The 137,596-nt window shown below is 40.1% G+C and overlaps 6 protein-coding genes across 9 annotated transcripts; all 6 read right to left on the bottom strand.

Moving 5' to 3' along the window:
• Positions 1-5,367: 5,367 nt before the first annotated feature.
• On the bottom strand, positions 5,368-44,869 carry dhx15 (DEAH (Asp-Glu-Ala-His) box helicase 15). 2 transcript variants are annotated; one of them, XM_084711870.1, is made up of 14 exons: positions 44,616-44,869; positions 41,391-41,715; positions 39,573-39,766; positions 37,814-37,973; positions 35,421-35,639; positions 27,450-27,617; positions 18,413-18,499; positions 17,871-18,020; positions 17,276-17,384; positions 12,006-12,197; positions 10,141-10,263; positions 9,864-10,054; positions 8,707-8,876; positions 5,368-5,859 (listed from the first exon to the last, which is right to left on the bottom strand). In XM_084711870.1, the coding sequence occupies exons 1-14, from the start codon at positions 44,618-44,620 to the stop codon at positions 5,742-5,744; spliced, it is 2,211 nt and encodes a 736-aa protein (XP_084567996.1). In that variant the 5' UTR covers positions 44,621-44,869; the 3' UTR covers positions 5,368-5,741. The 2 variants fall into 2 exon arrangements, with proteins under 2 accessions (XP_084567996.1, XP_084567995.1); XM_084711869.1 differs by lacking the exon at positions 44,616-44,869 and adding an exon at positions 44,459-44,590.
• Positions 44,870-53,442: 8,573 nt separating this feature from the next.
• ccdc149a (coiled-coil domain containing 149a) lies at positions 53,443-71,311 on the bottom strand. Of its 2 annotated transcripts, XM_084712373.1 has the most exons (13): positions 69,921-71,311; positions 67,544-67,705; positions 67,348-67,386; positions 66,850-66,957; positions 66,628-66,744; positions 65,325-65,497; positions 65,103-65,175; positions 64,818-64,902; positions 63,190-63,334; positions 62,946-63,022; positions 61,344-61,376; positions 55,853-55,939; positions 53,443-54,232 (listed from the first exon to the last, which is right to left on the bottom strand). In XM_084712373.1, the coding sequence occupies exons 1-13, from the start codon at positions 69,969-69,971 to the stop codon at positions 53,688-53,690; spliced, it is 1,695 nt and encodes a 564-aa protein (XP_084568499.1). In that variant the 5' UTR covers positions 69,972-71,311; the 3' UTR covers positions 53,443-53,687. The 2 variants fall into 2 exon arrangements, with proteins under 2 accessions (XP_084568499.1, XP_084568501.1); XM_084712375.1 differs by lacking the exon at positions 61,344-61,376.
• A 149-nt stretch (positions 71,312-71,460) lies between these two features.
• On the bottom strand, positions 71,461-75,848 carry LOC146305578 (uncharacterized). Its single transcript, XM_084712372.1, has 6 exons — positions 74,363-75,848; positions 74,111-74,274; positions 73,814-74,037; positions 72,842-72,968; positions 72,636-72,733; positions 71,461-72,323 (listed from the first exon to the last, which is right to left on the bottom strand). The coding sequence occupies exons 1-6, from the start codon at positions 75,771-75,773 to the stop codon at positions 72,071-72,073; spliced, it is 2,277 nt and encodes a 758-aa protein (XP_084568498.1). The 5' UTR covers positions 75,774-75,848; the 3' UTR covers positions 71,461-72,070.
• A 5,876-nt stretch (positions 75,849-81,724) lies between these two features.
• LOC146305577 (uncharacterized) lies at positions 81,725-89,973 on the bottom strand. The gene is made up of 7 exons (XM_084712693.1): positions 89,804-89,973; positions 85,868-87,758; positions 85,611-85,774; positions 85,308-85,531; positions 83,776-83,902; positions 82,624-82,721; positions 81,725-81,986 (listed from the first exon to the last, which is right to left on the bottom strand). Exons 2-7 carry the CDS (start codon positions 87,738-87,740, stop codon positions 81,755-81,757), a joined length of 2,718 nt encoding a protein of 905 aa, XP_084568819.1. The 5' UTR covers positions 87,741-87,758; positions 89,804-89,973; the 3' UTR covers positions 81,725-81,754.
• Positions 89,974-91,634: 1,661 nt separating this feature from the next.
• lgi2a (leucine-rich repeat LGI family, member 2a) lies at positions 91,635-99,039 on the bottom strand. Its single transcript, XM_084712587.1, has 8 exons — positions 98,734-99,039; positions 98,425-98,496; positions 96,228-96,299; positions 95,536-95,607; positions 94,797-94,868; positions 94,476-94,645; positions 94,149-94,313; positions 91,635-94,055 (listed from the first exon to the last, which is right to left on the bottom strand). Exons 1-8 carry the CDS (start codon positions 98,910-98,912, stop codon positions 93,238-93,240), a joined length of 1,620 nt encoding a protein of 539 aa, XP_084568713.1. The 5' UTR covers positions 98,913-99,039; the 3' UTR covers positions 91,635-93,237.
• Positions 99,040-103,864: 4,825 nt separating this feature from the next.
• On the bottom strand, positions 103,865-118,382 carry sepsecs (Sep (O-phosphoserine) tRNA:Sec (selenocysteine) tRNA synthase). 2 transcript variants are annotated; one of them, XM_084712603.1, is made up of 12 exons: positions 118,259-118,382; positions 117,347-117,462; positions 117,113-117,267; positions 116,404-116,522; positions 114,082-114,240; positions 113,694-113,847; positions 112,684-112,786; positions 112,250-112,379; positions 110,451-110,542; positions 107,771-107,864; positions 106,971-107,061; positions 103,865-104,545 (listed from the first exon to the last, which is right to left on the bottom strand). In XM_084712603.1, the coding sequence occupies exons 2-12, from the start codon at positions 117,458-117,460 to the stop codon at positions 104,293-104,295; spliced, it is 1,464 nt and encodes a 487-aa protein (XP_084568729.1). In that variant the 5' UTR covers positions 117,461-117,462; positions 118,259-118,382; the 3' UTR covers positions 103,865-104,292. The 2 variants fall into 2 exon arrangements, with proteins under 2 accessions (XP_084568729.1, XP_084568730.1); XM_084712604.1 differs by having other exon boundaries at positions 117,347-117,478; positions 118,259-118,369.
• Positions 118,383-137,596: the final 19,214 nt, after the last annotated feature.

Raw genomic sequence — 137,596 nt, 5'->3', positions numbered from 1 at the left:
ACCAGGACAGATGGATTTGTCACATTCCAGTCGCCATCTTCCTGGAAGATTGGCTGTGCTTGTGCTGTGTGATGGAGATAAGACACCTGTCTCGGCTCCGATTGGTGGCGGCGGTGATCGGGGGGGGGGGTGGTGGGAAAGGACCGGCGTGGGATGGGAGGAAGACCGGGTGTGGGGATGGATTTCCTGAAATGCTGAGGTGTTCTGCAATAAACTTCCCTACCCACGGTCTCAAATGATGATGAGGCACCATCCAGGACTCTGTGGGTGGTAGGAGATTGAGCTGTAGCGAGGTGGTGATTCACACTGTTTGGAAACACGCTGAACAATACCTGTCTGGTATTTGTTTGTGTTTGCTACTTTTGGTGAGTTACTGTCAGAGAGCCACATAAAATGGCCCCGAACATCAGCACAGTGGGCAAGCATGAGTGTGCTGTGAACAGATGTGCGAGGAAATATATACTCGACAAAAATAGAAACGCAACACTTTTGTTTTTGCTCCAATTTTTCATGAGTTGAAGTAAAAATTCTGAGACTTGTTCGGTGCACACGAAAGATTTATTTCTCTCAAATTTTGTTAACAAAGTTGTTAAAACCTGTGTAAGTGAGTACTCCTGCTTTGCCAAGATAATCCATCCACCTGACAGGTATATGGCATTTAGAGGCGCTTTTGAGTTCACTTGACTTGACTTACTCTGCATCTGATCGGCAAGTGCTCATTAAATCTAATTGTGAGGAGTGATCATTTAAGGTTAGGGTAAGAATATCAGGGCAAGCCAATCAGAGGCAGAGTCGGGCAGGTGATGACTCGCCGGTCTCTGATTGGCTTACCCCGAGATTCTTTCCCTAACCAATCACTCCTCATGCCTAAACCTAACCAACCCAACCAACAAAGAAAATGAGTACTGGTCAATCAGAGGCAGAGTGGAGCGGGTCATGACTTCGCTCTCCTGGGAAAAAGAAGTGGCATGTAAGGGATGCTGATTAAACAGCATGATTATTGCACTGGGCACAATTAAAAGGCCACTCTAAAATGCTCAGTTTAATTTTGAAAAAAATGCTTTTTAGGCACTGAGTTATAGCTATTTTGCATAGGCAGACAGATATGAAATTCTTTTCCCAGGAGGGCAAAGTCATGACCTGCCCCACTCTTCCTCTGGCTGGCTTATCCTGATTTTCTTATCCTAACTCTGACTAATCACTCCTCATTTCTGAACCCAACCAACTAAGGCAATGAGTACTAGCCAATTATAGGCAAGAGCAGGGCAACTCATACCTTTGCCCTCCTAGGGGAAAAAAAAGTTTTCTGTACACCTATGAGAAATAGCCATAGTTCAGTGCCTTACAGGTGTGGCATATCAAAGCACTTTTTTTGGCACTTAACTATGGCTATTTGACATAGGGCTACAAATACTACATTCTTTTCCCAGGAGGGCAAAGTCATGACCCACCCTACTCTAACTTTGAATGGCAAGTGCTACTTGTATTCGTTGACTGGGTTGGTTAGGCTTAAAGGTGAGGAGGGATTGGTTAGTTATAGGGTAAGAATATCACCTGTGCAATAATCCTGGTGTTGCACATCAGCATCTCGCTAATCTGGCTAATCTTGACACGATTCAAACATTTTTTTTGAAAATCAATAAACCTGTTGTGTGCACAGATAGACAGATGGGAACAAAAAGAAAAGAGTTGCATTCATATTTTTGTTGAGTACATGTGCAGTATATCCTTGACCTCAAATTACTTTTCATCTCCAGTAGCTAAACATAAGGTCAACTACAAATCTAATTCAGACTCTGTCAGAATCCAATTTTTGTATTAATATCTAAGGATTCATATATAAGAACAGGACTGCATACAATCGTCGTGTGCCCTCACATCAGACACTAACAAAATACAACTTGGAGACATAATGATTTTCATTTGTAATTATGGCAGTGTGAATCAATGGGAAATATTGAGCATGAAAAACTGTCCTTACCTCAGGATCAATTCCATATAATTTCCAGATCAGCTCAAACTAATGGGTTTTCTATCGGCTTCACTTTGGAGAGAAACTACTCTCTCCAGCACCATTTTGTGGTTCTGTGTACGTTCCAGAGCAAAAGGCCATCCACTTAAAAACTTGTCTCCCAACAGTCCAAAAAATATTAAAGCACACATGCTAATTTCCTGACTTAGCATATTACACAATCTGCGGGCTTAATTTAAAACTCCCTTAGCAGGTCTGGTATCTCTGCCTGCCTACTTCCAGACACTACAGAGATTGTGAAAAATGCTTACTGGTTCATTTCTGCCTCTATCCTCAGGTCAATGTTATGTATATTCCCTTACAATTGATGTAAAGTCGAGATGCAGGAGAACAGAGGAAAGCAAGGTTACGCTATCATAAAGGCCACTGTGTACCTGAACAGAAAGAAAATCTGGATTAGAAGCGGTCGAATAAATTGCTTTTTAAAAGGTGACGTAAGAGACACAGACAGAAATAAAATGGGGTCTCTGATTTGCATTTGTCATTGTGCCCAGACAAGGTATAGCTCAAACTCAGTTGATAAAAGAATATTGCTTTTTTTGTGCCTCCAACTCCTCCGCACAGAAAAGTCTGTCCAACTGGAGTGAAGCTAAAATAACGTGATGATTAAAGGATTATTATTAGCTGATCAACAGAAAATTAACTATTTCGATCACATTTGATCACCTTATCGTTGTCTTTCTTCAACCACAAATCTCAGACATTTGTCGGATGCTGTTTTTTCTTTGTCTTACCCACGATGCAACTTGATTTTAATGTGTGATGCTTGAAGCGGCTAATGTAGCTTCGAGCTGCTAGCCTCAAGCACAGATGAGGAGCAGGCTACAGAGGTCTGGTAACATCATTTTATTTCTTACCCCACAACCCCTGTTTTTTTTTATTTTTATTTTTACATTTCCAAACTTGTCATCTTCCGCCTCAGCTGACATTGACTCAGAGGCAATTTATCAGTTTCATGCAGCTCCCTCTGGAGCCACAAATGACTTTATTGAGCATTTTTCACTAGTGCAGTGGGTGGAGGTCCCTCATAAACAATTAATTGTAAAATAATTAGCAGATTACAATAATACAACATGATCATTACTTGCATCCAAGAAAATTCAATTACAAGGCTTCAAACAGCATAGAAAAGCTAGTTTGAGCTGCGATTAATTCGTCACACACATTAATTTTAAAATATAACAATTTGAGGCACCACTGTCTTCAAAATGCAGGGACAGTTCACTCCAAAATCAAAAATACCTATTTTCTTTATCCATCTAGATTCTTTTGGTTTGAGTTGCCAGGTTTTGGAACTAAATGGCACTCTCCTTTATGGTGTTCAAAGGGGGAAAAAAAAAAAGCATACAAGCTTACTTCCTGTTTCGAGCATGAGCCTCTTGTCCATGAGTAAATGCACGCTTCCTTCTGCACAGTGATACATGAAAGTGGTCATGACAAGGTCCGTGGATTATCTTGAGTAACAGGGTCACGATGTCTGGAAAAGAAACACTTGTGTTGAGTTTTTTTTTTTTTAACACTTTGAGCGCCACAAGCCGAGTGCCATCTACTTCCATTACGTTTGAGAGAGGGAAGAAATCTGCAACTCACGCCAAAAAAAAATTAGATGGATAAACAGCACCTCAGATAAGAGGAACAAAGTGTATTTTCTATTTTGGGTGAGGACCTTGCATGAGGCAGGTTCCTTGCTTCATAAACACCAAGCACACAGTTTGTAATGCAGGCTCCGTTAAAAAATTGTACCTTGTCTGAGCTAAAACACCGGGGCGATGCCACTTGAGTCCTCTGATTCCAGCTTCTTGAATGTGAATATTTTCAAGTATTTTCTTTACTCATCTATGACCTGAATATCTTTGTATTTTTGACAAAACGAGACATTTGGGGATGTCATCTTGGGCTTTGGGAGACATTTCTCAACATTTTTCATAGACCAAACAGGTAATGAATTAACTGAGAAAATAGACAAACAACAGATAAATTGATAATTGATTGGACATCACCTGTGAAAAGGGTGAGTTCACCTTGAGCACGTTGTGTTTTTCAGCTCTAAAAGCCACCAACTAACTACCAGCTGATAAGCAGCAGTAAACAGTGTGTGGGGACCGGGATGCTCAGGGATCTAGCCCTCCTGCTAGATCTTCACAGGCCTCTCACGAGTCTCCCTCATCAAACTCTTTGTGGAATTCACGCTCCACCACTCGCGGGCAGCTTGCCTCGTTTAAGTTGTTGACCCACAGAATGAGAGGGGAAAGCTTCCCAAGAAAGTTTGTCAGGAGTCATCCAGCTTTCTTTGCCGCTAAGGAATTCCGTGCTTGAACCTGACGAGACGGTCGTGGTTTGACAAGAGTAAACGTACACATTCAAGTTATGTCACTGACCATTATTCTGGTTATTTATTTATTTATTTTTTTACATTTCTGCGGTGCTTAGAATTCACGCTTCTCCCCGCTGCAGGCTTTACCTTCTACATTAGCAAGGCGCTGACACAAAGCAGTACAGCCAGAACAGGCTCGAGCACAGCAGGGATTTCACACTGATCTTGTTCCGAAACATTTGTAATTAACATTCCCCCTCACTCCAACTGTTTCTGAAGCTATCAATATCCCAGTAAGAAGATTTAACTTCCCTGAAGAGCCAGGAAACGAGCTGGATTTGGCAGGTCAAAACGTGATCGCTCAGTGTGTGTGTGTGTGTGTGTGTGTGAGGGTTAAGTGAAAAGTTTTATGCACAGATTATCCTGTTATTTTAATGCTGACACCGGAAAAATGTTTTATTACAAAGTCATTTTTATTAAGTTGAACAGCGACAGGAAATGTGACCCTCTTAGTACCTCCATGACAAGAGAACAATACATTATGCCTGCATCAAAATACAGTATAAATTACAGTTGATCAAAAGCTTCACTCCGCGGACTAATGCCGCTTCAGCAGCCAAGAATCCTGGGCTGTGACTTAGTACGGATGTCTTCAAGAGGAATGTTGAAATTTACATGAAATATCATGCTTCAAACAAATGGTTAATGAGTAAATTCCTCATTTACAGCAGTGGCTCTCAACCTTTCTGAATCGCAACCCCACAGAAGAATCAGGTTGGTGTTCACGATTCCTTAAAAATAAAAAATCCTTAATACAGTCAGGGTGATATTTCCAAATCTTCGAGGGAGTTTGGGGCTCTGTTGGGAACGTTGGGACCTTGCGTTTTTCAGTCATTGTTCAGTCTCCTTGCGCTGGAATACTTTTTTTTTTTTTTTTAAGAAAACGTGATAGCTGGCAAAACTGGCAAGAGCTGCTCAGTTAAGCACAATACTGTCGCACAAAAGCACCAAAATGAAAAAGGTTTTTGTGTCTGTCTGTCCAGAACATGGTGGTTTATGTTAGTAATTCTCCACAATCATCTGGCGACCATCAGAAATGATCTCGTGACCCACGTGGGGGTCCCGACCCCAAGGTTGAGAACCACTGATTTACAATACATTTCTAGTAGTGCTTAACCCTCCCGGCTTGGGGAAAAAAAAAAGACACAAGTTGTCCCTTCAAGGTATCGGAACACAATTCATCGATCATGGAAATACGTTACACACAGTGAGACAAAAATAGAATTCAAAATGAGGTTGTTGGTGGGAAATAAAAAAAATATAGACCGCTCAAATGAGTTGAGACTCTCCTTTGTACAGATACTGAGGATGTCGTCGCAGCACATGCAAACCGTCTTAGTACTGAGTGTATTCCTTTGATGAGAGTTTTGCAATGATACGCTCCAACTGTCTCTTTGCTTCACACTGGGGGAAGTTACTCATCTCGTAGTACTGCGGGGCAATTTTCACCAGCCTAGGAAAGAAAAGCAAGTAAACATTAGTCACAAAAATTGTCTGCGGTGTTTACTTGTGGGAGAACGCCGTGCCTCCATATTCACACGGCGACTGCCAGAGCAGGCTCGACAAATTTGACGCTTAATTGTGCGAGGTCACAGAAGGGGAAGAGGAACACAGGTAGAGGGATTATCGCAGTGCGAGTGTGTGCAAACAAGCCCGCATCAGGGCTGAACAGAGAACTTCAAAGCTTCATTCATAGTGTTGACATCTGAATTCTGCAGCAACTTACACAAACTGCGTGGCTGGTATTTCTACACAGTTGTAGATAAAGATTAGGCAACACTAATATCATTATGTTCTTTGTAGAATGAGATTCCAGTGATGGCTGTGTAGGATTGTTTCTGACTGATGTGATCCAAACATTTCCAAAAGCTTCAGAGTGTTGTTCAATCCAAAAGTCAATATTTATCGAAAAGAACCCAAATGTAGTAATTTCCAAAATTCCTGACTTTTATTGCTGAAAATATTCTGTTTCATCCCAGATTTACTGGCATCATTCTTTCAAAAACAACATCATTACCATCGATTATATTTATGTTGATGGAACTGATGAGATATGTTCATTAATAAAAAAAAAGATGAAGCCATTTAATAGGATGAATCACATTATCCAAATTGTTGATTTATTTATTTTTTTTTAGGTTGATGATGTCATCAAATATGATGACACATATAAAGCTTCACTCAAAAACTTCAACAGATGCTTCAAATTAGTCACAATATCAGTTTTCCACCACACGAATCTCATGGTCAAGAGAATTCACAATATTATCACAATATCTATAGAAAATCTGGGGGAAAAAAATGCTATTAGTCAAATTCATCTTTCACTTTGTTTATTGTGCGTTGTGTCTCTTGTTTGGCAAATGAATTACACTAAAAATACAAGTGTGGGGAGGTGGACAGAGTCTGTAGTCGTGCTCAGCCAGACCTGCTTCAACACATCATCATTCTGATATTAGGGGGGAAAAAGTGCTGGATTGTTTTTTATTTCTTTAAACTAATCGCATTTGTCTTGGGGCGGCGCTAAACCCAGGATGCAGCAATGGTGTCCTTGCAAAATGGTGTCAGGGGAGAACTTGTTTTGGCATAAAAAAGGTGACTTTAAGGGGTTGTTGAGGGAAGGAAACAAAGTGAGAATGAAAAGAAACAGAACTGATTTAAGAACATACAGTATGTTTCAAAGGTGCTGAAATATCTACACAATATTATGATATCTGTTTTATTAATGTTTTTAAACATCACAGTTATTGTCAATATCCGTATATCACTACAATTAGAGTTAAATCAGTTGAAACTGATGCGTGACATTTTTTTTCTCTATGTTGGCTCTGTACTCCCTGCACGCTGCACGAGAAACAACAATTACAAGAGCAAAACACTAACTTCAGTGTGCAACACACTGGCAACGCCACGTAACACCATATAACTGATTGATGCCTGGAGTACACACACTGGTGGTGCCGTGCAGACAAAAAAGTAGGAGGTACCGGTTCCCAAATAGCCTCATGGTTAAGGCTCACTTCACATAAAATGGCAGCATCCACAGTTTGATTCTGGTGCCAAATGTGGGTTACCTACTCCCAATACTGGCTGAACAATTAATGGAAATATTATTGCAATCAGAATATCGCCATTTTTCATTAGTTTTTTCAGTGAAAATGAAATAAAAAATATAATTCCAACTAAAATCCTTGCAATTTCTGTATTTTTTTTTTACATATAATTCAGTCCTACTCAGTCCTGTGCCTGAATGCATCTTGTGCAGCCACAGATGGAGCACTGAAGCTGCTGCTCTGCTAATGTGCTGCTCACGCTACACCTCCTATGTAGACACGGTGTATGAAATACCAGAGCCGTGTATCCTGACATAACAGTGTGCATCAAGATGCCGCCGGTGCAAAACAACAGGTGTGGGTGTTGACGTGTGTCACACGCCGCCGGTGTGTGTTGCACTATTAGGGTATTTATATTCATACTGAGTGAACAGTGTGGGATTTGTACCCCATTGCAGAAGACCAAAATGTACTGGATACATGATAAGATTTCCTCTCACAACAAGCTTAACAGATGTGCAGACGCACACAGAAACACAAAGAGACACAAGCAATTCAAAAGAAAAATGGATCTCTGAAGCTACTTTGGGGGAAAAAAAATCTTGAAACCAATGCAGAGGAAGTGAGCGTGTGCAGAAATTCACACATAGACGTCAGACTGCACCATCCCAGACAGAAACAATGAAGTCGTCACATAAAAAATTATTTACTTGTAATTACTCCATCAGTAAAACTCGAAAAATAACCACACCTGATTCTTTTTTGTGCTTTAGCTCACGTTAAACAAAAAATTATGGCCAGTGCTATTTGCACTTAGACTGAGTGGCAATGTGGCTAGTTACACCCAGGGTCCAATAACCACTTTAGCTATTACACTCATGTTTATATATGGCCTAGCATGACAGAGACAAGCACTCAGGCTTCTGCAGACAACAATGCTATTTGCACCTCCAGTGGAAGAGTCAATGTAGCTATTTACACCCAGGTGTACATAAAGCCTAGCGTGGCAAAGGCAAGTACCCAAGTGTATGTAACCAACAATACTATTTGCATCCATGGTGGAATTGCTAATGTGGCTATTTATACCCAGGTGTTTCTATTATATACAATTATATTTGCATCTGGGGTGTAAATGGTGGTTGTTGCTACTATGATGGTGATCAATAAACAATGGTGGTGTGTGCCTATTCTCACCCCTTTGCAAACAGAAACTTGCTCTTAAAAATGTAGCTACAACTGAAACTTACCACTCTGGTTTGACGTCAGTGCAGGTGCGGATGTAGTTCTTGGTGGTGAGCACGAACTCGTTGTAAAGCACCCACTCCGGCTTGTGGTCCAGCACAGTGGAGGGGTGCAGCTGTACGACTTGGTTGTCCTTCACCGTCAGGTAATGGCCGGTGCGCTCCAGGTGAGCGACCTGTTTACACCACAGAGAGAGAGAGAGAGAGGAGGGTCACCAACAGTTACAAACTCTGAAATCCAACACTTGACGCCTTTTATTGGTGTTTATTTTAATAAGTCTGTAATTTAAAGTCTTAAGTCTTTAAGCAAATTACTAATATTTTGATCGAAAAGCAGCCTGACGTTGGAGACAAACTTGTTTGTAGCCGGGGGAGATTTTTCCCCCCCCCACTTTGCAGGTACCAGGTAAAGCTGCAGAGGTTGTTGTGATTAACTGGGGCAATCAGTCTCAATAAAGGCTATTCCCAACTAAGACATGATCTCAAATGCTGTGAAAGCCCCAACATGAGCTGCAAATTTGTCTCCAAGATAAAGGTTAATGTTGACAAATATTTAAATATTAACACCATAATTCAACTTGTCAGGTTGCTTGTTTCAGGTAGCCCCGAAAATGGCTTCTTGCAAAATGCCATTTGTTTCCTTAAGCGAGGAGCAAATTGACTTGATTTCTTTTTATGCGTTTAAAACAAAGCAGCTCGGAGTGTGTGTGTGTGTGCGTGTGTTTGTGTATTTCAGAGGCGGTTATCTCAGCTGCATATTTAGTCAGTACTAGGTTATGCACAAAAACACAAAAATTTCAAATGATTAAACTCAACAAGGGCAAACATCAATGAGCATCGGAGAAGCAGTAGAGCCGAAGATAAATTAAAGCAGTTGCACATAACAGAAAAAAAGAAAAGGGAAATTTAATGATGTATGACATTAAAAACAAAGTAATTGGAGACTGAGACTAAATGGCTGAGGTTAGGAAGATCAAAACTTCATTCACAGAATAATACAAATACAATATGCATCCAGGACTTCTTCAGGTTTCAACAGTTTGATTTAAGATGTTTTAAAGACCATTCGATTAAAATAAGGTAGATGCTATTTGCACCTGGAGTGGAACAACCAATGTGGCTATTTACAGCCAGGTGATTTTAGATTCTATTGTCCCCCTGACCTGCATGAAGAAGCCAGTGACCAGCGCTCGGCGTATGTTGGTGTAGTAGTCTCTGCTGCTGAACTCGGTGCTCCGCCGCGGCAGGTTGAAGCGGTCCATGATCCTGGACAGCTGCTGGCGCACGTTGTCTGCCGACATCAGCGAGCGATAGTTGACGAAATTGTCGTAGCACCACTGAGTGGACTCGTGGTCTGTGTGAGGCAAGTGTGAGTCCGGGGTTAAGGCCAAATAAAAAAACGACATGGAAGTATTAAGCGTGCATGCGAGGGCTGCTTACTTTGTTTAAAGGCGTGGTAGACGTTGAGCAGCGTCATGTGGTCCCCGTCGATGTGGGCGAAGCGCATCTTGGACTCGTCTGCCACCTTCTTAGCCTCCGTGGGTCGGACGAAGCACTGTGGGACTAAACAAGGTTGGTATAGGCCCCAACACAGCCGCCCATAGGGATAAGTTAAGCAAATCCCACAGAGAGGAACAAGGCCTCAGCTCAAAGAGAGGCACAGAGCACTTCACAGGCCACACTGCATCGCCAAGTGTTTACCAGGTGAAAGGAAAGGAGGAGGGTCAGAGAGAAGGGGACATAGACGGGTTTCTCCGTCCTGAAGCGCTACAGCAGTCCTGGGATTAAGTCAGTTTTAGCAGAAGGCTACTTTGGCCTTTGATTAATACAAATTTATTGGGGAATCACAGCCAAAATGTAGGGCGCCAAAGCCAAAACCAGTGGTGCAATAAGTCAAGTTATAATTACATTGTAACTGATAATTAACCTGATCAGCAGTAATCAATACAAACACAAATTATTAGAATGTCAACCATTTATCAAACTAATTACTCAACACAGTTGGATAATAAGTTATTATTTTGAGATACTAACTCATTATTTTTCTTAGCCATTAGTCTGAGAAAAATTCTTATTATCGTGACTTGCAGGATCTTTTTTTAATTTTTTTTTTCATTGCATTGCCAGAAATGGGGTTTCATAGTTCACCAGGGAAAATATTACACCAAACTCCTCTGAAGAAATGCGACATATCAACAGTGTTTTATGTGTCTGCAGAAACGCTGAACTCGAGAAGCGGCGTGCTCACATGGGCTCCGCGGCTGCTCTAACCTGTTAACAAGTGTGCCGAAATGAAAAGCAAGAAACTCCACGATGCACATGGGCTGCTCTGTGTCCCAGGACAGTTTTAAATGAGGATATCCGCTACTTTCTTTTAAGGGCGCAGGGGCCAGCTCAAACCAGGGCATGTCGAACTGGCTGTGGCATAATTCCTGCCCTGCTACGCTATGGTTTTATACAAGATACAGCGAACAGATGACACCCGGTCCAAACAAGCATCCTACTTTATAGAGCTGATATTGAAGCAGGAGTTTACCCAGAGGCCTCTGCCGTCTCCCCTCTGTGAACTCGCTCTGAGTTGCTTAACGTCAAACCAGCCTGATTGTGGCTTTAATGGGTGAAAGCTGCATTTTATTGAGCCTCGTGGTCGGCTGCTGTGGCAGCGCCGTTCTCAGGTGTACTTTTGCTGCTTACTCTAATGAACTCAGCAAAAACCTGCCATCCTGAAACACCTGCTTTAAGTGCACGCCACGTCCAAACAGCTAGTTAAATCCATTTCCCCGCTCTCAAAGACCCTCACGCTCCCTTCAAAGGCGCCAAGATTCATCTCAATGAGCAGCATTCTGCTTTGGCAAGCCTAAAGTGCAATTACTGCTGGAGCACGCTGGTGCTGCTCCAGCTACACCTATACATTTTGTACAGACATGTATTTTCACCCCTCCACACAAATAATAGCTGACACCTCTGACTTTATCCTCTACTTGCCTTGTAGTTAAGTTCACTAAGTGTACATTACATTTATTCTAAGTAGATTTCGACTTCTGGAGTCTCTTGTTCAAGCTGTGAGTAAAATTTACTAAAGAGGGCATTAAACAACACCTAAAACTCCTCAGATTTACCTATTAAAATCCTCATGACCACACATTTAAAATAAAAGAGGGGTCAAAGAATGCAAGCACATTAAAGAAGCTGCTTTGTGTATTTCCTTGAAGCTCGTTGGTCGTTTCTGAAGAACGCTCCACGAGCACAGGAAATGGAAAGAGCAGCAGCTCAGACCCACGCGGCGGGCCGGCCCTGAGCATTACCTGACAACATGGCAGTGATGGAGAGGACCTCGTTGGAACAGTTGAATTCACAGCTGGCGATGACCATCTTGGCCAGCTGGGGGTCCAGGGGGAACTCTGCCATCATGGAGCCCAGCTCCGTCAGGTCACCGTCGTCATTGAGCGCCGCCAGGTAGTTCAGCAGCTCCAGGGCTCGCATCAGGGTCTCTGGGGCTGCGGGAGACAGAACGGGAGAGCTGGGCCATTAACAATGTTCCAGGCCCATAGGCGAAACACACACACACACACACACACACACACACACACACACACACACACACACACACACACACACACACACACAGATGAGAGAGATGGAACAATCTGCAAAACTGTCTTTTTTTTTTTTTTTAGCACAGCAAAACTTGAGAAGAACAATTTGGAGTCCTTTCACACACCTGTGTCAGGATTGATTAATACTCTACAACTGCATGTTTACTTTTAGAGCTGAAATGAATATTTAATCAACAGAAAATTAACTACTTCAATAATTAAGTAATTGTTTTAAAGAGATAGTGCAGATGTTTTGAAGTGGGGTTATTTGAGGTACTTATTCATAGTCAGTATGTCACCCACTCTGTTCTGCAAGGTAAAATATATTTTTTTTTAGCCAAAGTTATTAACTAAATTAACTAAAATTATCAGAAGATTAATCAGCCACAAAAAAATAACCGTTTGTTGTAGCATTATTTAGGCGGTCAGGCGCAGTGGAGGGGTGCAGGTGTGAAACTCGGTTGTCCTTCACTCTCAGGTAGCGGTAAACTTCACAGTCACACTAAATAATACATTTCACTTCTCTAGCATTAGATCAAACTATTTCAAGGATGGTCTGACACACTTTGCTGGTGAAATCAAAGATTTATGTTTGATTTGGCCGGTCGAGCGTTTAAAAATTATGCTTCGTTTCCTGTTTGTGTCTTCACACAATTAACAATTTCCCCCCCAGGGATCAATAAAGCATTTCTGATTCTGGAACCAAAGTTAGTCATTAATTTCTTTTTTTTGTTGTTGTTTAGTTTCACTTAGTTTCCAGGGTGAGTTTCCCTGTTTCAGTTTAGTTTTTATTGTTTAAAGATGTTTAGTTTTAGTTTGTTTTTTTTCAGTAGACTAAAATGTATTTTCACACCTTTTTTTGTTTTTAGATAACAATAAAATCCTTGCTTCATGACTGAGGAATCTTGATGAAACTGCCAATTACGAGTGCAGGACAGTCTATGAAATGTGCACAAAATGGTCATATTTAGCTGTAACTTAAATAACATCAATAATTACAACTGAAGAAAGAAGACAAATGCAAGTTAAGAAAAGACACAGACGAGCAGAGGGAGGATGTTTGGGGGTTTTTGGTGGCAGCAGGGAGCAAGAGACCAATCAAAATGAGGAGACTCTGCACATGTGATGGCCAGAGTTACGCTAGACAGCAACTTAGCGGAGAAATAATCATGGCAGAGCTCATTTTTCATCCTCCGCTCAGGCAATCCTTAACAACGAATGCAATTACAGGGGAACTTTCTACTTAATGCTTCAACACAAAAGGCTTCCACCGTTTGGTTAAAAGATTTTTCCTCCAGATGCAATTATTGACCTTTGGCTCCCGAGAGCTGGAGCCTAATGACCAGTTGCATGTTAACTGAAAATTAGCTTGAAGGCGCCCGCTGCCGTGCTCGTTCACTTTCATTTCTCTCAAGTGTTCCCCCCCCAAAAAATTCAATTTCAAACAGCAGGGAGGCATTTTTTTATGATTAACAAATATTGATTTGGGGCATCAAAGCTACTTTTTTACACAAAGTGAGCGCCGGCAACATTACTTACCACACGGCCGGCCTGTGTGGGGCTAAACAAAAGGTGAAAATCTGATTTCCAAGTCCTGCTAGCATGATGAACCAGTGTGGAAATTCAATCTATACACAACGCAGCTCATCAGAAAGAAAGTATTGACTGCCTCAACACACAAGAATCCGATATATTAACCAAGGGCCAAATCAATGAGACGAAAGGCTAAAGGTACATTAAACCACATTGGCTTTGAAAGGTACTTCTTTGGAAATGTCATGAAGCAAATGAATCCCACCCAGCCAAGTCCCTGTGTAAATCGCTACTGATTTCTTTTGGATTTTCCATTTGGTTGGCTGGCTCACGCTGTCGCTCCTGTGTTTAGTGAGCGAGGAGCGAGGTGGGCAAAGGGAGAAATAAACCAGATATCTGAGCGTCTCACAGTAAAAGGAAAATCAAGGCTCCCATTGAGGTGCGGACAAGCTCGAATGGAGGCTGATTATTGTTGATCATCAGGGAGACGAAACCCAAACTTGGAATCGTCTGACTTGAAATTTAAACATCACGAAAGAAACGACACAAAATGTATGTTGGCCTGACATGTTGAGTGTTTTTGACTGTGACAACAGTCCAACATGTCCAACCATTTAGGATTTTAAACATGAGTGGCTGGTCACACTTTATTTTACAGTAACTGTACTTTGTAGCAAATTAGACAATATTGGAAATCATGTGCGCTTCATTAGACAGTATTAGACCATTTTTAGATCCTTATTAGAGGATAATTAGGCCCACGTTACACCAGAACTTTACTGTAAATCAAAAGGTATTATTTCACACTGTTAGACCCTTAATTAGGGACACATTACAACAGAACTGTACTGTAAACTAAACTGAAATCACATATCTGCTTCTTCTCCATTTCAAAACAATATGTGAGCCAGATCTACCAAGTAAAGGCCAAAATTATAGTCTATGGGTGACTGCACAGACTGACTGTAATACTGTAGGCCGGTAATGTGATTTGATCAAAGCGGTAGACATCGGTCTTGCCTACTCTGCCAGTTATTCGGGACAAGCTGAAGATAATGTAGTAGCAGATACGGGATTTCACTTTAGTTTACATTACAGTTCTGTTGTAATGTGTCCTTAATAACCCTCTAATAAAGTCTAATAAGGGTCTAACAGTGTAAACTATACATAAGTTTACAGTACAGTTCTGTTGTAATGTGTCCCTAATAACCCTCTAATAAAGTCTAATAAGGGTCTAACAGTGTAAACTATACATAAGTTTACAGTACAGTTCTGTTGTAATGTGTCCCTAATTACCTTCTAGTTAAGTCTAATAAGGGTCTAATACTGTCTAAACTTTTTGCATCTTTTTAGTGTACTGTAAAATGAAGAGTGACCTAGTGATAAAGCAGTTCAACTAACAAAAACACCCACAGCATCTCAAAACTCATTATTTTATCTTCTATTCTTGACTTCCCACAGACGCGTCTCTGACCTGCCCATTTGCTGTGAGGTCAGCCTTTGACACAGCGTATTAAAATTGATCCACTGTAGCTAGATGTTATAAAGCTCCTGTCCAGGAAGTCTCACAGACTCAAAGCGGACTTCATTCATCGCAGCGAACGAGCTCCGGCGCGCTCAGGAGCTAGTTAGGAGAAACCTTCTGCCACGAGTGGATCAAATAAATAAAAAGGTAATCCTCCCCTTTCCCTTCACCCCACTGTTCCCAGTTAGACTCGGCAGGCAAGGCCAATCCCATATGTTGACACTTACCCTTGCGTTTTGTGAGAAATGTGGGGGTGGTGGTGGAGGTCAGTCACGTTTCACTGGAGGAATATAAAGGGAAGGCAATAGCTAAGGTGATAGCGCTGCTATTGATGTAACCAATTTCATTCTCAAAATGGCGTTTGCCACAGTGGACGGGGAGAGATGGGTTTAATCTCAGAGGTGAGATGAAAACTATATTATGGTGAGAAAAGGGGGGAGGGAGGGTGAGGTTAAGGATAGGGGAAGGAGGGGTGGTCTCCGCAGGAACACACACTCTCCTGGAGAATGCCATAACTTGAGAGCCTCAGTGAGTTTCTTTGGCCTAGATCCAACATGATTCAGACATTCAAGAAATAAGAAATACGGGGACAGAAACGTAAATTGACTGATCAGCCAGAGTTCTAACTCACATCACTCTCTTTCCACTCTCACTTTGAACAGCAATAATCTAAACTTAAAGTAGACTGCTCATAAAAACTGCATAACTCTGCTGCATAGCCCACGTCTGTCAGAGCACTTACACTCAAATCTCCAAACATTCAGTGTGCAGCATTTGATATCTGCCTGGATCATTTTATCTTTGCTTTGTCATTTTTCCCCCCAAGCTCCAGAGTGACACGGGCAACCCAGATTTGATATTGTACACGAAACAAACACAGTTCAACTACAAGTACTTTTTATAGCAGTTTGTTACTGCGTTTGTATTGATTCAGACAGCACTGATCAAAATCAAGCCATCGATATTATTTGATAGTGGAGTTTCAGATTTCAGTCATGGTTAGTCTGGTGACACCTGTGGTTAGGGCTGTACAGGAGGGGGCGTGGATGACCAGGACAGAAACAAAGAATAAAACAAAGTTGAGTGAAAATGATTTATGTAGGAGAAATAAACAAGAGTGCTCTTGTGCTAACCTTTATTTCACTAAAATTCAACATAAATCCTTCTCAGTTGCGTCCCCAATTATTGCTAATGATTGATAATTGTGGGTTGTGGGGGTGTGAATTGTTTTCAGCTTCTGAAGGGCGGCAGAAAAGGTTTGGGAACCACTGGAACAATCAATTAACTGAGTAATCTTTGTAGCTCTACCTGTGGTGCGGTTTTAAACTACAAGGAAACACTTGTCAAGCGGGTACTTTGCCAGAAATGCAATAAAAGAGCAACTGGTGTATCCGTGCACAACGCAGCCAAACAAAACACAGTTTTAATGAAAAGTCAGTTAATAAGAATTGCAAAGACAATCTGATTTCAAGCTGCACACCACATCAGTAGTTAATCCAAATATCAGCAGAACTTTGTTTTGTGTGCATGTGAAGACAATTTCAATCCAGTGTGGAGATGGCGGACCCCGCCACAAAAAAAGAAAGAAAGAAAACTACAACACAGAGATGCAATTACAAAATGGAAATGCATTGAACATTTGAAAGTTTTGCCCTGACAGCTGTTCATGTAACGTTACATAATTATCAGTAGTAGCATCGTTTGGCAAGGAACTTATCGATATTTTGGTACTGACCAGTCAGGAACCTGTACAGGTTCAGTACTGGTTCTCAGTAACCTTCCCTGCACCAAAAATAATATAAAAAAGGGGTTTGGTTTGATAAAAATATATTTTTTCTTTTCATTTCAAATGCTATTTTGAATTTCAAAGAAAAACAACAGAAGGATAGAAATGTGCCCTTAATTTTGTTTCCATACTAACCTGGTGGGTCCATGAAGTCGAAGTGCACAAGGTCGTCAATTCCCAATTTCTTGAGTTGCAGCACCACGGAGCCCAGATTAGACCTCAGAATCTCTGGATACGTGTTGTCCTGCACCCGTGAAGAGGTACAAGAGAAACCCAGGGAACAATTCAAAATGAATTAGTCAGGGTGCTTATTATCTCCTCATGCGTCGCTCATATGTCAACTTGAACAGGGGCCGGGAGTCTAGGGCATTTGAAGGGCTATTTAACTTGTTTAAAAAATTCTCTTTGCCACTCAGCGTGACGTGAAAGAATTAGCCTGTTAAAGTGGAGAAGTGGGCCTCCGCAGGTTCATTTGTCACGAGGTGGCTGTTTCGTTAGCACAGGTTATGAGGAAGGGCGGAAGCCGTGTGGTTTAGCGCCAAGCTCTTCGAATTAAAATTCAGCTGAACTGGGAATGATGGAGTTCAAGGAGCAAATATTGCATAATAGAGAGCTCTTCCAGCTAGAGGGACGCTTTGGGGGAATACAAAGCGCTGGTGGCATTGAAGAATGTGAGAATCAAACACCTTGTAGAATTTCTAACCATTTGCCAGACTGCCTTGTTTCTCACCTGCATTTCTGTCTTGTAAGCTTTCTCCGTGTAAAGGCGGAAACACTTTCCTGGGCGTGTCCGTCCGGCACGACCTGCCCTCTGCTGAGCCGAGGCCTTGCTGATGGCTGTGACCAAAAGGGATTCCACTCTGATACGAGGGTTATACACCTGATAGGACAGGGGAAGGATGAATTTCAGGTAAACAAAAAAAGCTCAAACTATGCTGCAATTTCTTTTTTGGGGTGGGGGTGGTTAAAAAGTTGTAAACATCCTAACACCCCAATCTACTATATATACAAGCAGAAAAATGTCCAATAACACATAGACACAATCCACCATGGTGCATATATAATCTCTTTTTGCGCCATGTGTATGACTTGGCTCCAGGCTGGTGAAATGTCAGAGGAATAAATAACTGGCTTTTCCATCTTTGCCGCTGTCAGGTGTGCGCTGCTGTGTTTATCTGGGGATTCTCAGGCAACAGACGCAGATGATCGCAGCAGATAAAGAGCGGTGGGAGAAGATGGAGGTGGTGTGGAGAAGGTGGGGGGGGGGCTAACCTTTTGCTTGGCAAATCCAGGATCAATTACAAACACCACACCGTCGATGGTCAGGGACGTCTCTGCGATGTTTGTTGACACGACAACCTGTGGAAATGATAACAGATGGGTTAAGAAATGATCTACCCGGGGTGTCTGGAGGAACTGACGAATACTCTGTCTTGTGTTAGAACTTGCATCAAAATATTTTTACTTTGTGTTTACATGTTTCTGCAAATTAAATGTAAATGTGAAAATACAGATGTAGCCTTCTGAGTAAATGCATGTAATCTCAGTTAATAATTACAGGTGAGACAAAATGACCATGACTTGTTCACTTAAAAAACATTCATCCAAATACATTTATTAGTGTGAAAAAAAAATCAGTGCAATTGACCATTCCTTAATCCGGCCCCTTTTACTCTGTGCTCCAATAACACTTGAGAAAACTTGGTACCACCATCAACTTTTTTCCTGTGAAAGTGATATAGGCTGAAACCGAACTTAAGCCTGGAAAGCCTGTGTAGGTTGTGTAATGTAACTTGTGTAATACATCCTTAGACCATTGTGGAGCTCTGCAGGATTCTGGCTTGTGACAGTCACATGTGCATGCTAAGAGATGGCTCTCATCTATATAATTATCCATTTTTGTGCTGGCTTATTGTTACACCATGAGTAACGTGTCTAGTACATTTCGCCACTCCAGCTGTATTGCTGCACAGCAATTTGGTAAATTTCTCCTGTATAATACATGCAAATGTAGAGTAGAAGTGAAAACACTATTCATTTCTCATTTCTCACTGTGCATTGACATGTAGAAAACACATTACAAACAAGTGACAGTGATTGGATCGGTCCCATCTCTACTTTTTAAGAACCAGTAGCCACCTTGTTTAATACTGCCATCAGTTACTTTGCAAATTCGTACTAAACATACAAGAATTCAAAGACAGAGAACTCATCAACTCTCAGAGATTGAGGTTGTTTCTGCTGCTGAAATATTATAGAACAGAACTACATTTGCTAATTCTCATTCAAGTATTTACAAGAGCTTTTGAACAATCAAAACGTGTAGTGCTTTCCTACAGCGGAGCAGTTCAGAAATCATAATAATTCTTGAACACGAGTAAGAGGAGAGACAAACAAGTGCAGATATCAGCTTTGCTTTAACTTGAAAACCATTCCCTGATGTGAGCCAGTTGACTGAAGAAGCTTGTAGACATGTCACTTCAGTGCACTGTGCACACGCTGTCTAATGCAACCCAACAGGGGAGTACCGCAACAGCTTCTGCAATCAAGTCCAATGTGCTTTCAACGTATTTGCGGAGAGAGCTGGCTTGGTGCACAGTGTCCCATCCAAATGCATTACCTCTGGCCTTTTTGTGCTGTATGTTGTGTGTCTGTGTGTGAGCAGGAGGTTGGGGGCTCTGTCCCGACTGTCCTCAGCGTGCCACTGGTTTTGTTGAGATGTCAGCTTCCCTCTCTTGCAAAGTTCTTCCCAGAGTTTTTCAAAATCACAGAAAATGGTTGATGTAATGGTTCCTCTTAGGTGGCCTGCTTTTTAACACATTGAGAGCTCTACAAGAGTTGCTGCTTTCATCCGAGCAGCTTTTCTTCCCCCCACAAATGAGGGCTGTTGTAGATATGTCATGTGAATCCAGTACGTCTCAAGAAATTTGGAACACTGCTGTCTGCGGACACGCCGACTGTGCACGGCTCATTGTCGCTGATTGGCTCTTGCTGTGTGCTACGCAATGCCGGCTCCTCCAAAGCTGTGCTTCAGACACAGCCAGAGGTGAACAGCACTGCACTACAGTCACATTTAAAAAATCATCAAGCCGAACCACTGGAAAAATGACCAGCCATTATTTGTGTTGGAGCTTTTGGGATTTGAAAGTAACTAGTTTATTCCCAATGATTACCTTTACAAACGTCAAAGAGAGGACTTTTATTCCAGTATGTGATACTGAAATAATAAAATATGAAAACTTGTAGTCATGGGTGATTTGTTTAAGATATAATACATATTGTGTCACAAAAACACATTAATGCAGGTGTAACATTAATCCAAAAACATCAGATATGATAAAAAATAAAATGACAGTAGGGCCAGGTAATATGATATTTAAACAGCTCAATATTAATATTGAAATAATACAGACAAAGAGCACAATAAAGTCCTGTCCACACCTGCCTCCTTGTCATTTCTGCCTCCTACCAAACAACAGAAACATGCTTGTTTTTATGAGCTTCCAAGATGTAAAACCGACCCTTTTATGAAGACAAAAGTGGATACAGATGTGAGGCATGGGTTGTGCAACATTTTCCATTGTATGTTTAGAAAATGTTTACAATAACACACGCTAATGCAGTTCTAATTGAGGAAGGCGAAGGTGGTGATTATCCAGGAGGATGTTTACTGGACCACTCTCACCCCAAGGTGGTATGGGAGTTGATTTAAACATCGGGGCAGGTGTCACCGATAACTGTCTTCGTATGAGCAGAGGGGAAAGCAAATGAAATGAAAAAAGCTGCTTGGTTTCTGAGAACGGGGCAAGTGGGGAAACCATGAACTTCTCCCACTCTCAGATCTTTTTCTATTACAATTATCCCCTATAGCAAGGCTGTCTATGAGAAATGACAGCTGATTCAGAGCAGAAAAAAAAAAAATCAAATGAGTCACATCACCCTATGGGTCTCTCGCTGTCAGCATATACACAAACAGAGGGGAGGAGGGAAGAGGGGAGGGGAGGGGAGGGAGACAGATTTGCAGCTGCTCTCACGCAAACCTTGACCGCCGTTAGGATGAGCTCTCCTTATATAACAGCTGAAACAGACCGGACAGAAAAACCCTTTAGATTCATCATAGCACTTGAGACTGTGGCGGCCGGGTCATAGCCCACTCCACTGGCAACTGCCACTCCAGTGTCATAGCTTAATATACAAGTGGGTGTTTGGAGAAAACGCCTCTCCACACTACAGAATCCTTTCCTCGCTCACTTGCTCGGCGTCCACCGAGACAGAAACAAGCTGTAGGCTGACCTAAGCAGTCATTTGGTGGTAGCCGTCTGCTTTCTTGGCCGTCCTTGTGGTAAAATGCCAAGCATAAAACCAAACAGTCCTCTGTAGTCTTTGCTGATACAGGTCCACAGAACCAATTTTGCACACTTGACACACTTCCTTTGTAGCTGTGCCTCTTCAGCTGTCTTCAAGCTGTGAGCCTTACAGACTTTTTAAATCCCACCTTTTAAGCGAGGATTTCTCTCCTGCCTGAGAATGCCTGACTGTTTAGTTATTAATGCCACGGAGGGCCTCCCACCCCCCCCACCCCCCGTTCAGCCCTCGACCTCGGGTAATTCACCTGTCGAAAGGCACGGTCCCTTTAGTATTCAAGGAGAGGAATGAAGAGATGGCAATAAACGTCCGTATGAAACTGATCAGATGGCGGTATCCGGTATGGTTTGGTTGTTATTCATGTATTTCTTGGATGACTTGCTGTCTTGATCTGATTGATGTGAGCGCTCCATGACAAATTTGAGTTGCTTAATTTTGATAGACAACTGAAAATAATAAGGGCTAATAAAAGCCAGCTTTTGTGGGCTTACACCAAGACCAACTGCTTGGTTCACAAGTACAAGGACGACTCATTCACAGCAGGGATGTAATGAAACCTAACGTAACATGCAGCCATTATCAAGGGTTCTTCTTTCCTTTCCTCTGTTCTCCATCTGTCTCGGGGATAAGTTCCTGAAAGTAAATTTCTAACAACTCTAAATCCAAGTTCCAGGTACTTTTGAGGGTTTCCAGCAGTGCTGTCAGTAGAGTTGAGTATTGTTTGGATTTTATCGATTCAATTCTTTTTTAAAATCTGTTCTCAATGCCCAACCCTAGCTGTCAATATATGACTGGTCAAGCAGATGTGTCGCTACATCACAGCAAATGCAACACAACCATCATTTTACTACTGAACCTGTATCAAACAGGACAACCAATACCAAACAGAGGAACAATGGAGGCCATTAAAAGCAATAATCACTAAGGGTTAGTAAATCAAGCAACTCCCTTGCCTGACCGGGCAAGTAGTAAAAAAGAATTAAACAATTTTTCATGCACCAATTGCAGAAAATGCTGTTTTCAGCTTCTCAAGTGTAGAGATTACCTGCTTTTCTATACTTATTGTCATATTAAATTGAATATCTTTCACCTTGGACTTTGAAAAACTAGGATGGATACGTTTCACTAATTTATGACATTTTATAGACATTGCAATGCTAGATTAAACACAACAATTAACTCTAGTTGAATAAAAATTGCCTTTGAGCGAGTACATTTCTGACCCATGAAGATACAACATATGGCCAACAAGTAGAGGGAAATAAATTTGAAGCTGAAACAAGATTATAGAAAAATGATGTCTGCAGTGAAACAAACAACAAAACTATTAAGTGGTTTGACACACTGGACACCATTTTCACAGAAAATGCTACAGAAAAACACAGCTAGTCTGAATATCATATGAAACAGCATGACTGTCTGCAGTGCCTTTGCTTTTTTTAAACTGGTATACATCTGAAACATTCCAGATACAGCAGAAATTCAAGGAAAAATCTAGTATCAAAGACTTACAAGGTTCCTAAAAGTTTAGTTTATGGGAAGCCCCAGGTAACGGGTTGTTAAGTTCCTGCAGTGGGAAAGGGCCATCGCTGGCCCAAAGGTACAGAGGAATCACATCTTTAAGAAACCAATTAGCCACACTGTGGCGGTCTGAAATTAAAGTGGCAGCCTGGCCAGAAAAAGAGGGCAGGCTGTCTGACGGCGTCTCATGACAGACACTATATGCCAGCGACCAACGTCCCAGCAAGGAATGAACGGCATGGAATGCTTCAACGTCTGATTAAAAAATGGACTGGGTGAGGTTTGTCCTGTGTGTTGGGACACAGTCAGTGCTCCAGCAGATGCCACACATGACACCCTCTCACATTTCATGATCATACGGGTGGCCTCATTGACTGCATTGATTCTGAAGGATTATCTGGGCTAGGGCCATTACACTGAACATAGGCTGGCTCCTTCCAGTCTGTTGCTGCACTGGATAATCCTGGCTTCTTCATCAGTAATATCATTAGAGCATCATCTTTGCATGTTATTTCTGGGTTATTACCTGCAGGAGAGCGAGTACTATGGCTAACGCGGGCCATCTTTCACGTTCCCTGCTGGGGAAACACAGTCTTGTTGACAAATAAAGCCTCCCCACCTGACTGGGGAAAAGGAGAACGTGCCTCGAGCGGCATCGACGCACGCACATTCAGAGCTCATTGAAATGGATATGTGGCGCAATCACGGCTGACATTTGAGGGAATGCTCCAAACGTGACAATGCTAAAAGCAAACCTAACACTCATCACAGCACATTTGTTAGAGACAATCTTTGAGACGCTGGAAAGCAAAGTGAGATTATAATCTTTGTTTGTAATTAGTCAATTGCTGCCTTGGCTCTAAATGATTAAACTGTTCAAAAACAGAAGATCAGTGGCTTTCCTGGAGAAATGGAGCAATGACGAGCTGGTGCTTTATGTTAATTGAGGGGTGCCTAATGCAGTCATTAGCATGCGTAGCAGCAGACGTGGCGAACCTTAATTCTTTTTCACTACTTCCTCTTGGGCTGGCTTCGATGACATCTCTGCATTTTTCACTTGATGAGTCGCTCAACTCAATCATGGAGGAGAAGCACATTCACTTCAAGCATGGCGACTCTAGATGCCACCTCCACCAGCTCGACGAGTGCCTGACTAATTGATCTTGAGGGGGGAAAAGGGGGGGGGCATCGGTGTTCTAAAGGTGGTGGGTGGGTTGACAGTTCAGAGGTCACAGTCAGGGAGAAGTTGCTGTAAGACGAGGAACCACTGTTACCCAAAAAGTCCCCGAAAAGACCCGAAAATAATAGGCAAATACTGCAATAAAAATATGTCTCAATACTGCACCAGACTACAATGACACCGTGATATAACAGGGTTAATCATTTATTTTATAAGAGGATCTCTAAGGACTTCAAATGTTTTGCTTATGCTTAGGTCATGGCTATCTACTTTTATTAAAAAAGAAAAACAGAAATGCCTTAAGCTGGAAGGAAAAACTAATTTTAAATGAACAAAACATGCCGTACACATCAGATTTATCATTTAAAGGACCAGTGTGTAGGAGTTCGTGGCATCTAGCTTGCAGACTGCAAACATGTTCTTCTCACCCTCCTGTTACAAGCATGGAGGAGAACCTAGGCGGAGGCAAAACCTGCACAAAAAGTGGAATGCCGCATCTAAAGCCAATGTTTGGTTTGTCTGATCTGGACTCCTGTAGAAACTAGGGCTGCACCAGTAGTAGTCTTCAGTTACAGCCAATAGCCAACTAGTCGCCGTATGTTTATGATTCTACTTTAGTTATTTAAATGTATTTTTGGGAGGCAAAGCGAGCTGCCTGTTAGATGCTAATGTCAAAGCAGTAACAATTCTGAATGTGTTTGAACAACCAGCAGAGAGACTGAACATATTTCAACATAATTAAACCTCACATGGCTTGTTCAAAACACTAAAATGAATAACTTCACAAAAACAAATGCTGACGGACCTACCAACACGATGGATGATATATATTTACAAATTAAGTCTCTACAAATATGCTCCTAACCCGCTTCACGCCTCCTGTCCCTGCCTGAACCCACCATGTCTTTATCATTCTCGGAGTCAGAGTCCAGGTCGGAGTCGCTGTAAATCCTGTTATTCTCAGGCATCGAACTGATCTCTGTCAGTCGCGGAGGCTGCGTCCCAGTGTAATAGCTAACTGGCTAACAGCAGCTACAGCACATTTAGAAGAGTGCACCAGTGACTGTAGTGTTACAAGAGCAAAGGCCCAGTTTGCAAGTTCAAGGTGGTTTTCTTTCAGCAACATGGTTGACTCTTCCCACCAACTAACGAACTGTAGAAACATGCCACTGCAACATGGCAGACTCCACAGAAGAGGACCCACACACCATGGGGATATAAATAGCTCATTCCAAAGTAACAAAAACACAAGAGTTCTTATTTTCAGGTGATTTTAAACTAATTATATTCCCATTTCCATTTCCATTGCCACATTCTGCCAATAAATCTCAATTTAATAAAGGATCATTTCTCAAGTTGGCATTTTTCTTTGGCTTTAATATCCCAATTAATTTTGTATTATGGACTTTTTATTGTTTCTATTACTTTTTATTATTATTTTGTTCCTGATACATCCCTATAAAATAGTATTTTCGTCGTAGTTCTATCGCGCCAGGTCAATGTATATAAACCTATACAGTAGAGCCTTGCAGGTACCATTGCAAGAGCCATGTAATATTTAAAGCTGTCCCTATTCAACCACGGCCCTTTTTCATGTCCACATCCCTTTGAACAGTGGAGGCAAACACTGGGTATGATATTTGAACTTTTGAAAAAGATCTTATCCAACACTGGCTGATCAAACTACTAAGAATGCTGAGCCTCTTAAGCCTGTAAGACACACACACACACACACACACATTCAAACAGAAAGCTGGAAGAGATGAAACTATAAAACTCAAGACAGTGAAGAAAGATGGTGCTGTAACGTTTGATCCGAACCTTGTGGGTAACCCTCACTCCTGTGCCGCGCTGTAAATGTAAACTTGATAACACACTTGATCCCCACTTTATGGAGCGTCTTATACTTTTCAGAAATTCTGATGAATTCACATTGCCAGGAATCCTGTATTACCAAAGATCCAGCTCGAATTGAGCGTTTTAAAAGTACGGGAACGTGTTTAACTTTGACAAGCCATAAATATTTTTCGCTGCTCATATGTCAGCCTGATCTGCCTCAATTAGAGGGGTTGTAGCAATGAGTCATTCATCAACATCGTCCCCTATCAGATGCTGGGGGTGAATGTTTGCTCATTCACTGGCAGCGATGATATTCTGATATTCTGTCAGATCCTTGGCCAACAGTGTGGCAGCGCAGGTGGTGCTGCTACTCTGGTGATGAGCCCGTCTGAATAGAAACTGTCACACAAAAGAGAGGAATTGTCTCTGTGTCTGTATCAATAAGAGGATCATCCACTCCTCTGAGATTAAGGTGATTGAGGAAGACGACGACTGTGTACAAGCGAGGAGAGACTTGGTTTTGATCGGCTGCTATGTGACATGCACCTTTCTCGTGGTTGCAGAGGTCCTGGGCCTCCTCTCTGAGCAGCAGCAGGGCCTTTGCAAATGTAGTGGAAAGATAAAAATGACTGAGAATGCAGTACTTTCCTCGGGCTCAGAGGGCGTGAGTAATACCCCAGTTATAATTTAGAGCAGAGAATCGCATGCTGACAAAAGCAGCATATGTTGTGTGAGTCAGTTCTGCGCTAAAGCTGAGAAAGAGAGAGGGGGGTAAAGTTTCAGTCCCTACCTTCCAGCTCTCCTCCTTTACCTTCCTTATTCTCCATCTGGCTTTCACACATCAACCTCACTTGTTTTCTCATTTGCCTACCCTCTCCCTCAAACATGACAACCTCCCCAACAAGGCAGCACCAAAGCAGTTATACAGCGTTCCTATATATTTTCCATTTCAAAACTCCATATGTTTCCAGAGAAATAATTCCTGGTAGGTTTTTAATGCTGGATTGTTTTTATCGTGATGAAAAATGCAGCATAATTAATGTATATACTGCTCCTGAAGCCAGAAAGAATCTCAATTATTTAACAGACTTGGAGAACTCCTTACAGTTGACTTCAATCTAATTTTATGTGGTGATTTTAATACAGTTACATCAGAAAATGACAACAGCTGTCCTTTTTCATTTTGATTGCACTTCTAGTTTTTACAGGTGTTTCTATAGGCTTTGTGTGGCCTTGTGGTTCTACAAACAAGTCAGCGCATCATCAGGTGGTTTCAGAGAGTTACAAGCAATGTACTGATATTAGAAAATGTACTTTGTAATTTGTACTTTTGAATACTTAAGTATTTTTAAAAGTAAGTACCCTAGTGCTTTAACTCGAGTAAAATTTTGACCCTGGATATACCTTCCTTCCGATGGAGCCATTTGGTTTATTGGGTGGGGGTGGCTCGAAGATCCTCTGCTGCTGCTGTGGAGGCAGTGTGGAGTACAGTGGGATGATTTTGATGTCACCGACTTCGGGCCCCAGGTCGTCGACCTCCCTCTTGATTCGCTTGCAGGCTTCGTCAATTTCCTGGAAGATGGCAAAGAGCAACAATTAATCCAGGCGTCGCTCGAGTATGCAAACAGCGAAATCAAACAGGTTCTGAACAACACCTGGATAAACAATGGCGGAGAATGTGGATGATGGGGGGGGGGGGGCAGGCGAGGCGTGGTGGCCGGGGGAAACCGTGGTTCCCTGCTACAGTACATTTGTTCTAACTATCGCTCCATCTGACGGAGGAAATTAAACCTGGACTGCAGTATGCTTTGCCGAGCTCCCCGTGGCTCTGTTGTCAAACGCGGCAATCATGGAAAACATGGAGGCGCGCGCTCGCGGGAGACGTGCACACACGCGCGCGCACACACACACACAGGCAGACAGACTCAAACAGGGTTCATTATTCCACAGTGCAGTATTGTAGAGGGGAATGTGAGATGAGACTGCAGCACTGATGCATAACCAGCGGCAAATCATGGCAGATCAGTTTAGTGAAGCTGAACGTTCTAGAGCCGGTGGGCTGGCAGACAGACAGAGGACCTGAGCAGCGCCAGGAATAAGAAGGCATGATAGGGAGCACAGGGCTGGGGCCTATTCTCTAAGGGCCTATTGAAATACACTATTAAATGCACTAAATATGCATACATATTCCACATGCAGCCCCTGCTTATAACTCATTAACATATGAGGACTTCTTTTATTTTACTCCCCACTATACACACACATGTTTAAGGTTTTAAGTAGTTTCTGGTATGGCCTAAAACATGTAACAGCTTTTCATTTCTGCGCGACTCCCTGCTGTTTAGAACCATTTTCTTTGTTTTGCTAACAATCATTTAATCCTCATGAAGCAGCAGCAGTTACTGTGTGTGTCACATTACAGCCTATACTGTTGCACCACCTGCAGGCCCATGGGAGCAATGCAGCAAAGACAGAGAAGAATCTAAAGGCACTGATGAACAGGAACAGGAGTCCAGCAAAAATATTTCACCGGTGCTTATAGAAAGTTTACAAAAACATGCACATTCAAACTCCCATGAACATTTATTCCTGCACCACAATGTGGTTAGGCTGCATTTTTTTCTTTTTGCTCCTTGATTATTACATTATGAAGGTGTAAACCTAAAGCTCTAGACTCTAGTTTTTGACCTGACAGACGAGAGCATTTTTAACTGGACTATGGAGTACAACTGCAACAACTGATCGATTGTTAATTATCAATTAATCACCAACAATTAATTGGTCATTTTCTAAGAAAGAAATTCTCTGATTTCAGCTCCTTAAATGTGAATATTTTTGGTTTCTTTGCTCCTTCATGACAGTAAATTGTGTATCTTTGGGTTGTGAGTGAAACAGGACATCTGAGGACATCGTCTTAGGTTTTGGGAAACACTGACTGACATTTTTCACCATTTTCTGACATTTAAAAACAAACAACTATTAGTCCATTAATCAAGAAAATAATGGCTATTTGCAGCCCTACTATGGAGCCTTTTATACCTTTTATGTATTATATGTGTATATATGTGTATTTTCAGTAAGGCTGCATGATTAATCAAAATATTATCGCTAATGCAATATGGCCAAGTGCAATATCTAAACCACAGATGCTGCAGGGTTTTTTTCATAAAGCCAAAATGTGTGACAAAACAGCATTATAATGAGGTATTCTAGTGCTGCAGAGATGCCCTGGCCCTCAAATTTTGTTCTCCAGATGTAAGAAAACATTTCTTTGGTACAGAGAACCGACCACAACAAATATCACCATCATCATCATTGTGATTTTAATTGTTTTGCTTTTTTTTTTTTCTTACAGCGATGATGATAATTGGGAAGCAACAGTGATTCAACTAATCATGAATCATTTCACAATCACAATATTTTTTTTTTCTATATTATGCATATTCACTATGAATTATATTTGTTTCTAATGTAACGAATGTGTTGAGTTAGTGTTTCTCCTGTCTATGTCACAACAGTACAACTGTTTTTATACCAATGATTTTGTTATGGTGTATTCAGGTGGTTCAATATTTATTGCACAGTGTACCACTTATTATTAGAGCTGTAGAGATATGCTTTTTTTGTTCCAATCCTAAATTTTAATTTGGATGTCTGCTGACACCGATGCTCTTTTTTTCCTGGATTTTTATTATTACTATTGTTCTGGTTAGCAGTAATAGATTTCATTAGGCTAAAACTGAACTTCAGTCTGGAAAGCTTATGTAGTTTGTGTAATGTCACGGGTCTCTCAATACTTGTGGGGAGATGTAGGGCTCTGGCTTGTGACATTAATATGTGCAGCTGAGAGACAGCCTTTGTGTGAATAATTTCCCATGATGCATTACTGAGAGTTTAAATTAGCTATCTTATGTTTAACATACAAACGCTACTGTTTGTAATGTGTTTGTTCAAAACATGGAGGTTTATGGTGGTAGTTTATGTTGGTAAATGTCATTTTTGTGGTGGTTCATCGTTGGTGAGGTGGCTAGTACATTTCTTCACTCCAGTTGCATCGTGCTATAATAATTTAAAATGCGTTTCTCTTGTATCACTTGCAAATGCAAACTAGTGAATTGATCAGAATTTGGTTCAGCGAGTGGATCACTGTAACGAGTCTGATAAACGATGAATGCCATACATCAATATCTGGCCTCAATGCGGACACTGAATTGGATCAGTCCCATCTCCATTTATTATGTTCACCATTTCATGTTTTTTCATTTTTCTCTTTTGAGTTACCATTTTGTAATCACATGACTTGCCAGGTGACCCCTCGTAAGGTATCTCATGTCTGAAGGAGGGCTGAGCGGACTCTGTTTTTCCTGTTTTGACATATCGACCCACAACGAGCTACACCAGAGCTCTTCACGCATTATTACTATTTAGTAGGTTGACAAAACAATCCATAAAACTTCTCAGACGTTTTACTTTTCTAAAAGCAGACTGTGCTTAAATTAGTTAAAGCATGGCTGAGAGTGACTTAATTTGCACCACTGTGTGAAGCCTGTAACACTTGCCTTGACATGAGAAAGCACCACGGCGATGTTTCCTGGTTTCTTTCTGGACTGCGAGTGTGTTATTAGCCCTGTTTGTCCCCTTGTTCATCGCATTAAGTCAAACCCCGCTGATGGCCATGTGCCTCTTAATCAACACACTGACAAGTGGAAAACGGTAAATCTGAATGGATTGGTAAAATTAGCCTGGGTATTAATAGCCTATCAAGCCTCTGGATGCAGCAGCTGCCATGGAGAAAAAAAATGGACCTCTTTGCCAAAGTGCTGGAAGCAAGCTGGCTGTCTATCCCTTAGGGACATCAAGACAGAGTGCGTGTGTGTGCGCACATGTGTGTCTGTGTGTGCACACACACAGGGGCAGTTGGCCAGTGTCGGGAACCTGTCCACCAGCTCTCCCTGCGACCCCAGAAGCAACAATCTACAGCCAAGCTAATAACCGACACATTTAGGCACTCCTCTTGACTAGCAAACAATCCCCCTGCCAATCCCCATGTTTTGATGTTAGCTGCTGAGGGGGAAGCTTAAATATTAGGACTTATCTTTGCTCAACAGCTGTGATAAGTTTCGACTTTCTTGTTTGAGAGTTCGTGCTTCAGTTCTATTTGTTTGTGGAAGCAAAATATCTCACAGAAAAACTAAGAGAGGGGAGGAAGAGGGTCCTGTGTGTTTTGCTTTCGTCTGATATAAATTAAACAGTCAGATAAAAAGAGGCTATGGCTTTGCCATGGATCTGCCTCCCGATCATTAGTCTACATCAAAGTTGCTGGGAGACTGAAGAGGTTAAGAAGCGCTCGAGGGATGCGGTGCAGCACCCTTTGAACACCCATCTCTGCCAGACCTACCACACATTAACTTCTTTAACCCAATTAGGAGGGGGTGATAATGAACTCAACATGGGAGTACTCTCAGTAATGCCTTAGTTTGACACAGCGCGGTGGTGGGGGAGTGGAATATAAATCTACAAATTACATCGAACTGCAAAAAAAAAATGTTGCCTACAAATAGGGCTGGGCAATATATCGATAGTACATCCATATCGTGGCATGAGACTTTTCGGATATCAATTTTTGAAATTGTTATGGTTACCAAACTTGGCACCAACCAAACTGCTTCAATACAGTTGAATAGGGATGTCACAATTTTTATATTACATGAAGAAATGGAACGAAATGAACTTTCAATTTCAATAATCAAATTAAAGGGGTATTTTATTTATTTTTATTTTTTCTCTCCACTCCCGTCTACTGCAGCGTCCAGCATGTGTCCAAAGAAAACAACACTTCAAAGACGACACAGTGGAGCCTACCAGCCGTTAAATCACACTTGATACCATATAGGCTCTTTTTAAAGAAGAATTTTAAAATGTAAATGACGGTTGTCTGCGCATTAAACCAATGATCTGTTACGAATCTAGAAATGGCATATCCATCAGTGCAAATGAAAAATATCTGAATTGAAAAATTAAACTGAACTGAACCATATCCATTATCAAATCATGGTTTTGGAGAATATGACACCCTTACTATTGAGTGTGGAAAAATGCCTCATCCATCGATACCCAATTTCAATACCCTACGAGTAAATCTTCAACTTGTGGTTCATTTTTTATGTTGTAAAACAGCTGTGAGTGGAAAAATGCCAACCAAATTCTATGGTAAATATATTTATATATTTATTTATTTTGAGTGTCTAGAAAGGAGATGAGAAACTAAGATTTGCATGACAATGTGGAATGTTATTTTCATTCTGTCGAACTGAATTTTATAAAAATTAGTATTAAAAAAAGTATTGTACAGGACCCAGCATTAAAGTCAAGGTATCACTATTGGTATCGAACATTTTTGAACCGCCCGAGCTCTAGATATGGCGTAAATGTTATATATACATTCCTGATGATTATTTATCAAAAACTCATTTTGTTATGTGAAAGCATCAACTGTCATCCCTACAATATTGTCACAACATCGCTATCGAGGTGTTTGGTCAAAAATATTGTAATGTTTGACTCTTCAGTGGTCCCTATCAGTGTTGTTTTTGCACAAACATCACTACTTTTTTCATTTGTATGTTGCATTTCACTGCTGTCAATATTTTAATGTTAAGCTCATTCAAGTACTTTATATACCGTAGGGTAGCTTAATCTACAGCAATGCATCATATTCTATAAGATCATTTATTTGCATTACTTGAGATTTTACAATTTTATTTCAGAGAAAAAGTGTACATCAAGATAAAAAATGTCACAATATTATTTATAAGCTATATTGCCCTGCCCTACCGGCAAATATCCTTGACTTTTCTACACATTAAAAGAGTGAGTATCAGTGTTTCTGGCCATCCGAGCAGCTGGGATACCACTAAATCTAAAATCAATTACCAGCCCTCGGTGGAGACCACTTCAAACACCATGCCCCTCCAATGACTTCATCCCCTTTGTAACAAGCCGCACATTGATCTCGCTTTGGCAAATGAAAACTGACGGGGGTGGAGCGCCGCAGTCGAGCCGCCGTTGAGTGACAAATAATTACTGCTAATAAACAGGCCGTCACAAGGTGTGATTGGGGAAGTCAGAAAGACACATGAGAGCTTTTAAAGATTCCTTGTCTCGATGAAATAATGGTGCTGTGTTGTAAAAAATTCAACGTGTCATTTAAATCTCCGGAGCAACTTGTGTTTCATTTATACCAGTTACATCCTCCTTGACACTCTTCGAAAGAAGGGTTTCAAAGGGGTTCTTCCTGAAGGGCTGAGGTTCTACCTAGAACCATTTGCTTCTGAAGAACCCCTTTTTGAAGACAGAATTTGTCGGGTTGCTTGTAAAACTCAGGATTCCATTAAGAACCCTTTTCATCCAAAGAACCATTTTTCTCTTTTATCAAGGCTTCGCCAAGGGTTTCTTGTGCTATAATATAAAAGGGCTCTCAATAGAACCCCCTGAGTGAGTTCTAGATAAACTGTTGGAATATAAAAAGGTTCTTGGTAGACCCCCCCTGGGTGGGTTCTTTTTGGCACCCTTAGAAGGTGGAAAAGTTCTGGACAGAGCCCCCCCACAGACGGTTCGGGGTAGAACCATTACACCACAGAAGGGGTCTCTTTAGAAGACCCCTGGGTGAATCCTTTACAGGACAGAAACCAAAAAAAAAGAGGATTCTCCTATGTGGGCAAGCAAAAGAACCCTTTCTGGTTCTAGTTAGCACCTTTATTTCTAAGAGTGTGAGCGCAGGCAGTCACATGGTCTCATTTTGTCAGAGTGCTGAGAGAAAAATCACACCAGCAGCACCGCTGGCTCTGACAGGCTTCTCCTGTCCAATGATCAGGACGTTCAAACATTTGTTGGTGCTTTTCTCTCTCTCTCTCTCCCTCTGTGTGTGTGTGTGTGTGCGTGTCTGTGTGTGTCCACCCTGCTGTGACCAAATTCATCATTTTGGGCATGAACCCTGCCCTCCATTACACATCAGTGGACAACATTTGGAGGGAGGGAAAAAAATAATAAATGACTTAATTTCAGAGATTCGTGGGAAGGGCAGAATCTGGGTCACTCCTAGTTTTTTTTTTTTTTTTTCCTGTCGCTGTGCAAATCCTGGTGGTTCCCAAACAGGCTCACTCACACGTATTAAGATCTATCAATCTGAGGATTAATCATTTCCTACGTAGAGGAGTGTGTGCTTGTTCATGTTGCTGTGTATGTGAGTAACTTATCTATGTAATTAGATTATTATGCAGGGGATGCGCAAAATCTTTGCACAAGATTATAATGCATGTATCTAATACTAAAATGATTAGCTGACCGATTATCTGACTGATCAAAAATTAAATAGCAAACTGTTTTACATTTCGCGTGAGGATTTACAGCTTTTCTCTATTTGACAGAACAGCAAATTGACTATATTTGTGTTGTCAATGCAATTTGAAAATCTCATCTTGGGCTCTAGATAATTGTGACACAACAATATTGAGTGACGACAGGACTGACTTGTTATTTTTAACAGGCTTCGACTGAGCTGTTCTCGAGCTAGATCTCGCTGGACTTGCACTTAATGTAACTTTAACATAAACAATTTTAACTTCTCACTTATAGAAGTAGATTCTTTTTTGACAAGAGGATTGAGATGCCATGTTAGCCCACACACCACATCCCAGCACAGTAGCTGGGTGTGAATTTGGGGGTTACTGGTTCAATATTGGATTTGTCTTGTAGTTCATACTTCATGGCCTAAAATTCTGATTATTGGATTTTAGACCTTTTAAGGACCACAAATCCTGATATTGGATTGTTGTTGATATCTGATATGCCGATATTTTCCAATCTTTTTTAGCCAACTGCAAATTTATGCACATTTTTCATGTAACTGCAGAGGAAATCAAGCATGATCACAGTATTATGTCCACTCTTATCATGACAGTGCACTGGCAGATATATGATGCTTTTCAAAATGAGACACTAGGAAAAATAAGAAAACTACTGATGACAGCTTTTTTTTTGGCTGGTGCCTGTTTCTCTTTCTTCTTCACAGTTGCATCATAACGTTCGGGTTGACGGCTTTTAAGATGCGTAATTAAATTTGTTGTGTTGAAGGAATTCTACTGGGCTCCTCCTCGCATGACTGACACCGAGCAATCGATGCAAACAGCAACTCTGGTACCCGCAGACACACTCACATCGTGGGTGCATACTTTGTGTCATCTTAAACACCTGTTACATCAGCAGAAATATTCATTTTGGGCCCGTGCGATATTTCATTTTACAGCCTTTATCAGCCGATACCAGAGAGAGGTTTCTTTTTTTTAGCTACATGGGTAAATCCTTATGGAGTTGTACCTCTTGTCCAGTGAGGAAGAGCAGAACGTCCCCTTCATCCCCCTCACACATGTGGATCTGGATCACGGTGCGGATGGCTGCCTCCAGGTAGTCCCGCTCCGGTTCCGGTGTGTAGAAAATCTCCACAGGGTGCGTGCGTCCGGGGATGGTTAGCAGCGGGCAGTTGTCGAAGTACACCTGGAACTTGCCGGCGTCGAGCGTGGCGCTCATGACGATCACCTGGACAGAGACAGGTGCAGCAACACACTATTAGAAAAAAGGGTTTCAAAAGGGTTCTTCTGCAAGGGCTGAGGTTTGAGCCACAACCATTTGCTCCTGAAGAACCCATTTTGGAAGAAAAGGTTAGCCAAGGGTTCTTTGAAGGACTAAGGGTTCTACTATGAACTCTTTTTATCCAAAGAATCCCTTTTTGGAAGAAAGCGTGGAGGATTCTTAAATCCATGAAAACTCTTTCGTCATGGATCTATGTACCCTAAAATAAAAGTGTTCTCAGTAGAACCTCCCGGATAGGTCCTAGATAAAACCCTTGGAATATAAAAGGTTCTCAGTAGAACTGCTTGGCTGTGTTCTAGATTAAAGCCTTGGAGTATAAATGCGTTCTTGGTAGAACCCCCTTGGTGGGCTCTGGATGACACCCTTGGAGCGTAAAAGGCTCTCAGCAGAACTCCCTAAGTGTGTTCTAGTTAAAAGCCTCAGAATGTAAAAAGGTTCTAGGTAGAACACACTATGAGGGTTCTTGATGAAACCCTTGGAAATGACAAGGTTCTTCCTAGAACCCCCCCACTGTGCTCTAGATTAAAGCCTTGGAGTATGAAAGGGCTGTTGGGAGTATAAAAAGGTTCTGCGCAGAACCACCTTGTCTGGTTCTAGATAAAATATAAAAAGGTTCCTGGTAGAACCCCCTTAGCACCCTTAGAAGGTGAGAAGACTGGGTATAAATCCCAGAGAGGGTTCTGGGTGGAACCTTTATGCTGCGTTCTTGGTAGAACTCTCTGAAATGGCTCCAAGTGCAACCTTTATAAAAGGATCTACCGGGAACCAAAAACGGTTCTCCAATGGGGACAAGTCGAAGAACACTTTATGGTTCCAGTTAGCACCTTTATTTCTCAGAGCGTAGCGGAGTGCAGTGTGTGAGGGACAACGTACTGATAAAAGAGGTGAAAGGAAAGATAAAAACTAAAAGTAAAGACAGCAGAGTGTAAATAACTGCGGTGATTACGGATGTGAGCACTGGAGTGTAGAATGAGTTAACATTTTATACGGCTTGATGATAATTGAGGATAAGGACACATGCTAATTGGATAAGGGTGCAACTAAACTCAGAATAGATGAAGAGTGCAAAAAGCTATGCAGGCTGGATGTGACGCTCTGAATCAGAATTTAGGATGAGGGCGCTGGCAGGAGCCCAAGATGGCGTCCATAGTGTAGAACTTGGCATTACAATCCAAGTCAGTGACCTACACGGAGCCATGACAGTCCTTGTTCCTGATGTTGGGTACACAATGTTCTCTCCAGAGCCATTAGATAGAGCGCATTAGGATTCTGATGGGAAACGCGTCTCCCATTTTCAATCTCAAACATTTTCAGGGGCCAGTGTCTCGGCATTTCGCTTTACGCTCTGCGAGACATCATAATTGCTCTTAATCAAGGCAAATTAAACTTTCAAATTTGGTAGGGGATGGGGATGAAGGAGATAGAGGGGGGGTGTGGGGTGGATGATCATTCCCAATAACCTAGACCTCATTTAACAGTCCACGAACAACAATCTAACCTTTGATTCCACGCTGACAAACAACTAGTCATTATCCATCTGCTTTATGAGAATGATGTCTGGCACACTCTGCCTATAAAACTTCTGGTGCGCCGACACGTTGCCGTCCCCCCCACCCCCCCGTTGATTGGCTTAAAATGGGGCTGACTCGGGGAGCAATCTCCGCTAGTGCTGCGGTGCAGAATAGACGTGCATTTCTGAACCCAACAGCAACGTTTTTCTCGTCTCCTCAACAGATACACGACTGTCAGACATGGGGACACTGTCAGGAAAAAAAAAATGTGACAGAGGGAGGAGTGACAGAAGAGGGACATTAACACTGGCTGTCGCCGAATGTATCCTCGGGGGAAGTAATATTTAGGGCTTTGACTGTGTTTTGTCGGCATTAAGTGGGACATGTTTGTGGGAACAAATCAGACTAGTGTCAAGGGTACTTTCAACACCTCGCTTAGAGATAAGACAAAATAAAAGTGAGGTGGACTTCTAGAACTAACAGTGAATGCAGGTGCTGGAAAAATATTCATAAAAAAATTTAGGGAACTTACACCACCTTTAAAATAAATCCACGTTATCAAAGGCAATAAACTCAAAATAAACTAACATTTATATGAGCTGTTTTTACCTTGAGGTCGGGCCTCTGTCGGACGACCTCCTTCAGGACCCCCATGAGGATGTCAGTGGCTAACGTGCGCTCGTGTGCCTCGTCCAGGATGATGACGCCGTAGCGCTCCAGTAGAGGATCGTTCATCGCCTCCCGCAGCAACATCCCATCTGTCATGTACCTGCGTGAACACGAGACATACAGGGTTTATCATTATCTAAACGACTTCTTCTGTAGCTGCACTATGTTCAGGTTGTTAATTTAAAAAAAGAATAAAATTTAAAGATTATCCCATTTTTTTTGGTGTGGTGTCAAAAGAGCTATTGTTTTTTATATACTAGTATTTTATCGAAGTTTTAAATTTTAGTATCATGTCAACTGCAGGGCAGAAAATAAAGAAAGGGGAGGGAAGTATAAAATCAAGATGGATTTGAAAATAATCAATTATCAACCAAAATGATGTTTTATGATTGATGTTTAATGTTTTAAAATGTGTCTGTAAATAGACTTGGCTTCCTATAAGGGTTACCAATTTTGTGTATTTCCTTATCCGATCGTTGAAAATGCTAACAATTGATTCCTTGATTAATAATTAATAATTGTTTCTCTAATTTTAATTTTTCCTGAGGCGCAATTAATGCCATTTCTAGACTGTTGATTAATCATCAATTAATACATGTTTAATCAATTGAATTCTTACTTGGCAACTAATTGATAAATGATTAATCATTAATTTCTTGTACAATCTGGCTCAGCAAATATCTGACTTATTTTATTTCTACACCTAAAAAGTAAAAACTAATTAATTCAGTCAGGAAGCAATCTTTATAAAAGTAATGTGATTACAATTTTCAAGCAGTTTCAAGCACTTTATCCAAAATCCAAGCAGTTTTAAAACCTTGAAAACACTTCATCAAAATTCAAGTGTTTTCAAGGATTTCCAGCATCTGTATGAACACTGCAGTTTATACTAAAGTCTGTGTTCAGGCTCGAGGGGGCTCAGCTTTCCTTGGATACAAGTAGGAGGGGCTCCAAGGAAAAAATAGGTTGGGAACCACTGCTTTAAGGGACCAGTGTGTAGGATTTTGTGACATCTGGCAGTGAGCTTGAAGACTGCAAACACTTCCAAGCGTGTAGGACGGGGTTTAGCAACCTGCAGCTCTGGAGCTGCAGTTGGCTCTTTTGCCCCTCTCCATCGGCTCCCAGTGGCTTTTAGTGGCAGTTTTTTTTTTTTAGATTTTTTCTTTTTTGGGCTCAGAATGGTTCTTTTGATAGTAAAGGTTGCAGACCCCTGGTGTAGGAGAACCTGCGCACGAAATGAAAGACCCTCTCTGGAGCCAGTGTTTGGTTTGAGTCTGAGTCACTTCAGAAACATGGCAGTGCAAGAAGACGGATTTCATGAAAGACGACTTGCACCCTCTGCCTAACCCTAACGAAAACACAACAAGTCTTATTTTCAGGTTATTATACACTAATGAAAACATGCTTTGTATTCAATTTCTGCCATATTCTGCCAATAAATCATTTAAATCATACACACTGGACCTTTAACCTGCATCAGTCAAGCATCAGACAGTGTAATTATCAACATCTATCAACTGAAAAACTAAAAGAGTTTACTGCACTCAATTACAGCCTTGTTGTGCTGTTTTTTAGCAGCCAATTAGTCTACTGAATTCCTGATGCAAGGCTCCCGTCATTATCTGCTTCTCCAATAAGACTGTAGGTGTGTCAGTAGCCAAAGAGGACAGAGGTGAAGATTATTAACTAGCCTTCTTACTTGAGTACCGTCTTGGCAGAGCTGCAGTCCTCGAACCTGATGGAGTAGCCCACCTCTTGGCCGAGCATGACATCCATCTCATCCGCGACCCTCTGGGCGACGCTCATGGCCGCTACCCTCCTGGGCTGGGTGCAGGCCACCGCTCTCTTCGGCCCCGGCATTGACCGCACCATGTCCACGCACCACTGAGGGATCTAGAAGAGACAGCGGAGGGGTCAGGTTGTGTTTGAGACGAACAGGCTGCATATAAAAGACATCAAATACAAAGAAGCTGTTGAAGAGATGAATGCACGGCAGGTGACGTAGGAGGAAGATTATACAGCGGCGCTACTTGGAAGTGAATTACTGCAGTTTTCTTTGAGCTGTGAAGCAAACGCCAATGAAAGTCGTACCTGTCAACATTTACACTGATGGTATGTTCTTATTTAGACGTACAGACAGAGAGTCTTACTTCCACTCTATTTAACTCTCTATTAAGTTCGGACAAGTGTGAAAATTTGAATCACCTCCAAAGGGCAGTCTTTGAAATGTCACCCAATCAGAAGAACAAAAAAAAATGCCAATGACAGGTTTGGAAGATGTAAACATTTCCCAGGCAGTATGAAAATCTGTTATTAGTGCTTACGGGACCCGACCTTAATCATCAGGGTATGTTTGCTGGAATGCAGAGTAGGGCTGCATGATTAATTGTATTTCAATTGCCTTTAAAATTGATACTTGTGTGCAACCTCATTTGTATCGGGCCCCTTCTCACTGGCTCAACAAAATGAGAGAGAGGTTCACAGCAGTTGCGTTCTAAAGCACAAATAAGCAGGCCAACACTTCCACACAACGGCAGATGTTGTGCGAGTGCAGCCGAAGTGATCCTCAGTCTCCTCTGCCTGTGTGTAAAACTCTTTGCAGCTCTCACAGACAGAGAGCAGAGGAGAGAGGCAGAGACAGCGATGGCTGCTGTGTTTTTGTTTAGTCCTGACCTAAAAACCTGTGCGCTGTATTGGCTCAGGGTGACACACAACTGCCAGAAACGTCCCAAACTCAACTTTAGTGGGTCATAAGTGATTTAAAGGGATTATGTTTATGAGGAATCTGTGAAAAAAACTCAAAACAGTTAATATGAAAGGATTAAAAACTTGCACTTTGCCTTCATATGCAAGAAATTAAAATGAAATAATTACAGTATACTCTATGTGTACGTTCTGCCTCTGATTTATTAGATTTCAAGTAAAGGAGGAGGATTGTTTCAAAATTAACTTTTGGTATCAAGTACTATGATACTAAACGTGGTATTGGTATCAAAATCAGAATTTTTTGTGACAACACTAACCTTTAAAGATCCATAAACGTAGTCCCTACCTCGGTGAGCATGCTCTGTGTGTCCGGAGAGTTCAAAAATACACGATGAACGTGTAGAATACAAATGTTTTCCGAGCGTCATCAAGGGAGAAAGCACTGACAAGATTACACCACTTAATTTAAGAAGTGTTTGGAAGATGGTTTATATTCCCCTCAGGAGGAGGCAAAGGCTCAACCAGTGATTTACTCTAATCTTCTCTCTTGCAAATTTTAAAAAACAGACAACCCAACGCTTTCGAGAACTTAAAACAAACTTAACTACCACACACTGTGAATCAGCCCCACAGAGAAACTGTTTAAAATGCATCATCTGTTCATTGCACCCTGTTTTTTGTAGTATTATCACACCAATTATATTACTAAATTTCACATTTAAATTTAATCTATTTCAGTCGGTTTAGGGGCAAATTACAAGTCTAGTGCATCTTTTTGTGCTGGTGTTGCAAAAAAGCTAAACGGTCTTACCTGTGTGGTCTTTCCTGATCCCGTCTCTCCAACCAGCACGAAAGACTGGTTCCGCATCAGGATGTCGGTGAAGCTCTCCCTGTACTCCCAGACAGGCAGCTGCAGACGCTTCTTCAGGATCTCATAGTAGCGTGGCGTGTGGGGCAGGTTGGTGAAGGGGTTGATCTGCTGCTGAATAGGGGTTTGCTTGAGGAAGCCGCCTCCACCTGCGGCGGGGATGCCGGGCGCCCCGGATGACTTCACATCCCTGTCCCTGTCACGGTCCCGGTCGCGGTCCCTGTCCCTCGGCCGTTCATCACGGTCTCTGTCTCTGTCGCGGTCACGTCTGTGAGAGGAAGAGGCAACAGTGACACAACTCCAAACGGCCTTAGAGCAAACGCACACTGGAAATGACTAAATCTTGACAATTTTGTTACGTTTTTTATGTTAAAACAAACATATAAAAGACACAACATGGAACAGACTGTGCACAAACCTTGGCCCAAGTCAAATCGCATTATATGGTTACTGCACGGTCTCATTCACGGTTGTGTGGAAAGGTCATGAATAAACTAACTGTCTGCTTTCCACGCCAAGAAGGTTTGTTCTCCCATTGCAGAAAAATGTATTTAATGGCTTCAGACCAGCATGTGAACCATTCACACCCCCACATTAGCTGGATAAAGCTGAGCACAATGTGGACTGTAAAGGTACCCTAGAGCGAGGTACTTAACAGCCAACTACTGCAGTGGAGGTGGCTGCACGCGGGCCAGATGTAGAAGATGGTGTGTGTGTGTAGCTCTGTGGCAGCACTAAGGTACTAGCAGTACCACAAAAAGCCAACTAGGGATGAATTAAAGCTAAAAGTTCCAATGTTACCTTGATCTGAGTGCGAATTAATGAGTACTTTCTGACATATACACTTTTTATATGTCTAATTACAACATAACTACATTACTCAATTAGTAGGGCTGCAAATTATCAGGATGGTCATCACGATTTTCCAAAGCCCTAAGTGACGTCTTCAAATCTCTTTTTTTGTCCAACCAACAGTTCAAAACTCAGACTCAAAGGTTTGACATTTTTTGTTTGAAAAATGACTGAACCAATTAATCAATTATCAAAATCGCTGGCAAGAAAGTTTCATTTTAATAAACTAATTGATTAATCAACTAATTGCTGCAGTTCACTATTAGGCTTATTATGATTAGACTTATTATCCTTATGGCTGCACAATACAGTGAAAAAGTCAAATTGCAATTATTTTTGACAAATGCTGCAATTGCAGTTTACAATTAGGGGGAATGATCAGTTTTGCACTGAAATTTTCATATTTGTTGAAAAAACAAGCAAATCACAATGATGTGAGATTTTTTAGGGTCTGTACCAAAAAAACATATTTTCCTCTGGAAAACAAGACTTATCATAATCATTATTATTATTTTTACAAAAGCTGTCTAGAAATAAATTAAAGCTAATTATTATGTTGCCTTGATCTGGCAATGCAAATTAGGTAGTATTTTCTGACATAATGCACTTATTGCACCTATTTTTGATTCTGAAATTGTTAAATTTTTGCAATATCAGAAAACAAAGAAAAATTATGACTTAAACAAAATAGTCCTTTATCCAAAAAAATGTACAGCATTAGTCACTTTCAATTTAAAGTACTTCTGCTTTCTTTCTTCAATAAAATAAAAGGAGCCAGGCATAACCTTAGCATGTGCAAAATTGTCATGAATTGTCTTTGCTTGAATTATGTTTGTACAACTGCATAATAAAAACAAAGCAAGGCAGTAGTAGTCCTTTAGTAAAACAGAAATAATACAAATAAATAATTGATTAAATTAATGTAATGTAGCTATCATCACAGTTCGGTGCCATATTGAGATTTTTTTTATTTATTTATTGTGATATTCAATATATCGTTACTTCCCTATTTCTTCATATTTTCCACTTACTCCTATTCAGTTTTGTCTAGACAGTTGTCCACAGTGCCAAGCATGACTAGCAGAGAGGAGGGGTGCATCAGCTAGTTTGCAACCTATGTCCTTGACTGTGCAGAGGAAGCTGCAGTAAGCAGATCAGATGACGCTTGGCTGTTGTTTGCACATGGATTTAACTGAGTTTATTGTCCACATCATACATGCAATGTCCATTTCTACCCGTGGAGAAATTCTTAGTTTGCTTGTCCCTCCATTAAGGTCAAAGTGATGTCAAATCCAGGGCAGTGACCCTGAGCGTACTCCCGGTGACTTTGACAAGCAGGGATGCTTCTGGGTCCTGCAACTGCTACAGTCTCATCAGTTTTTTTTATTATACACAATCCTTTAATATTTCTACGGAGACTTTTGCATCACTGCAAGAGATGACTAGCACTGATTCAGGACTGTGCTGTGGGACATAGCAGTGACATGGGGGACTCGTATGCAGCTTCCCTTATTGATTTTGCACAAGCCACACGCCATAACAACAAGAGCTCATCATGTCATGTTGACTTTGTGTCATGAAATTCATGACCTTTCTATTTTAGACAGTATTTTCTTAACCTAGCACTGGCTAGCACGTAGCCACGTGCAGACCAGACCAGATGCTGTCTGTTTGCTAACTTAGCTAACGTTAAACTAGCCACTTTTCTGGATAATCACGACAAACCCTATTGTCCAAAAACAACGTCATGCAGCTGGTTGGATATCCTATCATGAGAACAACACATTTTCATCCCCGCAAGTGCTTAACGATTTGCTAAACTGGTCGTGTCTGCAAGTGAACCTCAGACCTGCGAAGGATCTCGCGAGAGTGATCATTTCAACCGAAACCATGGTGCTTTCATACCCCTAAGCAAGTGTTTTCTGTTCCCAGATATTAACCATAGCATTTTCACATTGTACGCCATTATTATCTTGTGCTTCGTGTAGAATGAATGACTAACACTTACAAATCTCGCGAGAATTTCGCACATCGAGGGTTCCCTTCTGGACCCTGGATTTTAGCGACCGTTAGCAGCACAGCTAGTTAGCAACAGGACAATAACAAAACAATCTGCAGCAAGTAAAAACACCGCAAAGCCTTTAGATAACCTCACATACCCATCAGAGGGTCCTTTTTTACTCAAACAGTCTTCACCCAAGTCTAAACGATGTCGCTTGGACATCTTGGTCCACACAGCAGCTAATATAATTATTCCATGCAGATTCTCCCCGTTAACCGTTAAACACCGGCAAAATGGCCACCGGAAGCTCTTACCTCATCACTGTAATCCTTCACAAAAATTATGTGGAAGCCGCAGTTTACTGTGAGACCAGGCGAGCACGCTGCATTAAAAAAAAATAACTGTCCCGGCGTTACTGAGTCCTGCACATGATGGTGTCCTCAGAGCCCGTGGCAGTGGCTGCAGAGACAGCGCAGGGGTGTGGGGGGGATGCCGAGCAGGATGCAGGAGGTCTGCTGCTACTGCTGCCGCTGCTGCTGCCTCTCAGTCGGGTCGGAATGATGATGATGTGCCCGCCAAACAACGCACGCACACGCACACACACACACACACACACACACACACACACACACACACACACACTACTGTACTGTTGCCTCGCCCCCTTCAGTCCAAAGCTCCAGTCTCACTGCAGCACAGACAGCTCTGTGTTTGCCTCAAGCAACAAGCAACTATTCTGCAAATATTTTGCTGTTATATATTCTTACATATGAAAACACGGCTAACATATAACAAGTTTGAGCTGCTTTGTCCAAGCTGATACTGGGATCCTACTGTGGGGAAATTCCCACAAAACTATTGTAGGCAGTGATTTGTTCATTTCTAATATTGGCCCTAACCCAACCTGTAACTTCCAGGATCAAAAGAGCAATTTTTGTCCAAAAGAAGAAAAAAAATCAGTCTGCAGCCACAACTAAAGTTTCCCTGAAGACTGTTTTTTATTTAGCATCCACAGCTAGTTTATGGAGACCCAAGAGGACTAGCCACTGTCAAAATTTAGAGGAAAAGGCACTAAGTCAGATAAGCTATGAAGCACATTTTAGTTGACACAGGATTTAAACTCATATATTTTTTACAGTTGCCAAATGTACACTGAAAAAAATTATTGTGGGAAGATGACACTACTACTGAATATGTGAAGCTTCAGGCAGATTCGACAAAAAAGTAAACAGATATTATTGCAACTTCCTGTGTTTTGGCGAAACATTGACCTTTGCTGTGCCGTCACGGGCACGCCGTTTGACAATACGTCAAGATCTTCACAATATAGCATTACAATGGTCTTAAGGCCTGTCTGACCAGATTTGACTTGGACGTGACCAACCTGCTTGGAGAAGCAGTGGGGAAGTGTTAAACATGTCATTTCTTGTTGCCACTAGGTGGCGCTATGACTATTGTGGTATATTGTCATGTAGATGTGTTCAAGGTGGGAGTGTTATCAAACATGAAGTTTGGTGCAGATCGGATCATTTATACTAAAGTCATAGCAATCTCGTGTTTTATGGCAAGACATTAAAATTGTCACGCCACGGCCACGCCCCTCTGAAATACGTCGCAGAGAGGTCAGGCGGCCATCAAACACCAGCTGGGCACAGGAGGCGCCAGCAATCTCATAAGTAATCTCATGTTTCATGGTGAGGCATAAAAAATGCATGCCCCAACAGGCCACGCCTCTAAAAAGCTTGTTGTGGCGAGGTCGGGCGCCACAAAAAAGCTGTTGTTGTCAGCTGTTTACAGACTGTGTGAGCCAACAGTCTATAGGGCTGTTACCAGCCATTCAAATGTTGGTAGAGGGCAGACAACCACAGGAAAAAGATGTATAGGTGCAACCAGGAAAGGTGATGAACATTAAAATACTTCTGCTGTCTTAGAAGAGCTAAAAATCCTTCTTTCAACCTCTACAATTATGTAGTGATGAATAATCTGTCACTAAAGACAATCATTGCCGTTGACACAGGTAATTACACAGCCTGGACATTGCTAACAAGCTGCATAATGGCAAATGGCTCATTGCTTATAGCTGGGGGATTGATGGTGATGGTTAAGGAGAAGTCCACGTTACAACAAAGTCATAATGCTCTAATATTCAAGGATAATTTAAAATACTGGGGATTTTCCACCTTTCTGTCTGTCTCTCTTTCACAGGCTATTAAGTAGCAGTCCAATTGTGTATGAAATAGCTTTGGCAAACATAACTGCAGAGCTGGCGGCGAGAGCGTGGACAATACTGGGGACTAATCATTTAGAATATTGCTACATGTACAGTACTCAAGCTGCAGCCTCCCCAGTTTGAAAGAACTGGACACAAAATAGATTAAAACGTGGCAACAACTTTTTTCTGTCTGAGCAAAAAAAAAAAAAAGATCTAGAGGGGATGTTTTAATGCCCCTACGCTTTTGTTTCATACAATACTGGAGCACTGATGGATTATAGAACAGCGCAGGTGGACAAGAGACCGAGGATTTACGGGTCCTCTGAGCCACAGCCTCTGTTTCAAGTGACTTTTGGCATTTCTTTTTGGAAAGTCACAAAGTTCAGTTAAAAGTAAGAATTAATGAGTATGAATATTACTAAAAGAGACACAAAATGACCACGCAGAGACCCATAACAAACACAAACAGACTCAAAACAACTACAAAGAAATACGAAACAACCACAAAGAGCTGCAAAATTAACATAGACACAAAACAACTACAAAGAGTTTCAAAACAACCACAAAAACACACAAAATACCTTCAAAGTGACACAAAACAACTACAAAGACATGCCCCACAGAGTCGTAAAACAAATACAGATGCAAAACTACAAAGACATGAAACAAAGATCAGAAAGGAAGTGCAAAATTACTACAATCATTTGGGAGGAAATGTTGAACTACAATGATTCATGAGACTCTTGAATTTGGCTGAAATACCAAAGCAGTTCACTTTCCTGAATAAATCGTTTCATTAATATCTACTCCTGTGCTCATTTTTGCCTTGCAACAGCTGTGCAAGATTACATAATATAAGGGGATTCCTGTCTGGGAGAGATTAAAGAGAATACTCTTTCAAACTGAGTTAAATCATGAAAAAAAATGCTGTTCTGTGTAACTTAACTCTCCCAACAATGATGAATTACAGTATGCTGTATTAACTACACTGTGCATGTTAACAGAAATCAGTTTACATCTATTCAGGTTTAAATCATAATTTACTTTCTGTAATTTACTGAGGTGATATTAAGATTTCTATATGGGTATTATATATGATAAAATGTTGCCATGTTGGTGTCCAAATACTGTGAAATCTGAATCAAGATAATTGAGGACTACCTCATTATACACCGTCCAGGACAAGTTCGGCCCAACCCTGATGGATGGGGACAGTGGCATCTGCAGCCGGTGCCCCATCACTGATATCACATCCTGTCAGCCCTTATCACACTGGCCCACCATCTCCTATCTTAATAGAGATCTGACTGTACGCCGTGGCTATGTGCTGACCCTCGGCGTGGCCTCTCCGCTTATCGGCCGTCCGCAAGCTCGCGCCCCTTCAACATCCTGCGACTTTGCTGGCCTTGCTTCCCACCAGGGCCTCGGGGGCCATGTTGCTGTTGTTGTTGTTGCAGTCAGTTACAGTTTCGCCTCCAGGAAATCTGGAAACTACAGAGGTAGGTCACAGGGGACGAAGGACCATAGGCGGCAGCAGCAGAGCAGTCTTCTGTGATCAAGGAAACGTCTATATTAATGATGACGGATTGCAGTTCCACTGTGTTCATTCGAAGACATGCCAGTTTGATGTTGCTTCACAAGACAAAGTTTGACATGGAAGCAACAGAGACTCCAGGAGGTCAATGTGCCCGTCAGAAAAACCAGCGTAAAAGGGTGATTTGTTGTTTCTACACTTGCTTAATTTGTCCATGTGAGGAAATCTGCTGGGGTTCTGCACACTAGTTCCACAATTACGTCTAATGATATCTTCAGATAGAGCGAAGCTAGCTGTTTTCTCTTATGTCCAGGGTTTATGCTAAGCTAGCTGGCTTCTCACATGACTCTCAGAAAGAAATGAATGTTGAGAGAGGGCTGAACATTGTGATATCCCAGTGAAGTTTACCTTTCACCTTTTGGATGTAAAATGTGATCATTTCATAGTTTTATCCTATTAGACATTTGTGTGAAGTTTTGTCATAATTAGCGCATGAGTCCTTGAAGTTACGCCCAAAAACATGTTTTGTGAGGTTACTGTGACCTTGAGCTTTAACCTTCAAATTCTAATCCATTTATCCTTGAGTCCAAGTTGACGCCAAATTTGAAAAAAAAAAGTCAAAGCTAAAGCATTAAGGGGGCAGATGGACAGACAATCAGAAAAACTGAATGGGTCTGGCCACGATTGATGCAGTCGATTCATGCAGGAATCAATCAAACCTAAATCTTTTAGGGGATGCCAAGCTTATGTGCGAGGACAACATAGCTGTTTTTTCATGTACCTTAAGCCTTCAAAGCCTTTACAAGGTGGAGAAGAGATTTAAGCTGACATAATTTACTGCAACTGACTATACCATATCCATGTTTGACAGATGAAGTGATGAGAAAGTGCACACAGTAATTGCCAGGATACTGAATCCATATAAAAGTGCAAACCGAGCAAATGATGCACTTATGCATAACGCATCTATGATACATTAGAATTATTAACTCCACATGAAACAAGCAGGAAAAAGATGACTGACATATTTCTGCTGTTTTTTTCCCCCTTCCCTCTATTATCTCAGATAATAACAGTCTTGTCAGCAGCAGAGCAGAAAGTTACACTCCTCAAAATGAGCACCCGGGGAGCAAACCTGCAGGGCTCCACCAGTGTCTCAGAGGCACGGCATGATAAAACTCAGGTAAGCGTAAAAAAGCAAGGTGAGCGAATGAAGCATGGATCATAAGGGCACTGACCATCACTGGAAGGGGCATCTGGTTGGTATAGTAATTAACCCTGCTGAGTGGTCGGCCTGGAAACTGCTGGCTCCACATGCCCCTGTCCACCCCCATCCCTCAAACCTTTGGAGGACCCAGAGATGATGGAGTGTCAAACCCTCCCTGGTCACACTTATTAGAGCCGGTGAGCATTGCTGTGACCTGGCTGGTCTCTCCCACTACCCAGGCTCCAGGGTAGGATAAGTGGAGTGGGGGGGCTAGGTATCAGAACAAAGCAAGCTGATACTGTGATAAGATTAGGGGTCTATATGATATGGTACAACTCATCTCGACATCTAAAACATGAAAGGGTAGCAGCTAAGTACAAAGCTACACAAATCACAGGACAGGCGTGCACACACATACAAATTATTCCTCCCTTGATCTCTCTTTCAAGCACAGACAGGCAAACACACACCTGAGTGATTTAAGCAGCACGGGGCCAATCGAAGCACTTCGCAATGCACATTTTTTACTTGCCCTCTAGTGGGGGATGTCGCTGTCACAGATAAGGGGCTAAGATTAGTTTTGGTATGGGCTAGTCGCCGCGACCGTAGCCTCATTTTATCTGTAGTGGTGATGATTGGCTACAACAGCTCTCAGCAATCCTCGTTTGCTCTCTGGGGTCTGGAGAGGCAGCCTGAATCTTTCAGCTGTGTGACAAGACCAAATACTGGCCAATGAAATCCTGACAGGTAATGGGTCAGAGGGGCGACGTCTCGGATGAATCTTTAGCAAGTAAAAAAGCTCCCATAGTGAGTCTATGCTGGTTGTTTGTGTGGTTATATGAGGTTCATTCAAGTAATTATTGATAAAGTAAACCATCAATACTTCCAGAGGATGTGCTCTTTACCACGGCTTTATCCTCCTGTTGTTTAAATGCCTAATCTAACTGGCAATGCATCCACTGGTGCTTGTTGACCCCTATCCACTGCCGAAAGCACCTACAACGGGCACATGAGCGTCAGACCTGGATCATGGAGCAATGGAAGAAGATGGCCTGTGTTGACAAGGTGAAGACCTGGCCTGCAAATTCCCCAGATCGAGCATCTGTGGGTTGTGCTGGAACAAGTCCGATCCGTGGAGGACCCACCTCGCAACTTACATGTCTTAAAGAATCTGCTGCCAGTGGCTTGGTGCCAGATACCACCAGACACCTTCAGAGGTCTTATGGAGGAGTGATGCCTCAGTGTTTTGGTTTGATTGGTTTATCTTTAGTATTTCTATACTACAATTTCCCATTATTTATTGGCAACCATATACATTGATACTGATGTATCTGTTGAATGCAAACATCAGCCCATTTATCAATCAAGCTCTAGTTTCTGTTTATACTTAGTCTAAAATGTTTCACCAACATGTTCTTTGAATTATAATGAAAAAACTATTGTAATTGGATGTTGAAAGAAGATTAAAAGTGAAGTGATGTTGTGAAAAAGCCTTGCACGGAATGCTTAAAGTGATGGATAATTGTTCAGGAATGCAAGGCAGGACAGACAAAAAAAAACTTGTCAGCTTCAATTGATGTCACACATCTAACCGGCCTGAAGGGCAGCCGATATGGCTCTCTTCTTCCACAGCCACATTGTCCCTGAATCAGACAATGCATCTCACAACTGTGGTCTCTCTTATTTAACAGACATGGGCATTCATACCCATGCAAAGAGAAATTAGTCGAGGACATTTATGAGGAGCCCAATGGCAAGCTGGTTTCATCTTCCAGTTTCATTAGTTCAGATTCCATCTGGTTTATAAACTTAACAAACTCCTTGGAAGAAAAAAAAAAAAAAAAACTTGCTCCAGTGTGCCAAATCAGCTGCCTGGCACGGGGCCGACGCTGGGTACACACCATGGCTGCCTAGCTCGAAGTCTTTTTCTCTCCTCGCCTCTATTTTGTGTCAGAGATTAAAAATAGCAAGTGGCCTTCTGCAGAATAAGCAGTTCATGGATTCTGGCTTTGACGCTGTGTTTGCCTGGAGAGGCCAGCTGTCACCTGCATGCAGGAAGAGTAGGCCTCACCACTGATTCTCAATACACAGTGGGCTATGGACTTTGGCTGCAAGACAAAATGGGTGTGTCTGTGCATCTATTTTACAGTGCTGGAAACCTTTGGTGTCTTTAACTTTGGTTTTTAAGGTATACAATCATACTGAGGCGCTTGTTGTGCATGTGTTGCTATAATAATGTACTTTGAGCTGAGAAAAAAAAAACTTCTTTGGACATGGACGAAACCAAGAACAGTGGAAAACAATAATAAAATAGCTTGTACAAGGACGCCCAAAATATCTCTTGCAAAAATTGATATGTTGACTAAAAATAGAGTTAGTTTTCTAGAATAATAGAAATATTCTAAGTGTGGATTTATGATGGCAGAACAATTCTCTCCCAAGGCTGGAAAGAAGAGAATCAAGTTAAGCTGCTCTAATCTGTAAAACAATCAAAACACCGAGGCTGCTGCATTTAGAATTAATGAGAGACCAACCTCGTGAACACTTAGAAATTAAGTCAGAGTGATTTTCTGCAGATATGGGCTCATTTTCTGGCTCAGAACATTACTATAAAACAAACCTCATTTGTGTTTGAGAGCCCAAACAAATATTATACCCAGTTCACAAAGTCAGCCTCTGTGTCAGAGTTGAAGTTTTGATAAGATGAAATTCTTGCTTGTGTGGTTTCTAGCTTGAGGAGGGGCCTGATACCATTATCAATCAAAAGCTTTCAACGCACTAGACCAGTGGTTCCCAACCTTTTTTGTAGACATAACACCAAGGTCTGTCAAATGAACTGAATTACCCCTTCAATGACTACCCAAACACTGATTTTAAACTTTCTTATTTTTTCTTCCTGTTACTTAGATTGTTTCCAGGTTGGGAATCACTGCACTAGACAGATCAGATCTAGTTTTTTTGTGTATGTGTGTGTGTGGGTTGTAAAAGACTTGAAGACAGGCCATGATGCATTAGTTTATGCATTTATATTCATAAATATCAGTGAATACTTCCACATATAAGGCACATGTAGTCCCATCCAAATATCAACTTCTAAATGAGGAAAAATAAAAAACAACTGATTAGTAAAATCCACTCATACAGATGAATAGAATAGAAATAAATAGAATCTCTAATATTAACATTATTAATTTACACATATGTACAAAACATTCATTACAAGTTTTGGTAAGCCAATTTGGACCCCCTATGAGAGTAACAATAAAATGCAGCACTCAATTTATTGGCATCCCCCAGGAAGAAGGAGAAAGCAAACAATTGGGATTATCTTGTCGCAAAGGAAAGGAGAAAGGGAATATGGGGCGGCCATATTTGTTATTTTCCTCTCTAAATTTTTACTGTAGGGCATGAAGTTTGCAACTTCACTGACTTAAAAGAGTGTCTGTTCCTGTGCACAACACTCTTAGAAATATAAGAGCTAATTAGAACCATAAAGGGTTCTTTGGCTTGTCCTCACAGGTAGACTGTTTTTGGTTTATTAAAGTTCCACTTGGAACCCTTTCAGAGAATTCTACCTAGAAACCAACAAAGGGTTATACCTAGAACCATCTGTGAAAGAGTCCATCCTAAACCCCATATGAGAGGTTCTACTGAGAACCTTTCTATGGTGTAACGGTTAAACCCAGAACCCTCTCTGGTTCTATTAGCTTCAAAAGGTGCTAATAACAAGTTGGCCGACTGAGAACCTTTTTATATTCCAAGGGTTTTATCTAGAACACACTCTGGGGGTTCTATAAAGAACCTTTTTCCATAACAAAAGATTTAAAACGCACCAAGGGGGCTCTAAAAAGTTCTATTGGGAACCTTTTTATATTTCAAGGGTTTTATTTTGAACACACTCAGGGGAATCTAACGATAACCCTTTTCGTATCCCAAGGGTGCTATCTAGAACACACCCAGGGGATTCTACAGAGAACCAAGAGTGATATTTTCATTTCTTTTTTTTTAATCTTACCTTTATTTAACAAGGCAAATCATTTAGAACAAATTCTTCTATCCCATTCAGGGGGTTCTACTGAGAACTGTTCTATATTATGGTACAAAGTATCCTTGACAAAAGAGTTCTTCAAAGATTTCAACAATCCTTGAAGAACTCTTTCATCCAAAAATGGTTCTTAATGCAACCCTTTTGGAACTCTTATTTCTAAGAGTGCAGCAGCGAGCCTGTGTGGATACAAAGTGCAGTTGTGGCTCTGTCAACGGTGGCTGGAGATGTGTTTTCTGTTTTATTGACTTAAACGGAGTTGAAAAGTGAGTTAGTGAGCGGCAGCTACGTTGTGAGAATGCAACGAGGGATGATTTATGCAACTATCAATAAGGAGGACAAGGACGAGGGTTTGAATGAGCTTCTTAAGTCTGTCAGCGATCTCAGATCATGCCAAGTTGTCACTATGACAGGTGTCACAGCGAACGTCCCACTCCCCCGTTCTCGACACCTCTGTGGCCTGGTTCTCTGGCACCGATACTGAGGCTTCTGCATATTCAGGTACATTATCAGTCCCGTTGTCCTGGGATTCACAGGGCTGTGGATCCACCTCTGAATGATCAACAGAGGCATGTTTAACTGGAAGCCATGGAAGGTCTGGTTCAGCGGAGGGGACACCCAGCGCCAGAGCCGCCTCTTCTCCTTCCTCCACCGTGGAGCCCAGCTCTTCGTCTTCAACTCCCTCGACCTCGCGCCCCGCCTCTTCCACAGGGCTCCGCCCCTCCTCCAGCTCCAAGGCCGCTCCATCTTCCGTCAGGGTCACGATTTCTCCCCCTCTCCTGTCAATCCCATTCGTCTCCGCCGCCACTAGAGGCTCGAGGCTGTTGAGCAGTGCAGGTGTGTCTTCCCTGCTGACGCCATCTGTGCCAAGGTCGCTGCCAGCGGTGTGGCATTCCCACAATGATTCATGTGAACTTCTGTCGTCTGACACAACTGGGAGAGGGGAGATGAGACAACTGGTCATTTTAATTACTCACTTGATCTGAAGACATTGTTACATCAGAAAACAAGTACATTTGCCCTAGTCTGTTCCTCTGACGGAGCTATGCAGCAAGGTGGCTGCTGATTTGTGTTAGCTGGCAACAAAAGCAACAGTAAATTATATGTTGACCATAAAACTATTATTGAATTGATAAAATAACTTTTAAATTTTCTCCAAAAGTGCTGCAGGTTACCGCCCGGCCTTGTCATCTCCTCTTCTTACCTTAATGCTGGGCTCAGACTACGGCACAAGAGTTTTAACATCTGAACTGATTTTCAAGATTTGAAAATAATAGCGCATCACATACTACAGGACATTATTAAGATTATCATAACAGAAGGAGCGCGATCTCACATGTTCTCATGGGGAACGTGATCTTACATGATCTCATGGGGAAGCAGATGCAAGCGAACCAGGGACTGACGTGTTGCAGCAGTTTGCTGTAGTAATGCTTTCGAGTGAGAAAAGCTACAACGATTTTTATTGTCAGAACGAGTCTGAAAGTTAAGATGAGAAAATGTTTGGGGGGATGCAGTCAAAGTTGTTGTCTACGCTCCCATGAGAGTTAAACGGTCTGTTCCTGTCAACAGTGGTATGCTAGCAAGTATTAGCCTGAAGAGCTAAAGAGTTTGCTGTTGTTCAGCAACATCCTCAGCTTTAATGATTGTCAGGTCAGAGGACTATTTTCAAACCCTACTTGTATATGTCGAGCTGCATTAACACACCTATGAAGAAAACCAGATTAAGAGCTTATATAAAGTTAGTATGCTGATAGAACAAGTCCTATAATGTGTGATCCTTTTATTATCAAGGTTGTCTTTTTTTATGTGAACAAAATTGTCACAGGGTGAAAAAACACCTTCAAAAGACAACACAAGGAAAACTTTTCTGTTTTGGACTTGGACCACTGTCTCGATGTAGAAAGTTATTTCAATTACTTATGTGACTGAAGTGCTTCCATGGCAACAGGCTAAATATAGCAGCAGTGCCCCAGACAAGGGGACGCAAGACAAGTGTGACGCCCCGCATCTCGGCAATAGCAACAGCTTAGTTCTGCTCCTTCGCCAAAATATGCTCTCACTTTGGGGATTACTGACCCATATTTGTGGATGTGCAGGCAAAAAGGTTAAAGACTGCACATGGAGTCCCAGCCACCTTTTCACACACACACACACACACACACACACACACACACACACACACACACACACACACACGAAAAAAACATGCAGGAAGAAAGCAACATTACTTGAACTGGCATCCATATTTATGCCCCCCTCCACTGCCCCTCCACCCCCCAGTCCCCCCCCCCCCCCCCTTTCAAAGAGAACACGGCAGAAGTTTCTGAATGTCAGCGGGCGAGAATTTGCTTCACATTTCCAAAATGCCATGGCATTTGGGCAGCTTGCACCAATGAGAGGCGGCGAGGAGTGGCGGCGGGAAGGGATAGGACTTGGGTTAAGCGTGGAAGATAGTGAGGGGTGTTTAGCACGCAGCGGCTAATTGCGGTGTTTATGCCGTTAGCTGCGGCCGCACCTATCAATGGCTGGAGAAGCCAGGTCCATACTCACCTTTGGATGGCTGCATGTGAGACGTGGCACGTGTCGGGTGAAGCTCCGGTTGAAGGTTTTCATTCAGCGTGATATTGTCTCGCGTTCCTGTAAGATAAACACCCCATGTTACTGTCACATCCAAATAAAGCGAACAGATGAGATTGGGTTAAATTTCAGACATGGGAAATGGCAGGTGAACATCTCTGAAGGACTACAATTAATGTTATGAAGATGAGTCCTGGCTGTGTACACGAGGCGTTATGAACAGGTAACAGGTGTGTTACAGTACTTATAAACTCCCTTTCAGTAGATCAGATTGTCATTAAGTTGCAGGAGCTTACGAACACATTTTTATGCCTCCACACCGGTGACAAACGTGGCTGGAGTTATTATTGGATGCAATATCTCAAGAACGCCTTGAGGGAATTTCCTCAAATTTGGCACAAACATCCATTTGGAGTCAAGGATGAACTGATTAGATTTTGGCGGTCAGAGGTCAAGGTCACACACAACGTATCAGCAATCCATTATCTTTGATAACCTAATCAGTGTAAGAAGTGAAAAAACATCAGTAACACTTATGGATATTTTATATTCATATTATCTGTTATTATAATGGTTCATTTTCAACAAGGACAGGATTCAGGATTTGAGGCAGCTGCTTTTAATAACAGACTGTCCTGAATGTTTCGGGAGGCCTGATCACCCGACATCGGAACGACAAGAAAAGACAAAGTAAGGCTTGAGATATACTTACTCTTAACTAAGTGTTCACACAAGTGACGGTTGTGCGTGTCCTCAGAAATGAACACTACCCTTACCCGAGTGCAAACCTGTGGTTAAAAAACAGGTATATCTTCAGCCTAAGTGGTATGAAGAGTTTTGAAGGGTTTGAGCACGTCAGGATCGGAGCAAGCTCACCCGAGCACACGCGTGGCGCTGTGGCGTGTGTGTACTTCCGCACAGCGCACAAACACACGCACGTATGCACCGCAGTGCTCACAGGAAGTGGCTTCAGTTCCCTGTCATCTGTCTTCATTAGTGATGGCTGCACGCCTCTTAGGCTGACACCATATGCTACTCATAGGAGACTGTGCACTATAAACCAGACATCACAAACACACACACGCACACACAAAACTGTATTCACGCAGACACATGCATTACACTCGAGCCTGTAAGTGTGCACATCAGCCTTCACAGAAAGCCGGTGAATAGGCCTGTTTCTCTGACCATTCAAGTGTGAGGCACAAAAACAAACAGAAGAATGAGAAAATGGATGACTGGGTGACACGATGCGTGAGAATCATGAATGGTGAACGGAGACCATATTGTTATGAATGCAGTGCATATTGTTATGGATGCTCAGCGCTGACACTGATATGAGAACAGTGAGTGAGAGGCGTCTATATACAAACCAGTGGCGTCGAGAGAAGCAAAAAAGTTGCAGGTTGTTTAAAAAGTTCTTATACTTCTTTTACAGAGACGGCGGTTTCAATCATTATGTTCGACTGTTCTCGCATCAGACCTTGTCACAGTGTTCTGAGTCGCTTTAACAACGCACTACTATTATTTTTACACTCCAGACTGAAATATCTCAAAAACGATATAACGGATTGCCATGACACTTTGCACGCACACTCGTGGCCCCCAGAGGATGAATTCTAAAGGCTTTGGTGACCCTCTGACTTTTCCTCTGGAGCCAAATTTTTGGTTTTGATTAAAATTTCTCAATAACTAGTGGATATGAAATTTGGCACTAACAATCATGCCTCCCCGGGATGAGTTATCGTAACTGTGGTGATCTCAGGTCGACATTTCAATTTGTCCAGTACTGCCAAACTAACCAAGTTCCCATCACCCTTGGCTGTACTTTGTGTTCAGTGCTAATTAAGAAATGTTTGCTAACAAGTCTTAAAAAAAAGGTGCATTTAACATCAGCAAGTTAGAACTGCCATCGTGAGCATGTGGGTGATGATCGAGAGGGATTATTTTTGTGAGTCTATATATTGTTCATGAGGAAAATCCTGCATAATTTGCCTTTAATGAATCAAATAATTGCCACAAAGCGGTCATGTTCATTGACTTGAAACGCTGCCCACAACATCCCAGTTCAACCAGAGATATAAATCACTTGTATCAGTTGTAAAGAGAAACTTCTATATGTTCGTCTATGATCTTAATATATATATACATTATACTTCCTCCTCCCTGAACTCTTACTTCATTCGCAGGAGTGTTTATTTTGTGAAGTAAATAAGTTTTTAATGTTGTTGAAAAGACTATGCTGTCAAAAGACAAAAGAGTCAGCAGTTCTCCCGAGGCAAATATCTTCTTCATTAAGCTCAGATTGCCAGCCTGCAGCTTTAAGACTCTGCTGCTTCGTCCAAGTGCAGTCTTTAAGTTTCAAGAGAGGGCGCTTAGAGGAGACACTTTTGCAGACTGCCTTTAAAAAGCCGGTAATGAGGTGGGGTTGGTTATTTGTATGAAAAGCAAAACCCAGACGGAGCACAGCAGTGTCTCCACGAGCCGGGCGGCACTCGGCAGGACGCAGGAGACACCGGCGACTTCCTTTAAACCTGACTGGCAGCTGCCTGTCCAGCCGTCCCCCCCGTCTCTCACACACATACAACATCCTGTATATCCACAAAGGTCCATCCTGCAAAGACAAGAAGCTCGTCTGTGTTCACGCTCTAACATATTAGATCATATAATCTCTGTCACACAGTCACACAGTGCAGTGCTGTCTACACTCGAAGAAATACAGCTGTTAACTAGAACTGTAAAATGGTTCTTCTTCTTTTTTTTTTATAAAAGTTCCACTTGGAGCCCTTTGACAGCATTCTACCAAGAAACCAACATAAAGGGTTATACCTTGAATCAACAGTGAAAGGTCTCACCCAGGACTCCCTACAAGAGGTTCTATAGAGAACCCTCCTATGGTGTAATGGTTCCACCCACAGCACTCTTTGGAGGTTCTTTCCAATCAGGGGGTTCTACTGAGAGCCTTTTTATATTCCAAGGGTTTTACCTAGAACATGCAAGGGGGTTCTAGTTATAAACTGTTCATATTCCAACAGTTTTATCAAGAGTAAAATCAGGGGGTTCTACTGAGAACCTTTTTATATTCCAACAGTTTTATCAAGAACATTCAAGGGGTTCTGCCAAGAACCATTTTATGCTCAGTTTTATATAGAACCCACCAAGCTGGTTCTACCGACAACCTTTATATTTTCACAGGGTTTTATCTAGAGCGCATTCATGGAGTTCTACAGAGAGCCTATTTATATTCCAAGGGTTTTATCAAGAACCCACTATGGAGGGTTCTACTTACAACATTTTTTTTTATATTCCAACAGTTTTATCAAGAACAAACTCAGGGGTTTCTACTGAGAACCTATTTATATTCCAAGGGTTTTATCTCAAACACACGATAGGATTCTACCTAGTACCTCCAACTATGGACACACATAGTTTGAGACAATCCAACGGATTTTTCTAGAACCCACCAAGCTGTTTCTACCGACAACCTTTATGAACAGGGTTTTATATAGAACATGTCGATGGGACTCTACAGAGAACCTTTTTATATTCCAAGGGTTTTATATAGAATCCACCAAGGGGGTTCTATGGAGAAGTCTTTCATATTATGGTAGAAAAAAAATCCCTCAAACTCTGTCTCTTAAAAAGGGTTCTTAGTGGAACCCTGAGTCTTACAAATAACCTTTGACAAACCCTTCCTCTAAAAATGATTCTTCAGAAGCAAATGGTTCAAGGTAGAACCCCAGGCCTTCAGGGAGAACCCTCTTGGAACCCTTATTTGTAAGCCTGTAGAGTGACAAGGAAATGCCTCCCTCTTAACTGGAGAGTCTGTCACTGGACCAGAGCAAAGCAGAGCAGAGCTGCTGTACAGCTGCACTCTGGATCCACCTTCTGTCTTTTCAGTGGCTGATGCACACTGACAGGCTTTCACTCGCTGTGGTACATTTCAGCTTGCACTCACTCGGCATGGTGGGGGGTGGGGGCAACTGGAGAACTGGTGGGGATCTATCAATCACAACTTTATCTGACTCACTGCGTCCACGTCATTGTTATTGTTTTTGGCTCTCTCTCACCTGGAGACGACGTAGTCACCTCTAGTGTTCTCCGCGCCTCAGGTAGGAAGCCAAGGCCCCTCCATCCTATCCCGTTTGCCTTTAATATCCATCAGCCCAACTTCACATCACATCAAGGCCACAGACGCTCACATCTCTCTCTATATTTCTGTCTCCCTAACTGTGGTGGACAGCGTGGTCGTCAGGCACTCTGGGGCCCTCGCCTACAAATTCCCTAATAACGGCACATTCCCCTAAATGTGTTTGTAATGTGGGCAATCATTTTCAGTAATGGATGCTTGTCAGTTTTATAGCGGTGAGAATGACGGTCTCATGACAGGGCAACTCCATTCAGCCGCAGCCCCTCCACCTCTTCGTCCGCTTCATACGCGGCACAACACCTCCCTCCAGTGGGGAAAGCGGGGAACTATTTTCTTGGTGGACTGTCTTGTCTCTTGGTTGCATTAGGGAATTATTTTCACACTATGGCATTCTGTTTTTTTTTTTTTATATATTTTTTTAATATGGAATATAGTTAAATTTTCAAATTCTTGTCTGGTTTTACTGCTCTGAGGAAGAGGTTTATTTGAAGGTGGGAGGGAAATTGGCAGCCATCTTAGATAACTGTGAGTGTTGCTATGGATACAATGTATGCAACAGTATATAATTCATAAGTCTGGGTTTATTCCTTGGATACTGTTGCATGAATATAGGTGCAAAAATGGTGAAGTATGTGTAATTGTAAAGAAAAAAGTAAAATATGTTTTAGGTCTCCTCAAATTTAAGTAGCATTTCTCCACTGTGGTGCAAAATGATTCTGAAAAAATATCTAATTTGCGATTATTCTGACAATTTTTATGAGGATTTTTATCAAATATTTACTTTACAACAGTGTTTTGACACACATTGCATTTTTAACAAATGTTGCGCCTCCTATGATGTGAAAATGGCAGTTGGCCACATTGCAATTTTGGTAAAATTCGAACGAATTGTTCAGCCCTACTCTGCTGTCTGACACAACAAAATGAATTTAATTGGTTCACTCCAATTCCCACAAAATAATAAAACTCAGGATTCTTGCCAGTAAGAACCCGAATGCTTGTCTGCTGCCTTAAAAAGGTCTCTCCTGCCCTTAAAGCATGCCCAAAACCCGACATACAAAAATAACCTTTTTCCCTGAGTGTAAAATTCAAGAGGGATCCGACTGGACCAAAAAGGATCGGTGTGTGATATTCAGGCAGCCTGCTTCAGTCAATGGTATCATGCACAGACACATGAGCGGGTGGTCAATGGAGTCGACACATTGTAAACGGTGGGCATGAGGTGACACGCTTTCTGGGCGCCTGCCCAGATTTGTCCTGGCATGACGTGGTGGAGGGCACGGATGGGCTAAGCGGGGCAGAAGGAATACATACTCCCAATTCCTACGGACACGCGGTAGGTCAAGCCTTGAGACGCAGCCAGAGAGAGAGAAAGACACACCGTTATGAACATAAAACCTTATCAATGTATTTAGACTGAAGTTTCCCAACACTCAAAAAGGGATTTTTCTTCTTTTTCTCTACAGTTGGATAATTTAGCTTCACTGTGCAGACTGGATGATTTGCAGAGTTTGACAGTAGAATGATGTTTTCACATTCATCTGCTGGAAGGGAAAAGTTCCTCTGGGCGCACTGAAAATCTGATTTTCAGATCAGACATCACAGCTACAAACCATAATTCCAAAAAGTCTGTGGCGCTGTGTAAAACATGAATAATAACAATGAATTGCAAATTCTTTTTGGCCTATCTTCAACTGAATACAATACAAAGACTACAAAGACTATACAAGATTACCTTTATTGTTTTTGGGAAATATGTATATATATATTTATATATATATGATTGCATATTTACAAAAAATAAAATTTATCAGTTAAATCATTAAATATCTTCTTTGTACTGTATTCATTTGAATACAAAAGGAATAGAGAGTTTGCAGTTTTGAAGTAAAAAAAACATATCAGACACACATTATTGGTCCATGCAGACTATTTATAAACATCTTAATACATGTCTGGTGAGGATCTTTCAAAAAAAAAAAGCGAAAGAGAAAAGAAAGAAAATCAATTTAAATGTGTTTGGCAGGTTGAAACAGTTAGAGAAATATGTTTTTACTCAGACATGAAATTTATTCATTAAATGAAATTTACTTACTGTACACACCAGAGTTATTATAGTTTTGTACTTGTTATTTTTATTTCAGTTTTGATTTTTGTTTTTAATTCAGTTTAGTTTCAGTTTTTTAATTATTTTTTTCAAAATTTATTTTTTTCCAAATACAGTACATTATGAAGGCAACTGACATCCAATAAGTTGCACCAGTGCCTCTTTGCGCATGTTGTATTAATGAATTTGATCAAATAGACAAAGACTTAAAGACATTTCCTACATATTTTTCTTTTATTTCAGTTAGTTTTTTAAGTACACAATACTGTTTCAATTAGTTTTAGGCTTTTTCTAAAGTCTAATTTTTATTTTTATGTCAGTTGACTAAAATGTTTTTTTTTCACATCTAGTTTTAGTTTGGTTTCAGTTCACTATAATAACCTTGACACGCGCACACACACACACACACACACACGCACACACACACACACACACACACACACCCATAGTTACACGGTCATGTTTGCACATGGTGTGGTTCAGTTACAGGCACCAGCCGGGTCAAGGCCTGTGCAGGAATACTGATACACAACCTTTGCAAGTGTGGACACACAGAGTTTGAGACTGATGCCTTATGTTCTTGATCATATGTAACTACAAACAGCAGCATTAATTTTTACCCACTTTACTCTAATTCCATATTCTTAAAAAAACACTGTGTACCAGCTGGATTACCATACATAAAAACTTTAAATATATATATATAAATGTAACATGATTGACAAATATGACTATTTTAGGCACAAACCAAATTGATTTTGGGGTGAACTGTCCCTTTAAATGTTTTAGTTTTTTGGTTAAACACACACCTGGAAGGCTCCACAGTCCTGAAACCTCCAACGTCTTCAGCTTCTTTTCCAAATCTGCGACTCTGTTTCCGAGGATCCTGCAGACGAGTGCGATGGGTCAGTTTGTTTGTGTGTATCTGCGTGTCACAGTTCAGTGTTTGCCTTGGAGGCGGAGGAGTATTCTCAGTACAGGCAGGCAAACATTATGAGAAGGTCGGGCGGATGAAATGGAAAAGACGACCCTCGTGAAACGGATTATCGTTACCTGTTGGTGTGCCTCTGGTGCTGGATGACCAGGTTCTTCTCGTGGATGGTCTCCAGCAGCGCCGTGGCCAGGGACTTGAGGTCGGAGATGGACTGAGGCGTGGCCGGCAGGCTGCAGCCCTGCTCTTCAAGGAGCATCTCCTGGACTAAAAAGAGGAGTGAGAGGAGAGCGGGGAGAGGAAAAACAATTACACGGTTTCTCTTGTCTGTCCCTAAACATTACAACATTACACCAACATGTGGTCCCAGCTCTGTGTGGGTGTCTGTCACCAGCTCTTGTGTGCGTTCAGTGAACAAGGGATGCGCTGCAGATTCAACAAGCGGTTTGCTGCCACATTTGGACTCTAAGATAAAATTCCAAGTGAAAACCCAAAGTGACAGATTCACATTCAACAGTAGGCTGTGGCAAAACGCAGTGAAGAAAGACGTCAAAATCTCCTGAAGAATCCATCCAAAATCTCACACCAAGTGAGAAAGAGCTTTTTGAGAGATTTGCTTTTTAACTTTGCGTGGTCCCTGACTGTATTATTGTTACTTACTAAATCTAAGCCTCTGAACACAAACAGAATACGGAATCTGTCTCAGCTTAATAGAATGACTTTGAAAACGACACGTTTTAATAAATTTTGTTTGTTTAGAATATAAAGACAAAAAAACAAAATATAATTTTCATAAGGCTGTGATAGATGAAAAGCTGAACTTGGCATTTCATGCTCACAGTTGCGAAGTTCAAACTGCATGCAAAGGTCATATTATCTTCTTTCTAATGGGGTTCTTCTGCCTCAATAACTATCATTATCACCAAATAACACACTAAAACACTCAGGTTGGGAACCCCCTTGTTACATATAATGTTCCCTGAAATACGTGTTTTGACTGGAGCTGAAGTTTAAGTGTGCATCTATTTCCAGGACAGAAAATATCAAATTTCTGGGAAAATATTAATACCTAACGCAAACACTTCTACCTATCTGTGCTGTGGCCGAGGCATGCTGGTGTACCGCCCAGTCCTGTTTGAAGCCCCATGTGTTCATGGCGGCATCGACAAAACCATGGCCTCAGGATATGTTGGGCACCAAAGTCCGATCAATAATGCTCCAATAAAAGTTTCACAAAACTTAAAAAACAGATGAAAGACAGAATGTGGCGATCTAACAGGAGACGAGGAAAACAGCACGACAAGAGCGAGACAGAGATGGAGAGTTTGAAACAGCTGTCTTCTAGGTGACACTCTCCTAACTTTAACTCCGGAGCCCACTGTGCTGCTTCTGCCAGCAACTGTCAGTCATCGTGGCAGGCTCATTTCCCTGCCAGTGGTGCTCTCCACCACTCAGAATACAATTAGTAACCCAGCTGGTGTCCGGGCGCTGGCTTGAAGGATCGGCAAAAAAAAGGAGATATTAAATAATGCAATGAGGCGCGGCTAGAAACAAAGAAAGAAACAGATTTGTTATACTGAAGGGCGGATCAGTAGCAGAGTTTACCCGATCAAAAGCTGCTCTCCGCGCTAAAAAACAGGGAGCAGTATTTTACTTTTCCTTCAACACTTTCCAGATCAACTGCTCTGGTGTTTATTTATGTCGGAGTTTAAAGAGAATTCGGAGAGAGCTGAGCAGTTCGCTTACTCACCTTGTTTGGCTGAGAGGACTCCAGTGAGGGGACTGCTGTTTGATTTCCCATATGTGCTGGAGTTTTTCCTCCTCTCAAGAGCTGTCTGCGGGGAGGGAGAAACAAGAGAGAATGAAGTGCGTCCTGCTGCGTTTGATGAACGCTTTAAATAAAAGCAACCTCTTGTATTTTCGGTGCGTGAGCATAAGAATGCAAATTCAGTGAAATCGAATGACTGTCGTCGGGATTCGCGAGCAATAAAATCAGCTTTATGTTTGCATGTTAACAGAGGTATTCCATCTGTACCTTGTACTTCATGATGTTAGATTTCAGCAGGTTCACCTCCTCTTGTAGTTGGCTGAAACGCTCGTGCAAATACCTGCAGGGACGATGAGCAAAATCACAACCGAATCAAAGTCAAAAACACTGATAGTTTAAAGGAGCAATATTTAACAATAACACATCCCAAAAAAACAGAGTACTGCAGGAAAAAAAAACAGAAAAAATCTGCTTTTTTGTCCCAGTTACCTGTTCTCCATGCAGAGGGCATCCACATCGATGATGCGCGCCTCACGGTTGCCCAAGACGTGGTTGAGCTCCACGTTGAGCCGGTAGGCCTTCTCTCTGAACACGTTGCGCTCCGCCTTCACGTCCTGCAACTCGTCTGTCAGAGCCTTCACGTTGTGCTCCATCTCCTCCATCTACAAAAAGGTAACCAGGCGGAAAGTGTTTGCGAGAGAAGCCAGCAAACAACATTTTGAAGCTTTGTTTACTAAAGTGGAGTTTGCTGAGAGCGCATGAACTGTTTGCAGCAATCAGAAACTTCAGAGCTTGTCTACTGTTTTCAAGTGAGCAGATAGAAGTTATAGTGCCTGGTCCAAGACCACTTCAACAGCAGGGTGAAACGAGTTTAATCATTTATTTATTGGAGGGCCTGGGTAGCTCCGAGTGGAGTGGAGTTCGTGCCTCATATATGGGGGCTGTGGGTCCTCTGCAGCGGCTGTGGGGTCGAGTCCTTTGCTGCATGTCATTCCCCCACTCTCTCTCCCCATTTCCTGTCATATCTGCAGCTGTACTATCACTTAAAGGCATAAAAAAGCCCCCAAAAATATTTTTATATACATATATATCTGCACAATTAGTCCCTTTTTGAACAAACACACGAAACAACACTTGAGTTTAAAACAAAAGACTCTAACTTCTCCCTCATCTTGGACTGGTTGGGATACCTCCTGCTCCGATTTTACACTTTCACTCTCCTCCTATTTTTTTCCTGTCACAAACCAGCTTAAAGGGTGCATTACCGCCAACATCTGTGGCTCTCACGTCACAGGAGAACGTGGAAAAAACTGCAGTCCTGCTGCCCAAATCACGTTAACTCGCGAGGCAGCTAGATTCACGAGGCCACAAGAGAATCCAGCACTGATTTTCTACACAGACACTAAGGGAATGCTTCTGCAGTGGAAACAGTAATTTCCAAATTTATACCGGTAGACAAAACTTCTACCATTGCACAGTATACGCTGTCATTACGGGTCATAAATCAGAAGTTTGATCACGATACAATTTGTCCAGTTGTCCTATGATCCAATCCCAGTTCCTTAGTTCCAAAAAATGAGTCCTGGGCCCCTGGACAAGTCCCTGTGATTGAATCAAGCTAATTGTTGCAACAGTTTAGAAAAGGTGTTTCATCCTTGGGTTTTCACAGACTCAGACCAAAAATCAACTGCCAATTTTTGGATGTGAATAGGCGAATGTGCCATGAGATCATCAAAAGTTCAGTTCATTTTCATGATGATTTGTTAGAGAGAAAAAAAGTAAATGTATCAACCTGTAGTCCTGCTCCCTCTAGCTGGCGAACTAGATCCTCCCGTTCGTGGGCGGGGAAATGGCGTGCACCCACCTCCTCATCCCCCAGCCTCTGTCGAGTAATGGTCATCCTCAGGAGCTGTAGAGACAAACGTTAAATTCACCGCTCATGCACTCCATTAAATGAGGGGGTCAAGTTAAACTGACTGTGAGTTTGTGTGTGTGCTGCTACTGGTTGCCTCACCTTGTTATCCCCCTGGGCCTCCGCTAGCCTCTGAGTCAGCTCCTTCACCTCGTCGGCGAGCTGTTTCGCTCGTTCTCTCGAGTCTCTCAACAGCTGAGCGAGGTTCACCTGAAGAGGAGGAGGAGAAGAGGAGCTACTGAAGTCCTGTCTTACATGTTAAGAAAAAGATTTGTAAGCCAGGGCACCTCTGCAGCACAACAGTACTTCATTATACATTTTCATTTTCATTCTTCATCAAAAAAAACAGCACGTTCTGTGATTCAGATATTATGATCTTGATAATATTTCGATTAATTGTGCAACCCAAAAAGAAGTCTGCAAGTCGAAGACAGACCTCTCATGAAAAAGCTGTCACTTAATGAGCATGTGATCAGTATTTGTTTGGCATTATGAAGTTGTTTGCCCATTGAGGTCCTCTTAAAGGTTATCCTCACCTTTTCTAAATCAACATAACATAAGGAGAGCAAATACTGTTCCTCAAAGTGAAAAATAACTTACTTGATTGCGTTTTTCTGGTGGCAAAGAGGGGTCACCATCCTAAAAGTATGGAAAGAGTTAAATACAATTAGCATATCTCACATTGCAATGGGATTCCCATTTAACTGACAGTGGGTACTGATAAACAAACAGCTCACATAGACAATCCTGTGCGCATGGACAAATAAACATCACCTTGAAGGTCTGAACCACTCACAATGAGTTCCCTGTACTTTTTCTTCAGTCCCTGGTGGCGCTCCCTCAGCTGATTGGCCATCAGCTTGTACTGATCTCTCTCCTGCTGGCAGGTGTCCAGCTCCTTGGACAGAATGAGCAGGGCCTCCTTCTTACTCTCCAGCTTACGCTTGCACACCAGGAACTACAACAAACGCAACACACGAGGACAGAACAGAGAGCCGCGGTATTATGAGACACATTATTGTGGATAGAGTTAATTGCAGGTCACCCGGCTCTGTGTGTTAAAGAGAGAATTCTGATTATTTTAAGAGGAGTTCATGTACTTATGGATGGTCAGTGTATAGATGGCGGTGAAAGGGGCACCAACACAGACGCTAAGCAATGTACTGCTGTGAACATGGTCAGCGACAAAAGGTATTTTAGCCAGTGAGACAGCCTTTTCTGATTGGAAACCAATGTTTCAGAAGCCAGATATCGCTCTATCCAAACCCACCAAACTCCATAGACAAAATCAGTCATTTTACCCTGCAGAGTACGAGAGTCGCTCATCTACCACTACCTCAATCTGTTAAGTTTGTTTGTGTTATTGTTTAACTTTAGTCTTTTAAAAGGATACTTTGGGTTCACTGAAGTCGCACAATAAAACAAACAAACTAATTAGATAGAGGCAACAGTAGACCAACAACTTCTGCGTTTGACAAATTTTGCATATGGAGTTTGGTTAATTTGGAGAGAGCGATATTTGGCTTATATAACAGCAATTTCCTGTCAGAAAAGGCCTTTTGCGGGCAAGGTAAAGTGAAGAAAATATTCTAAATATAGTGTACGCTTAAACACACTGGGACCAGTTGTTTAAAGTGTAGATAAGTCACAGCACACGGAACAGAGTAAACCTTGATAGCTGTCAGACCAGCTCATAACCAAATTAAACATCAGCTGCTGCCACTGAGCTGTATGTGCAGTAGTAGTATTCAGTGAAGCTTGTGTGGTTTGTAGCTCAACCATGCTAATCCCTTATGTAAAGCTGCAACTACTGATTGTTCAATCTAACAATCACTTTCTCACTTCATGGATTGTTTTATGAAACATCTAGTTAGTGGAAAATATCCGTAACAGTTCTCTTTAAGTAAAACACCTCAATATATTCAGTTTACTGTCAAATACGGCAAATAAAAGCAGCATTTTTTGGCATTTTTGCATGAAAAATTAACAGGACATCATTTGATTAACAAAATAGCTGCTCATTTTTAATCTGTAGTATTGATTAGCTATTTAATCGTCGCAGCTTTACTCTTGTGCTCTCATATGGAGTCAGAAACCTTCATTCAAGTTTCAGAAAGAACAGTTGTATAGATCTTTATCACAGCAGCCACGAAATAGCAGAGTAAACACAGGTGTTTATCAATGATACTAACTGCTATGGCAGAGCCTTTCCAGTGAGCCAACGTGCACCGTGGCAACATCCTGACTCTGTTTGACCTAAATGGAACAGAACCTTAATTAGCATCACTGATAACACCTGTGTTTACTCGACTATTTCATGTCAAAAATGATCAACCATTCATGTCTTTCACCTACAAGCTCCTTTTTAATCCCAGCGACCTGAAAGCTGCAAGAGTATCTGCACACATCTGACTTTTATATTGATCAAAATTGTTTCTGATATTATTGCATTTAGCTGCATGTTCATCAAACTAGGTCAGGTGAGCTTACACTTTTGAACATTTTGGCCTAACAGTTGTTCATGTAACCTTATAAATATCGATAATCGTCCAGGAACTTATCAATATTTCAGTAATGGCCAGTACCAGTTCAATACCAGTTCTCGATACCGATATCTACCCCATATTGTTTTCTGTATAAAGAATATTGCCTGATAGATCAATATCAGCTCCAAAAAATCCAGTAACAGCTTTTTTTCTTTATTATATTCAGCGATATATGGTGCTAATTATAAGTTAAAGGCTTACATTGCACTTTCACCTCCAAAATATATTCATGTCTATTTTATTTATCCATATAAGTCGCATCTTCTTACACAGTGGTTTTAAATGTATGTTTGCACGGTTATAAAGTAAATGCAGCCCCACAGGTGTGTTATATCTGCTCTGTGTAGCACCATTCGTGTTTCAGAGGTGGGCAGGAGTGTTACTGCATTTCCAACCCGGAGACGGATGCTGTCGGCCTGACAGAATAGCATGCTAACAGACCCTATAAAACAGTCTTTATCATATCTAGATAAAGACACAGAAGTAGAGTTTTATAGGTGATGTTAAAAAGCGCCTTTCTGCCTATTAAGCCGAGAGACCGGGGCTCGTTCCATATGGACACGGGAGCTTCTGTAAAAATCAGTCCGTCTCTGCAACAGCTGTTCACGGTCCTCGCCGCTGTCTTACCTCGCTGACGAGCCCCTGCCAGTCACTCTCGCTCCTCTTGGAAGACTGCATTATCCGAAATATTTCTTTTGAGGAATGTCAGGACACAGGCTGCTCCTCTGCCTCCGTCCGAGCTGCCTCTCCTCCGTTTGTTTACCCTGCAACGTCACTTTTTTGTGGGGTTGCGCTGTCCAAATAGTCTCGTCTAGAAGGGAACCCTTGATTTGCGAAACTCTCGCGAGATTTGTACGTCCATAGGGTTTCTTGTACAAACTAAATATTTTTTAAAACGCGACAACGCTGTCGTTAAAATGTTGGTAGTTTTAGGGACAAAAAAAACTTCATTTAAGGTTAAGGAAAGCTCACACTTTAGGTTAAAATGGTAATTCTCGCGAGATCTGCTGCGGTCTGCGTTTCTCTTCTACATGCGACCGTGAAAAAGACATAACTTCCGGTACAACGCCGAAAATAAAATTATCATTGAAGAATAAAAATAGTTTTCAGCCATTATCATTTAAATTTAAAGGGTTTGAACAGAGTAAAACATTGGGCACCCGACATTATTCAAAAATAAATGACTGGAGCGCTCCTGAAGAGGAATTGCCAAAAACAAAACGGATATTGAACAAGGTTTCTATCACAATAAAAGCACCAAACCTGTCGCTGTAAAAAAAAAAAAAAAAAAACTATTAAAATGTGTGTATACAAATATATAGATATATTAGTGTATATATATTGGTATTGTCTTTATAAATTCAATATGACTGAAACATTATTAGTATATGACTGACTGTGTGGTCACTTTTTACAACAGAGTAGTGATTTCTCGCTCATCTTCATATGTTTCCAATTTGCATGAAGAAAAGATCAAAGAACTTGTGCAGTCTAGTATAAACAAACAATTTTATTGTCAGACCATTGTGTTTTGGCTTGTGGCCTTCATCAGAGCCACCATAAAGTATAATAAAAGTAACAGTTGAATAGCAACAACAACAACAACAACAATAATAATAATAATGCAAAAAGCAAATAACAAACTGACTATAAAAGGCAGGAGACATTTATTTTCCCCTGGCATGAGGGTGGCACATGGCACACTGATCTGTCTAACATGGGCCAGACACATATGTGATGAAAACCAAACACAAAGCTTTACCGGCTTGGGGTCCATGTCTCGTTAAATATCCTACATTCACTGTCATTCTGTCACTTTTTACTACTCATCTTTGCCAACACAGCCACTGTACAACACTGCTGTCATGCAAACCTCATGAACTGACACAGCCTGCTGAACTGGCTTGGATGTTAGCCTGCATTATACTTTTTCACAACAAGATGTCTGTGTTGGTTAACCTAAAGCTCTTAACATTATTTAATTGCCCAAACAGGTAATGTACAAACATAACAAGGCAAATATCAAATACTTATCATCTTCCAGGATGCAGTGAACAGAATTCAGAAGACACACAACACAATAACAACAAACAAAACAAAAAAGGCACAAAATAGAATAAAATAATCATAATAAAATCCATTGTGGGATAGTCATTTTTGTTTGCCGGATCCAAAACTTTAAGTTTTAAGGTATTCCTTACTTAACAGGTCGCAACAACAGTAGCAAAACAATCTAAACAACATGGACAAAAGGCATCAAGTGAATAAAGTTACAGTTTAAAATAAACAATTAATTTCTTTATCATAACCCCTGAACACAGCACCGACCCTTTCCAGAATAAAGGCCCAACAATGGCTTAAAAAAACTCTGATACGAGGAAATCAAATCCCATTTTCTGACTCATTCAACTCATTTACATTATTAAATGACCTTATAAAAAGATGACACATTTCTTTAGAATGCACCAAAACGAAAAAGAGATATTGGAACAGAAATGAAAATTCTCCACCTGTTTTAAAAACTTTAAAATGCTCTGAAACAATTAATAAACTGTGTCTGATGTGATTATTTTTGCACAATAACTTCAAACACCTTGTTAAAATGGCTTACAGATAGTTCTACACCTTGCCTTCATTTAATATTCAAGATTTGCGAATATGCCAATAGTACCCACCCTCCTTTTATGACACGGTGTACTTTGAATCCCCAGATCTTATTGCATTTAGCTGCTTTCCATTCAATCAACTCAGCTATGGCAGGCCTTCTTTCCACCTCGCTAAACTGACTCCTGACGACGAACCTTGCAACATTTTTCAGTCGGCTTCGTAGAAGTGATTTTAGATTCTTGAACTGAGACTTTAAGAGGGTCTGTCTCTGTGGGTGTCTCTAAACCTCTGGAAAACAATGTCCCAAACATTTCCATCAGGGGCGTCTTTGAATTCCATCCTTGGCTGCAGGCAAATATATAAACCCCATCAAAGAGACCAGGAAATGTCGACAGCAGGTCAGCCTTAACTGCGTCCTCAGCACTGCAAACAAAATAGATAGGTATGATGTTGGTCACTGTTAAAGGAGGGATTAAACTCATAGCAAGAAATCAGTAAAACAGCAGGGAAACACATCTAAAAAATTATCATTATCATTAAAAATCACTACTTAATCATCAATATTCCAAAGACTGGGACTTGTCAAAAAGGCAAAAGCTCAGTCTTCTGAGCCTATTTTCTCAGATTTTGATTTTTTCCTGTCACAAAAACAATAGTGTGAGAAGTAAGTGAGAAAGTATGATGTTGTTTCATTCTTCACATATAATTTCATCATTTTAACTCAGTTTAACTTACTGGTGCTCAAAGAGGTTTCTTATGAAGCGTAATAATGCCAATGTGGTGTCAGTGTAGGCTTTGCCACTGGGATCCAACTTCTGGACCAAGTCTGGAATCTATGATGCCAAACATAAGTTAGAAGTATACTTAATGATAAAGTTGAGTTCAGGAATACAAACTTGCAGGGTTCAAAATAATGACTAAAATTGTTATGTTGCAATCACCTTAGTTTTCCACTGTTTGAATCCATCCCCAACGTATTTTTCCAGCAAAGAAATGAATTCTTGGTCAGCATCTTTATATTTTGCCACCTCCCTCTTGTTTCCAATCCGTCTCAAGTATTCAATTCTCCTGAAAAGTAACGTTTAGAGTGTATTTTTGTCAAAACATGTACACCTTAAACCTTTTTGTGAGATACTACAGAAACATACTAGGAAATAGAGCACAGTGACATGACTTTAGGTAAATAATTTCACTGACATCTTTTTGTATCATTTGATTTTTACTAGCTATGCTAGCAACCCTGCATATTTTAACTGCCTTTAGTCTGACTCATAGCTGCTAACTCATTAGCTTTTCACAGTCCAGACAAACTTCTGTGAAGAGTATATACAAATGCTACAGTAACATTACATGAGACTTCTTATTTCCTTTGGCATCAAACTCAACACACACTTTACAGCTGACTACAGTAACGTAACCACTCCTTGCATACTTGCTCTCTCACAAGACCATAGACTGTGGGGACAAAAACAAACTATGTTTGCATAGCAATGCATCAGTGTTGTCTTTAAATGATGTTGGTCTTTAGTGACTGGTCAGAAGTTAGAGTAGCGTCAATGTGTGGAGTGTAACGAGAGGACAATCAGTCTGATATAAGGCTAAAAATGTGCATTATCCAGCAGCATCCTGCAAAGCTAATGACATTTATATCCACAATAATTTGTGTCTGGGACCCATTTGCAAGATGCATGCTAACTAAGATGGTAACCATGGTAAACATTATACCAGCTTATGTGTTAGCATTGTCACAGTGAGAATGTTAGCATGCTTGTATTAGCATTTAGCTGAAAACACCACTGAGCCTTCAGGAGCACAGAAACACTAGTTTCTTAACACTAGCTACTAAACATAGAAGCAATAGCAAACCATACGGGTTAATCTGAATTAATTGGAAAAGATAAAAGTGATTCTACCTCTCATTGGTCCAGAAGAAAGGATGACTCAAGCATTCTTCTACTGTAGGTCTCTTCTTTGGTTCTGCATTGATCATCCACTCAATGAGATCCTTTGCCATCACATCTTGAACATCGTCCAAAGTGTACTTGCCTTTATGAATGTTGTACTCACATTCATAGGATTTGTCACCAAAGGGATGGTGCCCTTCAGAGAGGATATAGTAACAGAGCATCCCTGCCACCTGAAAAGTTAGCACAGCAGTTTAATTACTGAATGATTTTTCACCTAGTCAGGAAAATTTGTTTTTAATTAACCTGTATGTCAGTGCTCCTCTTGTATGGTATGTCAGTTTCGTCTGTCAGAGTCTCCTTGGCCATCCAGCACTTTGTTCCTGCACTGCTCGTACGGTGAGTTGTTTGTCCCATGGATAATCGTCTACTTATGCCGAAATCGGCTAATCTCGCCCTCTCTTTCACATCTGCAGGGCAAATGGTGTAGATTGATTCAGAAAACAAAATCATACATTGGACAAAATAAATTCAAATATTTTGCATATTTTCTCTTACCAATCAAAACATTCTGTGGTTTCAGATCCCGGTGGAGAATTGGAGGATTTTGGCAATGAAGCACCTTCAAACTCTTGAGGACCTGTTTGACAAGTTTTCCCTTTTTTTCTTCTTTTTTTCTTCTTTCTTCATCTTTCTTACTGTCGTCATCATCCTTGCCATCTTCATCTGTCTTGCCACCTTCATCTTTCTTCCCATCTTTGTTTTTCTTATCATCTTCAACGTCTAATTCTAATCCATTGATGATGTATTTTTCCAGGGTGCATTCACAGAGGTGAAGGCAGAGATATCCAAAGTTCTCATCATCGTCAGAGTCAACGTATCGTACGATAGATGGATGATCGAGCTCTGGAAGTTGTAGAAGACCTTTCTCATTCTTCAGCATGTCATAGTTCTTTTTAGTCATTCTCTTAATAGCAACTTCAGTGCCATCATCTCTCAGCCCTAAGAAGACTTCAGTAACGCCGCTTCCCTGTGCTATGCGGAATTCTGAATCATTCACATACCTCAGGCTCCCAATCCTGGTGGTTTTAGTGCTAACAAATTTCTTTAACTTTTCCCTCCATATCTTGCTGACCTTAAACCACTTGTGTTGTTTTTCTGAGGAAGGAGCTGCTGCTGAGTCATGTGTACTTTCTTGGTCATCTGCCTTTTTCTCAGATTTAGTCGAGGCTGTACCATCTTCACGTGTCGGTGAACCAAAATGTTTGCTCAATTGTCTGAGTGCTTCTTTCAGACCTTGTAGCATCCCCATATCTGCATATGTCAGAATATCCTCAGGCACTGAAGTTATCTCTAGTGCTCTAAAGATTTTAACAGCATTTTCGGCTGAAATTAAGTTTGCAATTACGCCGTAGGCGAAGACTCTAATGTCAAAGGAGTGTTGGTCCTTTAGAAAATAAGCAACTCTCGTGCAAAACTTGTCAGTTAAGCTACAATCCCAGCCATTTGTCCCTTTAGCTTTCTGTGTTATCACATACAGTGTTTGCAGAACTGCCTCACAAACATCAGGTTTCACTTTTGAGTCAAGCCGGTCCAGTAATTGGTGGATTATAAGTCGTGCTTGCTCATTTGGTATCTCTTCCATTGTGCAGAAAACTGCACGTAAACTATCAATTGCCTTTCGTACTTCTTCCAGGGGAATGACTGGAAGGCGAGGGATTGCATCTGCAATGTATTTGCTCACATTTCCAGTGTCCTTAAGCCATTTGATACTTTCCAGGCGGCGTTTTTCCACGTTTGGCCCAGTTTCATTAAAAAGTTTTTCAGTTATGGTCAGATGGGTCTGAGGATCCTTCTGCAGCATGTCACTGTCAGAAGTGGGAAATACTTTTTTAGGTGGTTCCTCTGGCACAGTACTGACAGCAAATCTGACCACTTTCCTTGCCTTTTCTGCAAAGTTATCCATCATCTCAGATGTTTTCTAATTGTAAGTAATATGTTCAGGACCAGTGGAGTGTTGGGTGGGTTTCCTCCTTTCCTGCTTCAGTGTCTGTGGGTGGAAAAAAGCATCTTAAACATCTGATGCCACACAAAACTTCACTGGGAAGGGACTGGGAAGTGGTGTCCAGTCACATGGATGACACAATATTTAGTCATACAAAATACATACAAAAAAATTAAAAAATTAAAAAATTAATTAATTAATTAAAATTAAATTCCTAAAGAAAATAATCAGCATATAGGCAGACTTCCTTACATGCACTGTGTGAGAGTTGAAACTCTCCTAAAAATGTTAAGGCAGTAACACTGACTGGCCCTTTTTTTTTTGTTAAAACAAATACTTCAGTTTTACACTGTTAAAACGGTTGTAAACTGTAAAAGTCCTCATTCATATACTCTGGAAATAAACTTTTGAGATAAAAAGTCCCAAAAAATTTGTTTCTTCTGAATAAATTTACATTACCACTTATTTGGCCTCAATTAATCACTGCTATGGTTACAGAAAGTAAAGATGAGATGTGATGTTGCATTTAATTGAAACGACTGACAGGACGAGTCACAACATGTCCAGTATTGGACACACCCCTTAATTCTCTCCCAATAGGGAAATGTGATTGGTCTTAACTTATGAACATCTGTGTGTCTGATTCTTATGTGTATGTATATGACTGGTTGTCTTTTATTTTTATATTTATGTTTTGGCTTCATAACCATCTAATGTAAATCTTCTTTGTAAAATGTTTTACAATGACCGTGATGAAAGACCATACTGATTATATATATGTTTTATTACAGTGTTTCTGTTAAAAAAAAACAAATGTTATTATTATGTATTTTTTTTAATAGTAAATAATATCAAATTAACAAATATGATCTATTCTTGATTCTTCTTCTACAAACACACCAACACAGATAACATAATATATTTAATAACACATGAAGTGGTGGAGGTAAAACTCTCAAGGTGTTCCTACAGGCTCAAACCAATCCTGCCTGTTTATGTTAAACATTAATCTGTAACATCATGCTTCCTCATGTAGCGTGAGGTAATTTAATCACAGAAGCCTAACACATTACTATTTATGTTAAATCTGTCAGTTTCCTACAGGTAGGGCAACACTCTCCCACCTGTGTGAAGTTTGAGCACACTGTGGGTTAATATTTCCAGCTGACAGAAACAAAGTTTGTCCCCCCAGAGTTTGAACTTGCTGCTTGGTGATACAAACATTTGCCAAATCCAAAATGCTTACAACACTACAGTTCATATCTAGAGTCTCTTAAACACCAGGAAACCTGTTAAATGTTGGTTAATGCTGATGTAATTGAATTTTAAACCAACAAAGTCTTAAAAGCAATACATAAACTTCTGACACACCATGTCCACCTCCACCACAGACACCTGCTGTTGTTTTGTCTTCAGCTTATGGACGTATACTTTTTAATTTTTTTCTTTTGCACAATAAAAACTAATTAGTATTGATTGCTTGTCATATAAAGTTCCTCATTCAGCTCTACTTAAACTTAGACTGGAAAGTAAAAAAAAAAATAATAATAACAACTTACAGTTTTGAAGTATGTTGTCTTCTTTGCGATTAAATGTCCTCTCAGAACTCTACTCTTCATTCAATTTCCTTGTTGGTGCTTGTTGGTCTCTCTCTCTCTCTCTCTCTCTCTCTTTTTCTTCAGTCTTCCGCTTTTATGCTCTGCCCATCTTTTGTCATATGTCCTGCGCCGGGCACGTTTGAACTGGTTGTTGGATTGCAGTAATCCACAATAAAAGTGGAAATAACACCATAATGTGATGTACGGGTAGAGCTTATGGAAAGTTATTGCGTAAAAAGGGCAACAAACTGCCAGGGGATGATGATTGTTCCAGGTATTAGTCTAAATTTAGATTTTGATTGAAACACTAGTAGTGGTGGGGCATGGCGTCAGAGGTGTAACTAGTTTTCTGGGATGTGTAATTAATGATACAGAGCAGGATCTTTTGCAAACTGAAAGAAAGAAAGGTTCATACTTGTGCAGATGTACAGCACAGATATTATAACTTGACCCTTACACACACTTCTGCAGCTCAATCCACGACCACAACTTCCTTCCTATCTTCCCGCCTACCTCATGTTGTTGAATCTTCAACTAGGACATATGTTCATGTATGCACATTAGTGGGGGTAGCTCTCTCAGGAAACTGCTCCTTGCATTCAGATTCATTGAGAGCTGCCTCAACAGCTTTCTGCCAAATCTAATGGAAAAATTTCTGTGCACGGTTAATTTCTTGACGTGAGGCATCTCTGACTCAAAAAACAGCTGCCAATTTTTGTGTGAAAGTGAAAGAGAGACCGTTTTCTGAGCAAGATCAGCACATATTGTTGCATAATGTTGTGTATAGTTGAGTAATATTGTGTAATATCCTTTACTTCAACCCACATTCATATTTTCCATAACCTGTCCACACTCTCCAGCTCTCAGCCACCATCGTGGGTGAGCCAGAGTTTAACATGTTGCTAACTCACAGGTGGACGTTTACATGTACACTGTAATAAAGTTGGATTTTTGTGTATGTGTTGTTTTCTTGTTCTTATTATTATTATTTTCTAACAGTATTTGCAAAATACATAACTTTACCTTTACCTCAGTAAATTCTTTATCCTCTGTGAACCGACTCTTTTTAAGTTCCCAGGAAGTCAAAAGTTTAAGTTATTTGTTTTTTTGTTTGTTTGTTTTTTTTTGATCAAGCATGCATTGCACTATATGCCACCTATATGTCAATATTTGGCCAAACAGGCAAACAATGACTTTGTTTCATATTTCCAGACATGTTAATGGTATTTCAGAGTTTATCTTTTTTCTGGAAAATGATTAAAATCTGTTGATGACTCATACTGCCCTGCATCCGTTCACTGGAATGAACTGCAGTGAATCCGGGGATCGGGCCTCACCGTACAAAAGCACAACTTTATAACTTTATTCACTGATTTCAGTGAAACTGGAACATATTTTATGAAGAAAACATTTTTTGGTTTCCCCTCTAATGTCTTTCAGCTACTCAGTTTCAATTCTCAGACATTTAATTACAGAGTTTTATTGATGGACAGGTATAGCTTTAGCTTTGTGCTTAAGTAGCTCACCTTAACTGCTAACTGGTGTTAGCGGGCAACAGAACTGGGTTCAGCAGCCTCCCAGTGAACACAGACAGTCACTGGGATTAACACAGCCTCCGAGACAAGGAATACAGGACTGTGTCTTTTGGAGAGTTTCCTGATGGAACGATAGCTTTACTTGTTGCTAAATTAACTTAGCCAACCGCTAACTGATGTTAGCTTGGTTAGAAATGACTCAGCCCTGGGTGCCAGGAGTCTGTGGTTGACTCAGCTGTGAAAACAGCAACCTTTATCGAGGCCCGTCTGATGCATTCTCGTCTATTTCCTGTGCTCTGTGATGAAATTCAGCGAGCATATCCAACTACTGCTTCATACAGAGGTAAGGTGGTTATCAAGGCGGAAGGGACTTTCAAGGCTTTCAGGTTATACAGTGAGATCCAGGTTAAGAATTGTTAAGATGAGTTTAAGTGCCTGTTCTAGTGCTTCCTCTGCCTCTTCCTCATACACTGTGACTTTCAGCAGCTGACAATAAAAGATAAGAATATTTAGGAATAAACCACGTCTCCTGTGTGAACTGTAAGCCTTACTGTATTTTAATGTTGGTCATAATGGTGGTACTCAAAGAGCTCAGTATTTTCTCAGGTGGTAAACTGCATAAAAAGTTTGAGAACGACTGATTTACTGTATTCAGTGTTGTTTGTGTTACATTTTCCATCCTGGTTTGTCTCACAGTATGTGCCTGCGCTAACTGATGTCCTGGAAAGTGAAACTGCCAAATACTATTTCTGTGAAAATGAAACTAAAGATACGGCCTGAAGTAGCAGACACAAAGGAGGGGAGGGGAGGTAGAAGCATCATGCATGTACACGTGTTCATGCCCACGCCCACACACACACACACACACACACACACACACACACACACACACACACAGAGTGCAATCTTCTGAAAGTGGGCCGACCTTTCCTGTACTTGATCAGACAGAGGAGCTGATGAAAGGAGTAAATTTGGATGTAAGCCAGGTTGTTTTGTCAGAGCATTTGATCCAGGAAAAAACTCAGTATATAAAGTAAAAGTGCACACACACACATACACACACACAAAATTAAAATTATTGGTATTTATTTCAGTAGCATGGTGCCATATAATTGCGGAAAAGTGATAATTTTATTGACATTTATTGGAAAAAGTCAGCTCCACGATGACCTCGCTAGACTCCAAAAAGTATGAATTTACCTTATTCAGACAGTGATTTAATGAACCAAGATTATTCCCGTCAACTGAAAGATATTTTTACTGTAGAGTTTCTATTTCTAACAGAATCTTTTGCTTTCCAGTTTCTGATTTTTCAGTATTCACCAGTTAAAGGGGAGGTGGTGATTGGCTTCAGACAGTTTATAAACCTTAGTTTAGCTTAAAATAAAGAGAGCAAGAGAGAAGAAAAGTTCAAAATGTGGATGTGGAAATACATTTAATGATTAATTATATGCCAGTATTAAATAATTGTGATGCTTTGTAGGCACAGCAACTACACTGACAATGAATATTGGGTTATAAAATAAAACATCTTCTTTTAAATCACGCCCACTGCTGGTCCTCCATCCAAATACAGATACAGATGATGACGTCTCTGTGCACTGCTACTAATCCTGCACATGTAATGATAATGTATGGATGGAAAACTGAAACAGCGTCTTTCTTTTTCACTTTTTCACAGCGCTCATTCACACTGTGCTAAACTGTGAACTGGTGATTCAGATGACTCCTCATCTTGATTTAGTCTGTGGTTTGGTTCTGGGTAGGCAGTGGAAAGAGGAGCACTGAAAGTGAACCAAAATAGTAAAGCTGCAGCCCATAAAACCAAAACAAGGAGCTGAAAGATGATGCTGCACAGATCTGAGAGGGACTGCACAGTCATTTGATGATTTACTGTGGCTTCATCAGGTTGAGTGACACCTTTCACATTAAGATACACATCTGACACATCAACATAAGAATATTGATTGTTGCAGCTGTAAGATCCTTTATTATTAATTAATTAACTTACAGATTTTGTCAGTAATGTAATCCTAATGTCAATGAATGATAAAACAACTTTCAATCATACGGAGGCGCTGTGGCCCATCAGAACACAGAACCCTACTGCTGATAAGAGAAAATATAGTACATTACCACAGAGGACATAACGTGAGCAGAACACACACCTGTTACACCCTCAGTAGCCCCAGATGACAGTAAACTAAACCTATAACAACATAAATAAAATTGAACAGCACAAAGTATATTTCAAATCTTCAACACTACAAAGTGGTCTCCTTTCAGTAGAATGAAAAGCAATGACAACAGGTAACAGAACAAAGAAGCAAAAAAACTGAAAGGATTCCAAATATTTCAGGACTACAAAGTAAACGTTATGCTCGTTCTAATGTTTAGTCTTTCCCTTTCACCAAGTGTCATTTTAGTGGAAGTAATAGAAAACACATAATAAAGCAAAAAAAGTGGAGTAAATTTACTGCAGTGAAAACAACAGTGGCAGTAATACAATGCCAGTTGTAAAATGGCATTGTATTGTATTGTAATATAAATCTTAATAACTGAAACATTGGAATTGGTCATTATCTTTTTTCCTCTGACTGCTTTGTTGACTCTAAAATAAAAGTTTGTTAAGTCTTAATATTGAAATGGGACACCCAGATGCTTCTTAAGGTTTATGGATGACATTGTAAAGGACAGCCTTGCTATGGGACACGGGGTAGACATATTAACTATTAACTTTTATATCAGCATTGGTTGTGGCTTTTTTTTTTCTCTGCCTGCTTATACGACTCTAAAGTAATCTTTGAAGTCTTTAATCCTTTTTTAATTCAACTTCACTGGATTGAGACTCCTGAACTGGGACACCGAGGTCTTCCTCGGGGTTTATGGACAGCATTGTAAAGTTGGCGGTGAGGTCTTCTCTTTGAAACATTTCCATCAAGGGCGTCTCTGAGTTCCACCCTTTGGTCTCGGCGAACTTGTAAACACATCCAAAGAGGTCAGGAAATGTCGCCATCAGATCAACTTTGGGTGCATCTTGGGGACTGCAAACAAAAAAATAAAATTGTGTTACGAGAATATCTACAATGTGTCAGTGCTTCCCCAACATTTTGTCTTGTGACCCCTCGAAATCAAGAAATGTCGAGTTGTGATTTTTCCCTTGGTTGTCACCTGTAGTTCAACCAAAGAGTGTTTTTTTGCTTGTTTGAAGGTGTTTTAGAGGGCTGAAACCCAGGAAGTGATAAGAGTTAAGTCTATTTTGTTTCGCAAAAAGATTTTTTTGTTGTTATGAGTGGCAACAAAAAAAGTAATGTGATGTAAGTCACTGTTATTATCCTCACGAATACTTCCTTAATCCTAAACGTTCCCAAGACTTGGACTTGTCAAAATGATGCTCAGCGCATGTTCAATCAGGAGGACCATCTTCATGCCTCAGCCACAGTTCTCTCTGCTTCCTCTCTTTCCACTTCTCCTTAATCAGCTGATTATACAGGTGTGACCTGCCTGCACCCCATTCACCTCCAGTTCATCCTATCAAGTGCCCAGGTTGGGTTCGTCAGAAGTCCACTCCAATGTCCTATATTAGTCAAAGCTTCACCAACCCCTTTATATACAGTAAAAAAAAAGTTTTATTCTTGACATATCAAGGCACTACATTATTTTAAACTCAGTTTAACTTACGGGTGCTCATGGATGTTTCGTATGAAGCGCAGTAATCCCAGTGTGTTGTCAGTGTAGGCTTTGTTATTGGGATCCATCTTCTTGACCAACTCTTGAATCTGTAATGTCAAACATTAGTTACAAACCTCAATTTCATAAAGCTTTGTACAACATTAATAAATAATTAGTTAATCTTAATCGCTTTTTTGTCGATACACACGTATTCTAAATTTGATGCCTGCACCACGTTTCAAAAAAAGTTGGTAAAGGGGCAACTAAAGACTGTGAAAGTTGGTGAAAGATTCCACAAATAAACAGGTTAATGGTTAACAGATGATAGTATTGTGATTGGGTATGAAAGGGGCATCATAGAGAGGCTCAGTAATTCACAAGCAAGCATGTATGAAGGTTCACTTTTTGAAAAGCTGCAGGGGCAAATAGTCCAGCAGTTTAAGAACAACATTTCTCAATGCACAATTACAAGGATCTTAAGGGTTTCACCATCTATTCTGGGCTAAAGAGGGAAAGGACCATCCAGATTGTTACAGCACTCAGCTGAAAAGTCAGCATCTGTGATGGGATGGGGGTGTTTTAGTACCCATGGCATCATGGGTAACTGCCACATCTGTGAAGGCCCCATCGATGCTGAAAGGCACAAACAAGTTTTTGAAGCAACATATGCTGCCATCCAGTCTTCTTCAGAAACGTCCCTGCTTATTTCAGCAAGACGACAACAGAGACTCCAGACTGTTTAGCAACTGAAGTCGTGTATCAAGTAAGAATGAGAAATAATTCACTGTCAAGTCTTCTATAATTAATGTCCTCAGTTCCCAAATGCTTACTGAGTGTTGTTGAAAAGAAAGGTGATGTAACATGGTGGTAAACACGCTCCTGTCCCAAATTTATTTAAACGTGTTGCAGGCATCAATTTCAGAATGACTGTATATCTACAAAAAAACAATTAAGTCTGAACATTAAATTTCTTATCTTTGTACTGTATTCAGTTGAATATATGTTGAAAAGTGTCTACAAATCACTGCATTCGGTTTTTATTTACGTTTTACACCCCCTCCCAACATTTTTGGGACTGGCGTTTGTACTTCATGAAGTGGAATCAGGAATACACACTAGTGAGGTTCAAAATAAAGAATAAAACTGTTATGTTTCAGTCACCGTTGTTTTCCAGTCTTTGGATGCATCCCCAGCATATTTTTCCAGCGAAGAAACTAATTCTTGGTCAGCCTCTTGATACTTTTTCACTTCCTTCCTGTTTCCGATCCTTCTCAAGTATTCAGCTCTCCTGAAAATTAAATGTATGTTTAAAGTGTGCGTTTCAGAAAACATATGCAACATTTATGTTTTAGTCATATCATACCGATGAAAAATGGTTATATAGAGATGTTATGGAAATATGTGACTAGGAAAGAAAACAGTGGGGTGACTACAGGTAAATAATTTTATTAACTTCACAGACCTCTTTGATGCATCATTTTATATTTAATACTAGTGTAAATATTTGTGCTTTATTCATATAAGTTAATGTATTTAAAAATTTCTAGTATCTATTTTCAGAACTTATAAACGAGTTCTTCTAACTTGAAGTCTTTTGACTTGAAATGACGAGATTAATGAATGTAATCTACACTGTTAAATCAACTCATTAAATTAAGTTTTTAAGGGAACATGATCAGCATATTAGGAGCATTCCTAGCATTCATGCATCCTGAGACTTTCTATTTTTATTTTTAGAAGGCATTTCCACGTATTGTCTTTGAGCCAATACAGGAACAACTTGACTCCAACAGGAGCAACTGAAGCTGTACATTCTTTGTAAATGCAGCACTAACTTCACAAACTGAGAAAATCTGAGGGGAAATCAAATTTCTTTGTAGTGTTCGTCAGTGTGACTGAAGAGTTGTTGGTTCAACTTAATATTTTAAGGTTATCAAATGTGTTTTTTCTCAGGTAGAAATGAATTAGTATAAGTTTACTGGACTTGAGAAGTTTGTTTGTTTTGAATCAATCCAAATTTATCTCAACAAATTCAGACAACTTATAATTTTGAGTCCGACTTGATACCAACTTTTTTAAGTTGAAAACAATTTTCTTTCTTTATCTTTTTTATTTATTGATTTATTTATTTTTTTTCACAGTAATGTTATTTTTTCACATTTTAGACTGGACCTAAAGTGATTTTACATTATAATATCCAATTGTAAAAATGTAAAGCCTATACACAGAATTTATTTATTTAATATTTCATGCTTCATGGCATATATCTATGCGTCACCTTTCCTCTAAATTTTGCTGATTGCCAGTTTAAGTCTCTCTAGGCTAGTTATGGATGGATGGATGGATCTATTTGTTCACTACTTTATAGATATCAATCCTGATCAGTGTCAGCTGTAATTTTTGTTTTCTAGTAACTGGCAAATATTGGCACGGTATCATGCTAATTAAGATGGTGACCATGGTAAACCTGTTTAGCATCAGCATATTAGCATTGTCACTGTGAGCATGTTAGCATGCAGATGTTAGTATTTAGATGAAAGCAGAACTGTATATTCAAGAAAAGCCTCACAGAGCTGCTGGTGTGACCGAGGACTCGAAGTGTGGTTAACATTATGCAAGCTTCAAAACAGAGAAGCAATAGAAAATTAGTTGAGTTAATCTGAAGTAATTGGCCATGATAAACATGATTCTACCTGGCAACGGTCCAGAAGAAAGGATGACTCAAACATTCTTCCACTGTAGGTCTGTTCTTTGGTTCTTCATTGATCATCCACTCAATGAGATCTTTTGCCACCACATCTTGAACATCGTCCAAAGTGTACTTCCCTTTATGAATGTTGTACTCACATTCAAAGGCTAAGTCACCGAAAGGGTGGTGTCCTCCAGAGAGGATATAATAAATCAGCATCCCTGCCACCTTAAAAGGTAGCACAGCAGGTTAATTACTGAATAATTTTTCACCTAGTCAAGAAAATTTGTTTAGCACAAAAACTAACCTGTATGTCAGTGCTCCTCTTGTATGGTGTTTTAGCTCTTGTATCTAAGGTCTCCTTGGCCATCCAACATTTTGTTCCTGCACTGACCGTGCGATAAGTTGATTGTCCCATGGATAATCGTCTACTGATGCCAAAATCTGCTAATCTTGCCCTCCCGTTGACATCTGCAGAAAAAACAAGTACACACACTCAGGGAACAAATTATCTATGACAAATATTAATTCAGTTTAGTTAGTATATTTTTTAACTTGTCTCACCGATCAAAACATTCTGTGGTTTCAGATCCCGATGGAGAATGGGGGGATTTTGACCATGAAGCACCCTTAAACTCTTGAGAACCTGTTTGACAAGTTTGTTAATCAGCAGACCTCCATCATTATTTTTGATTTGTTCTTCCAGGGTGTATTCACAAAGCTGAAGACCAAGATATCCAAAGTTCTTATCCTCTGCAAAGTCAATGTATCGTACGATAGATGGATGATCGAGCTCTGGAAGTCGTAGAAATCCTTCCTCGTTCATCAGCACTTCATAGTTGCTTTTAGACATTCTCTTAATAGCAACTTCGGTGCCATCATCTCTCAGCCCCAAGAAGACTTCAGTGCCATCACTTCCCTTTGCAATGCGGAATTCTGCATCATTGACATAAATCATGCTCCGAATTCTGTTGACTTTACTTTCATCAGTGCTATGAAGCTTCTCTAATTTTTCTCTCCACTCCTTGCTGATTGGCAGCCATTTGCGTGGTGTTGGTGGTATCATGCTGTTGAAGTCAAATGGTTTAACATTTGAAGCTGACCCATCGCTTGGAGCTGCTGTTAGATCTTTATCATTTTGGTCTTCTTGCTTTTCGGACTTTTTCTTCTTCTTTTTCTTCTTTTTCTTGGATCCATGTGAGGCTGTAGCATCTTCACATTGCAAGGTAGGCTCGTTGAAATATTTGCTCAATTGTCTGAGCACTTCTTTCAGATCTCTTAGCATCATCATATCTGCAGATGTCAGAATGTCGTCAGGCACTGAAGTTATCCCCACTGATGTAAAGATGTCGGCTGCGTGTTCAAATGAAAGCAAGTTTCCAAATATGCCGTATGTGAAGACTCTTACATTAGTAGTGTATTCTTTTTTCACAAAAGGCGCAATTGTCTTGCATAAGTTGTTGGGATCCCAGCCATTTGTTCCTTTGGTTTTCTGTGTTATCACATACAGTACTTGCAGAATAACTTCTGTAGCAGGCGTGTTTTTTAAGCAAAGCTGTTCCAGTTGGGGGATCATGGCACATGCTTGCTCATTTGGTATCACTTCTACAGTACACAAAACTCTATATAAAAAATGAATTGCCTGATGTACATGTTTCTCTGGAATGTTTGGAAGGCGACTGACTGCACCTGTAATGTAAGTGTTCACATTATCAGTGTCCTTCAGCCATTTGATACTTCCCTGACGATATTTTTCTGAATTTAGCCCAACTAGACTAAAAAGTATTTCAATCATGGTCAGATGGATCCGAGGATCCTCCAGCAGCATGTGACTGTCAAAAGTCTTAAACACTTCTTCAGGTGGTTTTCTTTGTACAGCAATTTCCATTTCCAGGAAATGTCTGATTTTGAAGCAAACTTCATCTCCTTTGGATGCGAGTTTATTAATCATCTGAGATATTTTTTCATTGTTATTATGGTCAAGATCAGTGACAGCATGTATCAAAGTTATCACTGCACCAGCAGAAATGAGGACCTTCAAAACATCTCTTCTGTCATTGATGGCAGCAGTTTGCAGTGGTGTGAATGGCTGTAGATCCCATCCATTTGGATTAGCTTTGGCTTCAAGCAGTTTCTCCACAAATAGAGTTGGTGCTTTGGATAGTGACACATAATGCAAAGGTGTAAAGCCATTTTGGGAACCAATGTTTGGTTCTGCGCCCCGCTGCAAAAGGTAAGTACAAATTTCCCTGTTCTGATTAACAACAGCAGCAGTCAGTGGGGTTATAAAGTCATTCAGATCTCTGTATGGGTAAAGTCCATTGATATCATTGTCAGTTAGTAATTTTTTGAGCGTCTTGAAGTTGTTGTCAACTATACTCTGTATTACAGGATGTGTTTCTGGGAATGTCCTTTGTAACTGTCTGAAGAAATCCATTCCTTTGCTTCAGAGTAACTGTGAAAGAAAAACAAAACTTTAGACAAACAGCCAAAAGCTTAAATGCCCATTTATTTTTTCCAAGTAATTTTTCAATGCTCTTTGATGTTCAAACCAAATTCAGTTCACCAACGTTGTATTCAGGTGGGTACAGAAGGTGGACAATTCAACTTTTAATAATCAGAACTGTGAAATGTCTATAAATAATTTATGGTTGTAGCAGGTGAAAGGATAAGATATAATGTTTACAAAAAGGGTAAAGTACCCTTTTGGTTGCCCCTTGAGTAGATGAAACGTGATTCAGTGCCCTCTAGGCTGCCCTACAAGTTAGAAAATAAGTTGCACTCTTTTTGCCTCTAAATGGTGAATAGTTCCCTGTGTTTCTATTCCATGTATGTTATCAGCACAAACAAAATTTGGCAAAAATATGAATGTAGTCTGTGGCGAGAAATCCTGGCAAGAAATTAGAGAAATCCTGCCAGTAGCTAACAGAGTCACTGCTACCAAGATCATAAATCTGTGAAGTGGTGTTTCTGTTTAATGTCAAAGACAATTGACTTTGCGTGTCCTCCATCAGTTTCCAATACTTTCCCAGGCTTGTGTGAAGACTACTGTTGAATAATACTTGAGGGAAGCAGACAGAAACAAGGTTCCCAGGTGTGAACTTCCTGGTTGCACTACTGCCAGGGCTGTCAGTTGTTAAAAGCGTGACGATTCAAACATTTTCCACATTTTCCAAAATGCTTATAACACTACAGTTCTTATCCAGAGACTCCTGAACACAGACATTGACCATCACTGATGCAAGCAAATCTTAAACTGATAAAGCTTAAAACATTACAGACACACCCTGCCCACTTCCACAAACACCTGGTGCCACTTTTTATCATGCTGTGGCCACATTCTTCCTTTAACAGAGAAAAAATAATAATTGTGTTCATCCTCTTCCTGTGATGTTTGATGCAGACTAGCAGCCGGAGCTCAACATAATTAAGTTTAGAGTTCTACTTAAAAAATAATTAAGTCATACTTTCATAATGATTTAGATCACAGCAAATAATAATTAGGGCTGGGGTGATTCATTGATGTCATCAGTTGTGAAAATATGTCAATATGCATAACATGTGTTGATGCATTACTGTGTGCTGCTACACCCAGTCTGAGCCTGGAATCACCCAGAGGACAAGCTGCAAAGAGCCAAGCCTCACCGCGATCATCTAAAGTGTGGGTGTATTTTAAACAGAGACACAACAGTTTGGCTGTCCTTAAGTTTCACAAACTGATCATGTCTTATCAGAGCAGTACAGCTGCTGGACGTGAAGCACCGAGTGACCTGTCCTCATCCTGTAGCTGCATCGCCCTGTTTACGTTCTGTCACCACCAAAGCACGATATATGAGGATTATCAGCATGTGGAGCATGTTTCTGTTAGTAGAAGTCCCTCATTATAGACTTTTTAGAAGTTTCTTCATCACCCCCATGTTAAAAGTGAAATGTGCACCGCTGCTGTTAACTTTACACCACATGTCATCTAACAGGATTATTTGGCCGTTTTGTAATTTCTGTTCACTTTATCAGCCACATATGAGTCAGAAATGGCTAAAACTAATGTTATAGACTGTCTGTAATACATTTCAGTTACTTGCTTTGGCTCACAATGATGCAGAAATACACTTCCAGTGATAATCCTTCCTACATATGACTCCAGAAATTAAATAACTTCATATCATAACCAGTTTAAGTCTTAAGTCAAGAGTTAACAGTGATTAGTTATTAAATTAATATGGATCACAGCTCAACAAACTCCAAGCTCTCTCTGTCTGTCTCTCTGCTCTCTTTCTCACTCCTGCCATGTATAATACATTAAATGTCCTGTGCTGGACATGTTTGTACTAGTTGAACTTTCATTATGGATAGCCTACAATCTAATAATAAAAGTTCAAATAACACCACGATGTAGTGTCGGGTACGTTTTACAACTAGTGAACCAAAAGAGACAGAACCCAAATGTACAACTCAGAAACAGATCTTGACTAAAATATTTAAAATAAGTCTTTAACTTACCAAGAAGAGGATTTGGTACACAGGTCAGCTGTCAGTGGAGGGAAGCAAAGCAGGATAATACGGAAATAGCAGAGGAAGAGTAAAAAAAAAAAAGGGCTGGGACGCTGCACAGACTGGCACAGAGTCTGAGCAAGATACAGGTTATTGTCCAGTCTGGACGGGGGAGATAATCAAAAGAGGAGGGAAACACACAGGGGGCATGAAGTGATCTGAAACAGAGGGGAAATGGGAGGAACTAAGTAAAACAGGAAACACCACCGAATGAACATCAAAAATATGACCTACAAAACTTGACAAGAGTGTCAGTACTGTGTCAAAAAGGCTGCAAACTGCATATTATCATATTGATAAAAAATTCTGGATGTTCAATGGGTCCCATGCCTGTATATTTATGTGTATGTTATCTTTGTTCTTGGGGTGATGATGGGGTCACATAGAATGTAAAATGCATAAATAAATATTAATGACAAAAACAAGGAAGAGAAACTATCTTAAAATAACTTGGCCTCCACCCAATACTTGCATGTAATTAGAAGCATTTTTGTGTTGAACAAATAGTAGTAGTACTAGTAGTTTACTACCTTAAATTTGATAAATAGTACAGAAAATTATAGTTTGGAATTTCAAAGGTAGAAAATAGTAACACAAAGAATAACAAATTCTTTTTCTGATCTCTAGTGGGAAATATTAATGCCTGGAACAATGACATGTTCAGGGCCGGTTCAAACCAGTTGAGATGATTTTTTTCTGTACTAGGCTCTTTTCTCCCTCCTCTCTATTTTCTTTTTTGAGCAGCTGAAGGCTGGACCATTTCTTTGCTAAATAAATGTGAAAATAATGTAGTGAGGAAATGAAGGGGCGGGTCTCCGTCTCCCTGTGGACACTTGTGGGGAGGGGTTCTCACGTACCTGATGACTGGTGACTTGTGTCTATTGTATGTTCCCATTTTGTACTAATAGTAAATGAAGATGTTTCAATATGTATTACCTGAACTTTGCTTGCACTCTGCATTTCAAAGTGTCACTTCTACTATGTATAACAGGTTAAACCACATAAACAAAGGTTTGGTCTCAGGTTTATAAACAGATAAATTGTAACTATGATCGAGGAGAACTGATGAGGAAGGTGCAGCTCAGGTTTGAGTTGGAACAAATAACTGCTCCAACAGATTTTCTATTATTTGTTTCATTAAAAGCGTAGAGGACAAATTTACCATATGCTCCTTTAAGAGATCAGTCTATACAACATTATGACTATTGAGTAAAAACATTTAAAGAGCAGCTCATGTTGATAGGAGAGACTTGACCTTTGACTTCCATAACCCACATATGTTTAAGTTACAGCACCTGTCACAGGCTCAGTGGCAGAGCTGACGGAGGATGCTGAACAGAGTTTCTGTGTGATCCAAACATCGCCAATAACTCCAGAGCCAAAAGACAAAATGCACTGAAAAAAGATTTACAAACATCACATGCGTGACTTTCACCCTCTATAAACAACAGGGCTCTCTGTTATAACACGCTGACAGTCTGGGGATCCTGTCAAGTTTTCCCCAATAAAACATATCATCTGATCCATGCAGAGCTTTTGCAGCTCAACTATCCTGCCAAGAACGGATGACTCTTTTTAGTTGAATTAGTTTTAGCCCCCACAGCGCCCGCTTCCCACGCTGAAGTGTGGTTTTAGAGATGATCACAGTGTGCTGTCATGCTGACTAATCAGTTTGCTCAGACCTACCTGCTGTATAAAGATTCTTAGACAGGATAAAATCATCAGTAACTGATTTTTCCACTGCCATAATCCTAATGATCAAAGAATGATAAAACACATCTTTCAATCATACTTTTACACATTTATTTAGATACTCAACTGACTAAATTTACAGTATATTTTGAGAGTAACATTCAATATGCTTAAAACAAAATCATACAAAAGAATCTGTATTTTGTAAAGCTTGCATATTCCATTCTGTTATTTTTTTTTATTTGCAATATCATTCACTTAATGAGAAGAAGCACTTTCAGACTTCTGAGTTTATTAGGTTTATCTAAAAAGAATTTGGCAAACACCCTTTTTTGAATGTCATGCTCTTGCAAGCTGCAGTAACATTTTATTATTTTTTAAAGTAAGTGCAAAGATCAGTTCAGAGTTTTTGTGTGACAAACAGGTAGTGGCATTGCAGTCCTTGTTTTATGTACATTTTGTAGTTTCTAAGTCAACATTCAGTTTTTTTTTTTCAAAGAACAGAAAGACAGACTGAAAAAGCCTCTCAACTTGAGTGGATATATTTACATAAACATTTTGTTTCTTTCATTTCCGGACAAACAAATTATGTCCTCTTATCAAATGTATTTAATCGAGTCCACTGACTTTTGCTTTTTTCATTATAACCTGAAAAGAAAAGTTAAATCACATCAGTAGCCGAATATCTGTGGCTGTTTTTTCAAACTTGTAAGTCGGTTTGATTTCCCTGACATCACCTAAACACAGGTTCTTTTCCAGTAAATGAACAAAAAGAGCTTCTATCTGCTTCACCAGTTATGGTTCCTCTGAACTACAATGTTATTTAGTGGTAAATGGGGATTTTCCATTCATATGTGTTCGTCTAAAAAGGCATTAGCTATATCCAGTCCTGAATATTTCACCTCCTAAAACAACAAAACGCTTTTTTACTGTACGCAATATAATCTATAGCACCTACAGTAATACTGTCCACGTCACAACTACACTCTAAGGGCTGGGGTCTCAGCTATGATAATTAAAGGTTTGTGCTTTCAAGACATTCCCTGTATGGAAAAAGCAAAGGGGTGTGATGCTTTATCACAGCCAGAGGGAGGCACTGTGGGACCATCAGAGTGCAGAACCCCAGTGCTGATAAGGCAACATACTGTACATTACCACAGGGTAAGAGGACATGAGGTAAGTGGCAACCACACCTGTTATACCCTCAGTAGTAAAAGTATCTTTCTCTCAAGTCCTGGTGTATATTTTTTGGGGTATAAAACCAGTAGCACATGAGATATTAAACTGAAATCTATACATCCAAGTAGATCCAATTATATTTCAAATCTTTCCACACTCAGGAATGTCAGCTGGATTTTGTGGGAGAATTACCAGCTGCCGTGTACAACTGTCCACCCTCTTGACTCTCCCTCTCACCCTTTGTGAAATGGTACTATCTTTGAAAGTCTGAGACCATGAGAAGAGATAATTGGACAAGGCCATTGAGAACTAGTCAAGACACCTCAAGAAACTCAAAGGATTCCAAACACTACTTGACCCAGCTCTTATTTGTGACAGAAAACTATGTAGGGATTGATATTTAACAGTTCATCAAGTCCGTTCTGGTCCTCTCTTGTCCATTAACGTTTTTTTTTTTTTTTTTTTTTAGTGGAAGACGTTCGATTGCAGGACAGGCAATAAGGCACAGCCCCTCACAAGCTCAAGTCAATGATGATGTGCTCAAAGATCTGTGTGTTTCCCTTGAAGCTTGAGGTGAAGATGAAGTCCCTGCGGTCAGTGGAAACCACAGTGAAGGAGCGCGGCGCCTGGATGTACACCTCCTTGAAGCGGTCAAAGAGTTTCTTGTCATCATCCCACAGGTAGATCTGCGAGAAAGTGTAATCGCTTCCAAGGGCCAGGTAGTAGCGATCTTTGAAAGAGAACGGCTGGAGAATCATGGAGCCTCGTGAGGGCAAGGCCTGGATCTCTGCAAACTGTTTGGCACCCCAGCGGAGAACTTTGGAGTCACCGATATAGCGTGTCATAGCCAGGTAGAGTTCCTCCTTGATCCGGAAGTGCTTTACAGCTACGACATCCTCCATGTTGGGGATCTCGCCCTGCAGGACAAATTTCTGGTTGCTCCGGCTCCACTGGTAGATCACAGGCACCTGTGAGCGACTTGCCAGGATAAGGTGGGCCTTCCCATCCAAGTCCAAAAACTCTGCATCTGTATCACGATACCACTCGTGCAGCGACTGGTATGAATAAAAGCCCTTGTCATTCCACTTGTAGAGGGTGGACAGGCCCGCTTTTGAGCTGTCAGCAATCACAAAGAACCAGTCAGAACCAATCTGGAATGCCTCAATGTCATTGGGCTTGGAGATCTTGGACACCTCAATGTCCTGGAACTTGCTGAACCTGCTTTGGTCTTCATCAAACTTATAGATGTGGGAACCGCCAAAGAGCTGAGCCACGATGACAAACACCTGGTCCTGGATGACTACTGACTTGCACCCCACAATGGACTGACCTGGGAGACAGGGAAAAGGACATAAACAGGCCAATAACAAGAGTGCATGACCCCACCAGGTTATTCTGATAGTTTATTGAGGCATTGCCGTACCTGTGATGTTATCGTAAGTCCTGAAGTTCATTTCTATGTGGTCCCACTGGAAAACCATACAGCTGTCTGTGCTGGGCGCAGCAATAGTCACATAGACATCATTCTTATAGCTGAATGTGTCAACAGACAGAGACTCTGATACCACGGACTGATGGAGGACGAAATCTGTGAAAAGGCACATTCTGTATTGACGTTTTCCACAAACCAAAAGAAAACCCCTACACTTTTGTCTTTCCTTGTACACTGTTGCGAATGACCCGGCTGCATTGCCTGACACTGATGCCAGTCAGACTAGAGGCAAGGCTGACTGACTCAGGTTTTTCTCACCTGTTGAGATGCATTCGTTTTGCAGGCTGGTCATATCATTGAGGCGCTTGTCCTTCATGTCCTCCGGCCCGGCACACACGACATCCGACACTGTGGCATTGGTGTTCTTCAGCCACGTCATCAGCCACTTGGCGCGGCAGTCGCACTCAAAGGCATTGCCTCGCAGATCCCTGCGGAGGAGAAATACTGTATGTGATTGCAGGGAAACATAGCAGTCAAGTAAGAGGGCACCACAGAAGAAGAAATGTTCTTGGCAGATTACGAAAAACAAAACACTGAACATTACACTATTGTCCCAACACAACTAAGTGACAAACTTACAGCTCTATCAGTGAGTCCAGGTCAATGAAGAGGTCCCTGGGCAAGGCTTTAATGTTGTTGTTAGCCAAAGACCTAAAAGAACAGCGATGAATCAATACTGAAATGATCACTTATTAAGAATATGATAATTCCATTTAAAGAAAATGCAAAAATATGATTCACATATATTGTGCAGAAATAAAAATACTCTGACATTACTGACATACTGTCTCTGACATTAAAAACTTAATATCATTCTTATATACTATATTAATGTTCAACACTGTTACTCTTAAAGGGGCGGTACACCCTAAAATCAAAAAGACATTTTTTCCTCTTACTTTTAGTGCCATTTATCCATCTAGATAGTTTTGATGTGAGTTGCAGAGTTTTGCAGATATCAGCCGTAGAGATCTCTGCCTTCTTTCCAATATATGCTTTAAGCCCCACAAACCAAGTGCCATTTCATCCCATTATATTTGGGAGAAGGCAGACATGGCCAGTGTCTGATAAACTCTGCAACTCACACCAAAACGATCTGAACGGATAACACGCACCAGAAGCCAGAGGAAAAACATGTATGTTTGATATTGGAGTGAAATGACTCATATCCTAATAAAACAGTGAACTATTTTGCTTCACATACAGTACAATGATCCACAGTTGCTCCATATTAAAAATCACTTGCAGCAAATAATTATTACTAAACAGACATATTAACAATCAGTGTTTAGGAATGATTTTAAAGGATGGAACATACAAGTGAGTCAAGTCCCTGAGTCCTCTGAAGGCATATTTCGATGTGGTCTCTAACTTATTACTCTCAATGAACCTGTGGAAGATAACAAACAAGCATGTTAGATTTAGTGATAACAAAAATATAGGTGCAGAAAAATCATAAAGTCATTGTGTATAAGAAACATCGCACTTATTTAATCAGTTGAGTTTTGTTTTTACATGAATAATGTTGCATGTAGCCACAGTAATCTGACTTTTAAAAACTTTTGTGCAGTTTTAACAAAAAATGAGTCCAATTATTTTTTAATGCAAACTGGGGAAATACTACATACCTATATTTGTTAAATAGCAATGACACAGTTTGAGGACTGGAACTCTAATAAATACAGAATTTTCCAAAATGTCAGTAATACCAGCAACAATACTGACACAGACCTGTGGTAAATCTGTATCAGTAGAGATTATTTGTGGTCTAATGACAGCAGATTCTGTTCTGAACTGAACCACTAGAGGGCGTACGGTCAATACTTTCCTGCCTCATGAAGTTACTGAAAGACCAACATCCAACCACAGAACCTCATGTCCATAACAACACTCCTAGAGGACTATTTTATTATGTTACATTAAGTTACAACTGATTAAATCAATGTTGTAGACATGTTGTGTAATGCCTTTGTACTACTTTGATTAAGAAAAAAAAAGTTACAAACTTACAAATACTCCAGATGTGGAAGGCCTGAGAATGCATCATCCCTCACAGTTGTCAGAGAATTGGAATTCAAAAGCCTGTAATTAGGAATAAAACATAGATTAACAGATGCTGGCTGACATGATGCACTTTTTTTGTCAGACAGATAATAATATGACATATGAAATATCTCATACAAAACAACAACATCAATTCAGTGACCAAAATAGAGCCCAGTGCTCACAGCGCAACACATGTGAGATCAAGAGTGGAGCGAGTAATTATATCACCATATTTTATGACCTCTGTGACTATTTCAGCACACCATGGAGCTGAAAAACATAAAAAAAAAACCAACCCACATCTTACCAAACAAACTGTACGCAAAAACAGTGTTTCCTTTTACACAGTGGAGTAAAATACAGATACTTATATTATTATCAGGATTTAATCCCTCCAATATCAAGATGCAACATATTTAAAGCTTGTGAAAATAGTGTTTTACATATTTTTACCTAGTTTTTTTTTTATATATGTGAATAGGTGCATACACTAGATCAGTGTATGTATATAACTAACTGCATATATTGTATGTTTTATTTTATTTTATTCTATTGTAACTGAAATAGCAATGTAGCATGACGGGACTACAACTCCCACTTCATTGTGCAGCCCTGTGTTGTAAAATGACAAATAAATTAACCATGATCCCTTGAAATCCTCAAGTGTGTTATGACTTTGGTTAAATGCTCTACATCTGCCACGCCTTTGCTTATGCTTCCGACACAGCTATCACTAGCAGAGTAACAAAGAAGATTGATGGCCGCTGGTAAGTACATTACGTTATGGGACTTAGCTGAAAGCTAAAGACTAGATTTTCCATAATTTACTCTTGAGTCCAAACCTTTTAAAATGTTTCCTGCTTCCACCATACACACTTTAAAGATGCTTAACTGTATTAAAGTAATGCTCAACAGAAAGTTGGTTACCGGACATACTACATGTGCTTCAATAGCATAAAATCATCATAAAATCCTTAACTGACCCGACCTAAGTCCCGCCCCTTTTTGTGCTGTGCTCCAACAACAGCTGAGCGAGTTTGGTACCTGGCAGAGCCTCTGTCAACTTTCTCCTTTCCTGTTTCCTGTATTTAGACATGCTATGTGCTAGGCTCATCTGTGTTAAAAAGAAAAGCATATCACATCTTAAGTCAGCTAATATTAGCAAAATGCTAGCTAACTGTAGCTAATCTAAATCAATCGTTAGCATAGTTGTATTATAATGAACTAGATACAACATGCAACGATGGCGCAAATTCAGTCCAATGAGAATTGCCCACCTGGCCCAAAAAAGTTATCTAGTTTACGGGTTTTTAAATCGCTTTTCTCAGCTTGAGGAAAGTTTCACAAATGTAATAACTCCATAGATCAAAAAATTCATAACAGACCGTATTTACAGTTCGAGGTGTCCTGTGAACAGTTTTACAGACGTCTCCTTTATAATGGCAGCATATGGGGAAAAATGCTTTACGGGCTGCAGGGGAATTCTTTGCTGCAATACCGTGAAGGGTCAAGGGTCAAAACTTTGCCCTGTCAAGAGTCATATAATACATCAATGATAGTTAGCTCACAGAGTTTCGCTCCGTAGCAAAACTAACTATCAAGTCAGGTATTAGCCAACTAGTTACATATGATAGCTAATGTTAGCAAAATGCCAGCTAACTAGCTTACTAATGTGACATCTGGCCAGGGACTATGGATGAAAATATGCCTTTTGGCTAATCTGGAATATTTACAGCAATGCTTTAATTATATGCACTGTTCCTGAGAAATAAATAAATAAATAAATAAATAAATAAATAAATAAATGGTCAGCTAGTCAGAACCAAGCTTGCTCAACTGTTACTGTAGCACATAGCAAAAAGGGGCGGAGTTTAGGATGGCTCACTTAATTCCTGCTATTGCATGTCAAGAATATAGTTTATGTGTGTGATGAGGGTTTTGTTGCATTTCGTGCAGCTTTACATGGTCAGATCTCCACCACTATTTGGCTGTGCAGTCTGATTCATGTTAATCATTAAAGGCACAAATCAAGACTTGAAAGTCAACAATTTCAAGTAAGTTTTGAAATCAATCCGTCTGCACAGTCCTGAGCCTTTGCTACGAGGCAACTCATGAAATCTTATGATACAGTAGCGACCGCATGCAGCTGAAGTGCTCTTACAGTAGCTGGAGGGATGGCATGTGAGCAAACATCGCCTCTTTGACCTCGGAGAAAGTCCCGTTGACGATGCTCCTGCAAAGGGAGAAGCAGAAACGTTGAACATGAAGCCAACAAAGCAAATGAAACGCTGAAAAGTGATCAATCAGAGATGGTTGAGAGGAGTCGGGACTGCAATGCCTTGCAAAAATTGGCGCTTATTAAGTGGGTGTACATGAAAATACAGCAGAATTAAACTTGCTGCATATTACACATGCATGGGTTGTCTAAGCGTGCGTCCTTCAGTGAAAACATCATACAGAAGCTACTCACAGAGAGCTGATGTCGTTGGGGGTAATCCTCGGGACATAGGAGGACCCGACGCAAATGATAGACTCCCTGGAGCAGCTGCATGTTGAAGGACATCGGAAGGGTTTCTTCAAATGAGCCGGTTGAGCCAGGAAGCAGAGCGACGCAGAAAACAATGCCCAAATCTTGAGAGTTGGCAGCATGTTTCCTGCCGGGCTCGCATGTGTGAGGTTTGCCGGAGAGCACCGACCGAGGAGCAGGAGGAGGAGGAGGAGGAAGAGGAGGAGGAGGAGGAGGCAGATCGACGGCACCGCGCGTTTCCACCCTGCACCATGAAATGCTGCACTGGCTGCCTGACATCAGCAAATCAGCTGCAGCTCCCCTCCGTCCACTTTCATTATTTATTAAGTCACAGCTCCAGTCGGATCACCGCTGGCGGTTAAACAACCGCGCACCGTGCACAGAGATCATCATCATAATAAGCCATTATTACAGGCTGCATGAACATTTCACATGCAGTTAATGTTGCTTTAAAGAAACATGCAAATATATCTTTTGAACATGGGTGGCACTGATTGAAATGTACATTATCTTTATATTTCTAGATTTAAAAAATACATTTCCACTGACGTCAGGTGCATATACAGTTTGTTTCCATTTTTTTTTTTGGCACAACTTGACTCATATCGCGCTTGTTTCTGCCAGTGTTTTACAATATTTTAGCCAGACTCAAGTCTCTTTATGAAGCCAAGTCGTTTATCTGAAATACCCAGAAGTGATTTATTGCTCCACAGGAATATTTTTTACACACAGTAAGCTGCTGTGTACAGTACCCCTCCTCCATACAGGGGCTCTGAGAGGCGCATAACTGCAGCACCATGGACAGCGCCTCTGAGGCGGTGTATGCAGAGCAGCTCAGCTGGTGGAGCTTTCTAAATGAATACAATGGCTCTATGAGAGGTTATACACAGTCAAAGTATGTGTGCAGCCAACAAAATGCTAGAAGGGGAAATCTGGACTTAAGTGAAAATCCTTCAGCATCATTACATTACTTCTCGAAAACTTAAAAGAGGAAAAAATGATTTGAAACATTTAGGAGAGCTCCAGAGGCCTCTTACAGATGGCTGTAATATAATAATGAGTAGTAATAGTTATGTGTGTAAATCAGAATTGGGTAGTTTTAGCCTACGAATATTATTTGGTCATGCACATCTATGCTCAGCTCACATGGGACTAAAAGATACCAGAGACTCATATAAGCCAGATCTAAAATGCTGCATAGACTTTTAAATTAATACTACAAAATAAATCAGAGAAAGAAAGGGAAATTCACTCACACATTCCTCCACTGTCTACTCACAAGAAAAGTCGCAGATCCCTAACAAAACATGCAGGCCTGCTGAATAATACTGGAGAATAAAGAATACTAATAGATAACCCACCTCGCCTTCTTCCAGACTTTTGAGACAAAATAAGCAAACTTACAAAACCAAACGTTTCTAGTCGTTGATCATCTGCGAACCAAAATATTTTGGTGTTTCATTGAGCCATTTCATGAAAAACTGACATTCATAAATCATCACAGAATTTAGGATACCAAAAAAAAAAAAAGTGACTGTCCACTTTCCCATATTTGAAACAATTTTTGAATATATTTCCTAAATTTCCAGTTTTATTTTCTCTTTGTTTCCATGTCAGCCAATTTTCTATTAATTCATCCCCATTTATATATTTTTAATATAATACATTCCTCTTAATTTGACATGACAATTAGTACTGTAGATATTTGGGATTTAAGCCAAATAAAATTAACTTCAAAATATATACAGTATATCACCATTACATATATTTTGCAATAAAAAAAAAGAACAATCAATGTGGCCTAGACAGGTTAAATCCAAGCATTTGATTGGCTCTTCCGCTCTAATGTGTTTAATCATGTGATCACTTGGGAGCTACTCTTAAAGGTTACACACTTCGCTGTCGGATAAATACAAGACCAGGTCAAGACATCTGACGCTGAGAAAGCCAACAAGTTGGTCCCTATATACCAGCCAGGTGCAGTGTCCTTACTGGTACCAGTCCGGTATCCCAAACCATGGCCCTTTAGGTAGCAGCCTTTTAATCTATGGCTGTGTTTGTGCCACTCTGGCACTCCATCATCACTGAACCCCACCTGGCAGCTGCTGAGAGCCAGGAGCGAAGGGCCATTTGTCATCCAGCAACATCCCTGGGGTACTTAGACTTATGATTGAGTGTGTGGTGCGCAGATTCAGGAGGAATATTCTCAAAGGCGGTCTATTTTGGTGAGGAGGGATGAGGGTAAACAAACATAAGGGTTTCAGGGAGAGACTGAGAAACACTTAAATCCTGATGGATAAGATATCTTATTTGGATGATAATGTGCCTTTTTCTCCCCATAATCTTTACTGTAAGGCCTTTTCCACCAACAAGGAACTAGCTCAATTCCAGATCTTGCATCTAATTTTAAACTGTTCAGAGTATTTTGACCAATAATAAACTGGCTTGGAACCACAGGGCGTATATTTAATTAGTGGGCAAAGGTTTTTGGTCTGAAAAGCAAAGCCAATGCAGCCAGCAGGAGGTGACGCCACTAGCTGGAAAAAGAATTCAGACTGTATTTACCTTTATGGCAAAATGACCCTAGCTTTCATGATTTACCACCTTGCCAGTTTCCAAGTGAGGTTTATGGTCTCAATCGCTGGTTTTAAGTCTTCAATACAACATGATATTCTTATTCTCATTCAATTTTATTTAGAGTAAAATACATGATAAAACCAAACTAAAGACTTGAAACAATCGTCCACAAACACAAACAATGGGTGGTGTCATGGTTGGTTCGCATTTGTTTGGAACCCGAAAAGAAAGTTACAAGAAAGGAAGAGCAAACCAAAGTCAGCGTGTCATATTCTATAGGGCGTTGTACATTGTGCAATGCCTTCCATTGATGAAACGTCCTTGAAACTCACTTTTGACACTCAAAACTGGTGGAAAGGTAGTCTGGTTCACAAGATAGCTCCAAAGTTCCACGAATGTTGAATAGAAGAAGAAGAAGCAGAGGTAATTTGCTGGAAAAGGCTCTTGTTTGAGCCGTTTCCTTGACACGATCATACTGATAACTGGATTTTGTGAAAACACTGAGATGTCCTGTTCAAGTTTTCTCAGCGGTAGCCCTTTTCTGATTTACACACTGCAGCAGACGTGATCAATAGAGTGGGGTCCTTTAAAACTGGCGAGTGCAAGAAAGCCGGTCTGATACTTGGATCTCTACAGCATCTCTGTAACAGCAGCAAAAGATGGGGAAACCTAGCAAAGTAGGAACCGAGAGAACAAAACTCTGGATTTAGAGTCCTCTATGTACAGGAAAAAAATTGCTCAACAGTTCTGCATATCGACAGGCAGTCAGCTTTGTTCACGTAAACCAAAATGTACCGTTACACTTAGAAACACCAACAGTTGATTAATTCTTAATTCTGATCAAAGCTGATGAGGTGCCACACTGGTCGCCACAAAAGAGACAGAACAAAATAATGCCACCTTCTGCTTTTCATAGTGCTGCACTGTACAACACTGTCACACTGCAGTGTTTTTCCACTGTATTTTGTTAATGTTTCAGTTCAGCTTGGGAACAGTGAAAGTGTGCTGATACAGCACCCTTATCTGTCTGACTCCAGCCCACTTTCAAACACGGCTGGGTGGACTGGGTCTGCTCTTCAGACCTACATTACTAAATAGCAGCTGGAAAAACAACACGTGCTGACTGTACGGTGCTACGCCCAAGCACACCTGGTCCCAGCAACAGCCACAGCTGGAAGTCCCAGTTCTGATCAATACATGAGCGTTCGAACTCCATAACATGCGACGGCACTTCACATGCTTTTCAGCAAGCAATCAACCTTGATAACCCACAGCAGATGAAGGGGAGGGTACAGGAAGAACGTGGACAGCGCAGTATCGAAATATAGATTAGTCATCAGTCAGTGAGGCTTTAGTAGGAGTCTATTTTTATGCCTCAGGGCACTACCAGCTCTGCGTCCTAATGACTAAGACCGGAGAGCAGAGAGAATAAGACAAAAGACGTGTGAAATGTGCAAACATGGAGGAGAAGACTTGTGTGATTAAAGATCAAATCCCCTGGGTGAAGTTCTGGCTGAAATTCAAATTCATCCTACACTGTGTTACAGTAAAACTCAGTATAACAGTGAACTACATATCTTAAATCATTAATGTTCTTTAAGAGTGGAAGCATCTGTAATATAAACACAACTCCATTTGCAAATCCTTTTCTAGTACAGTAGAAAGACAAGATATTTATTGCTCTAACTGAGAAACTTCTTGATGGGGAGTTGCACCTGACAGTGTTTTATGTTGTTTTGCTCTGGAAAAATTAATAAACATATGTTTTCTTCAAAAAAGTACTATTACATGCAATGCAGGTTCTTACTGAGACCGATCAGATCAGTAAACATCACTTCCTTTACCAAAAACAGGCGTGATCTATGTTTGTACTTGACCGATTATCTGCCCCAGAGCCTGAAAGTCAATGAGCGAGTTCAATACACAGGGTTCAAATGGAGATAATGGCTCAACGGCATTTGTATCACATTACAACACACACAGCAGACAGACAAGACATGGCACAACATATTACATTATAAAGCTATATCGCTTCGCACAGCAGCGAGTGGAAGATCTTAATGTAGTCCCATAACAGAATTTCTGCATTGTTTTCAGACTGAAAGACTCAGTAATTTATAGACCATTACATTCAAAAACGGCACTGCAGAGGCTTTAGATGGCTTTGGAGAGGAAAAATTGCACAAGTAAAGGTGATTGTACACAACGGATCCATAATCTATTTATCAATATATACAGACAAATATGCAACAGTCTTCGTTGACACTTTGGTGTAACTTAAGATCAGGGAAACAACTCTATGCTCCCAACAAACATTTTTATGCAGCTTGTGTCCTTTTGATATCTAATCAGCCCACCTTCACAGGGGACGGAATTAAACAGTGACCTCAGTTTGTGTTATTTTTGTTTGTGATGAAGACTAGGACTGCAACTAATGACTATTTTCATTAGTTTACTCACTAAAATGTCAAAGAATTGTGAAAAATGCTCATCACAATTTCCCAGAACCCAAAGCAACGTATTTAAATTGCTTCTTTTGTCCTACCAACAGTCCAAAACCCAAAGACTCTTCATTTACCATCACAAACAACAAAGAAAAGCAGCAAAACCTTACATTTAAATAGCTGGAACCATTAAATGTTTGACATTTATGCTTGAAAAATGACTGAAATTAAAACGTGTTTATCAAAATAATTGGTATCTAATTTTCTTTCTCGATCAATCAATCATTGCAGCTCTAATGAACACACAGTTTCATCATTAGTTGTTGCTGCAGGGTTCAAGTCAATACCCTGATTGATAATCCATCAGCAAGTGCCATTCAAAGCACGCACACAGTTCAAATCAGGTACGAAGTAAGTGCAGGCAGCAAAGGGCTCAAACTAAGTAGAAATCATTTTGTCTTCTTCGCCTGTTAAAATGTTTTTATTTCTGCTCAGTCGATTCTCCGGTAGAGTCCTCCTGACACGATGGGGAACTACCGTTCGCTGCATTCGCCTCTTTCTTCAGGGTCTTCAGGCACTTGTCAAGCCTCTTGATGCACAGCGCCACGTCTTCGTGAGTGATGCCCACAGCCGAGGCAGCGTTGAGGTAAGGACACGGGTATGCCTCCGAGTGCGACATGAACCCGCGGAACGTGTGTCCGCTAATGGTCTGCTCCTTGCCAAGTGGTATGACCCTGGAAAAACAAGGATAATGTAGAGCAGTGATGATTATTTAAGACGCTGGGAAACAACTTGAATTTATTATCGTATTTATTAACTATGATCTGGCTAAAGCTATTCACCTGACAAAAAAACAAATATTTTAACAAAATAGTTTGATTTGATGGAGACTACTAACTCCAAGTAACATTGTAAAAATTTAGCATTTGCAAACAATATTCTAATTAACAATGTTCAATTATTTTGTTTTTAGAGAAGGAAACCCACAGCCCACACCTCTGTGCCTCTGCAACTGTCTACTCTCATAGTTGTGGAAAACTTTAAAACAGTACTTACAAGATTTTCTTTCATAGATGATTCTTTCTCACTTATACAGAAAATTCAAATGTATATACTCTTGGGGGGAAATGTCTGTCTCTTTAGCTGCTAAATGCTCCAATATGTTCACCGGCTTGCCGCTAGCTCGGTCCGTCAGCTGCTTGGTGCTGGGCGGTACAGCTGAACGATTAATTGAAATTCTATCAAATGACAATATGGCCTTCTGACCCAATCTCAGGTGCTGTATTTGTTGAGGGCGAAATGTGTGTCAAAATACAATTTTACATTACATTACATGTCTTGGTTCACACATCAGAATCTGCACACTTAAGAAAACATCTTTGTTTGGTGTAAATCCCCACAAAAAAATCACACCATGATGTAAATATACTGCAAATCATATCACACTTACAATAACAATCTGAGTCTGTCAGTGGCAAAAATAAGCACAAGTAAGCATCACTTGCTCTGTACATGTGCTGGTGGCTGCGACGTGTCACCTGTGCTCCACTTCTATCACTCTTCTCTGCTTCTATCATAGTTAGTTTTGTGTTTTGAGGTGAGTTAGAGACTCGGTTCATAAAAATTAGAGCCTTTCATGCTGTTGCATTGCTGTGTACAAAAAGCATGAGCTGAAACATGTTTACCAATTACTCGTTTCACCTTCTCTCATCAGGATGCAGAAAATATATTTATGATTCCCCTTATTTGTAATTCCTCACTGAAATGTTTTTCTTGCACATTTTCATAAGCTTCTATCAGTTTTATCCTACACTGAATGACAAAGGGGAAAAAATGACTACTTGACTGGAAGAATCTCAGTCAACTGACGATTCAAACCTTCAGCTTTCAAGGGGCAGCCCAATCCTTTACAAAACCGATCGTTTTTGGAAAGCAGGAATGAGAGACATGAGGCAGCGCTGCACAGGTAGATACTGACATTTGATATCTGAAGCGAGAAACTGCTAAACTTTGGAGCTGTTGCTGGTTTCAAAGTGCCAAACTCTGCAATACTGTAAGCAATATGTATGCCTCTGAAATGTGGCAGGGTTTCACCACTGTCAGCACAGTTTAGACTCACTTTTATGTGAAATCAATTACTGGCTACTTATTAGGACTGTGTGTATGAGAGACCATTATGGAGGAGAAATGCATTGTAATAAGATGTAGGTTTCTTTTCATCTCTTTTGCTGATTATAGAGAATAGCTCATTGGTGATGTGGGAAAAAAAAAGGCGGCTGCCTTGCACAGTATTCATGGTTACCACTGAAAACACTTCATCTATTAAACATGTATCCTACACTGCTATAAATTATAGAGATTAATGTGTCACTGGAGCACAAACCTTAGAAGTCAATGCATTTCACTGAGTATGCAGAGAGAGATACAAGGACAGAAGATTTGAGGATGCTCTGCACTGTGACCGTGGGAGAAATGTTCACTTGAAAGAAAAGAAGGAAGTGTGATGTGCATTTACTTCGTGCTTTTTAAAATGCAAGGCATTAAAATCTGAACAACAACAACAAAAAAACAAGCATGACAGAATGGTCCAAATAAATCATTCATTCAGTGATATTTAAAATATTTAGATGGGCTCCCATGCTTGGTCAAAAACTACTGAAGGGAAAAACAGGAAAACAAAAGCAGCCGCCCAACTTGAAATGCTGTACTTTGGCAGTTGTGAGTGACTGAGGCAGAAGGATACAATGAAGAATTGAGAAATCCTCCTCCCTACCGCTAAGAAAAAAAAAAACACACCACCAGTGGGAGCGAGGCTGTCAAAGCTGCGTCACAGTTTGTGTGCCCACTGTGGAGACATCGCCCTCCGGATTGTAATGGAAACATGCTGTTAAATCAGAAGGCGGCCCCTGAAAGACGGGCAGTCTAATCAACTAAAGTGGCCTCCGCTCCACCGTGTACAGCAGATCCATCTGGCTGATTGCTGATTTCCACTGGCCTTTTTGTTTGGCAACACACAGCTCATCCTCCTCGTTTATGAGGACATGGAAGGGGACGCAGACAAATGTTTTTGACATAAACAAATACTTCCATGCAATCCTTTCTCTCGTCACATTGCCATTTCCAGGCTAGACCGTGGCCACGCCTGTTCAAAGTTCATACCTGGCTCCTGACACTTGCCGGGTGAACAACATGGAGCCCAAATGAGTCACTGCCTTGTCGCTCTCGGCCTGGAGACCTTCCAAGGACATAGCTGGAGGAGAAAGGTGCCACACCCAACATGCAGTTAGATGTTAGATAAAATACACAAGATTTAAGGGACAGTTTCGCTTATTTAGAGCAGATGCTGGTCGACACAGTTCGACTTTGGAGAAGCTGAGCACCAGCACAGAAGCTAAGCAATGTACTGCTGTGGACAAGGTCAGCAGCACAACGTATTTTAGCCTCTTTAAAAATGTCCACCAAGAATATAATAACCATGTTTGATTACTGTGCTCTGAACTGATACACCACATAATTATTAAGTAAATATTATATTAGGCTTTGGTTTTTTATAAGCTAATACTTCCCAATTGTTTTGGTGCTCGCTCCACCATTTGGTGCCCTACACACGGCATGTGACGTGCATATTCATAGCAGCAGATCTGTGTAGCATACACTTACAGTATTATCAGTTTTTGTGAGCTGGACATTTTTTAAGAGGCTAAAATACGTTGTGCTGCTGACCCTGTCCACAGCAGTATATTGGTTAGCTCCTGTGCTGGTGCTCCTCTCTGCTTCTCCAAAGTGGGCTCATGACGAACACCATCTACTGTAGGTAACACAGTGAATATCAATAAGTACTTTAAATATTTGTTTAAAGACCGACACAGAGTGAGAAATGTAGCTTTCACCACTTATTCCCCTTAAAATAAATCTAAATATATGGACAACAAAGTCTGTAAGCAGTACACTGAGCTTACCCAGTGAAATGGGGTTATGTGGGGTGTGGAGCAATCTCTCCCCGTGTGCAGAGGCCAGACTCTTCAGCTCCTGAGCCAAGAGCAAATAAATCTCCTGCAGGACATGCAGACACAGAGAAGAGGCATGGAGAGACAGATCTAGACGGAGCAGGGGCCATACGAAAGAACTATAAATAGTAACACAATGCTCTGCCACAGCCTTATTTTAGCAGCAGCAGCAGCAGCCTTTGGTTTATTGCTAATCAAGCAAATCTATCCACAGGCAGGCCGGTTCATATCCAAACCCCTCCCGCTTCCCCTGTTTACTCTTTCTCCTGCATGCGTTTCCCTCCAAGCTTTAGCTCAAGCAATGTGTCCACTCTGTGGACTCTGTCTCCATCTCTGGAAACCTACGTCACACATCCACCTCTGGGATCAATTAAGAGAGGCAGGAGTGGTGGAAACGCATGCTTTTATCACGTGATTTTAACGTCCAAATGTTTAAGATATGCTGACAAAGTGTGTTTAGTTCCTAGTTGTGTGTGTGGAAGACTGAAAGGCGACAAAGCTCTGGACACAGATGTTATGAGCCCAGGCCAGGTGGGGAAGCTGCACAACAACAAATTGCAGTGTTTTCGTTGCTGGCTACTGGCGCCAGATTCCCCAGTGAAGCATCGCACATTAAAAGATCTGCTCTCTGCAACAGTGTATGTGTGTGTGAGCGCACTCTGCTGACTCATACGTTCCTAATTTGAAAGCATCAAGAAGGAAAATATTTTCTCTGTCATGAGTCAAACACAAACAGCCTTTCGATGATGTCAAGTGTCTCTAAGTGTCCCTTGTTCTCTAATAACAATGGATGACTTGATCATCCCTGGAGAGGAGGGGCGCAAGTGGTGGAAAGAGTGCACAGCAACGACTCTGCAGACAATAAGTGTGTGTGTGTGATGACTAAACCCCATCCTTACCAAGAAAACACGCATCTGATGACTCTTTTACAGTATCTAGACATTTTCTAAAATGGTTACGTGAGGCTGTAAATGAATCTCAACAGATGAAACATCTGAATTATTTAAAGCTTTTAAACCCCTGCGGGGATGTGAGGAAAATCACTCAGTTCTGCAGACAATATGGAAAACTGGTCCTGTATATAAATTATGCATGGTGTGGACCAGGAGAAATCAATAAGTTTTGATGGCGTCGGGTCATGCAAGAAGGCCAGAGGTATTTCCTAGATGTATATTTCTGCTATGGAGTCAGTTTCATGCTAATGGAATTTGCGGTATTGTGTTAGGGGTTGTGATTAATCAAGGATTTTACTAATAGGGCATGGAAGAAAATTCATCCATCCGAGGTCCTTTCTGAAAAATGTCCTCGTCCAGCCAGTGGTAATTTCGTTGACTAATTATTTTCATCAAGGACAATTTTTCACTGACAAAAACGAGATGATAACTAAATAAAAAATTTATGCAGCAAAAAACTATGACGAAATCTTTTAATGCTTGCGCCAACAAATGAAAAGAAGATGAAAATGTCAGGGAGGGTCGAGTTGGGGAGAGATCCAATATCTTTGTGTGGTAGGGATTTTAGACGCACACAGTCGGATTGCACTTATCTATCCAGGAAGTCAACTTGCATGTCTTATAATCTGTGCAGAAATGTCAACAATTGGGAGAAATACACAGGCAGATGCATGAACTTCACAGATTTAAATGGGCTTGTTACTTTTGTCTTACCTGAAAACAACAACTGCAGAGGACAGCAGACGTACCAGACAAACACAGACTATTCCACAGACGGCCACTGACTGTCGCAGTGTTTTGTTTACAGTTGTACATACATGAGTTAAATATTAATTGCAAAAGACAATTCATGCCAATTTTTTTGCAGATTCATAGGTCATGGATGGCTGCATTTATTTAATCTCAAATCTCAAATGTCTTGTTTTTAGTTCACAGTCAGAGAGGAGTAAAGAAACCATAAAATATTCACATTTAAGAAGCTGAAGTGTGGACATTCTTACAAAATTACTCCAAATGATTCCTAATTATAATAGAACAAAATAAGAAATAAAATAGGATAAAATAGTTGGTGATTAATTCAATAGTTGACCACTAATCTTTGCAGCTCTAATCTAAATGGCATTAAACTAAAACTAAATCAAAATGTGCTGTCAAAATTACCACTGCGCCCAGCTTTTGAAGATTTAAAAAACAGAGTCAGTTATTTCTGAATCTTCCTGAGCATCATCACAAACAGATATAGTCCAGTACAAGTACAGTACACTTATGGAACAGCATTTGTGAGGTGTGAGAATGCTGCAGTGCCGACCATTTGAAGAGGGGGGATGCTGCATTGTGAGCAACTCTGCTTTAAAGCAGCGAGCCACCAGGGGATGTGTTCTGAAACTTCTGGATCAATTTTATCTTGCTATAGCATACTCCTCCCTCTATGAAGCTCACTGCTCGCTCGAGTCTCACCCCTCAGTCAGAATGCAGGTGAGCACAGAGCCGAACACACACAGCCAGAACATGTGATCCGCTGCAATTCAAGACAACTTATGTAAGCTGTGCTTTTTTTTTCATCTTCAGGGAAAAGATGTTGACACAGCACGCATAGAAACACATTCATAACGACATTGCTGCAGTGTTTTTATACTCTTTTATACTCATATGTGACGGTGGTGTGTGCATGCTCTCACCTTTCTTTCTGACAGGAGTTTCTTGTAGCCGTTGGCTCCCAGAGTGAGAAGGGTAATGAGGACGTCAAGGGAGGGCGAGGCCGACGCTCGACCTGGACAGAGAAGGCCAAGAAGTGACTTTGTGAAGCAGCTATAACGCTAGACAGAGTGTCCTGTCTGCAAAACTAATTATAGGTATAATACGTCTGGGCATCAGTGGCGGTAAAGGTGAAGCATCTCATGCGTGTTTATGACAGGCCAGCTCAGTTTTCTCTCACTGTTTGTATGAGTCCCGCTCAGAAGTGAAAGAAAACCGAAACTGTATAGACGTGCACGAAGGCTAGGAGCTGAGTATCAAATCTCAATACTGACGGTGAGAAACACTGAGTATCAAAAACTGTCAAGTATCCAAAAGCTGGCGTGGAACGCTTGGTCAGATTCTTGTTTATGTATTCTTGATCAGATGGTTTTCAATTTAAAGGGATAGCAAGACACTGGATAAGTAACTCATACTGTACAACTCCACCTGAAATGATTGAGTGTTATTAGCTGCAGTAGGTGGCGGTCAGCACGCCAGAGGTAGAGAGAGGAGTACCATCACAGAGGAAGCTAAGCAATGTATTGCTGTGGACAGCGTCAGCAATAAAAGGTATCTCAGCAACTTAAACAAGGTCCACCCCCCAAAAAACAAAAATAAATAAATAAACAATTAAATTCTATGCTATATTTAGAATATTTACGGCGCTTTACTTTGCCATCAGACAGTCTTATCAAACGGGAATCTGCCATTATGTAAGCCAAACGTCTCTCTTTCCATTTCAACCAAATTCCTTTGGCGAAATCAATCATTTTACCTTGTCAGACACAGGAGAAATCCAACTTTGTGGATGTCTGTTACATTCTGACTGCGTATGCTGTCATTTTGCCAAATAACTGGCAGAAACTTGTAGCTGAGGGTACCACTACCCTCCCCCATGCTGGAGATATCGAAAGATTTTACACTAAGTTTGCATCTAGCTTTCTTTTCTCATTTGGATTCCAACCACGGCTTTATATTTGGGATTGTCAGACCGGCCCTCAGAAAACTTGCGTTGTGGCCGTTCAGTGCACACTCCTATGTTAAAAGCTGGACAATGTTTCGCTGTCAAACTTCTCCAAAAGAAAGCAAACTAACCAGTGCTACCTACACTCATATTATCCCCCAAAAAAACTTTTAGTCTCTTTGCAGTCTGTCTGTCTGCACAGCCATGTTAAGTCATTGTGTCCATGGAAACAACATAAACTTTTGGTTTCCTCATATTACAACGATGTTAACTTTTCTGATAACTGCAAACTGCATAACTCATTAACATTCAGACAAGCTTAATATTGTGTTATTTGTGATGCTATGAAACACGCAGTTCAAAGATACGGCTGCATATTCTTTCAAACTAATTTGGTCGTGCATGTCTTGATTTGGGTGTTCAGCAGGCTGTGACGTACAGGCAGCTCTGTGTCGTGTGCCTTCAGTCACACGCTGTTCTTTTGCCTTGCTTTTAATAACATCAGGCTCACTGCGGCCTGTCGCGCAGAGGTAAACATTTTGGCTGCTCTGGGTGCCTGCTCCATGAAAAATGGATGATAAATTTATTTTAGAGATCCTTCATTTTATATTTAAAAAAAAAGAAAATAGGAGGAACAGTTCGGATACACCAATATTTTTCCATAATCTCTACTTTCCATACTCCAGACCTGGAAATGAAGAAGTTATCAATACATCCACTTATCTTGTATTCTCTACTTCCTTTACACAGCTCAGTCAGACAGCTGTTAATACTCACCTGGGTACATTTTGCTGATTTCCTGTATGAAGGACTCATCAAAACCTGCAATTATGGCGCCACCTACTGGAACCATAAAGTTCTTGTCCAGGCTTTGTACAAAGGCATCGATTCTTCCAACACGGGCCCCCTGATGAAAGACAGGCCAAAAAACAAACAGAATGACATATCTGTCACCGGTGAGCAAATAAAAATAATGACACCGAAGATGCTTCAACATCATCAAGTCTGCACTCGGAGCCCCACTTCAAACTGCCGCATGTCAAGTCAAGTTATTGTTTTCTCTATGGTGCCAAATCATGATAGAGGTTTTCTCAGGGCACTTTTCATACAGAGCAGGTCTAAACCGGACTCTGCATAATGTTTTTCCAGAGACCCAACAATGCGAGTATTGTACAGGTGAAGACAAAGACAAATGATGAGTGGTACTTTACCTGTTGTATTAGGTGCATGCATTTCGATGACTGCACTCCGTATGCATTGTTGACAATGTGGGGAATGTTATATTTGGCACACACAGCGGCCAGCTCCTCTAGCCTACAAGACAAATAATTTATCAACTTCATGTAATTCTTAGGCTGGATTTACACGGTGAAACTCTCAGGGTACTAGCTGCAAGTTGCAAATTACATGAAAAATGATGTCTGTGCAACTTGACAGTTACAAGGAATCTACAAGGATGAAAGCCAACAGGTTATTTGACACAGCAGTGAAACCTGTTGTTAAAAATTCTGACATTTATAATTGAAGATCTGACAATGTTGTTTTGAAGTTACTTATTCATCAACTCATTTTGTTCAAGCTCTGAAGAAAAAAAAACATTAAATCAAGTCCAAACCATGACATTCTGCTGTGTTTAAAGCTATACTTCTGTCCTTCCTTCACCTTCACCTCCAACTTCAATTTCTTAATTTTTAGATTTTTCTAAATGCCTGAATTACCTTGTGTCTGAATGGTGCTATATAAATACACTTATTTTCCCTTCTTTTTGTGATATAGTATCCTCCGTTTGACAATCAACTGTTCGGGGCTGCTTACGTTCTCCATGCACGCTCCAATGCAAGCTTGTTTAAGCCTGACTTGCATAGGCGTTCACCACACCAGGATAACTGTGTTAGTGTAACGGCTTAAGCCTTAAGTGGATGTTAAGTTAATACCAGCCAGGCTTTCTGACACATTATCAGTGTTATTGGCTGTTGCCTGAAATTAGTTTCACAAAGTTTCGCAACTGTTGCTACTGAGTGTCATATTTTGTTGATTTTGGAGGCGACAATGGAAAAAAATGGCAGTGTTTCTACCATAATAACCACAAAATCTAGTGTCAAAAATAACAATATCTAAATAAAAATCTTTTAGGCACTACTCAAACATAAACAAAGCCTTGTTTAATCTCACTTAGTATCTATAAAAAAGGTCTGAGGGGATTAATAAAAGCTTACTTTACCTGTCAGGGACCCGCGGGGCAAAACAGGACGTTGTTGAATGAACACAGAGGATGTTCTCGGCTCCAAGCTCCTCAATCTTGCGCTCAACTGCCTCCAAATCCGTCCGCAACTCATCGCCCTCCAGAACGTTCTCCACCACCACCGGTTCAAAGCCTGAAAAAACAGTCAGATATGAGCAAGAGACAGAGAGAGCCCTCAGGTGCAATTGTGTGTGTTTCTACTTAACACTCACTCAACTATTTCTAAATTTTGGCATATAAGAAACTATTTATGACTGAAGAATTCCCCCCAAAAACTGCATCCCTCTGCCATATTTCTAACACAACCTCTCAGCCTGTGAACAGGATGTCAGGGTGAGAGGACGACGGATATCGACGTCATTATCACCTGCTGTGATCATGGCTTTGAAGCAGGACTTCTGGTCGATGCGAGGCCAAATGATGTAGCGAGCCTTGGGTCTCCGATGACGAAGTGTCAGGAAGCACAGAGTTAAACTCATTCCTGTCGCCATGGGAACTACAAAGCAGCTGGCGACACTCCGGACACCTGTTATCCAAAAGAAACACAGAATAGTTGTTGCTTATTTTTATTTGTACGAGTAAAAACCTGAACTAAAAAGGCATTCCACTGATTTTTGTTCATTAAGTTCAGTCTACTACTTTCAGTCAATAGAACTAATACTGTTTTATGGGTTCAGTGGCACTGAGGGAGTTTTCGGTAGTTTGAAAAAAAAAACCCTGATGATAATCCTGGAGTGATTCCTTAAGACTTTACAATACTCATACCAGTCTATAGGCACAATACCACCAACTAGAGCTGCAGGGGTTAGCCGATTATTCAATTAGCTATCAACTATTGAATTAATCGCCTATCAACAATTTAGATAATCAATCAGTCTTTTCATTTTTTAAGTTTCTTGAGGCCTCTAAACTGAATATCTTTAAGTTGTGGATAAAATAAGACATCTGAGGAGTGACCAACTTTTTTTTACCATTTTTTCTGACATTTTATGAACAAAAAACAGGAGTCTGGCAAGACAATGCTCGACAAATTAATCGATAACAAAAAGAATCAACTGCCAACATCTGGTCTGGTGAATTTTGAGGCACACTTAGCTCTGACTAAGTGTGGCTTTAGGAGAAGCGTGGGCTAAGTGTAGTGTGTGTTGGTATCAGGGGTCGCGTTAACCGAATATTTTCCGTCATTGACCGGTTTTTTAAAACGGTGACGGAAAAATCTGAAGGTCATCTGTCATTTTGACAGGTTGCAATTCACACGCCTGACCACTTGGTGGCGAGTGAGCATATTAATTAGCTATTAGGTCCGTTCGAGATGAACTGCGCCTCGCAGAGTAGACGAGATCAGGCGGCCACAGCAGGAGGTGGAGACAAAAAGCTGCAGTCAAGTCGGACAGTTTTCAGTTGACTTACGAGAGAGTAGAGGAAGATATGAACATCCTGTTAGATCACCTGTAGGTTACCTGTAGTCTGCAGATCATGATCATAGCTGAAGAAATAAAGTGCGTTCTTGATCGTTGATTTAAGTTAAAGTAGAAGAGATCCTCCTTTTGACGCTTGTAACATCTGTTCTTTTATCTGCGTTGTAAAGCACTAAACTGTTCTTTTGATAAATCATATATATATAACCTTTATTATTATCAGACACTAAATATCTGCTGCTGACAGATTAAAACTTAATTGCACAACAGAAGACTGATATGCCCAGCATTAAATATTACAGTTACACAGAAAATTAGTATTTTATACAACACGTGATGTTTGTTGTCAAAATTAGGAGCCAATCAGTTTGTCAATCAGGTGACAGCCAGGTGTTTGCAGTCCGTGGAGAGCAGCTGCGGCATCTGGCTCTACAAACTGCGGCCGCCTCAATCTCGTGAGGTTATCGTTGCCCACATGTGCATGACGTCAGTGCAAGTCGGGATCAAGTTGCACACAAATCTAACCGGCATGCACTATGCGGCGATCACCGCTGATCAATTCTGCGTAGGCCTGGATCATCTCAAACGCACCTAGTGTCACAGCAGCTGAGTGTCAGCAGCTGAAGTTTCTTCAAAAAGCCCAATAACGATGATGGTGTTGATAAAAGAGGTACGCTGTGGATTCTCTGTTCAGCTTGTTCGGACTGAATATTAATTAAAAATGAATGAAAAGTAAATGCTATTGAATATGTAATCATTATCATTTTTAAAATTAAAGTGACGGGTAAAAATAGATTATGACGGGATTTTTATGACCCTGTCAGTCAAAATGACAGACACCGAAAAAGTCTAGCGCAACCTCTGGTTGGTATATTTAAAATGTGGGACACACCTGCTTACTCCCTGACAGTACGTGAGCGTGCACTGAAGTGCTCGACTGCAAGCGTGGGGATCAAGAAGGACCCCATATTCCCCTGCAGCAGAGACACTGCAGAAATTAGCCCAGGGACTGATAAGTGATATGCAGGTCCATGTATGTTGGTGTGTACTGATCCTCAGCAGTTTTATTTCAGACTTCAGCTTCAGAAATGCTTGGGAAAAACAGCTTTGTGAGTACTAACGCACTACTTGATCAGTAAAAGACCTTCGCTATGGAGAAGCTATTCGATTTAGAAAACTTCAACGCTACCACCACACTACTGAGAAAGGCAGTTAAACTAGTAACAAAGTTACTTAAAGTGATGCTACTGACCAACACCGGATATACATACCTGAGAGCTTTAAGATGTCCAACACAACTGAGTTGGTCAGCTTGTTAAGGAGACTTGATCCTGCAGCTTTGGGCTGAATTGCAGCGATGTCACCTGACCGACCTATGCCGTGGATCAACCTACAGAAAACAGCTGAACGTCACAACAGGAACCATTTAATACAGTCCTGAACTTCATGAGGCATGCTAATCTGATATTCCACTGGTTACTCAACATTGGAACCCATCGGCAAAAGTTTAGGACTGAATTTTTTAACAAGCATAAATGCATCTGAATTAAAAGGAGCTAAAAAAAAAAGCCCAATCTTTGTCAGATGACAGACAGTGAGTTCTGAGATTGTATCTCAGTCGATGCGCTCCACCTCTTTTGCTTTACACACAGATTGTTTATCTGTATGCAACCAAAGCATGCTCAAATATGGACTTTAAATGAAGAAATGTTTATGAGACCAAAATCTTGTCACTTGCACTTACAGAAATTGCTGAATATACTAATATATCTGTATGAGCAATTTTACCTTTTTATAGATTAATCTGTTTATTTTGGCTAAAATAACAAGTAAGAGGACCTTGAGCTCTGATTTTTTTTAATGGTCAAACTACTGTTTTCAAGGTTTTTTACTAACTCTTAATACATAACCCCAGTATTGGTCTGGTTCTAATGTTGTGTAGAGTGACTCTTTGCAAACATTATATAGTCAATGTCAGACCTGTAATGTCGTCTCGCCACAAGGCTGGATGCCACCCGGCCTTCCCTCTCTCCGACACCACAGTTGCCGAGGAAATTGTTGCTGTCCATCACAGCCAGCTCGTTCAGGAAGAGCTCTATGGTGCTCTCACTCCATCCCTCCTCTGGACACTTACCCTGCAACGCACACACAACATGACAAGTGGATGACTCCGCAGTGACTTGTGGAAGGACGAAGGCACCTGCAGACTTTTACCTGCTCCAGTAAGTGTCTGATGAGCTGCTCATGGCTGCGACGCGCCTGGCTCCCCTGTCGAATGTAGGAGGGTGACACTATCTTCTCACTCAGGCTGAAGTTTTCGCTGTTCATCTCTGCCAAAACAAACAGCTTCATGTTGACATTAGCCAGCAATATTTCAAACTAAAATACTTTTCTGGTTCATTCATGTTCATTTGTTAAGCTCTATTTCTCAGTCATAAGGAACAAGACTGGTACAAATTTTAAGGAGGAATGTGCTCGTAATGGTGTTTTTTCTATGTAGTAAAAAATAAACTCTGACTGTTTTACTGTTTTATATGATATCATTAGATTATTATAGGCAATGCATTAACAGAAAAGTGGGATTTTAGTGTTGTAGTTGCTTGAGGTGGAGCTCATTTTTAACTCGTGTTATTGTCATCTCAGTTATTAAAATAAATGTGTCTAAATAGTTTTGTTTTGTTTTATTGTTTCTGTTGTAATTGTATATTTTCATATATTTCATGTGCAAACATCTTAATTTGTTAAGTATCCAGTAAGCAATGCTGTCAAATAAGTAAAAAGTACAACATTTGACATACAATAGTTGAATATCCGCAAAATAATGGAGTATAAGTAGCTTTTAAAAAATATACTCATGTACCTAGAATTTGCACTGAAGTACAGCACTTGAGTAAATGTACTGAGTTGTAAACCACGACTCAACAACCACAGAAGTAAGTTAAACGTTGCTTTAATAAATTAGCTAGCTGTAAAGTGGCTTCAGTTTGCTAAACTCTCACCTTATTTATGTTGGCAGCAAGGTTGCTAGCAGCTCTGCTAAGCTAAGCTAATGTTTACACGCGTAGAACAAGACCGTGCAGCTTCAGCGGGGATAATATATACATGGCGGTTAGTAAATGTTCTTACCTCACAGCTTTTCCTGCGAGACTCCCCGTGTCTGAAACCGTCAAACCGCCTCTAAACTGTCAGCAGGCAGGGACACAGACAGCAGGAGCAGGAAGCAGCATGGAGGCAGGGCAGCCGCGAGCACGCTGCGTCACGACGTCACGTTACCAGGGAGAGCTGATCACGTGACCAACACTTCCGCGGTTTCATTAAACATGTAATTGAGCTTGGAATTCACCGCAGCAGCCTGATATCGATCCAGACAGCTGCGTGTTTTCTGATTCTGATGTTGAAACTTGAAGAACACATGTTTTAACATGTGGTATTTGCTTGCAATTATCATAAATCTTTTTGGGTTTTAAAATCTGAAAAATACTGCCATTCGCCTAAATTAGAATGATAATTATATTAAATTTGGAGTGAAAATGGAGGATAAAAGAGGGAAATTATGTATAATAACCTGATTATTATGGCTAAACCCTTTACACACAGGTGCAGACTGCTGATCTTAGTGTTCATAAATGAGTAATACTTAACGATAATAAAAACTAATGATAACTTAACAAAAGCTTTGAAATAAAAACCAGACCAGCCTTGATAATACAAAAACAGACATGAACATATTTCTGATTAGACCTCAAATCCTTTTATTTATTCTTTTAATGTTCTTTAATTTTTTAAATTGTGCTCAGTCTTGATTTGTTTGTACTTTTGTCGCCTACTTGATAATATATTGGCTAGACTTTGTCGGCATAATAACGATTTTTTGTAAGTTTAAAATTCACCGTTCATTTTATAGTGTTATGGAACATGTGGCCTTTGTACTGCAATTTAATTTTAATTCCATTTTATCCACATGATTATTATATGGCTGCAACAAATAAATAAACCCTTGATTTAACTTTAATTTATGATTGTTAAGCATATAGTCACGTATAGATACTTCAGCAGCAGCTAATAGCATAAAATAATTAATGAAAAGTAAATCAATAAAATCACACACCAAAAATGTTAAAATATATGTTTTAAACACATATTTTAAGTGTCTAATGTGATGTTGGAAGACAACTGACAGAACGAAGCAGAACTGTACACACATTAATTAGCTTATGTGCTGAAACAGCTATGTTTTATAAATGAATTGATGTTGGAATTATTTAATTGGACATACACATACCCAGAAATACTACTGATATTGAAACCTTCGGAAATAATTTCACGAAACAGACCTTTAATTTCAACTGTGAAATCAAATTTATTAGAATTATTTGCATTAGGTGAACAATAACAAGGAAATGTTACACTCAAGGTTGATAGTGTGTATGGTGCATTACAGTAGAACAGATTTATATACAGTATCATTAACTTAATTGAAAGTGGGAAAAAAAACACTGTAAATGTATTTTTATAAATAAAACACATTCAAAATTTCAATGTACAAATAAATAAGAACTGTCACCAGAATGTTCTTAAAGTATTGAAACTAAAAGTGAACATGATGCAGAATTACCTCTGTCGGGGTGTTATATTATATTTCATCATATAACTGAATTATTACAAACATCAGAACCAGCCACCAGCCAAATACTTCACTCAGCAGCTTGAAAAAAAAAACAATTTAATTTTGAACTGTGATTACAAATATATTCATATGTGTGCAACGTTTTAATGTTGAAACTGGTAAAGATGGAGCAAATTTTAATAATTTTATATACTGTGAGGTGCATAAATCTATGTCAGTGCATCTTGTCAATCAGCCATTCCAAAACTTAAGAACGACATGGCATAATTTCAAATCTGAAAATCTTCTGTGGCTCATCGAAACCTGATCGACATGAGACTAGTCATAACAATGATGATACGTTTCAGTGCAAATATGATATACATCAAACATGTTGTAACATGTCGTAAACTGAATAATAGAATAACGCATCACTTAAATCACACATTTTATTAATTCTGATTACTTAAAATAATAATAATAATAATTATACATAGTTTATGGCAATTACAAACTACAAAGTTGAAATTTAAAAACATTTTATCTGTTCATTTTTCATGACCTTTCATGGCTCACCAGTGGGCCGCGGCCCACACATTAGGAATCACTGTTACAGATATTGCAAAAGAAAACTTTAAATCAAAAAACAACTGCAATTAAATAAATACTATATTATAACACTGCACTATACTGTATCATGGTGTACATAAAATATAATACTGTCTATATTTCCTGGCTTGCTGCTGTTAATCTCAACATTATGCCACTTATGAGACTGTATGCTATTCTTATTTTTGTTATAGGCTAATTACAGTTATTTATTCTGTAAGTGTCACTATTATCTGTATTTCCATATATCTGTACTTCTGTGACTTTCCTGCTGTAATCTTTGAATTAAATGAGATAAAGGATTATCTTACTTCATCTTATCTCATCCTGTAGAGCACTACCTCAAAACTGCCCTTGTGCACAATACTTGAGTAAAGTATTAGTACAGTACTTAGTTACTTTCCACCACTGGATAAGTTAGCTACAGAGGATTTTAAACAGCTCCAAGGGCCTCCAGTCTCCTTCAGTTGCATTTATTTATTTATTTATTTATTTATTTTGTCTTATTTTGTTGTCATTATACAACACATCATAGTTGTGGACCTAAATAAGCAAAATGGGCAATATGGCTGAATGTAGTCAATAGCAATAAAGATATATCATAATGTAAAATTAAAAAAGATCAAATTAGTGTTACATTCACTGGTCTGTATTGCATCAGGAAAAAAGACACACGTAATTCTATAAACTAAATTAACGTTAAGAGAAACCATAAAGGGAACACTGACTCTGAGTAATCAGTGCATCTGTTGGGGCTACTTACGTTCTTTAAAACAGAATTTTGTACTGTGATGATTAGTCTAACTGTATTATGATGTAACAGATTATTTTGAAATGGCAAACATTTTAAATTCTAAAATTGTTTGTTGCCCAACTACAGACAATTTGCTAATCCTCCTGAACCTTAAGTCCTACTGAACACACACACACACACACACACACACACACACACACACAACATTTTTCATACATGCATAGGGTTCAGAATGACCAACATTTAACACTAAGACACTGCGAAACGCACAAGAGCTGTCGGTGTAACCAGGTACAGTTATAACCATGGACTTGAACCTGCTGCAAAGGGGAGAGAAAGATGGCAATTTGATGGCATAGCAGGGCATTCAACTCAACAGCTATGCCAACATCTTGCCTTCCTTCCTGGACCCATGTTCTCACACAGTTTGGGTGGTAAACGTCCATTCCTACGTTTCAGGCCCAGCTTCATCCTCATCCAGGAGCGCTAGGATGGAAATTCAACAACGTGGAGGGGCTGAAACAACAAGCCAAACAGACGCACGATGATCCAACAGGTTTGTGCGTAATTGGAGACTCCAGTTTAAAATGACTTCTGAGATACACACTGTGACATTTTAAAAAGTGAAATTTGGTTGTATATGGTCAGACAAGCGTCATGTTATTAAAAAAAAACAGCGACGCAGCAAAAAAAAAACCCTCATCAAAACTTAAATTAGCCCAAAGAAAGGTACGTCTCCACCTTACATGGCGCGCAAAACGCAAAAGTTCATAGAGGAAACAGATAAATATATTGGCAATAAAACAACTCTAAGCACGCTCCTTCCATCCGGAGGCCTACCTGTTGAGGTGTGAGACATCCCATATCCAGTTCTCCCTCGGTCGTTGTCCCAGATCAATGTGTCTTGGCATCAGGCGTCTGCGGTGTAAAACCCAGGCTGAGCGTGGAAGAGATAAGTCTGCCTTTCGCCGCCCACTTCTTACTCTGAGGCAGGGCAGGCGGCTGTCAGTGGATGACTACTGCCGTTTACAACACAGTAGGTGTGTTTCTGGGTTGGCCGGGACGCTCTGGAGTGGCTCCCCGCACCTCTGGGCGCTGACGAGGAATACCATTGGCCTACGTTCAGCAGGGGGACACCCTTCCGAGGAGAAAGCAGCACTGATCCAGGAAGGAACATGTCAGGACTGATGAGTCTCCCAAAATCTCAAAGTAGTTCTGCAGTAGAATATTGTTACAACTTAAAAAAAATAAAAATGTAAAAACAGCTTGTTGATACACCCTAAAACTTCTGGATCACTTTTAAGACATTATACACATTATACACTTAAAAATAATGGTTCTTCCTGAAGGGCTGAGGTTCTATCAGAACCATTTGCTTCTCAAGAACGCTTTTTTCCAAGGAGTTCTTCAACAATCTTTTGTCAAGGGTTCTTTATACCTTAATATGAAAGTGTTATCAGTGGAACCTCCCTGAGTGGGTTCTGGATAAAACCCTGAAATATAAAAGGATTCTTTAGAGACAGCTTTTGGATGTCACAAGAAGGGCATGGATTCCAAAAGGGTTCTTCCTGAAGGGCTGGGGTTCTAGGTTCTGAGAGTCATGTGCTTCTGCTTCAGAAGAACTCTTACATGACTACAGGTTCTGTTAAGAACTATTTTCATCCAAAGATGAGTTCTTCAAGGATTTCATCAAGGGTTCTTTGTATCATAATATAAAATTGTTACCAGTGTAACTCCCTGGATGGGTTCTGAAATATGTTCTTGGAATATAAAAGGGTTCTCAGCAGAACCCCGTGGCGTTCAAGATAAAATCCTTGGAATATCAAAAGGTTCTTGGTTGAACCTACTTGTTGGGTTCTAGATAAAAGCCTTGGGATAGAAAAGGGTTCTCTGTGGAACTGCCCTCTAGGTAGGTTCTAAACCCTTTATGCTGGGTTCTAAGTAGAAGGGGTTCCAAGTCAAAGAACCCTTTATGGTTCCAGTTAGCACCTTTATTCTGAGATTAAACTGCAGGAGTTAATTTAAAACGATCACTGGACTAACTCTTGTCCAGTTCCCTGCACACATATTAAAAATAATAAAAAATAAAAATATAAAATCGACTATCTTGTTTTTTTTGGTTTCCATAAATTCCAGAATGTTGCTTCTGTTCATGCACATGACTAAATGGATGACGTCCACGAAGCCAAAATGGTCCCAGTCCCAGTTTACCAGAACTCTGACTTGCTGATCCACACACAAAATAAACCGTGACTGCAGGATCTGGTTCATTAATGAATCACACAGAATGATTCAAAAGCTGTCTAGACCAGAAAGTATCGGCCATCCAGGACAGGAAACGTGAGAAAACTCTGTATGACCTTTAATTATCACCTCTTTCATACAATCAAACAGTTCATAAATGTTGTTAGTGGATATACAGCCACTGACATACTTTTTTTCTCTCTTACAGACAGTTAACTTTGAATTACAGCTGTTGTACATAACGACAAACAGTCACCCGCCAGAAGCAAAAGCATCTGTGTCCCTTCTGAGGTGGAAAGTAACTACATTCATTTTTTCTACCACGTGAAGTGCCACTGAGTACCTTTTTAAGTGCTATACAAATAAAATGTATAATTGTTCTCATTATCTTTTACTTAATCACTGTAATTAAGTACAATTTTAAGGTACGTGTAGACCTACTTAACTTGCGTATTTTATTTTACATACAGGAATCATACAATCATACAGGAATAAACTCATCTTAACATAATTCTATAAGTTTTATTTATTCAAACATTTTTAGAAACAAACATGAAGTCTTTTGACTTGAAATGAGTTGAATGAATGTACTGTACAGAGTTCAGTCAGCTCATTAATAAGTTTCTCAAGAAACATGATCAGCATATTAGCAAACATCCCAGCATGCATTGCCTAAGAGTTAAAACTCTCCTCTTTTTCATAGTTGAAAGAAAACATATGATGAAAACTTGCTTTTTGAATTTAAAACAAATGCATACTTTTTCCTATACTATGGTAGCATTCATACATTTTGCTTTTGATTAAGATTTTAAAATTAAATTAAATTAAATTAAAATTAAACTTGGTTCTCAACATTTTTCAGTTCGTGTGTTGGCTAGTTGACGCCCCTTATCATGTTTCTGATGTCTAGGGGTCGACATTTTCCCCTTTAAACATCCCCAACAGTTGAATCGTAATTCAAATTCAGGGTTCAAAGAAGTAAAATTAATGGTTATTTCACAAAAAAAAGCAAAGACTGGAGAAACGTCATTAAAAAATGAGACAAAGTTATGCAGGAGAACGTTTTCCTTTTTTTCTCTCTACTTCACTGATCATCTCATGACTCCTCAGATTTGCCTCGTGACCCTTTGGAGAGCCTTGATCCCTAAATTAGGGATTAAACCACCATAACTTTAACATAATTTAACACACACAGGCCATTTTTCTGCATGATGTATACTCCTTTTTAACCCATTTTTGCTGAAATAAGATTTAATAGGATGCTTTCATATTGTTGTTCTTGCACTTTTACTGAAGATTGCTTCACTTTTCTTTCTCACTTAAAATGTAAACTAAAGACGCCTATTGCCTCAGTGTCACTTTGTGGGAATGACTTGTTCTCAGTCACCGATCAGACTGTTTCAGGTCATGTTTAAGTCAGCATATATCAGTATATATTAAGTGCATAAATCATATCATAATTCAATCTTTTAAAACAATTTGACAATCCCAAAGTTGACCTGAGCACCTTTGGCATTGATGACTCACTTCCGAAGGTGTCGACACTGGCCACACCTGTCAACTCCCACAGAGCAAATATGTTAAAGTAAAAAGACAATTACAGGACCTGACAGGGTTAATATTTCCATTACGTACATTAAGCATTTGTTTATCATGGTTACCACATTGTAAACAGAAGTCGTATTGTAATGTGAAGAATTTCTTGTGCCACCCTTGTGACATAGTTTGGCTTCATTATTCAGTAATGTTACCATACATATCCATTTAAACTTACATAATAATACACTGAGCTCCCTTAATTCTCTGAGCATAGAAACCACCAACTTAACACTGACAGCTAAATATTATTGCGGGGGGGGGGGGGTATTTCAGGACAGATGTTTTCATACAAAATCTAAAAAGGAAATTATTAAAATAAATAGGAATCCAATGATTATTGATAAGAAAAGGCAGAAACATCTACAAATCAAGCAACAAAGTGAGAGCAACATTTATTTTAACACTTTAGCCATAAACTGCAAACACACAACAGTGACTATGAGGGAATCCTCTTTAATCAGGTGCTTGTGACTGCTGTAGGGCAAATGTCAAGGTGTGTCTGGTTGTGATCATACCTAAATTGAAAGTGCCAGACTTGTAAATGTGTCAACTGCTTAGTTCCTCTCCATTCCTTTTCTAAATTAGAATATGAGATTAATGTCCTTTATCTCCATAAACATTCCTGTACACAATCTGTTAAGTTTTTCTCATATTTATTTAATATTTATTATTATAGAGACAATTATAACACAAGGCCCAGTGCCACATATACAGCACTTACAGCCAGTCTGTACTGCCCATTCATAGACGGGCCTTTGTAAAATACAAAATGACACCAAACACACAACACAATAATAAAGTATCCACAACATGGCACTAAGCTCAAACGCTGACGCAATAAAATGTTTAAAATCATCACAGTCATAGTCCTTTTTGAGATTTTTGTGTAAGGATCGCCACAGATTGACCTCCAAACAGACAAAAAAGCACGACTGTCAAAGGAAGGACCCAAAAAGAAAAAAACATTAACGTTACCAAACCGAGTCAAGGCTGTTAGTTTCACAGAAATATCTATCTAAAGTTTGGTAATGTTAGCTAACATTAGCAGAGAGGTTGAATAAAGCTGTCAGTTACACAGAAATATCTACTTAATGAATGAATGAATGAATGAATTTTTATTTTTGTGTCATGCACCAGCAAGTGCCCAGCCCAAACAGGCTGACAAGACACCATTATTTAGATAAAACAGACCAGAAACCAGAAAAACAAAACAAAACAAAACAAAACAAGAACACAACATAGCTCACAATTAATGTTAATTAAATAACCTTTCCTGACGCTTTTTCCAAGCTTTAGAAACAAAATTGGCCAACTTATAAACATTAGAATTAAACAGCCATTCCATTCTGTCATCATCAGAGCACCAGAACATTTCTGGATTTTGAACAGACATTTCATTAAATACAGGTTTTCTTAACTCATCATAAAAAGGACAATACAAAAGAAAATGTAATTCACTCTCAGCTTCTCGTAAATCACACAGCTCACATAAATCTACCAACTTCAAGGTTCAGAGGAAGGATTCCTCTTCTCAACTGTGCAACTAAAGATCTCTGACTCCTTGTAAGATTTGCTGTAACATAAAATTCAGGAGCATAATTGTGCTTGATTTGAATATATGTTCATAATTTTGGTTTTAACAAAGTATCATTTAACCATTTTGCCTCAAATTTAGCAAGTAACTTTCCTCTAATTATGTTTATGCTACATGTTAAATTGTTACTATACATATACTGTAACTCAGCTTCCTCAAAAATATCATTAATCTCTTTAACCCAAGGCGAGTTGTACAATTTACTCCAGAGAAAAACCTTCTTATTGATCCTGTTTTCTGACATATTAAGCACACGATTCCAGTCGAATCATCTCACATTTCCGCCTTATTGAACCAGGAATCCAACCCAAATCACCCGAACAGCCAAAATAGGAGCAAACTTATGAACACCTAAAAAAAACTTAAAGTTTGGTAATGTTAGCTAACATTAGCCAAGAATGAATAAAGTTAGCAAACGGAGCCAAGACTGTTAGTTACACAGAAATATCTATTTAAAGTTTTCTAACATTGGCTAACATTAGCAGAGAGGAATTAATAAAGTTAGCAAACTGTGTCCGGACTACAAATTACACAGAAATATCTATCTAAAGTTTGCTAACGTTAGCTAACATTAGCCACCATGAGCTATTGAATAGCCTGTAGCATTAAGCTGTAGCATTAAAACCCCCAAGTTTGCTCAATTGAGCGAAGGTGTGTTTCATTGCTAACAAATCAACTTATTGTTTGTGAGATGATGAATTATTTATTGTTTTAAATAGTTACATAACTCCAATAGAAACTAGCATTCCTTTCATGTTCATACAGGAACTCTTCATAGTTGTAAAATTTGAAGTTACATTTCTTGAGGTTTAGACGACAGAATTTGCCTCGGTTACTTGTTTGTTTTGGAGCACAGGCAGATTGCTTTACTTTCTCCTTATTTGGTGTTATTCCACTGGTTCAGTTTAAAAAGTCATAATGACATATAAATGCTTGTCATTATTGTACAACATTTTGTCTGTGTTGCAAACCAAAACCCTCTCACAGACGATTCTCAAGCTGAATCACGGAGCCACATGTGCAGCAGTTACAACTCACATCAACACAGACCCTCTTGTGAGTCATCGTACGGTCTCAAGTCCACCGAGGAACCTTTTTTTTTTTCTTTTTTCGAGAGTCATGAAAATAGCTCCCCACATGAATCCCCAAAAAACAGCAAAACAGGGCACTTTTGGTGATGACTCGCCTGTGTCTGAGTTATTTTGAATCTATTCCCTCAATCTGCAGCCAAAGTCTGCCTCAGACAAGCCTCACTGCTGCCACGCTCGTAACAGGATCAAGTGAGTGTGCAGGATTTGGCCTGGAGCCGCCTCTGAGACTTTTTTTTTTTCTTTTTGCTGAGTCAAATGCAAGCACACCCTGTAAGAGCGAGCGGATGAAGTCACTGAGCAAAGTCTGGCCGGGAGTAAGCTGACTTGCTGAACGAGACGCCCTCGGTGCCGCTAACCTCGCTCTCAGAGGCATGTGGAGTTTATTAAACTGCTGGCAGATGACTTAGAAAGTGAGCTGGTCTGTCGTAAAATGTTAGCTGGAACAGGGAAAATCCCCACAGACTCTGCCAGCGCTGCCATTGACTCACAAATTTAAGAGGAATCTGTATTTTTTCGCAGTTGACTTGATGAATCAGCCTACACACATTTTCGGGACTAATAGAAGTGATTTAGCTCTCTGACAGCTGTTGTAATAGTGTTACACAATATTACACAAATTACACCCCTAACACTAATTTCATCTGAATTTGTTGTTTTTTTTACATTCAGGCATCTTTACAGTTATATATACTCTCTATATACAATTCAGTGATGTTGTGGGGGCAAAGTATAAAAGAGTTATTATTATGATTTAATTTTTTAAAAATCTAATCTCACTTGGACTGGAAACCTCTTTTGCAAGGGATGAAAAGCTGCAGACAAACAATCATGGGAGATTTCAAGTGTTAAATTAGCAGTTAAGGATTTTTTAAAAAGCGTATGTCTAACGGTTATATCCAGTAACTTTTTCTGGGTGTGTCAGTTTTGGGAAGTGGAGGGAAAGTGGAAAGAGTACTGAAAATCTTAAGGAAAAGTACAAAGTATTTGTCTCAAAAACTACTCAAAGTGTTAGTTACTTTTTAAAAAAAAAAAAATACATTGTTGGTAGTTAATCGATCAAAGTGGTTTCTTTCTGTCGAAATTACTCCCGACATCACACAATTTTTGTGCATTTTCCTTAACAGATAGTTGAAAATGCTTACAATGGATTAGTCATTAATTTAATTAGTTTTTTCTGTTTTGTTTTGTACTTTTTTCCCCCTTATTTTAAGTTTTAGTTTCCTCATTGAAAAAATGGCTCCACCATTCAAAAAACAATGTCAAATGAGTCAAATATCCATGAGTTTTAATTGGTTAAATTCTCAGTGTAGATTAATCGATCAATGATTAATCACTGACATCCTTATTCCAAACCTAGTTTTTTGTCCATATGTGCTGGTTTTCATGGTTTTCATCGGCCCATATCTGATCAGATCACGTGATTGGCTACAAAAATTCAGATGAAATTCAACTTGTGCTCAGTACTCAATTATTATTTTAAAAGTTAATTATATAGTGTTATGCGTACTTAGGAACAAGTAAAAGTACAGGCTTGAAAATCTCCTCATAAAAGCACAAGCACCCAAAAAAAACTACTTCATCACAGTACACAGTTTAGTATTTGTGATTAGTTACTCCTGCCCCTGGTTTTGGTCTTGTACATGTTTACATACTGTATTGTAGATTTCTCAAGGGAAGTTATTTGATTTCAGTTTCATCCGATGCCACATCACAAAGGGCAGGTTATAAATGTTAGACTATATAAATGCATCTACTTGTTATCACATTATGTAATTATTATTATGGCCTTATGACCACCAAAAGAAAAAATATGGAGCTGGGGAGGGGGGTAATGTTCAAGGGGGAAAAAATGGAAAAAGTAGAGCATGTATTGCACAAAATAGAATCTAATATATTCTATATTCTTTGCAACCCTGGCGGGACACTTAAGTTGAGGTGCCAGGCCAGATTTGGCCCGCGGGCTTCAGTTTGACACATAATGTGAGGCGACATACCATCTTAAAATAAGTCTGACACTTTCAGATGTTTTAGATATCAAAGTTGGCATCGTCACTGTCATTTATGTATCCCAGGTCAAAAAAGTTTTTGAAGGAAAAGTCCAGGTTTATTAAATCAAATACTTAATTTAACTTTAGATTATTAGGTATGACTGAGCAGCTCTTTTAAATTGAGATGGAAAAAAAACCATTAATATCTCTGCTTTACGTTTTATTCAATTTTTGACTTTTTTTTTTTCAATATATCCAAACAACTTGCATTTACAGGCTTTACTGGTGCTTCAGAGATTGTTTTTCTTCTTAATTACAGACATAATTATGAAGGCAAGTTTTATGAAATCTGGTCTAATTCTTTCATAAAAGAAACATAAATGAACTGCCTTTTTATGGAAAGTCTGCTTCTTCATTTACATTATATTTATGTGGTATTTTATATTATTTGTATCCCTTTTTATTTGTAAAAAAAATGCTTTATACCTTGTTTTTTCTTTTAGACTTCCAGGATCTGTTTTGTTATGTTTGCACTGTCAGTTGTTCTTCATTGTTCATTGTATTATGTTGCATTGTGCTGTTTATAAAATTGAAAAATTAATAAAAAAAAAAAAAAAAAAACTCTTGCAAAATTACAATTTTAGCCTTCTGTCTCCTCTCATTTTACTCTCTTCAAAATCATATTTATATGTGTTTTTTAAATCTTGTCTTGGTACCATAAAAATTAATTTCTTTCCTTGTTTTACAGCACCGTGACGGTTACTCTTACTAATACCTCTGACTAATGCCACACCCATGGCTACTAATAATGTTTCACTTCAGTTACTGTATTTAACTGAAGTGTCTTTCTCTTGAAATACAAAAATAATACCACAATTATTGACAGCAGAGGAATCAGATTTAAAGAGAAACTAACACCAATAAGTGTAACATTATTGGTGTTAGTTTCTGAACTGAAACCGAAAATAAAAGTGTGCAGCGGCCCAGATTCAACTCCCACGAGGAAACAGCTTTTACTTTGGAATCCACATGTATTCCCAGGATAGACTGAAGAAAAGCGTGTGAATAAGACAGACTGGAAGGTTAAATTTATAAAACATAAATACAGACAGTAGATTACACCAGATGCAAAACCGCACCACTGTTAGTAGCAGACATGTCCATTGAGAAATAATACTTTCTAAAATGACTGAGATATAGTTTCATATAAATAATACAATATAACAGCAGTCGGTGGCTGATCTTTGAAAAACCTGCACTTGAACAGTCAGTCAATAGACTCACTCTGATTTATTTCACTAGTTCAGCACAAATAATCCATAATTTATTCAGAATTTATCTTCAACTGTGTATTACTGGCTTTAAAGTAAATATTTGTGCAATAACTCAACTGTGCAGTCAACACTACATTTACACTGTACATTTCAACAAATACTCATATTACTATGCATTTTTGGAGCTTTATTTTATTGTATGAACACTGTCGTATAGTGTATTATATTTTTTTTAAACATATTTCTTATTTCTTATATATATGTGTATATTATTATATATGTTGTATTATAATGCACATAAATTTACAGATTTTTTATTTATTTATATAGAGAGATTTTTTTCTTATAATTCTCTATGCCTATATATATATTAATATTCTTGGCTGGAACAACTGTAACAAAATCCAATGTCACCCTGCTTTGAGAAAAGTTTTGAGATAAACAAAACATTTTGCTGACTTATAATGTTTTGTTGAGATTATTTGTTTGGAATGGTTGCAGCTCAAAATATTATACTACTGACCATTATTTACTCTCTCTTTTAAAGCTCAAAAGATTCAAGTTCATCTGAAGAGGAAAAGTAAATTATCACAACAAAACAGAAATTATTAGTTGGTAAAACTTTATCAAAACTTGCTTCTGATTTGTGATTTGTTTAAATTAAGTAAAATCATAGAGATGTCAGTGTTTCAGGCTAAGCTTCAGTCTTACAACTTTCAAAAACAAAACATTCATTTAAAGTTTGTTTTCTGATTGACTTATTTTTTTTCATTCATTAACACAATCATCCATTAAGAGAGACGAGCGCAGAGACACTAGATTATTGTCCTTCAGTCTTGAAGAATAAATTAAAATTAATTTAATCCTTATATTTTTTTGTAATATTTAATTTAATTTAAATAACTGTTCGTGGTCCCATCTTTGAAGTGTAAATGTGTGTTTGGCCACTTATCTATGACCTGCACTGCCCATTATTTAAACACACTTCTGGCTAAGCAACACTTAAAAAAAAGCAGTTCTTCACATGAATTTATTAAACTTACCGTATTGTCATGTCCTCCAAACCAAAGTGTCATGTCTATCCACAAAAAAGAAGAACATTTTCCAGAGTTTTTAAACAAAATTCTATTAAAAATCATCAAACAGCAGTCTGCGACACTGCAGTGTTCAAATGAGTGCTGTTAGTAACAGAGGTTGGACAAGTCTACTCCAGGGGAATTTTTATTTTTACACAATCGAGCTGGACGTTGGTTGAGTGAGCATTATCAGTGTCACTTATACCCCACTGATGACTGGGTTTGATTCACCGCAGATGAGGCAGTGCACAGATGTGTACAGGATGAATTTTCCAGCGAAAGGTGCAGCAGTCGTTGGACTTTACCGTGAAAAAGAGTGAAACACACTTCTGAGGAAAGATTGGAGATGGAGTTCTGGATCATCAGTACTTAAAGAACACAAAAATAAAACTGTGACACTGTGTGGGCCTGTGGAGAACAAAAAAAAAAAAGAGTTATGTCATATCTTAGTCAAGTTAGCAGGAAACACCTGGGGATTTCTGCTTGTCCCCAGGACTTATTACCACCAACGCCACAGACCATACTTTGGCATTCTTACCACCATTAAAGTTTGAGGAATCTCATACGTGTCTTATCAAGTTCAGAAATTCAAACTCCATGCAGTCTCACCCACATGCTACTTGCCCCTTTAGCTTTGAACATGAAATTTTAAAAAACAGTGTTTATGTTCTGTCTGTGCCCTGATGGGATGCACTGGTTTCACAGTTTCTCTCAAAAGTTCACAAACACACACACACACACACACACACACACACACACACACACACACACACACAGTAACTTCAGACACATTAACTGGAACCTGACACTTATGTAGGTTACCTGATCCTACACCAAGTCAGCAGAAACACAAACACATTTCCTGCTTTTCACTCTACTCGTAGTTCTAAACTGCTTTTCCCCCCTAAACATCACAGACAAATGACACCTTTGGAACACATGTCAACTTTTTTCTCTCCTGATTTTTTGTAGAAAATTGTAAATTCTTCATGGTCTCGATTTGCATACTTCTCTAATTACACCTCCTGTTTTGAGTGCATAGGTGTGTTAACATCGACTGATTTGAGACAGCATCACCTGCACTACACAAGTGAGTATATAATGTGCAAAGTGTACAAAAATGACAGCGTATTAGTTAGCTCAGTAGTTAGCTACATCAATAGTTTGCTAGCTAGCTAGCTAAGCTACATTAATCCTTAGCTTGCTAGCTACATCTGATAGCTAACATTATGAAATACTGAAGGAAGTAGGTTGACCAAGGTTCCTCTGGGTACCAAGTTTGCTCAGCTTTGATGCACAGAGGAAAAAGCAGCGGGACTTTGGAAGGGTTAATTTGGCACAATCATCATCAATAAACTCTCTTGTGTTCACATGGAAAACACTGCCATTCAGTATGCTGAACTGAAACTACAAATCACAACATTGACTCCTTATACGGACAAACAGCTGTTACTTTTCAATTCGCAATCATACCTTAAGAAATGGTAAAAAGGCCAAAGGTGATGGATGCAGATGTTGTAGTGAGTGTTAGACCAAGAGGAGTTAGAATCACAGGAAGAGGAGGAGAACATAGACTACAGCTTAGGAGAGCAACTGACCCTTGTAAGTCCCGCCACTTTTGACAGCTTGGTCAATTTTGTCCTTTCCTGTTTTCTTGTTACTTAGATACGTTACGTGCTAAGCTTGCCTCTGTTTTAACAAAAAAGGAAAGGAAACCACATTTTGAAGATGGTTGCTGGGGGACCTGTAAAAGCAATATATAGTCTCATCTTAAAGTGGCTAATATTAGCAAAAAGCTAGCTAACAACCCAGCTAATTGTTTGGTAGTTAATTAGCAAGTGTTTTCCTAACATGAACTAACTAAAGATAAAGATGCGACTATCGACCTATATGACTGGCTAAAATGTAATTACTGTTTTTACAGGTCCCTCGGCAACGTCTTTTAACAATCTTCACAATTGAGTTTTCTTAGAAGGGGTAAGTTGTCTCTGATGAGATGCAGGACACTTTGGTTGACCATGGGGTCAATCATGGTCTGACGGTGAGGAGGGCAGGGCCCAGAGTTTAGTCATACTTGAGCTGCTTCATTGTGGCTTCAATCGTTCACACTGGAAATGCACTGAAAATGGGATTATCGTGGTGTTTTCTGCCCATCATAGTGTTTGTGAGTGCGGTGTTGAGAGTTCTGAGAAAACAAGCGTCATTGAATTTGAGAAAAACAGTAAAATAATTCCACACGGGCCCTTAAGTGACCTATAAGCCTCACATTTGGACCCATGTTTGTGCATGCATTTTTGCCCCAGCAGTCTCTTGAAAGTCAGTGGTGCGAACGAGGAACTTTGTGGTGATAAAGTGTATGTTAAACGATATCCACTTTATCTTAGAAAACATCTCTTTTTCTCACAACGCTAATCCATCATAACAGTCTGTCAAAGCAAAAGAGCTTGATTTGAATCCACATGGTGGACAAAGAGATGGATGTTTGACTCATTCTGTGACTATTTTACACCAATTAGGGGGAAATAAGAAGAAATATAAATATCCCTAGAAAACAATGCGACACATTTCTAAGGAAACACCAAAGTGATTTCATTCAGAAGAAATTCTTTACAGTGCAGTCAGTTTTAGGTGGGTGGGGATTATCAGGACTGCATCAGAGTGACGACTGCAACATTATCCCTCTCCAACACGTTGAAGTTTCAGGGTTTGATCACCAGAGGGCGCCCTATTCCATAAGTCCTCTACATACATGGAGGAAGGAGCCACATGAGAGGTGAACAAGAGCGAATCACTGCCCTTGTATAAAGATGAAACAGTATTTTTCTTCTATTTTACAGCGCTGCTTGCCCCTGAGATCATCGGCATTGATGCAAAAAAAAGAAACAAAAAAACATGCTTTTAAATTGCAGCTGAATTTAGGGAAAGCTTGGGCTCCTTTTTTGAAGTGTTCACACACAGTCAACTTGATTTTCACAAAACTCAAGTCTCCATTGGAACTAAAGGCGACAGCAGACAATGGAGAAATCAAATGGCGCTCGTAGTTACAATGGGTTGACAAAACAATGGGGTGCATTCATTCAACATCTGCAGGAAATATTATATTTCTTGTGGAAAATTAAGAGGAAAAAAGCTTAAGAAAGGATTATGAAGGCCAGGACTCTGACCTGAGACTCATTTTTGCTTGCCTTAGCACTTTACTATACTAACCTTTGGTGGACATTTTCAAAATCATTTAAATTGAGGTTGTTTGTGTTGGTTTATGTGTTGTAGAATCAATAAATTAATCTTTTCAGTTAACATGCAAAGTATCCTGAATCATCACTGTCAATCAGAGCAAAATGCTATGCCATTAAAGGTCCAGTCCGAGGTCCAAAGATCCAAGATTTCTTAACTCAAATTAAACTAATTTATGTTGCATCTGCATATGTTTTCAATTAAGCATCAAGATAATATAGAGTGATGTGCAAACAGCAGTCAGTAATGTTCATGTATGCACAAATGAACTCTTACCTGTATTTATTGATGGTCATGATGGTTTGTTGGGGAAAAAGTTTAGGGAACCTAGGGAACCAGTGCTCTCAGGGAAGTGCCTGAGAGCACGGGTTCCAAACCTGGGGTCCCCCCCTTAAAAGGACTGGCAAAAATCACAGGCAGTCCCCAAAGTTTTGTCTGATCTGAGGTTGTCAAAATTAGATTAGTCAGGAAGCCTAAGATAAACTAAAAGTGTACCTCAAAACTTGGTGTGATGAGGACAAACAAAAATGACCAAATTAAGCCACCATGCCCTGTTAGCAGGTATCATGACATGTTTCAATATATCTATAAATATAACTCCTCATATAAAACATTATTAGGCCTATTACATGTCGACAATGTGGAAAATAGTATTTAATTTGACATGAATAAATGAGGATTTTCAGTTGCTGATAGATACATTAATACAGCAATAAACACTTATATTTCCATTATAGTGTGTTACAATTTATTACCTATAAATGCTAAATAAGGGGGTTAAAATAAATCGCTACCAAAATTTTAATAAGCCATGAAGAAATGTAGGAGTTCTGACAGTAATGTAAAACCAGCAAACACATTATTGCATATTTGAATTATCATCTTTATTTATTTCATTATATACTTTGTGTTTTTACATAAAGAGACATATTTCTTTTACACATATAGATTATATGGTTAATTTGTATCTGTATATATGTACACCTTAAATAAATCTTACATTAACACCAAGAAAATAAAACATTTACAGTGCAAGAATGTTCATTAGTGGTCAACTTTCACGGTCGCTTACCCTGGTAAACCACAACCAATGCCAAGCTCACATGCTAAACCGGTTTGCATTTTTGATTTTTTGTCCTTTTTGTTTTTCCTCTCACACAAAAAACACCATGAGAACTTTGGAAAAAGAATAAAAAAAATAGTTCTTGACCGGAGGGGTTTTGGGAATAGAAGTGCACAGGTATGCTACTCTGTGCACATGTGACCGTAGTGGACCGTAGAGCAGTGTTCCCCGACCCTGGTACTCAGGGCCCACTGTCCTGCATGTTTTAGATGTTTCCCTGCTCCAACACACCTGATTCACATGATCAGCTCGTCATCAAGCCTCTGCAGACGCCTGACAACAACCTGATCATGTGAATCAGGTGTGTTGGAGCAGGGAAACATCTAAAACATGCAGGACAGTGGGCCCTGAGGGCCAGGGTTGGGGAACACTGCCGTAGAGGGTCAACCAAACTCAACCAAATGACCTCTTTACCTGTTAAGCAATAGTTGAACAGTTTTAGAAACACGCTTATTCTCTTTCTTGCCAAGAGCTAGATGAAAAGATTGATACCACTTCCATGCCTGTATGCTTAATATGAAGCTATACAAAAAGCCAGCCTATTAGCTTAACTTAGCACAAAAGGTGGAAACAGCTAGCTTGACTTGCACATAACCCCCCCATTAAAACTACAACATCGTGTTTTTACACTTTGGTTTTTGTACAGATTAAAAACGAGGCTTCAGAGTTGCTGGTAGGCAAATTTTGTTACCTTTGGACACAGCCAGGCTAGCTAGGTTCCCATTTGTGTAATAAGGTATACTAACAGGGCGCTAACTTTAACTTTGTGTTTGCTGCACTGACATGAAAGCATACTTGCCAACCTTGAGACCTCAGAAATATTATTAGATAATTTTGAAACTGAGGCCGGGGTCTGGTGGTAAGCGGACTCATCTGCTTCCACAGGGGGGTGGGGCAAGCCACTGTCTCTATTTTATTAGCCATTTGTCCTCAAAATGTGGCAACACCATGGCCTGACAAGAGTAAAAACCAGGTTGGTTTTAGCCCCACTTCCTATGTTACTTTGGGTTGTTTACAAGGTTCATTATTAGAAGGTAGCTCAGCTCATTAACATTAAAACAGAAAAACTGAAGTTTTACAAGTTTTCACTAACACTCTTTTCTGATTCAATCTACAAGCACAACTCATTCACTTGTTAACATCATTCAGTAGCATGTGATAAAGTGTTTGCTACTGCTAGTTAAACGTGTTAAGCTGAAAGCTGGGAGATGAGTTAATGTTAACTTTTTCAAGTAAAGCTTGCAGCAGAGAGTGAGTGACCAGATGTATTCA

The sequence above is a fragment of the Lutjanus erythropterus genome, chromosome 23 (genome assembly GCF_056507025.1).
Source record: "Lutjanus erythropterus isolate fLutEry1 chromosome 23, fLutEry1.hap2, whole genome shotgun sequence".
Taxonomy (NCBI): domain Eukaryota; kingdom Metazoa; phylum Chordata; class Actinopteri; order Lutjaniformes; family Lutjanidae; genus Lutjanus; species Lutjanus erythropterus.
The sequence above is the reverse complement of the archived record's forward strand: the minus strand, read 5'-3'. Positions and strand labels throughout refer to the sequence as shown.

What these genes read in the sequence shown, in the direction of transcription:
- dhx15 (XM_084711869.1), bottom strand. Translation starts at nt 44,523, where the DNA reads ATGTCCAAGCGACATCGTTTAGACTTGGGTGAAGACTGTTTGAGTAAA. An exon ending in TCTGCCAAGACGGTACTCAA is followed by an intron (nt 37,974 to 39,572) that starts GTAAGAAGGCTA and finishes GTGTTCACGCAG; the next exon opens with GTACATGACAGATGGGATGT. An exon ending in CTTACAAGACAGAAATGCAG is followed by an intron (nt 17,385 to 17,870) that starts GTGAGAAACAAG and finishes TCACGGGTGCAG; the next exon opens with GACAACACGTATCCAGAGAT.
- ccdc149a (XM_084712373.1), bottom strand. Translation starts at nt 69,971, where the DNA reads ATGCAGTCTTCCAAGAGGAGCGAGAGTGACTGGCAGGGGCTCGTCAGC. An exon ending in CACCAGAAAAACGCAATCAA is followed by an intron (nt 66,958 to 67,347) that starts GTAAGTTATTTT and finishes CCTCCTCTTCAG; the next exon opens with GTGAACCTCGCTCAGCTGTT. An exon ending in AGTCCTCTCAGCCAAACAAG is followed by an intron (nt 63,335 to 64,817) that starts GTGAGTAAGCGA and finishes TCCTCTTTTTAG; the next exon opens with TCCAGGAGATGCTCCTTGAA.
- LOC146305578 (XM_084712372.1), bottom strand. Translation starts at nt 75,773, where the DNA reads ATGATGGATAACTTTGCAGAAAAGGCAAGGAAAGTGGTCAGATTTGCT. An exon ending in ACCACAGAATGTTTTGATTG is followed by an intron (nt 74,275 to 74,362) that starts GTAAGAGAAAAT and finishes TTTGCCCTGCAG; the next exon opens with ATGTGAAAGAGAGGGCGAGA. An exon ending in AGAGGAGCACTGACATACAG is followed by an intron (nt 74,038 to 74,110) that starts GTTAATTAAAAA and finishes CTAACTTTTCAG; the next exon opens with GTGGCAGGGATGCTCTGTTA.
- LOC146305577 (XM_084712693.1), bottom strand. Translation starts at nt 87,740, where the DNA reads ATGGATTTCTTCAGACAGTTACAAAGGACATTCCCAGAAACACATCCT. An exon ending in CCAAAGACTGGAAAACAACG is followed by an intron (nt 82,722 to 83,775) that starts GTGACTGAAACA and finishes TTGACATTACAG; the next exon opens with ATTCAAGAGTTGGTCAAGAA. An exon ending in CGAAACATCCATGAGCACCC is followed by an intron (nt 81,987 to 82,623) that starts GTAAGTTAAACT and finishes TTTTGTTTGCAG; the next exon opens with TCCCCAAGATGCACCCAAAG.
- lgi2a (XM_084712587.1), bottom strand. Translation starts at nt 98,912, where the DNA reads ATGCTGCCAACTCTCAAGATTTGGGCATTGTTTTCTGCGTCGCTCTGC. An exon ending in ATGCCATCCCTCCAGCTACT is followed by an intron (nt 96,300 to 98,424) that starts GTAAGAGCACTT and finishes TCCTAATTACAG; the next exon opens with GCTTTTGAATTCCAATTCTC. An exon ending in AAACGAATGCATCTCAACAG is followed by an intron (nt 94,314 to 94,475) that starts GTGAGAAAAACC and finishes GCCTTTTCACAG; the next exon opens with ATTTCGTCCTCCATCAGTCC.
- sepsecs (XM_084712603.1), bottom strand. Translation starts at nt 117,460, where the DNA reads ATGAACAGCGAAAACTTCAGCCTGAGTGAGAAGATAGTGTCACCCTCC. An exon ending in TCAGACACTTACTGGAGCAG is followed by an intron (nt 117,268 to 117,346) that starts GTAAAAGTCTGC and finishes TGTGCGTTGCAG; the next exon opens with GGTAAGTGTCCAGAGGAGGG. An exon ending in GCATGCACCTAATACAACAG is followed by an intron (nt 112,380 to 112,683) that starts GTAAAGTACCAC and finishes GTCTTTCATCAG; the next exon opens with GGGGCCCGTGTTGGAAGAAT.